General features: G+C 44.7%; 1 protein-coding gene across 6 annotated transcripts; it reads right to left on the reverse strand.

Moving 5' to 3' along the window:
* Positions 1-25,953: 25,953 nt before the first annotated feature.
* Positions 25,954-120,358, reverse strand: LOC128323826 (nardilysin-like). 6 transcript variants are annotated; one of them, XM_053247658.1, is made up of 31 exons: positions 120,181-120,358; positions 95,480-95,879; positions 91,414-91,495; positions 89,625-89,778; positions 87,553-87,626; positions 85,671-85,766; positions 83,271-83,393; positions 80,759-80,816; positions 79,009-79,082; positions 77,321-77,390; positions 72,325-72,402; positions 71,086-71,206; positions 68,365-68,423; positions 65,207-65,261; positions 64,892-64,996; positions 63,164-63,287; positions 62,453-62,539; positions 59,406-59,525; positions 56,220-56,271; positions 53,599-53,749; positions 47,169-47,296; positions 44,572-44,734; positions 44,346-44,377; positions 42,234-42,372; positions 40,858-40,905; positions 39,229-39,281; positions 37,353-37,436; positions 35,440-35,530; positions 32,751-32,867; positions 28,558-28,647; positions 25,954-26,171 (listed from the first exon to the last, which is right to left on the reverse strand). In XM_053247658.1, the coding sequence occupies exons 2-31, from the start codon at positions 95,855-95,857 to the stop codon at positions 25,977-25,979; spliced, it is 3,201 nt and encodes a 1,066-aa protein (XP_053103633.1). In that variant the 5' UTR covers positions 95,858-95,879; positions 120,181-120,358; the 3' UTR covers positions 25,954-25,976. The 6 variants fall into 6 exon arrangements, 3 of the variants coding, with proteins under 3 accessions (XP_053103633.1, XP_053103631.1, XP_053103630.1); XM_053247656.1 differs by lacking the exon at positions 120,181-120,358 and adding an exon at positions 100,944-101,237 and having other exon boundaries at positions 53,599-53,707; XM_053247655.1 differs by lacking the exon at positions 120,181-120,358 and adding an exon at positions 100,944-101,237.
* Between the last annotated feature and the right edge of the window lie 969 nt (positions 120,359-121,327).

A 121,327-nucleotide genomic window follows, 5' to 3' on the forward strand; every position in this document is an offset into this window, starting at 1 on the left:
TCTCAAACCTTTCTACACTTCCACCCAGCTTGCATTGTACCTGCCACAGAGGGAGGTCAGCCCAGCTTGGCCTTCTTCCCTCATCTGCACCCAAGGTTTCAATAAGCCCACGCTGCAGGTTAGGCACATACAAATTGCCTCCCTCTGTGGGCAAATTGGCTGTGGCTTGTTGAATCAAGGAGACCCCAGTTCGCTTACCTACATCATTCTCCCAGCTTCACATCACAGCCTCGGGAGGGACATTAACTACTAAATATTCCCATAACACTGGAAGCAACTGGCTCCACAGCATACCTCGTCAGCCTAACCAGCACATGCTGGCACACTTCCCCAAAACAAATTGGGTAGCCATTTGTGAGGTGCTGGCTCATTTGTAAGCCCAGAAAACAATGAAAGGGCCACAGATCAAAACATGCTGCTCTGCCAGCAGCTGCCAAAGGAACAGAAGGATTTAAACACCCGGCAACAGGCCAGGGAGTAACACATAAGCATTGGTCTGTCTATCTAACTCAGCATTGTCTACACAGACTGGCAGTGGCTTCTCCAAGGTTGCAGGCAGGAGTTTTTCTCAGCTTGGAGATGCCAGGGAGGAAACTTGGAACCTTCTGCATGCAAGCATGCAGATACTCTTCCCAGAGCAGCCCCATCCCTTAAGGGGAACATCTCACAGTGCTCACACATGTCTCACATTCAAATGCAAACCAGGGCAGACCCTACTTAGCAAAGGGGACAATTCATGCTTGCTACCACAAGACCGAGTCACTTTAAGTGGCGCAGTGGGGAAATGCTTAACTAACAAGCAGAAGGTTGCTGATTTGAATCCCCGCTGGTGTGTTTCCCAGAATATGGGAAACTCCTATATCAGGCAGCAGCAATACAGGAAAGTGCTGAAAGGCATCAAGGCGGGTCTTTTGCCGATACTGTGGGGAGAGCGGGCTAAGACGATCGCTGCAGGAGCCCTGGGCGGCCGTATCGGCCGCCCACATGATTGCCAGCTCCATGATGGAGCCGACAGGGGCTGGGGAGCTCGGGGGCTGCGTGGCCCCCGGAAGCCCCAGTATGCCCTGTGCGAGCGTGCAGGGCATACTGGGGAGACCCCCCAGAGCCAGGAGGCAGCTTTTTGCCTCCTCTCCGGGGGTCTACTCACGAGTAGCCATGGTGTGGAGCCTCACCATGGCTACTCATGATCAGATAGCTCCGCAAACCTGGGCTAAGGGGAGGGGTACTTGAGCGAGTTACCCGCTCTAGAACCACCTGGCTTGCAGCCGAGCCCGTTGGTTCTCACGATCAGCAAAAATCAGGCTAGCAGAGGCTAGCCCGGTTTTTGCTGATCGTGAGAATAGCCCTACTATCTCATACTGCATGGGAGGAGGCAATGGTAAACTCTTCCTGTATTCGACCAAAAAACCTCAGGGCTCTGTGCTTGTCAGGAGTTGAAATTGACTGGATGGCTACCTTTTGCTTTACTTTACCTTTGCTAGCCCTTTACCTTTACCTTACCACAAGACCAGCTCTCTTCCCTTGACTGTTGAGCTCTCGGAGCACTGTTAAATGTTGGGGGGATAACCCCCCCCCCCACATACACATACACTGTGCTCATGTGATTCTGATATTCACAGCAACCCACACAGGAGAGGAATTTGGATCTGTTCATAGGTTTTTAAAAGACTGATAAGAACCTCCCCCCTCCCCGCCCCTACAGAGTGCATAACAAAAAAAGAGATAGTCACCATTATGCAGCAGCCTGTCGAGCTTCTTTATCCCTTCTCCTTTTTTTTTCATGATAGTGTCTCATGAAGAGAGAAGTGCACTGTGTATGCTCAGAGGCTGGGCCCTCTCTTGATGGCTTTTAAAATTTATTGCTTTGTAGACAGCAGGGAAAGAAAGACACACACACAGGGGCGTAGCTATAATTGGGTGAACGGGTTCAAAGAACCTGAGCCGTGCCCAATCAGGAGCCGCCATTCGCGGCCCTGACACGCCCCCTGCATCTGACGTCAGACGTGGGGGCGGGAGTTTAGCTCCCGAGTGGGGGCTGCGCAGCCCCTTCGAGAGCTAAACGAAGGCTGGTGCTGCGTTCGCAGTGCCAGCCAGGAGCGGCTCTTCCCTGCAAAGGCAGGGAAGAGTCGCTCCTGGGCTGCGCTGCGAATGCAGCACCGGCCTTTGTTTAACTGCCGAAGGGGCCACATGGTCCCTTCAGCAGTTAAGCTGCTTCTCCCGAACGGAGCCTCAAGGCTCCGTTTGGGAGCCAGACCACGCCCCCCGTGTCTGATGTCTGACGTGGGGGCGTGGCTATCGGGGCGCTCGCCGCGGCCGCACACGGGCTGCCGGCGGGCTAGCTACACCCCTGGACACACACCAATCACTGAGATTTTAAAATACTGCAACTTTATTAACCCTCATCTGGATTTCGGGGTAGCTTTCCACCCCCATTTTTGTAAAGGTACAGAAACAAGAAAACCACTGTGCTCTAAGCTATGCTTTTGTTGTCCAGTTCTTACCTGTACTGTGGTACAAGATATATCCACAAGTGTGGCCTCTTGCCATTTATTATATTTACGTTATTAATAAAAATATCACACAGGATAGAAAACTAGCCCCAAATGAATCTATGATGGGGTGGTTTCTATTCCATGTCAATAGTGAGAAAAACCACCTGAGAAATGAACGGAATCTCTATGGTGGCGTAGTTTCTATCCCATTCCCTTTATAAGTCAATTGGGAGAAAAACCACCCCAGAAATGAATGGGCTTTCTTCTATGGTGGAGTGGTTTCTGCATCATACCCAGGTTAAGATAGCATCTGCTTGTAGACGAGCCATACATGTAGAGCATCTCAGACCCATGTTAAGATGAGTAGCCACTTGTAGCTGGGTGGCTGGATTGGCTGCCCATGTGATTGCTGGCTCCGTCACAGAACCGGCGGGGGCTGCAGGAATCAGGGGCCACGCAGCCCCTGGAAGTCCCAGGATGCCCCGTGCGAGCATGCAGTGCATCCTGGAGAGACCCCCAAGCCTGGGAGGCTGCTTGCAGCCACCCGGCTGAGGGTCTGTTCATGTGTCACCGAGTGCAGCGGCAACACACGAGCAATGGAATGAGGTTAATGGAGCACTCGCTCTGTTAACCTCATTTAATAGGAGGTTGTTTTAGGTGGGCTAGCCGCCTTGGGAGCACCGGACTTGTCCACAAGCCCGGTGATTCCCACACTCCACAGAAAGCAGGCTAAGCTCCCTTAGCCCGCCTTCCATTGATCATGATAATACCCTCCCTGTTTCTCTTTGGAAACTTCAGTTCTGTGATGGTGTCTCAAAACCAGGAATAAGTAAAACATTCAGACGCTTCTGTCCTTGCAGAAGCAAGGATTTTAGCAAACAAAACAAATCCAAAAGGATCATAACAGCTTGGCATCAGTGGACCAAACATCTGCAGGTGATCTCTGGTCATTTCCCATTTTTCCTACTGGGATACAGCACAGAAGGGTGTGTGTGTGTGTGTGTGTGTGTGTGTGTATGCGCGCACACATGCTCTGGCAACACATGCCAAGCAAGCCAAAGAAGTACTGTTTGCAAATATGAGGGTGCTGTGATGCAGAAACATCCTACCCACTGACAGAGAATGGGGCTATTCTGACGATCACAAAAATCGGGCTAGGAAAGCCTAGCCCGATTTTTACGGGTCGTCAGAACCACTGGGCTCGCAGCCAAGCCCGGTGGTTCTGGAGCGGCTAACCTGCTCCTGTAGCCCGCCCTTTAGCCTGGGTTTGTGGAGCGAGCGCTCCGCAAACCGGGGCTATATGCTCGTGAGTAGCCATGGCGCAGCACCGCGCTGTGACTACTCATGAGTAGACCCCCAGCCGGGAGGCTTAAAAGCAGCCTCCCGGCTCGGGGGTCTCCCCAGTATAAGGCATACTGGGGCTTCTGGGGGCCGCGCGGCCCCTTAGCTCCCCACCCCCACCAGCTCCATCTCAGAGCCGGCGATTGTGTGGGCAGCCAATTTGGCTGCCCAGGGCTCCCTCCCTGCTCATGAGTGGGGAGAGCGAGCTTAGCCTTCTCTTCCCGCTCACTTCTCCAAACTGGGTCTCACAGATTGTGAGACCCGGTCCAATGTTTATCTTGGGGAGAAGCTGGAGGACTACAAGAAAGACAAGTAGGCCTGCAAGTTGTGCAGCAATGCATACAGCCATGGAACAACACTTGGGGCTGCACTCCAAGACCCGGTTGAAGTGTGTGTAGAGGGATGGTTCAAATGAGCATCCCTCTTCTGAGATTAAAGGATGTGTCAAGAGTACATTGGTGCATCCGCCAGTGACATCAGGGCAGATTACATCTTGCCACATACCTGATGTTCTCGCATGTGCAGAGCAGTGTTCATCTGGACCTGCCCTCAGAGAATAGGGCATGGCAAGGGATAACTTTCCCCCTAGTGTATAGCTGGCAGAGACTCTCCTGAACAACGGACTGACCTGTGTAGGCACTCTGAACAAGCCAGACATACTCCCAGAGATGCAACCACATTCACAAAGGGAAGCACTGTCATCTGTATTTGGCTTGAATGGACAGAGAACATTGGTATTATGTGTACCCAGGAAGTTTGTGCCCAGGATAGCCGACAAGAAACCAAGCAAAAGATGTGATGATTGTCGGTGACTGGCCAGTCATAGTGTGTTCTTTCAGCTGAAATAGTTGTTGATGTATGGATCCTCATTAGTGTGTGGTTTGAAATGTTCATTTTTCTTTGCTAACAGCTCACATTCTCAGTGAATCATGCAAGGCACCATCTTTGGGATGTGGGCGTCACCACTGCACTCCTCTGGAGAGAAATGTTAAATTATTGTGGGTTCTGTGGCCTGACAAAGTGGGGGGGGGCATCCAATTTAACCAATGGAACTACGTGGGAGTAAGAAGTTCTATTAGTATGAAAAGAATCATAACTACAGATGAGGGTTAAAGCATCATAAGGTTTATCTTCTATTTCTATTTTAGATTGTGAGCCCTTTGGGGACAGAGAGCCCTTCTCTTTATTTATTCATATCTATGTAAACCACTTTGGGAACTTTTGTTGAAAAGTGGTCTATAAATATTCGTTGTATTTGTATTCATCCTCTATAATAAAGTGCTTGGCGTGCATCCGTGTCTCGCAGAGCGCATGCCCAGAACACGCCGAGGGAGACACGACAGCCAGCACCAGGCGGCCATGTTGGTGGCCGCAACAGGAACGGACAAGCTGGGAGGCGGCGGCGGGTCTGGCCCACCCGCCGAAAACGACAGAAGCGGCGGCAGGTCCGGCCCGGCCGCTAGGAGAGCAGAGGCGGCGCCAGGTCTGAACCGGCCACGGGGAGGGGAAACGCGGCAGCGGCGGCTGGCATTCTTGGCAGCGGCGGCAGACCTCTCCACCCGGCCAGAAGGCCAAATGTGACATCGGCAGGAGGCACTCTGGGCGGCGGAAAGGGGAGGCCGGTGGTGGGGCCCCAGCAAAGCGAGGAGGCGGGGAGAAGCCTGGCGAGTCAGCAGCAGAGGCGGAGAAGGCTACTAGCGCCCGTTATTTTAACGGGCTGAAAAATACTAGTAATAAATATAATTCCTTCTTCAGAGTTGCTAGTGCATGTTGGCATTGATAGCTATCTGAAATGCACTTGGTATTATTCCTCTTACCCTAGTCTTATACCTTTTGAATTGCTGATCTATTATTCCTTGTGGGGAGAGGAATTTATGAAGATTGTTTTCAGTATGAATGCAATAGAATCTGTGTTGATTCTTTTGTGAACAGCATTGTAGGGCTGTTATAAAAATTAATGTCCTAATGTGGATAGAGTGCTCTTGCCCCTCTCCCCACTGGGTCTTTTTTTAACTGTGCTGGGGAGAGATATGGCCAGGCGGAAATTCAACAGGTGTATCTTCTCTGAAGTGCACCTGACAAATGTTTGCCTGTTGCATGATTACATTATCCACAGTCTTTAGTGCTTACATGGCACAGAAATAACGTTGACCAACTTAACTTGAAAATTCCATGCTTTTCAGAGTGCAAGTGAAAATTCTAAGTAGTGTCAAACCAAAGGATTTTTAGGAAATATTCAAATTATATAGTAATTCCATTAATTCTCCCTCCCTCCCCATCAGCTCAGGACACCATGCATAATTCCCTCCCATTTTGTTGTCACAACAATCCTATGAGATAGATTTTGATATGAGAGCTGGCAACAGGACCAAGGTCTCAAAGTAAGTTTTGTGACTCCATGAGAATTTGAATCTAGGACTCGTGGTTGAAATCGGGCTCTGCCTTCACTACAGCCCATTAGGGTTCAAGGCTGCCATATTGTGAATGAGCTAAACTGCATTCTAGGATCTGCACTCAGAGTTCAAAAGGTAGGGGGGAAAGCCCTTCCCATGAACTCATTTAGCCAACTGATTTCATTATTATGCTTGGAATGAAGGGAAAAGGGGGAAAAAACTCTCAAAAAGAGTGTTTAACCAGCCTTGTACAAATGGCTCATCTGTTGGCACTTGCATGTGGAAGAGGTTTGAGGTTTAGATCCTGCTGGCTGTGTCATTGTATGCAGCCTTATGCAATGAGAAGAAATGTTGCTATTCTATCCAATCTGGTATCCCCCTCCCCCTGTTTTTTTCATATAGGCCTTTGGCTTAGAAACAGTAAACCTATCCTTGACAAGGAAATTCAAGCCTCCAGCTCTGATTCCTATCCTATACTTGCTCTCTCATGCCTAAAGCATCTCATTGTCAGTCGATTATTTGCCATTCCAAGACCCTTGAAATGACTAAGTGGAGTCATTTTGCAACAAAACCCCCCTCAGATCTCTCCATTATCTTGGTTTTGTCAGTTTAGGTTAGAGCGTTAGCATTATTTTAAAAGTGTGTGTGTGTGTGTGTGTGTGTGTATATGTGTGTGGTGTTGTGTGTGTGTGTGAATGTAATCGTTGTTCAGGGTATTTCTGTTTTATTTGTGTTGCCATGATTGATTTGCTTGCTTTATAATATGCTGGTTTTAAATTTCCTGGAATGTGGATCAAGTTTATAATCTAATTTGAAATTTATCCTCCATGCGTTCTGGTCCAAATCAGATAGCAGATAACATTTGATCTCGCATTTGTCATGATGATATGCAAGGCTTTTTTCATTTTGTGTGTGTGTGAAAACCACCTAGTTCTACTTTGCTAGTTTTATTAGACACTTTAAAGTGAATTTAATGGAACCCTTGGGGTTGCCAGTTCCATGTGAACCCCTGGATCAGACAACCAAGCTATCATGTTCTCCAAAAGTGACACATTTTGTATCTTCAGCCATATATTGCATTTGAACTTTTTAATTTTGACACACAAAAATCAAACACTTGGTTTCTCAGCATCATAAGCTTGGCATTTTGCAGTGAAACTAGAGTGCTTGATATCCCCCCACAGAGCAGGAGGAGGTTATGCATGCACCCGAAGAAGTGTGAATCTGAATATTTTGCCAATGCAACATCTAGGTTGCTGCACTGGTGCAATAATAAATAATATACATAGTAATAAACATTGTTTGTTAGCCGCCCCATAACAAATTGTTCTCTGGGTGGCTTACAACACAACATTAAAACATGGGATTAAAACACACAGGACATTAAATCATAACAGGGGGAAAACGGGGGGGGGGGGAATACAACACAAAACAATTGTGTATAACAATACAATACAAAAAAAATACAAGACCAAATAAGGGGGGAAATGCAAAATACAATACAAAACAATTTAAAAGCCATTTTTAAAAAATCAGTTAAAATCAGATCAAAATTTAAAAGGCCAGAGTGAACAAAAAGGTCCATACCTGGCATCTAAAAGAACAAAGTGATGAAGCTGGGCAAACTTCATTGGGGAGGCTATTCCATACATGGGGTGCAACCACCAAAAAGACCCTCTCTAGGGATGTGCATGAATCCAGCTGGCCCGTTTCAGTTCAAGTCCAAACTGGACTTGAAGCGGACCGGGCCAGGATAGTGTGCCCCCTGCCCCCACTTCCTGTTTTGGTAAAAATAATTATTTTTATTTTTTATTTTTGTACTTAAACACTCGGGGGGGGGGGGCTTCTCTAAGGCTGCATGGAGTGGTTCCTGCAGGTTTACCCTCCCCATATGGCTTAAATTGCCCTCCATATGGCTTAAATCACCCAGTTTGGGTGGTCTTCAGCCCTTTCCATACCATTCCCCCATCATGTTGGCCATTTTGGAAGTCACCACATGCGCGAAGGGCCCATGGGTGGCTGGGTCATGACCAATTTAAGCCATAATGGAAGCTGGCGGGGGAGGGGGAACCTCCAGGGCCCCCCCATGGCCTCAGAGAAGCCCCCCAGAAGGGGTAAGTTATATATATATATATTCACAACCCCCCCCCAAATGGCCTGGGGGGGTGTCAATCTGATGTTGAGCCAAATGGGGGGTGGGGTTTGGCTTGACATCAAACTGTCAAACCGAACCAGTTCAAAGTTGAACCGGTTTGGTTTTGAACCTGTTTGCACTTCCCTCACCCTCTCCCTGGTAGCCACCCACTTCACCTTGTTTGGCAGGTGCAAAAGCTGAAGACCCTGTAATTATACCAGCAGTGATGTCTAGCAAAGTTGGTTTGCTAGGAGGAATCACTTGCTGCTATAGTGGAACAATCAATAGGATAGAAGAATTGTGATTGTTGGACGTTCCCTGACCTACTCACTGATGACAGGGCAGGTCGAACCATGGAGCGTGGGACCAGGATTTGAGGGATGAGACTGGGAGAAAAAGAACTATAGCTGTTTGTGGCATGAGTCAGGTAGATGGCTTCACCAGGGCAACACTGCCAAGGAAGAAGTTGTACAAAACTTTAACCTGGAAGCAGATGGGGATTGAAGGCAGGCTTGTGAGGCTGGACTTAGGGCTGAAGAGGAGATTTGAGGAGGGCAGATGGCTGTGTCTGTCCTGTGAGGGAGAAGGCTAGAAGCTGGTCCCATTTAGCAAGCCTAAATTGTCCCCTTTGCTAAGCAGGGCCTGTCCTGGTTTGTATTTGAATGGGAGACATGTGTGAGCACTGGAAGATATTCCCTTCAGGGGATGGGGCCACTCTGGGAAAAGCACTTCCATGCTTACATGCAGAAAGTTCCAAGTTCCATCCCTGGCATCTCCAGATAGGGCTGAGAGAGACTCCTGTCTGCTTAAGTTCCCCCCATTGGAGAAGCCACTACCAGTCTGTGTAGACAATACTGAGCTAGAGGGACCACTGGTCTGACTCAGTGAGGCTCTCCACATGAGCAGTGTGGAGAGCCGGATGGGGTTAGGCGGGAAGAGCGGGCCAAGCCACCCGCGGAGCCCTAGGTGGCCAGATTGGCCACCCACACCATTACTGGTTCTGTCACAGAGCTGGTAGGGCTGGCGGGGATTGAGGCCGCCTGCCCCCACCCTCGTAAGTGAGGATGCCCTGTGTGAGTGTGCGGGGCATCCTAGGAAGGCCCCCGAGACCAGGAGGCTTGTTTTAGCCTCCAGGTGGGGGTCTCCTCGCGAGTCGCCGTGGCACAGAGCTGCCCTGTGGAGTTGCATAATTGCCAAAATGGGGTTAGCGGAGCACTCACTCCTCAAACCTCATTTAAAGGCGGGAACTTAAGCAGGTTAACCGCTGGGACCCATGCAGCTCCTGGTGGTTCCCACGACCACAAGAAAGTGGGCTGGGCTCCCTTAGCCTGCTTTCCCGTGGTCGTGAGAATAGCCTCAGTATATGGCAGCTCCCTATGTTCCTCAGCCATTTGAGAGAGGGAAGAGAAAGATTCAGGTGGTGGCGAAACCCCCCTCCCTTCTGCTCTCATAATCGGAGGCCAAAGTGTGGAGAGGCATGTGATGCCGATGGCTAGTTGTCCCCACACAGGAATGGGCTGACGGCATCCATGAAGGCAGCTATCCCGTCATCAATCACGTGCTTTCACAGTGCTGACAGAGCTGCCCCCTGTTCCTACCACTGTATTTTGTTGATTGCTGATACTCTTCTTGCTCACAGCTACCCTGAAGGAGTGGCTGGGGGTTCCCCCTCATGAACACTTCATCAGTAGTTATCTTAGAGAGCACCTTCTTCTACATGATCTGCACCACACGTTAAGGTCATCTGAGGAGGTCCGTCTTCAGTTGCCACCGGTTTGTCTGGTGGCAATGCAGAGGCGGGCCTGCTCTGTAGCTGCTCCTGGGCTGTGGAATGCACTTCTGGCAGAAATCTATAATTTGAGATCATTACTGTCCTTCAGGAGAGCCCTTAAGACCTATCTGTTTGGCCTGGCCTTCCAGGGTTTTTAAATGATTGACAAATTGTTTTAAATTGTTCTAAATTGCTGCCCTGGTTCTCCAGGGTTTTGTTTTGTTTTTTAGCTGTTCGAATTGTTTAATTGTTTTTTTATATATATAGTTTGATTTTAACTTGTTTTAATTGTTTTTACCTTGTAAACTGCCCTGAGCCATTTTGGAAGGGCGGTATATAAATCAGATAAACAAACAAACAAACAAACAAACAAAGTAGCCACCCAGTAGCGGAAAACACAGAAAGCACATCCTATCAGCAAGGATGTACCCTCTCATTTTAACTGTGTGGCAGTTGAGGAGGAAGTGGAGTTCCTGTCTTTCCCAGATGTGACCCTATCTGGCATTTGAGTTCCCTGCACAGCTATGAGACTCTTTGTGCAGGGGGTACATTAGTTGGACCTAGAGGGAAGGAGATATAACTAGAAACTGACCAATGAGTCACTCCTTGGCTCACTCCTTGGCTGGAGAACACAAAGGGCTTCTATTAACAGCCCCACAAAGAAGTTTGGAAATAAGAACATATTGGAATCACAAGTTTCAGAGATCTGCAGGCTGTGCCAGTTGTTTGTAGAATATATGAACATGAGAACCCACCTTATACTGCAACAGGATGGTGGAGCAATCTTTTTGTAAATTAAACAATATATATTCATCAAAATGTTATCATTATTAAATTTTATATATTGCTTTTCTATATAAATATTTCTACACCACTTTCCGAAAAAGCTAGTATGATGGGCTTAATGTCTTTGTGGCACTTTGCATGACATGATATTGGTTTGGTATCAAATGCAATTGAGGAAAAACACTGATATTTAACATTCTGTGGGAAGAATTGGATGGTTTAACTAATTCTTGGCAAATCCTTGGCAAATATGGCCATGACCACAAGAAGTATACAAGAACAAAAAAAACCCACAATCCCACTAGCACAATATCTTTGCTCTTTTGTGCTACTTTTATTATGTTCCCCTCCAAATGTACCATAATTTTAAAGAGGGAAAAATATGGAGAATTTTTTAAAAATCTAAGTACAAAAGAAAGGATCATTATTGAGATCTAGTGTGGTGTATTAGATACACCATTGGGTTCAAATTCTTATTCTGCCAGGAAGCAGATTTAATGACCTTGGAGCAACCTAACTCTGCCTAATTCAACTGCCAATGTTGTGGTGGGACTAAAAAGAGGAAAATCCTCACACATTATGGGACAAGGAGGGTTTAGATATGTTGCATAAATGGTGGATTAATTAAGCAAAATAGAAGCCACTATAAGAGATTGGCTGATCTGTGATTTTTCTATCGGAGAAACTTCCTTAATATGTCAACTCTGTAGACAGGATTCTGATATTTTAAAATAAACAGACTTTACGTAGAGACTTTGAATGTCTTGAGAGACCTCACACCTACTTGGATACAAAGTCATCCACCATTCCCACCACCTTCAATCCACCTAAATTTAAACCCACTTAGCCCTTTAATTTTAGAACATTTATCTTTCATTTGTTACCCATTGTGATCTGGTGAGTCTATGAGGCACTGCTGTATTAAAACATCTGGGTTTGATTGTACACATTCTTTTAACCGCAGTCACTTTGATCAATTCCAGATGTATGATAAGAAAAATCACTTTTCAATTGTTAATAGTTTTTGGCAAAGTTCTGGAAGGACTTTCGAAAAGGTATGGGTTGGGATCACTCTTTTCAAAGCAATCAACTTCAAGGTGAAATGATCTTCCCAAGTTACATCCATTTGTATCCGATAAGACTGTTTGGGCAACTAATAGGAAGCATTTCTTCATGCCACATTTAATATTTATGGAACTCATTTTCACAAGATGTGGTGATGGTTACTATAATAGGTGGTTTCAGAAATTAGGCAGGTTTGTGAAAGACTATGGGATAGCATCCAGGCCCTCCCTGGGAGGCATGGACAGGGGGCATACCAACTCAGTTACTTTTGATAAACCAAAATATATGACCATCTGCAGTGCCAGCTTCAAGTGCCCTCCATAACTCAAGCTGGGGAAACTGCTGGTTTTCTGCTATGCATGAACCCACACTATTAGTTATGAAGATAGCTAAAAATTTAGCCTCCATATTCGGAGCCAATTTATATCCAAGTACCATTTGCTTCAGGCAAATTGCATGGAAGATGGCTACCTCCTTCTTGGACTGCTTACCAGCTTTTCAGGGGCTACCAGTTTGAGGGAACTTAATTTGATGGACCTTTGGCTTGGTCCAGTAAGGTCCATTTCCCCCAGCTATTAGGAATTTTGAGTTCTGATGTGTTATTGCAAAGATTTATTGTCTCTCTCTTCCCCCCCCCCATTTTAGGGGTAATATATCAGAATGTAGATATTGAAGCAGGAGTACAACATTATTAGTACAACGTGCCCCAAATGATAAAGATAATGAAGATCTCTAATGTGAAAAGATGGTGTGTGTGTGTGTGTGTGTGTGTGTGTGTGTGTGTGTAGATAGATAGATAGATAGATAGATAGATAGATAGATAGATAGATAGTATGACATGGCTAAAAGTTCTGGAAGCTCTTCCTGAATTCATATCTCTTTTCTCCCTAAGATTTACATAATATAAGAAATTAGATGGGCACATCCATTCCTTCCCTTTTCCTCAGTGGTTGCCTCAAGATTTGCTTGACTTGAAGAAATTTTCAGAGCAAATTTGGAGATTCTCATCCAGGAGCATCATCCAAGGATTTTTGAAGAATGCAAATTAAAATGTAATAGGACTAGAGAAATTTCTCAGTGAGGTTCTGCACTTTGATATCAGTGAGCCAAACTGCATGCTGGTATCCGTGGGAGTTTCCGTCCCAAGGGAATTAGCAGATTTGGGGTGGTGGGACAGGTCTGGATTGGAACCATGGTGGAGATAATGGGTTAAAAACTCTCCCCCCGGCCAGAGACCCACTACTGTTTGACCCTTCCCCTCTCATGCAGTGTCTATTTACAAAACACCCACCCAAGCACACCAGGGCAGAATTGCATGCTTAATATCATTTAGTCCTCCAGTAAGAATCAATGGCAGAATGAAATCCACATCCAAGCTCATGTTTTCTCTATCCAACAATAATGTTAAAAGGATTGATCATACGTGTAGGAAGAAGACCAGTGTCTGAACCCCACCACTGCTGCTGTCATCACTTTTTAGACTTCCATAAAATGCAATTGCCCATCAATAGCCTAGCACTGCTCTCTGACACAGAAGTATTTCCTGCTACAAGGTAAATGAATCCTACATACACTGGGTTGTGAGTATGTCCCATGGAACTTAGTATGATTTATCCCTGAGTATATGAGCACAGAACTACATGCTCAGACACGAATGGGAATAACTTATGCATGATCTTCCAGCATTCATTACATCTTTGCTAGAAAGAGTTTATTTTGGAGATACCGACAAAGAATTTATTTTGAAAGAAAAGGGTTTATTTTGGAAATATGTTGTGGTAGAGGCAATTTAAGGAGCTATACAGTTTTATTATTATTATTAATTTATTTATTTTATTTAAAATATTTCTATACCACCCAAAACCTGCGTCTCTGGGCGGTTTACAATTAAAATAATTTAAAACATTAAATCAATTAACCATTAAAATAATTTAAAACATTAAATTAAAAAACCAATATTAAAACTATAAATCTAATTAAAAGCCTGTGAGATATGCCTCATTTTCAGGATATGCCTCAATTTTTACATTGCTTTCCCCATCTCTGCAGACATAGGTGCAATGCCTGACAATGCTCCCATGTCTAAAATGTTAGGCAGCAAGCAGGCTTAACTTTCAGGTTGTCTCTGGAGGAATCTCTCACTCTGGGCCAGTTCATAACATTTACCCAGTTTAAGGAGAATGGCCTACATGATCTGCAGCCTTCCAGTGATGGAGGAAGGGCTGCGGGTCCTCAAGAAGACTTTTAAAATAATTAAAACACCTTTTAAAAATAACAGTAAGTTGAATGGTGTGGCCACCTTATGAGGCCCAGCCAGGGGTATAGCTATAACTGAGTGAATGGGTTCAAAGAACCCAGCCCCCCAGCTCCTGAGGGCCCCACAGCTCCACTTCTCCCCATTTTCTTCAATATCTCCATCACTCTGAGGGGCCACAGGAAAGAGGGGTAAACATGGGCCCCGTCTCCTCTAGCTACGCCCGTGGGCTAGGCTAAAGCATCTGGGGCTCTTTACCTTGGAAAAGAGGTGAGTAAGGAGAGACAGGATCAAGGTGTATAAAATTATGCATGGGGTGGAGAGCATGGACAGAGAGAAATTTTCTTCCTCTCTCACAACACTAGAACCAGGGGTCCCCCCATGAAACTGAAGGTTGGGGAATTTAGCACTGACAAGAGGAAGTACTTTTTCACACAGCGCATAATTAATGTATGGAATTATTTGCCATGACATGTGGTGCTTAGACAAATTCATGGAGGACAGGTCTATCAATGGCTACTAGTCTGGGGGCCGGGGGCCACCTCCAGCCTCAAAGTCATGATGCCTCTCAATACCAGTTGCAGGGGACAAACAACAGGAGAGAGGGCATGATTCCACACAATCTTGCTTCCACACAATCCTTGCTTTCACACAATCACTTCTACCCAGGTTTTCCTTTTACCTTGCTTCTACACAACCGAGAATTGGGAGCACACACATCTCCCAAACCCGGGTAGAACATAGTTTTTGATTGTGTGAATGACCTCAGTCACAGTCAAGTTGGTTACTAACTTTGCAAGTAGGTTCCATGTTATGTGTGAACCCACCCTATGTCTGGGGATGAGAAAGAAGGGAATTCTTAACTGAAAAAAAGGAGGACTTGGTCATAACTGTGATATTTTATGCTGAAGTGTGCAAGAAAGATAAGAACAAAGCAACAAGCCAGCTTTTGCATGGAGATCAAGGCTAACAAGTGCTAAAGAAAACATGGGTTCAGCTTTTAATGGACGACTTAACACCGCTTTCAGAAAGCAGCAAAACCGCTAGCTGAAAGAGCCGGCGACTAATCAGATCAAACAAGTGCTAAGTCTGCAGTGGAATGCTTCACAAAACTGGAGGAATGTGGTGCTAATGTGACAGCTTGTGTTACAAGCAAAGCAACGGCTGCTCAGGCCATCAAGTGTGTTAGAGCCTAGTGCAAATAATTTCTTTGCCACAAAGATGGGAAGGATTTATTAGTGGGGTTACTTTAAAGAAATTGTACCCTTTTAGGGATTATTTCTTGTTGAGCTGAAGGGCTGGCTTTGTGTTAAACAAAATATTTGTTTTCTCTTTCTTTAACTCAGTTAACTTTGAAATTAAGGATTAGAAAAAATTGCAGGCAGATTTCTACCAACACATGAGCATGCACAAATATACACATACACTGGTCATGGTTCCAGCAGGGAATACAGTTTTTTTGTCTGCATTGCAGATTTGTCTCAGCATCAGGGCTTTGTTGTGCCATATCCTCCAGCTCTGCTGCTTAAATGTTGGTGGCAACTCATTGGGGTGGGTGGGCTGGAGCTGAGTAGAAAAGCACACGCTCTACATGCAGAAGGTCCCAAGTTCAGTACCTGCCATCTCCAGGAAGGGTGGGGAAAGTCCATTGATGGAAGATGCTGCACAAATTTGGACCAATCATCATGCCACAATGCGTAGGACCTCTCAGCACTATTAGACTGCAATTGTAGTCCTTCAGGGGGTGAAGGTTGAATACCTGTTAATTTCCCTTTCTGTAAAATTCTTTTTTTTTTAATGGGAGGAGAGCTGGTCTTGTGATAGCAAGCATGACCCGTCCCCTTTACTAAGCAGGCTTCACCTTGGTTTGAATGGGAGACCACATCTGAGTACTGTAAGATATTCCCCTTAGGCAAGAGCACCTGAATGCTTGCATGCAGAAAGTTACATGTTCCCTCCCTGGCATCTCCAGATAGGGCTGAAACAATGACCCACCTACTAACAGAACAACCCGAATCAGAAATTAGGGTTGTTCTCACGACCATTTTCAGTGGGTGGGGAGGGTGTGGAGAAAAGGCATGATTGAACTTACTTCCCACCCAGACAATCTTGATCCATGTGTCAGATGCATGGCTCACACGCCCTCATAATCTGTGTGGCTCTGGGCAGCATGGATGTAGCCCAGCCTCCAGATATATCTACATGTACCACATGAGTAGCGTGGCACATTGAGAGATCTTGCCTCAAGATGGGTGCTCTAGGTGCTCAACTCTGTGTCTGCTCAGGCTGCTTGATGCCTGAGCACACACACAACCCCGGACCTGGGTAAAAGGGAGCATTTGCATGCCTTTACCCAGGTAAAAGGCTGGGTAAAAATCCTGGGCTACCCGGGGAGGCAGTGCTGGGATCGGTCTCGATCCTGGTGCTTCACACAAGCAGCCCTACCAAGGTAGGGCTGCTCAAGTCTGGGCAGGGCTGCTTGTGTGAACAGCCTCATTATGTTGTACATGTGTACAGATGTCTGCACACATGTAAATATTCTTCTGTGAATGACTGTACATCCAGGTGTACTCCATTATCTGCAGGGGTTCTGTTCCCACTGATTTCTGCAGGTAATGAAACCACGGATAATGGAGCATTAGGACAATGAGAATCGGGGGTTTAGATTCTTGAGACAGCAAAAAATGGGTCAATATTGGCTAAAAACAACAGAATCATGGGTGAAATGCTGATCCCCCCCCCGCCAAATGCTGATTTTTGCCATTTTTTCTGTGAAAAATTAAACTCCTCATCTTTTTTATCACAAATAGCCACAAAATGGTTTTATCACAAATAGCCACAAAATGCCCATCATGGCTGATAAGAGATAGCTGAAGGGCTATAGCCAGGTGAGTCATGGGAGTGGCTAATGCCTCATTGTGGGAGGGGGTTGTTCCGCCGGCTCTTAAAGAGGTGGTGGTGCTGCCCCTCCTTAAGAGATCCTCCCTAGACCCAGAAGTATTGAGTAATTATTGCCCAGTTGCTAATATACCCTTCCTTGGCAAGGTACTGGAGAAGGTGGTGGCGACTCAGCTTCAGGCATGCTTGGAGGAAGCTGATTATTTGGATCCATTCCAGTCTGGCTTCAGGCCTGGTCACGACACCGAAAAGGCCTTGGTCGCCCTGGTTGGTGACCTTTACCAGGAGAGGGGTAGTGCTACCCTGATGGTTCTCCTCAATCTCTCAGCGGCTTTTGATACCATTGACCATGGTATCCTTTTGGAAAGACTTCTAGAGTTGGGGGTTAGAGGCACTACATTGCGGTGGTGTCGCTCCTATCTCCAGGATAGATATCAAAGAGTTGCCATGGGGGAATCTTGTTCAGCTCCCTGGGAGTTGACCTGTGGGGTTCCTCAGCAGTCGATCTTATCCCCTATGCTTTTTAACATCTATATGAAGCCACTGGGAGAGGAGGTTTGGAGTGAGGTGCCACCAGTATGCTGATGTTGCCCAGCTGTATCTCTCTATTCCATCTCAATCAGGACAGGTGGTTGAAGTGCTTGACCATTGCCTGGAGGCATTAATGAGCTGGATATGGACCAATAAATTGAAACTGAATCCAGATAAGTTGGAAGTGCTGTGTGTCAGGGGCTCTCGAGTCCATGAAGTGAGGAGATATCCTGTTCTTGAGAGGGTGGTAGTACCCCAGAACAGGTGCATAGCTTGGGAGTACTCCTGGATTTGTCGCTGTCACTGGAAGCCCAGGTGGCAGTGGTGGCCAGGAGTGCCTATTTCCAACTTAGGCTTGTCCGCCAGTTACGGCCCTTTCTGGACAGAAATAGCCTGGCCACAGTGATCCATACTCTTGTAACCTCCAGACTGGACTATTGTAATGTGCTTTATGTTGGGCTGCCCCTGAAGATGGTTCAGAGGCTGCAACTAGTGCAGAATGCAGGGGCAAGACTTCTGATGGGCACTTCCAGCTGGATGCACATTGCACACACTTGTTGCCAATTTGCCACCGAGCCCGATTCAAGGTTTTAACACTGACTTATAAAGCCCTGAACAACCTGGGGCCCTAATACCTGAAGGAATTCCTTCTCCTGCCCGTCAGTTAAGATCTGTAGGAGAGGTCCTCTTGGTAGTGCCACCATTGTCAGCAGTTAAAGGAGTAGGGGCATGTGAGGGGTTTTTCTCTGTGGTGGCCGCTAGGTTGTGGAATGCCCTCCCCTCGCAGGTGTGCCAAGCTCTAACACTGTGTACATTCAGGAGAATGGTGAAAATGCACCTCTTTATCCTGGCCTTCAGCTAGAGATGTCGTGGTTCTTTCCCTCTCAGGCACCGTATTTTTTTTAAACTGTATTTTTGGTTTTATAATGCTGAATTTTAATTATGTTTTATATTGGTTTTATTGTAACCTGCTCTGAGACCGTTGCCTCTTGGGTTCAGGGTACAGATAGGAAGTGTACTACTGTTTGTATGCACTGAACATAATGTGGAAATAACTGCTTGTGTGTATAGCTCTCTGTGCACTGTACAGGTTCTGTGTGTGTTGAAGATAATGGCTGACATACAGAGCAAGGATGCACTAGTGCAGGGAGAGAGCAGACTCATATAACATTCTAACTCAGGGATCCTCGACGTTGGCCCCCCAGATGTTATTGGACTTCAATTCCCATAATCCCCAACCAAAGGCCACTGGGGCTTGGGATTATGGGAGTTGAAGTCCACTAACATCTGGGGGCCCAACGTTGAGGATCCCTGTTCTAACTAGCTGCACAAGTGAAATGTGGAAGTGGCACTTTTGGACACCCTCCCCTTCCACTGGAAGCCCTCTGTGCCACATGAAAATATGTCCCTGTGGGTTGCTTCCTGCTGGAAGCCCTCTGTGCCACATGAAAATATGTCCCTGTGGGTTGCTTCATCCAGCCCATGTCTCATCCAGCTCCATCCCTCATCCTAACTTAGCCTTGGGTGAGTGAAAGGCTGCATTATACTGTCTTCCTCTTCTGGAGGACAGGAAATATATCTAGATTATTAAATATATACAGTTTATTTATAGTAAAATATTTATAGTTGATAGAGTATTATCAAAGCAACTTTAAATTAAAACAACAAATAAACACATCTATCAATCTAGGGGTGTGCATGGATTAAGATTTGAAACACATCCCGGGTACCTTTAAAATGGAGGAGAGCAGCTGCATACCTGCTACTCCTCCACTCACTGCTACTTTCTGAATTGGTGGCGCTCCTCCCAGCTATCCTCACACTCTGGTAGCCCTCTCCCCCAGCTGCCCCCGTGTGACTCCGGCATGCATATGGCCTCTGTGCATGCGCGGCGGTCATTTGTGTGGTCGGCAACCCATCTGATCTTAAATTCAATAAATGCTTACGGAGAGGAAGCACCTGCTTTTAACTGGCACCTAAAATGTGGCAAATTTCTTTCCATTTTATACAACAGTCTGCTTTCACAGCATTTGTTATGTATTTTTTTAAAATATAGGTTGGGGAGAATTCTATTCCCATTCCGCTATGCTAGAGGAACAATGGCTGGCATCCAAAAAATGGCACAACTAGTTTCATGATCCTATGCAGGGGTGGCTCTTTTATGAGGTAAGGTGAGGTGGTTGCTTCAGGTGGTGGGTTATTGGAGTGCCAGCAGGGTGGCAAGATGCTATGCCATCAGAGCAACTCTCCAGACCAATCTGACCATTGCTAGTTTCCTTGCAATACCTGCACAAGAGGGGGAGCTTCTGGCAACCATCCCTCTTCCCCACCCATGCCACTTTCAATGCTTGCAAGAGTAAATTTTTAGAAGGGGCTGGCCCTCACCAGGGGTTTGGAGCAAGGCAATCATTACCTTTGCACATAACACAGAACTGGGCGAGAGGTTTCCAAAATGTTACATCCAAATGTGTGCAACTCTGGTTCTGTGATGCGAGTGACCCAAAGTCTCATATCTGGAACTCCAATTTGAACCCCTAGGTGAAGTGATCTCACCTGAAATTCAACACAGCCTGCATTACATCCAAATTTGGAACCGCAGGCTGTATTCCCTTCAGCTAGAGTTGAGGGGAGAAGCTCCTCCCTCTCTCTGGTCATGATTGGCTGTGCAGGCTGTCCTTCTGTGCTGGCTGTACTACTTGTCCTGGCTATGCGGGCAAGAAAGAAGCCCACACAGCCTCCTCGTTGCAGTCATACTGACTGCAGGCTCCCTGCTCTCCATTTCATCTGATGTCAGACAGGAGAGCGGAGTGGGGAGGGGGGCCAGAACCATGGGTCCATTGCACCCATGGCTCTGTGTTACATGAGAATGTGGCCAGTATTTGCCACCTCACCTCTTGTGCCACAATACTTTGGGCCACCTTTGCACTTAATGGGTGTTGAATTTGCATTGGTAATTCCTTGCTTCTCTCCCTCTTCTGCATTTTACATAGCAAACCCTTATGAAATCGAGGCAGCTTCCAAAAGAAGTTTGTGATATGGCAGGAGAGTTTTGCTCTGCTGTTTAAAAAAGAAAAGAAAAAAAAGGCCAAATGTTCCCTCTGGGCATGCTTAATTGATGGGTGCACCTAAAGTAGCTTTTTCAGTGTTAGCCAATATGATTTACTTTCACCAAAGAAAGCTAAGTGACATCCTCATTATTATGCTGCGCAAGGAAGAACTGGGTTTAACTTGGAATGGAAACATCCAATATGCTTATCAGTCCTTTTAATAAAAGTACTTATTGTTACACTGGGGGAAAAGTGAACCAAAACTCTGAAAGAAATGTGTTTCATATTATAAACTTCTGTAGACCCATAGCACTGAGCACTTGGCACAAATATGGGTTTTCTTCTTCTGAAATACGGTTTATGGCAGAGGAACAAAAGTTGTGTACCCTAGTTTTTCATTTCTTCTCAGGTTTCTTCTGGATTATTAATTGCTGTATTTAAGACAACTGTGTGCTATATGTGGATGAGTTGAAAAAAATATGAAAAGTAAATCATTCTGTGGTTTAATCATAAACTGTTTCAGAACAGTTTGATCAAAGCAGCTGCAGGCCATAATTACCTCACTTTCCCACTGCTACAACCATCTGGGCAGGGAAAAAAAAAATAGAAACAAGAACACATAAAATAGTTCTCTGAAATCTTTCCTATTGAGGACTTGGGATGTGTGAGCCAGCTCGCTTCGAGTCGGGCTCGACATCGAGCCGGCCCGGTTTGAGCAGTCCAAGTTTGAACTGGATCGACCCCCACAAAGGAAGCCTGAACCATTTGTGACCAAGTTGAATGTAGCCCATCAGCTATGTATTGGGCCCGAAAGCCTCTTGATGACCCCACCCCCCTCCAATTTCTCAGTCAAGTTGAAAAAATTAAGATTTCGTTGCAGTGCTAATGCAGTTACTAGGGTGTCAGCCCTGCCCCATTGAACATAGTGGGGTTTCACAGGCAAAGGAAGACTCTTGGTGTAAGCCCACGATGGGCCAGCAGTGCCTAGAGAGATAGTAAGCTGCATCTGGATTTGAGGGCTGTAAGGTTCGGGAACAGCATAATTGCTATTTGCATTCTTTAGTTGTCCCCGCCCCCCCCTCCCGGCTTCAGACAGCTCCAGGTTCATTGTCTCTGCCCCTGCATATCTCACACAGTTGGAAATACCAAGCCACAGAAGGGCGTTCACCCTTGCTCAATGTCATGACCTTCCATCCGCTATTTTGGAGGGAAGATACAAGATTCCGTTTGCAGAAAGGATTTGCCCCTGTGCCTCTGGGGAGGTGGAAACCATTGAGCATGTACTTCTTGCAATTTCTATAAAGAATCGTTCATTCATTCATTCATTCAATGTTTATACCACCCTTCCAGAAAGGCTCAGGAAGTTAGTCAAGATAAACTCATACTCCCTCTACTACTCAGCTAAGTCTACACTAAGTTGCCCCAGCCAAGTCTACAATAAGATGCTGCTCTCTGGTGAAAAGCAGACTTTCACGTATAATGCTGCTAGACCTGTTGGACCCTGGACTAAACCGTCCAATTTTAGTTAGTCACTTCATTTCACTTTTTACTCTGTACTACATTTTATAGTCTCTCTCTCTCTCTCTCTCTCTTTAACATGGTAGATATCTTTTATTCATTGATATTTGTAGGTGTACTAGAGTTGTATTTTATAATTGATTAATTTTATGTAGCAGATTTTAAAATACTGACTATTATCCATTTTAGTTAGCTGCCTTACTATTTTAATTAGATGTTTGATGCTATGTTTTAGCTATATGTTGTATTTTAGCGACCTCGCTTGTACTCCATAGAATATTTTAAATATCTTGTATTTTTTAGACCCTCATTCCAATAGGCTTCCCACTAGAGCTGTAATACAAATCCCAATCTTATACATGTAACATTTATTTTCATAATAATCTGATTGCCTTATCTACTTTACTGTATTACTGTTTTATAACCTGTGCTGGTCTTTGACCATAATAAAGATGATTGATTTCAGTTACTTCCCTTTCTCTTATGACCTGTGAAGCTCTTGGGATATGGAGAAATCATGTGAGAAAATTCTCTAAAATTTCTGTTGGGAGAAACCCCTAAAATTAGGAGAGAATTTCAATTTGGCAGAACCCTGAAAAACCTGAAATTTGGAGAGACTTTCCACTTCGGAGAAATTTCTCCATATCCCAGAATTGTGGGATGGAATTACAGGGGAGAAGCACCCAGATGTAATGTCTATAAGCATGTTCCCATTTTCTAGGAATCCAGAGACTCAGAATAAGTTGAAAGGCAGAGGTGTATCACATCAAAAACAAATGTGTGCGTGCACACACACACAATGCCTCAAGGCACAACCATTCCACATTAACTGACAACTGATCAAGCCAAGCGATTCAGACAAGATTATGCTATAAGTTGAGCACAATATACCTGAAGACAAATTGATCTAGATGGGTCAGACAATTGAGCCAAGCCAAGCCAAGCTATACTGGAAAGCAAAAATCTCTAATTTTTACTCTAGATTTAGTGGCGTGCACCCATCTTTCTCTTGATCCTACCCAAAGGACATTTTTGCTCATGAGTGTTAAGCATGTTCGCATGGTTGTGGAATGGGCACTTGCCTGCCTCTCCACCAGTAATATTAGGTAACTAACTGGGCTGGGCGCAGAGCATCTGCGCATCTAGTTCTCCCCCCTCCTTCACCCCTCCCTCTCAGTTTTTCCTCTGTTCTCACCCCCCGCAGTCACCATTCCTCGCCTGCCACTGTTTTCTTTCCCCCCACCTGCCTGCTGCCGTTTTCTTTCTCTGCCAGCCCACCACCACAATTTTATCCCCCCACCTGCCACTGCCGCCACCATTTTCTCCCCCCCGCTGTTCCCCCCCCCGCCCTGATCACAAGCCTTTCCACCGCCACTTCTCTCTCCCCCTGCTGGCAGTTCGTTTATGAACTCTCTGAGCGCTGCCACACATGGAATTAGTGACAGGTATGCCTTAGAGAAATAAATAAATAAATAAATAAATAAATAAATAAATAAATAAATAAAGTGTGTGTGTAATAATGGGGCTTTGACTGAATAGTCTTGGGTGGTCATCTAGTTTCAGCCTAACCTACCAGGGCTGTTGTAAAGATGATAGTGCATGTGTGTGTTGTGGGGGAAAGCACGTGTACTGTCCTGAGCTCCTTGAAGGAAATGGAAATCTAATAACAATAGGAAAACCCCATATAAGTCAATCAATACATAAACTATATGGACATGAATGTAGGCCAAATTGACGAGTCTTCAGCCTCAAAGATGGAGGAGGGAGAGATAGAGTGTGCAAACCACACCTATGCCTGATGTATGTCTGTAGACAAGAATCACACATGCTGCAACTTATGTGCAATGTGGAGAAGCACACAGACCCGCTTCCCTCTGCACAAAGAAGATAAGTGCCTGAGTGCACCATTAGTCCTTTGTTGCTTGCACAATAATGCCTAGATCAGGATGGCGCTTCCATGAGGCAGGGTGGGGCCCCCCACCAAGTTTCTTATTTTAAAATTTTTAGGGGGGGCCCTCATGGCGGCGGTGGGGGGGGGCTCCATAGCCTTCAGGTCCAGGTGCCAAAATCACCTAGCTGCACCCCTTGGGAAGACACCTGAAAAGCCTTCCTAGTTCAGCTTACTTGGGGGTGGAGTGGGGCAGTGGCAGTAACCCAAAGCACTTTGTTGTACTTGTACTGGAGGGTGCCATCTTTCTTACCAATAATGCTATGCGCCTGTTGGGAAAATAATGTTTAAAAATGGTACCTGCTATCGCTGCTGCCACCGAGATATGCCCCAAATTCTTGTGGGACCATACTTGGGTAGTGGGGCAGTGACATGCACCTAGAGTGCTGTGTGGCAGCTGCTCCGGCAGGCAACATCTTTTCTTGAGCAATAATGCAATGTGCCCAATCCCAATGTGCCCCTTGTTGCACTTGCTTGGATTTTTAACGTATTGTTTTTGTTTTAGTGCTAAATGGTTGTGCTTTAAGCGTTCTTCTTAACTGCCACATTTTGTGGTGCCCATGCTCCACTCAGATGCCTGCCTGAGTCATCCTCTCAGCTGCACAGTGACTCTTGCCACCACCACTCTGCCCTAGGGATGCAGTGGGGAGAGGCAGCCTGGCCCATTTGCCAATGGAGCATTCAGCACCACCAACACACACGGCAAACAGGCCCACCAGCCACTGCGCCTGCCACCACCATGGGGGAGGTCTGGCCTGCTTGGCTCACCCACACCCCTGGGCCACGCACATGGTGGCTACAATGGCAAAGATTGGCGGGGCAGCGGCAGAGCGGGCACTGGGCAGTGGTGGGGCGGGCGTGCATGAGGTGGTGGCAGGAGGCCTCTCAGGACATTTGGAGCTCCCCCAGAGACACGAGGCCATGGGTCAGAATCCCAAGGTTCGGTGGTAAGAGCACTTCTGATCTTCCCCACCTGTGAATGGGCTCCTTTGAGAGACCCCCACTGCATAAGGCCTCTGAAACAAGCCCATTCACAGATTGGGAAGGCAACTGGGATGAGAAAACACACATACAGCCAGGAGAATTGCTTTCTCCATCCATGCGTGGGACCTTTCTTCAGAGGAATCTGCAACAGAGACTTATGGAGAAAGCTCCCATTTGCAAATGGGGAGGTGGGAGAGGGCAGCAATAGAATGGGATTGGGCACAATCATTCAGATCTGGGTTTAATGTGGGTTACCAATGTTAGCATGATTGTGTGAATCCATGCCAAGGTGGGAATCTAGATTCTTCTTGGGCCATAAACCACCTTGGTGTAGGTTCACACAATTATGCGAATGTTGGTCACCCACATTCATCATAGCTTCAAATTATTGTGTGAACCAGGGCAATTACTCTTTCAGGTGAGAGGATTGTGCTGCCACTGTGGGCACTGGGCAGGTGGGCCTCAGGACCTTTTGATATATGTGGGCTCCAGGGCAGTGCCCAATTTGGCTTGCTACGGATGCTGCCCTTGCCAGCTAAGTGCCCCTCAAAAGACTGGGGCCACCACTTCCAAAAGGATAATGTCTCAAGTTCCCACCCACCTTACCTCTCAAGCCAGTGGCTCATACAGGTGGCCTCTACAGGAAGGAAATGTGGAAATACTGTGATATTCCCTCAGTATGTCCCCCACACAAAATGTCCGCAAGGGACTGGGCTGTCACAGGTAGATGAGAAACAGAAGAAAAAGACACCAGGGATACAAGACCATGAGCACATGACATGTAAACAAGCTTGAGAGAAAAGCTGATGAAAGTTTATTTTTGTATCTTGTGGAAAGGTAGAATGTTAAGAGTTGAGGTGAAAGCTCGAATGTCCATAATAGAGGGGAAATTCGACACGGGAGATGAGGGTAAAAATGTTAGTTCAGGTGTTTTGCCGAATAAAGATTCCTGAATGGTGGAGGCAAGCATAACTTCCACATCCCCTTCCTGCTTACCATATCCAACCACCTGAAAATTCAAAGACCAAGCAGTTAACAAGAAATCAGCAAATGTTCAGATTCTAAAAATTTAAACAAAGCTTGATTTGCTGCCAACACAATCCCAACATTATTTTTAATTATGACTTTTCTGTCTAACATCTCATCAACAGATGATACCTGAGGAGAAAAGTTCAAGCACATGTTCACATATCAGAAACTGGCCCGAATTACTGTAAGCTGATTTCAGGATGTACAAAATCAATAAACATATTAAAAGTTTGCAGGTGGGATTCATTTTGCTTTGGATTTTGCACTGAAAAACTGCTTGCCATTTTCAGTGACATTTAACGCATTCAGTCACATCTAAACTGATCTCAGACATCCATGTTGTAGGTTTTTGATCCCAACTTTTTCAGTATAAAAAGGTTTTCTTCCACTTTCATGTTTTGACATTTATTTCTAATACACTGTAATATAAATAAATACATATGGATTCTAATATACTGCATTCTCTACTCAGCAAAATTTAAGATCACTTTTTTTTTTTTTTTGCTGATCTGGAATTAAGACAGTCAAATAAATTGAAGAGCTTATAACTGGGACATCTTGCTTAGAAGTTAAAGAGCATTTTCTACATGTCTTTACATGACAGGATTTTAAAGAAATTTATCAAAGGCCATGACAAGGGAAAATATCTTAAATATACATTTATTCATTAGCTTCACTCTTCAACCCATGGGCGGCATACAATAAAGTTGCAATTAAACAATACACATAGTGGTTCACATACTCCACAATGCTCTGTCAGCCTTGTAATAGAGTGTTTGCACAGTTGCATAAGAATGCTCTTGCACAAGACTGCAGAATTGTACGAATGCTATTGGGTGACAGAGGGGCATTGGAAATCATGGCCCTGTATGGCAAATTGTGTTTGCTCAATCCTGCAATCTTGTGTACAAGTACTTCTGCACAACTGCACAAATGCTCTATTACAAGGTTGACAGAGCATTGCGCTGTATGTGTCATAAAAAGCAATCAAAGAAATGGTCCATGTGGGAGGAAAGGACTCTTTATGTAGTCAGGTTCCAAGGCTTTTAGGAGAATGGATGAGAAAGAGCTTGGAAATTGACCAGGAGGCAATATGACTGTTTTAAAACTGGTGAAATGTGTACCTTATGCCTGATCCAATCAGCAGCTGAGCTGCTGTATTTTGAATCAATTCCAGTTTTTAACAATGGGGGAAAAATGCATGACTAACAAGCAGAAGGTTGCCGTTTCATATCCCTGCTGGTATGTTTCCCAGACTATGGGAAACACCTATATCGGGCATCAGCGTTATAGGAAGATGCTGAAAGGCATAATCTCATACCGTGCAGGAGGAGGCAATGGTAAACTCCTCCTGAATTCTACCAAAAAAACCCCACAGGGCTCTGTGGGCACCAGGAGTTGACACCAACTTGACAGCACACTTTACCTTTAACAGTCTTTAAAGGCAGCTCTACATATAGTGCATTGCAATAGTCGCATTAGGATGTTACCAGAGTGTAGATTGCTGTGGGCAGACTATTTTTGTGCCAGAGGAGCCAAAGTTGGAACACAAGCCTAGGGTTAGGGAATACTGTGGGAAAACCATCTGAGAAAATTCTTTGAAATGTGTCCTTGGGAAGAATTCTGAAATACTCTTTGATTTTCAAATTTCCACCTCTTTTCCCATATAGAAGATGCTACATACCATGGAGGCCACCAGAGCTTTCATGACTCCAATCTAACAGCACCCCGAAACTGTGAACCTGATCATTTAGAGGACATGCAATCCCATCCAGAACAGGATGCACACTATCTCCCAGGTCATAAAAACCACCCATCAGCTGTACTTGGCTGGACTGACGCCAACTTGTTACTAGAGCCTGGAGTTTTCCAGCAATCATCCATTCAAGCTTCTTGCCCAGGAAGGATATACTTGTGACCAGCCAACAGTTAGAATAGTCTTCAGGACCCAAGGAAGACTTGGTCATCTCTTTTTAAGAGACATGAATAATCAGATCCATCTTGTGCGGGTCTGAATCTGTTTGTCTAGATGTGCAGGTAATGTTTATTTATTTTGATCTGTGTGTGTGTGTGTGTATGTGTGTGTGAGAGAGAGAGAGAGAGAGAGAGAGAGAGAGAATGAATATTTGGGGGTGAGTTTTAGTGTCTGTATTTTTGTGGAATGAATTATATTCCCTGTTCTCTTTCATGTCTGAAGCAGAATGCAATCTTCACACAGTGATATATGTGCCCATTGCTATTCATGCAGGGGTAAGTTGCAAATATTATATTAGGGAGGGATGTGTAAATTGCTCCACGTAGGGTGTGTGTGTGTCTGTGTGTGTGTAGAGAGAGAGGAAACACACTGTAATCTCATATATACTTACATGAGTGCTCATCACTTTCTTGTCCTTGTGGCGGTGTGATAGAAACCAGTTAACCAAATCTGATTTTCTAAAGGTCTTCAGTGCTACAATCTATAAGACACATAGCAGCAGACTATTTTTTAGATTTCTCAAGTGTTAATATTTAAGCCTTAAGATTTTTCACCTGTATACCTTTGTGATCAGCTAACTCCATCAGAACAACAAAGCATCTCCTCCAATCTACAGCCAAGATTTTAAACCTTCAAACAAAATTGAGAATGAAAAAAACCATTCACTTTTCCTATGGGGAAAAAAGAATCCCATTAAGATCTGAGTTAGCACCACCCCCGTCAGCATGGGCGGTCACTGGAAAAGAACTATTCAGAGTCCACAACAAGTTCCAGGCCCAGTATTGGCAGCACATGCTGATGAGGTCATATGACTGCTGGCATCGCAAGAGGCCTGCAGAAAGCTAATCTGCACTGAGTTCAGCAAGCTGGCAGCCATCACAAGACCTCCTCAGCACAAATCACTGGTGCTGGAGCACAGCTCTGGTTGTGGGCTTTCTGGTGGTGATCTCTGTTGACAGGCAGAGGCACTCTTATCCCTGGATAAGGGATAAGAGGCCGAAGTCTAGGGCCTCCACAGCCCCTGGGCCCCCCGCCCCAAATCCTCCTTAGTCTGTCCTGGGTGGTGTGGTCACCCGGCTGAACATGATGATGCTTAATTTGCAGTGGTGGGCGGGGGGCTCCCCGGCTCCAGAGTTACCTAGGTGCACCTCTGCTGACAGGATTTGTGTGAACACGACCTGAGGCATAATTCACAGGAACATCAGATGACGTGGTCTTGGTTTCACCACTTCAGGCTAAAAAGCGTTGCCTGGTTCAATGCTTCTGCCTTTAGGAACATAAGAAGCTGCCTTCTACTGAGTCAGAGTATTGGTCCATCTATCTCAGTATTGTCTACACAGACTGGAGGTGACTTTTCCAAGGTTACAGCCAGGAGTCTCTCTCAGCCCTATGTGGAGATGCCAGGGAGATAACTTGGAGCCTTCTGCATGCAAGCATGCAGATGCTTTCCTGAGAGTGGCCACATCCCCTAAGGAGAATATCTTACAGTGCTCACACAAGTAGTCTCCCATTCAAATGCAAACCCAGAGGACTCTGCTTAGCAAAGGTGACAATTCATGCTTGCTACCACAAGACCAGCTCTCCTCCCCTAGACTAGCTCTCTCCCTTCTCTCTTTAGGAATTGGCGCCCTTTTTTCTTATTTTCTTATATTCTTGCTTGTTTTTTACTGCTGTTTTTAAAATTGACTTTGGTTGTTTTGGTTATTTAAATACTGATTTTATCATTTTTAAAGTTGTGTAATTGTACACCACTTTGGTAGCACAAAACAGAAAGTTACACACATTAAAATGTTAAATAGATCTATATGTATATAAAACATTTCTACACATAAAATGTTGCTGTAAGGGGGAAGAATATAACCAACTCTTTCTCCTGATATGCTAGCTTTTTGTGTGCAAGGAATTTTTTTCAGAGGGAACCATCCAGCCAGGCAACACCCCTCTCCCCTTCATCCAAGGTGGTAAAGTCCAAAAACAGTTTAACCATCACCTCTGCAGTTTGTGTGAATTAGACTTTAGTCTGGGTGATATCTGGAAATGCAGTACCACACTTTAGGTATGTTCTGTGTGCATGTCATTGGTGACAAAAAAAATTACAAGAAACAATTTGGTAGAGCTAAAAGGAAATGCGGGCCATTTTTCAGTAGCAGAATTCAATCGACGAATATTGTTATAGATAAGAACATAACAACAGCCCTGCTGGATCAGACCCAAAGCCCATTTAGTCCAGCATCCTGTTTCACACAGTGGTCCACCAGACGCTTCTGGGGAGCCCACAGGCAAGAGGTATGTGCATGCCCTCTCTCCTGCTGTTGCTCCCCTGCAACTGGTATTGAGAGGCATTGTGCCTCTGAGGCTGGAGGTGGTCAACAGCCACCAGACTAGTAGCCATTGATAGACCTGTCCTCCATGAAATTGCCTATGTCCCATTTAAAGCCATCCAAGCTGGTGGCCATCATAAGAACATAAGAAGATAATCTCACCTTTCCCACAGTATAATAAAATAGCATTTGAACCACTTTACCTATCATTCTGTATCTTAGATTACAGTCCTATGCACACTTACTTGGGGGTAACTTTCTCTAAAATTAGTAGGACTTACTTTCAAGTAAGTATGCATAGGACCAGGCTGTTCATCTGGTCTGGATGCTTTAATCATTTTCTAAAAATAGTGATAGGCTACACATCCATGTTCCTATTACAAGGATTTGGTTCTTGGCATCTACCCAGTTCCTATAGCTTTGTACACTTGCCATACTGTAGAATACCATTAAAAGACAAACCGATACAAACATACTCAGTTGTCTGACACACAGCTCTCACTGATGCACAGCTTTGACAAAAGAAAAAGGACAGAAAAGGAAGAGGTAACATGCTTGCCAGAACTGGCTTCCCAGTCTATGGCTGAAGGCAGACTAGATGCTTATTCCCATAAATCCCACGTAAGAGAATATCCAGCACTGATCACATTTATGAGAATTTTCTCCAGTGACCACATTTTCAGATCTTAAAGACCTCACTCACAGCTGCCTCACATATGACATTATTCCTATACTGAGATTATCTTTGTGTGGAAAACAAGCTGTTTACTCTCACTTGTGTTTCTTTCTCTTTTTGCCAGAAGCACTTCCCTCACCTTGGAAATGGGCCTCTACCTCAGCCCAGAAAACTGCTGCGTGAACCCAAGCTTGTACTTTGTGGGTCGGCCACCATTTTAGGCAAGTGAGATGGTCACGTAGGTAGGGGTTTTGTATTTTAAGCCTGGGAAAGACAAGTGTCCATCCCTCTTGCAGTCCTCTTGCACTTTTGATGAGGCTAAATTGCTAGTCCAACCAGAAAGGGGTACTGAGGCAATGGATACATTGCTTAATAGGATCAGGACATCTCTTAGTTACTGACTGAATTAGCATACCTAGATCCCTACCACCTTGAGCCTCTGCCAAATAGGGAAACTCATCCCTTCAGTTCCCCTGACCCTCAAATAACATTAGTACACTTGCTTTCTTGCCTTATGAACCTTCTAGAAGATTCCTCACTCAGGAAGTGAGGAACTTTGGACCAAAAGACATATAATTGACCTGTATACCTTGTCTACAACCTAGTGTTACTTTCAGATGGGGGATTGCTGATGGGCACTAACCACTACTGTCCTGCAAGTTCCCAGGAGAGACCTGCCTTTGTGTTCACCCCCTGTTCCTTGGACTTGGACTTGAACTTGACTTCTGGCACATGCTTTCAACAAGGCCAGAATGGAATCTGGTGCCAGTCCAGTACTTAGATGTTTTGAACCCCTTGGATCAAGGTGGCAACTCTGAAGCTTCCTTGCTCCTGCAATGAATGCCTTATGATGGAGCAGTTCCCTTGGTTTCTTGTGGGAGTTTCCCACAAGCGGCTCAACTGCATCGTCCCCTCTTTCTTGCAACAGCCTTCAGTCTGCAACCAATACTCATACCTGATATTATATTGTGCTCTTTCAGTAAATAGATATTTAATTACCTCTAAGTCTCTCTGCAATTCTGGGGTTACTTTAAGGTGACACTCCACTGTCCAGACCTTATCCAAAGTTATTTATGGGTTTAGTGCATCTGGACTTCTTCTATTGGATGGATAACTGCCTGCTCCCCTGCTAGTAGAGTTGGCTACAGAAGGAAAAGGATTCTCTTGCTCTAGCATCACCCCCTACCTCAAAGAAAAATAAGCCCCCTAGAAAAGTTGGGATGTGTGTATCATCCACAGATATGCAGGTAGGTGCACACACATTTAAGAGACATGAGTCTGAGCAAACATAGTAACATTCACCAAGAACTTAGGAAGTTTAGATTTCAGATTTCCATTCTGCTATGTTGTCATCATATAACCAACCACTTTCACTGGAATACTTAGATTTAAGTCAACTTGATATCATTGTATCATTGAGTCAATCGACCAAAATGACTTCTCATTTTTTCCATTTTCCAGTTGTGAACCAGACCCACGTTTACTTAATAATATAAGTCTAATAATCAAAATAATATATAGACATATTTGCTGTACAGGAGATGTAACAATTATTAAAAGAATACAATTGGGTTTTTAATGTACTACCTCTCGGGCAAGTCTGTCAAACATGTACTGCTGAGAAAGCACTTCATTCCAGTTCCTGTCCACCTCTTCAGCAAGCTGGGCATCATCTGTTTGCTTAAGCTTGATTAGAGCAGAGACCTGTGAAACATTCACGAAAGCCTGCTGAAACCAAAAAACCCTCACTGCTCACTGAAAAGGGAATAGCAGTGATAGTGCCAGGTAAACTTCCTTCGCAAGGGCATTCAAATACTGGGGATCAGAACAGAAAAGGCCCTGTCTTTTGGGTCAATTCCCCATAGTTCAAATGGCAGCAGCCTTGGAAACAAGTCCTCAGAAATGGAACTCAGTGGTTGGGCAGGTTTGTATGGGTCCAGTGTTCCCTGTAACTGGGATTCCCAGATGTAGTGGACTACAACTCCCATAATCCCCAGCCAAAGGCCACTGCAGCTGAGGATGCTGTGAACTGCAGTCAATCACATCTGAGAATCCCTGTTACAGCAGGGAACACAGTATGGGACTTTCTGGGGAGAGATGCAATACACCTTGATAACTGGTTGTAACAACAACACACTCATATGCTGTCATTTCATGATGGTTACTTTCAACTTACTTTTCTACTTCAGCACCTACTTTTCTAATTGCTGCTGAATCATAAGAAAATCTTACAGGTGGAGTGCTATGGTCCACCTGTGCCAAAAAGGCTGTATGTGATCTGCATTAGTCTTATTTTAATTTCTCATCCTGTTGTTTTGGTTCAGATTCCACCCCCCTTCATGCACTCTTCTTTTTCAGATTCTGCATTACCATGCACAGAAACAGTGGCTTACATAATGCACAGTCCACTGTCTCTGGAAGGAAGGTGGTGGGTCCACAAGAAACCTACAACATCCCTGTGCTGAAGGCTTCTTTCTGCAGTGGGTCCGGTGCAGAGTGGGGAGGGATTTTCATAGGAACATAGAGAGCTGCCTTATACCGAATCAGACCAGTCGCGGCTGGTGGGCATTGGAGCAGGGGAGGCACGGGAGAACCTGGTCACTGAGGCAGAAGCCTCCCCCACCACCCCTTTCCTCCATGCCAGCAGGCTTGGGTATTTACCCAAGCCTGTCAGCAATGAGGAAAACAGAAAGATCAGAAAAGCAGGGCAAAAGTAGAAAACAGAAAGGTTTTGTGGGTGGGGGAGAAGGCAGAAAGCAAGCAAGCAAACAAGCAAACAAAACAACAACAAAAAAAAAACAGGGCAAAAGGCAGGGAGAAAGGCAGAAAGCAGAAAGGGAGGACAAAAGTTAGAAAGAGGGACAGAAAGCAGGGATTGCATCCCCCTCCCAACAAACAAACAAGCCAGTAAATGATCAGACTGACCAGCAGTCTGGAATCCTCCAGAGCAGAGAGCTTCTTCCAGCCCCTCCACCCCTGTCTGAAACTTCCTCTTTTGGTCTTACTGGCTGGAACAGCTGCTACTCAAGCTGCTCCAGCCAGTCTGATTCGTAGGGGGCTCCTCCAGGCACTGTCCCCAGGAAGAAGGGGAAAATGTATTTAAAATATATTCCCTGAAGCAACCAGGAAGTGCATCTTAACCCATTATTTTAGTTCTTCCTGAGGACAGTGCCAGGAGCAGCCCCCTAGGAATCAGATTGGCTGAAGCAGCTTGAGTAGCAGCTCTTCCAGCCAGTAAAACCAAGACAAGAAGTTACAGGCAGGGGATGAGGGGCTGGAAGAAGCTCCCAGCTCTGAAGGTTTCCCTGGCTGCTGGTAAGTCTGAGTCTTTAGCTTGTTGGTTTTTGTTGGGGGGAGCACAGCCCCTCCAGCCCTTACTGACCAGCAACCTCTGAGTCAGACCATTGATCCATCTAGCTCAGTATTGCCTACACAGACTGGCAGCGGCTTCCCCAAGGTTGCAGTCAGGAATCTTTCTTAGCCCTATCTGGAGGTGCCAGGGAGGGAACTTGGACCCTTCTGCATGCAAGCATGCAAGTACTCTTTCCAGGGTGGCCCCAGCCCCTAAGGGGAAGATCTTACATTGCCCACATAAAGTCTCCCATTCAAATGAAAACTAGGGTGGACCTTGCTTAGCAAAGGGGACAAGTCATGCTTGCTACCACAAGACCAGTTCTCCTCCCCAGCTCCCCTTCATGTCTCCCCCTCCCTCCAAAAGCGCTTTCAACTTGCACAGGCCTCAGGAACAGATTTATACAAGTGGATAGGGCTTTCAGAGTGAGGTGAGAGGCGTGAAAATTTGCCCGGTTGGCTGTGCAAAGAAGCACAGAAACACTGAAGGTTTCTTGTGAACCTGCAGCCCTCCTTCTGGCAATGGAGGGCTGAGTGTCATGTCTCCCAGTTAGGTTTAAGACCTATGCTGTAAATGTGCAAGCGGTGATGACAACAATGCAAACCATGTCCAAAATAGTCATGTCTTATACACCTTGGTGCTAGGTGGGATGGGCAAAGATAGCAGGGGGCTTTGATTCCAGCAGAATTTCTGTCTAGCGGAATACTGAATTTCCTACTCACCGTCTCCATCTGCTCCCAGTGTTTTAGTAGGAACATTTACTTTCTTCAGAGTGGTGTCCTTGAGCCACGCAACACACCTTTAGCTGATACCCTGATGCCTAGATGTTCTCTTTGTACAGGCTGTAGGTCAACTGCTGTCTCAATAAGCTTCAGCTCAGCACCAACAGTTCAATGTGTGACGTAAACAAGTTCTGAGTCTTACCTGAGCACTGAATTCTTCATCAGTTAAATGCCGAAGCTTTTCCTCAAAGTATATCAAGAAATCTTCTATTTTTCTGTCAACCAATTCAGTGCTAAAAGAGTTAAAGGCATAATTTGTTGATAAATAATTAGTAACAATATGGATGCATTGATAAAATACTACACTAGCCTTCTTTTGGACAACGCCATTTACTTGTATGAGTGATATAAATGTTGTGGTTAGTCACAGCCATCTTTGAAGAATGGTTCCTATTGTTTCTATATTTTGGCTGGTATGGGGAGCTGCCTGTAATGTTAATGTAATATAATTAATGTAATGGGATTCTTAAAACTTGTTTTTTCTAGGGCTGAGCTGAAATGTCCCCCTAATTTCATTGCCCCATTCACTCTTCCATTTCAGCAATTTGGAGAAGCAAAATTATGGATTATGGAAGCATTACTAGTAGAGTGGGTGGCTGACATGATGATGCATGGCTTTTGTCAGTGCTGTGCACCACGTCAGGACTGCTGTGGACTCGTAAAGCAGTCCTGATGCTGCAAAGAGTGAGCGGTTGTGCAGTCAGTGCTGCTGCAGTTACTCTCATTGTTGCAAATGGGAGTAACTTCAATAGAGCTGACTGCACAACTGCTCATCCTCTGCAGCATCTGGACTGCCTTATGAATCAGCAGCTGCCGCAACAACAGTGCGCAGAGTCGACAATAAGCTGCACATCATGTCAGCCACTAACTTCAGTTGGTTAAGGACTGTGGATATGTTACTATTCAGCCCAGCATCTTGACCCTTCAGTGGCTGTTACTGGTATCTCTCTTGTGTTTCATAGGCTTGGGACGAAAATTGCTTCAAAGTGAAATTTGAAGAGATTTCAGATTTCCTCCTCCTCCGATCGCTGCCATTGCCGTAATTGCCGTAACAGATGCCTGCATGCCAATGGGGTGTTTCCCAGCTGCCTTTGTGCTACATAGGCATGCACATGACTTCCGTACATGTGCAGCTCTGTATGATCAGCAACTCTGCATGCAAGGAGGCCATGTGCATTCTGGCGTCACACAGGAGCAGTTGGGAGATGCCCCGCTGTCGTGTGGGCATCGCTGAGTGAAGTGCAAGGATTATGTTAATGGTGGCGATTGGTGGAGGAGCAGGTGTGGACCCGCTCTCCTCTGCTTTAAAGGGGCTATGTGAGCCCTCTTTTTAAAGGGATGTGCCCATGTTTTGGACACCAAATTGCATTTCGAGCAGATCCCTAGTGTATGGCTCTCCCCACCCAGGCCCCACTGGATGGCTTGTGTCCTCTGCACACAGTTGTCCAATTATACATCCAACCCTGACACAAGTGGTGCTCTTAACCCTGGACTTTGGGGTCGCAGTCCAGAACCTCCACACCCCCTGGGGGCACCAAATCCTCTTTAGACTGTCCCAGGTGGTGTGGTCACTGCTGGCCTGCACAGCGCCGGCCAGCTGAGTGTGATTATGACGTGCAATGCTTAACTTTTGAGCCATTTTTGGAAGGGCGGTATAGAAACCGAATAAATAACAATAACAACAACAACTTGTAGCGGGAGGGGGCCCTCCAAAGGCCTTTAGGTCCAAGCTCCAAAATTACCTAAGTGCACCTCTGCCTGACACACTTGTGTCTTGCAGGCCATGTAATTAATTTAGAAGGGATTATACAGGAAACATATCAGGCACATTAATCTCTACTTCTCAAGTGCTTTGAAAGAGAGCAGTAGAAGCATTTGGAATGGATAATTATGGGAAACCTGATGCTTCTTGGCTGCATTATAGTTTTATGCATATCATAGTTCTTCAAAAAACCTGCAGATCTTAGCTATGAAGTGTCTTAGGAGTCACTGAGCACCAGGGTGGAAACAATAACATTAAGTTTAATTGCTCTTAAAAAAAAAAAGTTGACTTACTTATATTTGGATGCCTGCGTTGTTACGGTAACAGAGAAACCCAGGATCCCAGATGTATTTCTTGTGGAAGGGTAGACATGGTAGCTTTAACCAAAGGAGAGGAATAATATTCCATAAACACAAATCATTTTATTTCGACCATTAAGAAGTACTAAGAAGCATGTTGGAGATATCCATCAAAATTTGTTCCCCTACATGCACCAAGGCTGACAGTAACATCATGGGTTACACTTATATAAAATTTATTGTAGTATGTTGGATTGCACCCTTAGAATTACTTCTTGAGCTAGTGGTTCCATTAGTGCCACATCACCTAGAGGCTGCCTGAAAGGGAGGGAGGGACAGCCAGACATAACCTGGCCGGGGGTGGGGATGTTTGGGGGGACCCCAAAACATAGGGGAGGTAGCTTATCTGACCCCCATCTGGCCCTTATCTGGCCCCCCTTTCTGGACCCCCTTAAGTGCAAGCAACAGTCAGTTATTTTTAAAATATGGGTTTGTTAAAAAATTAGAGGAGGCAGAGAAAAATTTAGGGGAGCGAACCCACCCTAGACCCCCGGCCTACTCCATCAACTTGGTCAGTACTGCCATATTTATCAGAAGATTACTCTCAATTTAAATTGAACCCTTTAAAGATATAGGTTAAGTACACATTATACCTATATTTACTCAAAAGGAAGAGTTCTTTGAATTTAAGATGACCCCCTGATTTCTAACGTCAAATAACTTGGAATAAACCTAGTCTTGGATTCAGGTAAATAGAATATCTGCCATTGGGCTCCTCCCACCCTCCCAAACAGACCTAATTCAGGGTCCTTCTTCCTGGACATTTCTAAAGTGATTTAACTTTACTTCTGAATCTGCCTGTTGAATTTGTTCTCTTGTCCACTGTTCTCTTGTCCACTGATGGATGATAGGGTGATAGGTAATGGAGTCCAGCCACAGCCAAGATCCACCCCAACTTGGAGCATGGCTGCCCGCCTGCTAGGGTTGGACTCTGACTCCCATCATGTCCTGTTGTGATTGACAATAGGGTGATAGACATTGGAGCAGGGCCACAGCTGGGGATCCATAGGGAAGCAAAAGAATTTTAGTGTCATAAGGTATCAGTCTCTTCGTATAAATCTAGCAGGGCCACACCATGGTCTTCAAAGCAGTGGGAAACAAACCCATGTCCAATTTCCTTCTCAATCACCAGGCGACCTTGTGCCAATCTCATGCTCAGATTAATCAAAAATCAAATTGATTAATTAAAGAAAATTCTTACTTCCATACCTTAAAACAAACTGCCTTTGCAGAGAAGGCATGATTCTACCTCCCCTGTTGAAAGACGCTAATTGATGGTGCTAAGCTGGTAATTGCTGATAATAATCAGCATCCATTCATATATAAAAGAAGGCAGATTTAACCTTTTAGAAAACCATCATTGTGCCCTGAAGCAATAGTGTTTTCTGAATTTGAATGTTGGCTGTCTTTGAGAACATCTGTGGCTGAGAATTTACTGATGCAGTTTTATTCTTTTAGCAGTTCTTTCCTCCTGTAGGTGCAGAACATTATGAAAAAAGTCAAATTGTAGAATATTCTTTTCCAGGTTTATTTCATACCACCTGAGTGCATTTGCTCCATACCTGCAAAGATCTTACTACTTGCTGATGCCAATTTTACTTCAGAGCCTAGCCAGCCACAAATTTTGGATTGTTCTGGTCCCCTAACTAGTGTCTGAAAATTTCAAAAAGGACATAAATTGGCCACCCTTCATTTAAAGTATTGTTCCACATTTGTACCCACTATTGGACCACAGGGCAAGCAATTACACTGGGTTTCTCATGTACGATAGGATGTTTACTGGAAGGTTTACTGCAAGTAACCAACTCACCCCAGGGTTTGCTTGGTTCGCAGGTAGTCAAAGCATGGCTCCTCCATCTGCATCTGAAATTCAGCATCATTTACGTCATTAATATTGAATCTGATTCACTGAGCTACAGCCTCACTCCCAAAGGTGACATACATGGTTCTCCCGTCCAGGCACTGACCATACAAAGACCTGCTTAACTTCAGCAAAGTGGCTATATTGGGTGCCATTAGACCATGCACTGGATAACATACAGTCAAAAGCCAATGGCTGACATACAAACTAAATTACTCAACAGTGCTACTCAGGAGTTACTCTAAGGAACTACTTAATTTCAACAGGACCACTCAGGAGTAATTTAGTCTGGATGTTTGTCCATAAATGACCTACTTAAAAAAATCACAGAATCAGCAAAGTACTGAAAACTATTAACCAATAGGAATATAGGAAGCTGCCATATACTGAGTCAGACCATAGGTCCATCTAGTTCAGTATTTTCTACACAGACTGGAAGCGGCTTCTCCAAGGTTGCAGGCAGGAGTCTCTCTCAGCCCTATCTTGGAGATGCCACAGAGGGAACCTGGAACCTTCTGGTCTTCCCAAAGCATCTCCATCCCCCTAGGGGAATATCGTACAGTGTTCACACATCAAGTTTCCCATTCATATTCAACTAGGGTGGGCCCTGTTTAGCTAAGGGGTCAAGTTATGCTTGCTACCACAAGACCAGCTGTCCTCTCTCAACACTTCAGTTATCAAACAGTTTTGTCTTAAATATATGATGCTACATGTTTATGGAAAGGAATCCAGAATCAAACAGTTTATTTGGTCTTCTTGGCATTCTATCCCATCAAGGAGAGAAAAGCTTGAAATTGCTACTGAGTGTATTCTAAAGAGGCTATGCCAGGGGTGTCACATTCAATTGGGGGGGCGCAGACCCAACTTCATTGTATGACTCCACCACACACAGCCCTGCCTGTCCTTCATTTGCCCCCAAACTGCCCTGCTTTCTTTCCCCCCTCTTCCTTCCTTCCCCTCATGGCTCTTTGGTGTGCAGGGCTGGTGGAGAGCATGAGGAAGTGGGGGAGGGCAGGGGAGGCAGGAGGCCCCCTCCCACCAAGTCTGTGTGTGGGGGAAAAGAAAAACAGTTGGGGGCATGTGGTGTCCGGGGCTCTGTGGGCTGGATGCTGCTCGTGGGCCGGCGGTTTGACACCCCTGGGCTATGCAGTCAATCATGGCTCTCTGAAAATTGTACATTTCTCATGATTCTCAGAATCTCTAGATACAAACTATGCATGGGTAACTGAATGTGCATTAAGTCTAGGGCTTAATGAGGAACCTATTGTGATGCCTCCCTCTCTGCTGTCTCATCCTGGAAAATAAGGAAAAGGAACTGCAGAAATGGCTTGCATTGGGGTCCTGGAATAGGGACCTATCCTCATTGGACCCAATATGAGGCCTTGATTACTTTGTCAAACCTCTGGAGGATATTCAGCTGAATAACCAGCTCTCCCACATTATTTCCTGGGTGGGCTGGGCAGGGTCTGCCCATCACTAATCTGTATGTTTGTACCAACATTCTTTGTATTCACACTGCATATTTTAGATGTACACTTAAAACTGAGGATGCACATTAGCAAAAGCATCAAAACTTACCACAAGAAGTTCCATGAGTGTATATTCTCTTAAATTCCTAGCACCACTCTTTAAAAAAGGCAACAGTTTAGTTATTATTTTATGAAACTGAAAGCTCCATCCAAGTTTCCTAATGACATGACAATGACTTAAAGGAGTTATGAAAGCATGACTCTTAGAGCAGTGTTGCTAATCTTTGTACCTCCAGGGATCTCTTTTCACATTGGTTTTCTGAGGAACTCCTGCGTCCTAGGTCACATATGCGCCAACTATCAAAATGGCTTTTGTCCCACATGAGTTAAGAAAGGCCTCTAAATTCATCTTTGGTTCCACATTGTAGGGAAAGCCCAGTAGACAAGCTATTTTTCATAGAAGCTAATCCGCCATTACTATTTTCATTGAGAGACCCCTGATAAGCATTTGAGGAGCCCTAAGGTTTCACGAAGCACAGTTTGAAAACTACTTCTTAAAAATATTCCCTATGAATTTTCTGTCGCATGGTAACTATGTATCAGGATACAATTTCCTGATCAGTTAATAAATCAATATAGATGTAAAAAGAATTTGGTTGAAATTAATTAAACTATTCCCCTTAGTTTTTCAGGCCCTTATGCTTGACCCTATCCCGCACTTCACCTGCAAGAAATGCTCATGGACCAGGGAAGAATGGATTAAATAACAACACTTAGGTGATCATATAACAGCAGGGTCAGAATGAAAAGCAGAATAGCCAGAAGGAAGAGGTGAGAACATAATTATGGTTATGCCTAGAATTTTCTCACACAGAATAGATATGATGAAGTTTGTTCATAGTGTTTCAGGATAATGCAGCTGGGTAAGGTACATTTTGGATTCTGTTGGGGTCTAGTGCCATGTTGTATGTAAAACAGCAAAGAGAAATAAATATTGCAACCTAGTTATACATGACACACCACTGGTTCAATGCAAATTTAGTCCAAGATTAAGATGCCTGAATCCACTTCCCACAATACCTGTCTGCCTACAGACCCACCTCTCCCATCCAGTTACATCCCGTCCAGTTAGATCATCTCAGAAGGCCCTTCTGTTGGTCCCTGATTTCCGAGATGTTCGGGGCTCTAGGACCCGTGAAAGGGCCTTTCCAGTTGCTGCCCTGCTCCTTTGGAACTCTCTCCCCCTACAGATCCAGCTAGCTCCATCCTTACCGATCTTCAAATCGCTATTGAAGACTTTTCTTTTTTGCCAGGCTTTTGCCCTGTAGTTTATTTTTCTGTTCTTTGGTAGTTACTTTAGTTTTTAATTTAGAATGTAGTTTTAATCTTGCCTGTTTGCATGTGGTTGTGCACCACCTGGAGACTTCGGAGTGGGCGGTATATTAAATGTCTCAAATAAATAAATAAATAAATAAATAAATAAACCTGGTAGTAGACTGTGACATTAGAGTTTGCATCGCCTTTGTGAAGGGATTTCACTTTACACAAGATGTGAGTATTTGGCAAGTCTGTCACCCGGAACTGAGTAGGACATGGATGAATAAGAGGACGGACCTTCAATTTTCTAAAGAGACAAAAAACAAAACAAAAAACCCAAAGATAAAACAAAACAAAAAACAAACAGATGCTATCTTTTTAAACTTAAAAAGAAAGTCATCTTCAAAGTTCAGATCTCTCAATATTTACACCTTTATTTCCTGAAGGATTTAGCTTTAGATGTATTTGGAAGCAGAGGTGCATCTAGGTAATTTTGGAGCCCGGACCTAAAGACCTTTGGAGCCCCCCACCCCCCAACAAGTTAAGCATCATCCCCCTGTGTGCGTGTGTGTGTGCACACACGCGCACGCGCGCACACACACACACACACACACACACAGAGTCACATGCAGTATTTTTAACATGTGCATTTCTAAATATGCATTATCAGAAATATTTCAACACTCAACTTAAGATGTCCTCATGCCACATATTTCTTTCCCCACTCCACCCTCTGTACCTGGCGCAGGTCACAATTGCACTCGGCCACCCAGCTCATTGCGGGCTAGTGGTGCACCGTAGCAACCTCACCACCCAGGACAGACTAAAGAGGATTTGGGGTTCCCAGGGGGTGTTGAGGCCCTGGACTTCGGCCCCGAAGTCCAGAGGTAAGAGCGCCTCTGCTTGAAAAGTCAGACCAGTCCTATGAGTAGGTCACTTATGTTAGGTGTTAAATATGCATTTTAGAGAAAATTTGTAGCAGATCAATTGCTGCTCATTCTCTTTGGCCATATGTTGTGAGATTACTTCGGCTGTTTTGAGGGGAGGGACCCAGCCTACTTCAGCAACAGGAATTTGGACTAAATGACCATGAAAGCTCTCCTCAATCAACAAGTAAGTAGTTATTTAGTTAGTACCCTCCCCTTTCCAGCAATGAAACTAAAACCACATGGAACACTCTCAAGTTGCCTGTGGGCACAATGCTCACACACAATGTAATGGTTTAGCCTGTGAAGGGAAGAAGTTCTGCTTGCATTGGGAGTGGGGGGCATGTTCTGCCAGCCTCCCGCTTCCCCTGGCTCAAGGACCCCACAAAAATCCGTTCCTGTCCTTCAGTCATAAGGAACATATTTTGAGAGGGGCACAGGTGGCTCAGAAGGAAGGGAAGATTGGTGAATATCAGCCTCTACTGCTTGCACAAGCAGAATTTCTTCCATCCAAAAAAACATGCTCAAAGCAGTGTACACAGCACAAGGGATGAGAGGACAGTTATCTGTTCCCAAAGATCTCACAATCTAAATAATTATTTTCAAAGAAACAAGGAAGATACCAAAAAGAGCCACTTGAAGGGATATAGTCCCGGGATAAAGAGGGGCAGCTGCCCTCTCCTTCTAAAGGTAAGAAAGCCACCAGGTTAAAAGCTCTGCTGGCAAGGATTAAATAAAGAATGTAAGTTAACACATTATTTAAGGTGTGAATGTGTGTGTAAAATGAATGTGTTTAATGTGTACCTTAGGGACCGCTTACTCCCAGCTGAATCTATCCACCTGACTAGATCAGGTGGGAGGGCTCTGCTCTGCGTGCCGACACCTACTGAGGCTCGTTTTTCTCAGAACAGGGCCTTCTCAGTGATTGCCCCTAGGCTGTGGAACTCACCTGCTGTTGAGATCCACATGGCTCCCTCTCTCCCAGCCTTTTGGAAGAATCTGAAGACTGCTATTTTTAAACAGTCTTTTGGCCAATGAGTGGCCCCCAGCTCTCACTAACATAGCTATGTTTTTGTTTTAGCAGTTTGTTTTTATCGAAGTTGTAATACTATTTTTATCTGGGGTGCCTTGGGGAGTTTGGACAAAGGGTGATATAAAATATAAATAAATAATAAATAAAATAATAGTTAGAAAGTAATGTGAACAAGAAAAGAATGTAGTTTTTATTTAATCATAAACATTCAACTAAGGGGCAGGATTTTTTTTAAAAAATCTCAACAAATGCACCCTGAATCTCCTCCCCCAGAATAGTGCGTGTTATCTAATAGTGAAAGAGTCAATCTAAGATACTCACTCAACAATATAATCCAGAAAGTCCTGTGATTCCTAGGAGATAAATGTTAAGGATCAGCATTTGTTTAGGTGAAAGGGATTACCTCCAAAGACAAAAACAGAACAACAGAAAGGGATCAGTATGGATCTTTGGGGGCTGTTGAAACTGTTGTCAGATATACAACAGCTAAGTGTTCGCTTTCAGGGAAGGCAAAATCCAGATTTCAGCACCTCGGCTTTGTACTTACTTTGATTGTGACATTTCCTTGGACAAGTCCTTCTATCCACAGGTTAGATTTGAATGCTGTGGCAAATGCCATCACAGATTCTATGGAAAGGCCACGAGTCAAAGTCTCATATTTTTCTATCAAAGACCACCTGCCATACTCCAATATTGAGAGTCGTATATCTCTGTAAATCGAGGGAGAAGGGGCATCAGTAAATAGATTTTAATTAAAAAGGTGTCATCCTTGTGTTGTCTGTTGAACTTTGATGAAGCATTTAGAGTCCATAAGTGTGTCCAGATAAGGGTAACTGCTTTATTAGACAAGGTTATATACGGCTCACCAGAAGGGCTCTAAACACAAACCTCCACCAGGGTTTCTCCTAATGCAAGGGAGGAAAATGGGGCAAACATGGATACTGGGCTGTATTTCCACTTAAGTGAGACAATGCACAGTGCACTGTGCCTAAGTATCACATAATCCTGAACTTTTAGTACCCTGAAAGATACAGTATATAGATTATTATTATGTAGTATGTCAAACTTCAAACAAAAAGTGTTCCAACCAGTTGACATAGCAAAAGGAATGAAAAGAGACCTCCCTGTATCGAGAGGACTCATGATCGAAACAGAAACACAAGGGAGACACCAGGACTAAGGTGGGGGGAGAGGATCCAGCACACACGTGGTGGGTCCATGAAAGTGTATCATATTTTGAGTAGAGGTGGAGGAGCTTACCCAAGTCAGTGGAGGAATCACGGCAACTCCACCTCTGTGGGCAGCAGCAGGCTGAGTGGTGTTCAAGTATCTCTTACCTCCCAATCAGTGCTATTTTACTTCCTGAAATCCCTGGGACATGATGTTGCATCATGACAGAGATGGCAGGCACTTCTTTAAGCATCGGAAACACACTACAGAACCAGGCACGGAGCAAGACTGGCAGAGGCCCATGTTCGGCTGTGGCCCCCTGGCCCCGCCCCCACGCCTGACATCATATACGGGGGCCCGCCCCCACATCTGATGTCAGACGCCCGGGGGTGTGGGCCACGAGTGGCTCTACCTGCTTTTGAAGGCAGGGAGAATTGCTCCAGCCTGCACTGCCAATGCAGCGCAGGCCGGTTTCATTTCCAAACGGGGCTGTGCAGCTCCCCCCCCCGGGTGTCTTGCCCCCGCATTCCAACTTCAAGAAAATGTTGTCGGTCCCTTCACAACATGTGAAGGGATAGTGAAAGGAAGTTTCTAGTGCCTACCAATCAACATCTAATGACTCGAACTCTGGTGAACTGTGGGAGGGTTGGGTGGTTGTTGTTTTTTGAAAAAATTGCCCGCATCCCTGTGTAAATATATTGGGCTCTATAAAAATTACAATGATGGAATAAGATACTAAATGGGCCAGTGTTCTTCATTATAAAGTCTGGGAAGCAGTGACTGTTCCAATTGATCCAAAGTGTGGCCCTCTGACAAATCGTTTATTAGGCCTGTACAGAGTTTCAGCCAAAGCCAAATACTCTGTACAGCTCCCTAACATCGTGCAGAGATGACTGTACCTACCACCATGCAATACTATGTTTCCCCCAATGCTGGTGGGCCTCCTTTAAGCTAAACAGAGCCGTCTGGAGCCCTAGCGCCATCTTGGAAGGTGTGCATAGAGCACTGGAAAGTGTAGAGCTGCCCAGCGCTTTCTCCGTTGGGCTCTATGAGGAAAGCGTTGAGAAAGACAATAAGTCTCTTCATGTGAGAAGCCTAACACAGGCTAAGGCAGCCCAGCCCGGGTTAGGCTGCTTGTGTGCAGTGCTGGGAACGAGCCTGATCCTGGCTCTGCCCTCCTACCCAACCCGACTTTTGACCCTGGTCTTTAACCGAGGCTAAGTGAACCTGAGGTTAGTTTAACCTCAGCAGGTGACTGTAAGAACGATCACCACTGGGTTAAAAGGCTTCCATCTGGCCCGCCACCATTTCCAGCAGCGGCCGCTCCTTCCTAGCATGAAGGAGAGGCTGTGCTGAGTGCAGTGGCCTCTTTAATGTGAGCAGCTGCTGCCCTCCTCCTGGTGAAGTGCACCCTGGGATGTGGAAGGGAGAAGTTCTCCTGCTCCTGGCTTCAGCCTTTGCTGCACCACCACTTGTGTGGGCATGCGGCACTGCGAAAGGCAATCGCAGCCACTGCTCATCTGCCAGGAAAGGCAGGTGAGTTCCTGCCTTCCCTGCAGCCCTCCTAGCAGCGGCCATGAGGTCATGTGCACAACCTCTCTATTTCCCAGCAGTCTGTGTGCACCTTCTAAGATGATGTTGGGGCTTGTCTCTGTTTCTGTAAAGTACAGCATTTGAGGAGGTCAGCACAGTGGGAAATGGCTCTCACACTGCATGTTATTCACCAAAGTGTTTTTTTCTTGAAAAACAAGGAAGATCGCTGAAATGGGCAGTCTAAGCAATCACTCCAGACTGAGCCAAGACCTGATTATCATTTTGATGTTTGCAAGCACTGATCAGCCTTGAAGCAGTCTCAGACTGAGCTGACCTGCAACTGATTTTTGACTGTGTGGAAGTTTCTTCAGTGAAGTGAATGTATACCACCTAACTCTAACATCATTGGGCTTCCCATGTGGTTTCCCTGAAGACACTCACTTTGCCAGCATATCTGGTTTGAGGAGGAAGTTAAAATATGTCTTTTTAAGGTGCTCAGTTATCATCTGAAATACTGATGGAGTGAAAGTGAAGTCAGACAACCGGTCAATGATTAGTTGAAAGAGCAACTAGGAAGAAAAGGAAATATCATTACTACAACAACGACTACTACTGCTGCTGCTGCCATTGCTACAAATATTTATCTACTGCTCTTCAACCAAAGTTCTCAGAGTGGTTTACATAGAAAAATAAATAATACATATATAAGATAACTGTTCTTGTGACTGTTGCTGGTGTCTATCTTATGTTTCTTTTAGATTGTGAGCCCTTTGGGGACAGGGATCCATCTTATCTATTTATTATTTCTCTGTGTAAACCACCTTGAGCCATTTTTGGAAAGGCGGTATAGAAATCGAATAATAATAATAATAATAATAATAATAATAATAATAATAATAAATTATTATTATTAAATAATATGGTCACCTGTCCCCAAAGGGCTCATAATCTCAAAAGAAACCTAAAGCATATGCCAGCAGCAGCTATTGGAGGGATTCTGTGCTAGGGTTGGAAAGGGTCATTAATAGATCACTATGACCAAACATAAGACTAGCATGCATCTCACCATTGTTCATCTCACAATTTGTGGACCAGTATATGGATAAATAGTAGCTCCTAAACTGTAGCCATGCCAAATTATGTATGTTATGTAGATGTATATATGTTATGTTGTGTATGTTATGTAGATGCAGGGCCAGCCTGTCCACTAGGTGGTCGCCTATGGCACCAGTTCTTGGTGGGGGTGGCGGCGCATAAGCAGTGCCAGAGTATAAAACTTCCAGTTATTCTTTTTCTCCATCTTGTATTGCATCCCTGAAGTACTGCACAGTGCTGTAAGAATCTGCACCCGGCTACCCAAAGGGCTTGTGCATTCTGCCCCCCAAAATAGACAGTCTTCTTTGTACACTGCATCTCAGCCCCTAGTAAACAGCTAGTTTTATAAGCCACACTCTAGGGATGTACATGGCTGGCCGGGTTTGGTTTGAATCCAGAAAGGCCCCAAATGCACTGCAGACTGGCCTGTGCCATCATTTGGGAGGCAGGCGGTGAGCTGGAAGGAGCTCTTGCGACACTCACTAGGGATATGCACGGAACCGGCTGGGCCAGTTTGGTTAGAGTCCTAACTGGACCCGGACCGAACTGGGCCAGTTTGGTTTGGCACCCCCTCAGTCGGGGGGGGGCGTGTTTCGTGATTAAAAAAAAAACTTAAAAGGTTTTTTTAAAAAACTTACACCTCCGGGGGAGTTGCTCGAGGTGGTGGTGGTGGGAGGCCACGCAGAGGCCAGTTGTGCAGGTGTGGCAGCCTCCAACGTGGCCACCGTGCCGGAGGGGGAAGGCCCAAATGGGCCAAAGAGCCGGCCGAATGGGCCAGTTTGGAGAGTAAGGGAGGCCGGTGGGGGAGGGCAAACCTCAAGCAACTCCCCCGGAGGAAGTAAGTTAATTTTCAAAATAATAATAATAATAATAATAATAATAATAATAATAATAATAAATAATATCACAACCCCCCCCGAACGGCTGGGGGGTTTGAATAGGTTCGATGTCGAACCTGTTTGTACATCCCTAACCCTCACCGCCCCCATCCTGCAACTGTTGCAGCCACCACCACTCCCATCCTGCTGCACAATGGCATGTTTTGGTCATTTGGAAGGTAAAAGGGGGAACTTTCCCCTCGCCTCCCAGTCCCCACCCTTCCCACAGCTGCTGTGGCTGCTGCTGCCCCCATCCCACCATGCAGTGGTGTTTTGTTTTTTAAAGGTTAAAGGGGGAACTTTCCTTTCCTCCCCACCACCACAACCCATTACTTGCAAAGGGGAATCCTCGCCGCCGGACCAAGCCTCCCCGCCCCACATTTGGCTCGAGGGCGAGCCTTGAGCCCAGCTGGCTCGAGGGCAAACCGGCTTGAGGGCGAGCCGGTTCACACACCCCTACTGCACCCCCTCTCTGGAATATGAATTGCCTGCCTCAGCATTCATTTCCAAAAACAAATGGTCTCCAACTGGATTTCCAGATTAACAGCAGCATGTTCTCATCTTTGAAGGGTTTGTTTTGCCCCCACGAGACTGGGAGCACTTTCCCACTGTATCCTCAAGCCAGTGCAGGCTAGTCATTCACACTGCTCAACCACACGGACTGGTCATTTGACTTGGCAAATGAGCAGCAACATGGCTCAAGTTAAAGCCAGGCCTCTGCACTTAGTTGTGGGAGTGGCGGTGGTGCCAAAGTCAAATGTCACCTAGGGTGCCAAAAGTCTAAGGGCTGGCCCTGTGCAGATGTCAGAAAAATTAATGAATGCTGACATTTATACTGATAATATTTTGCAATTTAGCTGACAGAGAGGAAATGGCAGAAAATTCTGACAGTAGCTGGCACATCTCAAGAACATTTGCCATCCTGCCTTCTATCAAAACAGGTGAGGGCAGTATCCCTAAGTGGAGATTTGGGCATCTATATATTTAATTCTCCTAGGTGTGCCTTCGAATGTGCGTCCCAGTGCCCAGCTGATTGGCTGAGATGCACCCAGGAGGACTGGTTGCCGCAGTGGCAGCAGGCCCGGCTGCGGAAGCCAGAGTTGGCGGGCCTGGCTGCGGAAGTAAGTGGTGGCGGCAAGGCCCAGGAAGGGGGGGAAGAAAGTGGGGGGCCCCCAGAAGTGGTGGTGGGGAGGAGAGGTGGCTGGGCCTGGCACGGGCCAGCTGTGGTCAGGAAGTAGAGACTTGGGCAGAATGTGGGGGTGGGAGAGGTAACTGCTGGCCCCAAAGAGCACACAGATGCTCTGTGCGGGTTTGGCTAGTTTTGTAGAATTTGTACAAAGCATTTGGTGGAATTTGGGTACCCTCAGTCCATGCTTACAGCATGATTTGATAGTGGTGGTGACATGGAGTCCAATGGCCAGGGATCTCCATAAATGATGTCACACCTTGCTGCATTTTCACCAGTACCCTATGCTGTCTTGGTCATAGCTTTGCTAAGTGTGACATAGTTTATGGATGGCCCCAAAAGGTAGGGGGCATAGTTCAGTAGCTGGGTACACACCAGGTCTTGTGGGAGGAAGCATTTATTATTGCATTCTAATGAAAGTGTCCTGTAACTCCTCATATTATTATTATTATTATTATTATTATTATTATTATATCCCGCTCTTCCTCCATGGAGCCCAGAGCGGTGTACTACATACTTAAGTTTCTCTTTCACAACAACCCTGTGAAGTAGGCTAGGCTGAGAGAGAAGTGACTGGCCCAGAGTCACCCAGCTAGTATCATGGCTGAATGGGGATTTGAACTCGGGTCTCCCTGGTCCTAGTCCAGCACTCTAACCACTACACCACGCTGGCTCTCATATGTGGTTAAGCTGGATCCATTTCAGTTTGTGACTGCTGATGATATGGATAAGCTGCTAGGAATGGTGTGGCCTACCGCCTGTTCTCTTGAACTTTGACCAACATGACTTATGCTATCAGGCAAGGGGATTGTTGTAGAAGGTCTGGATGATATTATAAATGCTTCTCTGAGGGAGAACAGGATGCCTTCCTGTCTTAAGGAGACAATCATTAGACCTTTTCTGAAGAAGCCTGCATTGTATCCCTCAGAGTTAAGCAACTATAGGACTGTCTCCAATGTTCTGTAGCTTGACAAGGTAACTGAGAGGGTGGTGGCCTCCCAACTCAAGACACTCTTGGAGGAAACTTTTTATCTAGACCCATTTCAGACTGGTTTTTGGGTGGGCTATGGGGTGGAAACTGCCTTGGTCGGTCTGATGGATGATCTCCATTAGGAATTGACAGAGGAACTGTGACTTTGTTGGTCCTTTTGGATATCTTGGTGGCTTTCAATAGGGGTGTGCACAAAACTGGTTTGCCCGATTCATTTTGAGTCCAGAATGAACTCAAATTGAAACGGGCATGTTTGGTTTTGTGCCCCCCCCCCCGAACATATCCCTGGCTTGGCTCAACGTCAAGCCAGTTTGGGGTTCTAAGTTAAAAAACAATAATTTTTTTAGTCTCACTGGTCCATTGGGCATGCACAGCAGCCTCCAAAATGACTGTCGCCATCACAGGTAGGGCCAGAACAGCCCGAAAATGGGCTGAACCAGACCTTATTAGAGTGGGAGAAGGCTGGTGGGGGAGGGGGAGATGGCAGAGAGCCACCTGCTGCCGACTCAGACCAGGCAGTGAGTCTAAACACACATACACACACAGGCTTGCTTGCTTGCTTGCTTGCTTGCTTGCTTACTTAGAACCTCTGAACCAACTCCAAGCTGGCAAAGGGGGTTTGGCTATAGCCCTTAAGCCAGCCCAAATTGATGGTGAACTGGCTTGGCCTCAAGCCAGTTTGCACATGCCTAGCTTTCAAAACTATTGACCCTAGTATCTTTCCAGAAGGGATTGGGAGTGGGAGGCACTGCTTTGGGCAGATTCCAGATGGTGTCACTTGGAGACTGTTGTTCTTCAAAATGTGAACTTTTATATGACATCTCCCAGGGCTCCCTATGCTTTTTAACATCGACACGAAACCATTGGGAGACATAATCAGGAGATTTGGTGTGGGGAATTATCAGTATGCTGATGACACTCAAATCTATTTCTTTACATCAGGAAAAGGCACGACCTCCCTAAATGCCTGCTTGGAGGCAGTGATGGGCTGGATGAGAGAGAACATATTGAGACTGAATCCAAATAAGACGGAGGTACTTATTGTGCCAGTTTGGAACACAGGAGACCATTTTGATCTATCTGTTCTGGATGGGGTCACACTTTCCCAGAAGGAAAAGGATCCATTTAAAAAGGGCCTATTTTGTACTTGGAGCAGAACAACAGTTTCAACTGAAACATTTCGAGCGCCTTTTTGGAGGCCTGTTTTTCCCTTGCTAATTGGTTTTCTGGCACTGGCTTACGATTGGATTGCAATCTCCTTGCTTCTTGGTTGGCATGTTATCATACAAATCAAGTGTTGTCATGGGCAACTGTGCCCCCATTTGCTGGGGAGAGGGAGGAGGGAGGGTGAACACAAAAGGAGGGAATTTCAAATTCAAAATGTATTCAAAGGGACTGGGAGGCAGACAGAGCCCTTATTCTGTGCCTGTCTTGAACAAGAGAATACATCAAGACAGGAGAGGAAGAAGAAAAGTTTGGTTTTATCTTTTTCTTTTTCCAGCACAGAGTATAATATGTGGTGCTATTGCTCCTATAACTATCTGGTTTTGCTGGATCTCAGATTGACAAAGGCAGAACATGGGTGCCTTCATTCTTTGAGTTACGGTTTGTTTTGTTTGTGAGATAGTGTTGTGGTGAGAAATGGATGTTTGCAGCTTTCTCTCTGCAATATTTCTTGGTGATTGCTGTGATGAGCTCCATGTATGGCCTTGAGACTTACTTGTGCTTCTTATACTGGTCTGCTCTGCTCTGCAATCTGCATTGCAAGGTGTACTCAGCCAAAAAAACCTGGCAGAAGTTGCTCTAGTTGAGTTTATAGCTATGCTTCCTGCTAAGGTGCTGCTGTGGCCGATGTTCCAATGCTAGGAACGTAAGGAGTCATAATTGTGTGTGAGAGAGCAATTTGTGCCAATGATGTTACTGCAGTGTAGGCACTGTGGCTGGCAGTGGATTCTGGGTCAGTGATTCTTTTTTAGCCATTTTTGGACTGTGTTTGAAATGTAGTTCTGTGTTGGGAGGGACAGATTCCCTTTTACTGTGTGCTTCTGCAGTGGTTTCCCCCCGCCTAAGGCACGGTTGCAAAGTGCACTGCAAATTGCTATACAAAACTTGTGTGCATGCACTGTGAGTGCAGCTTGTTCCAGCCATAGGGAACAATTGGGAAAATCCCATTGTTCCCCATGGGTAGCTCCTAGGGATACCAAAATGGGTTGTAGAGATACCAGAATGCAGGCATGATGAGTGCTACCTATCACCCAACCCACAAAAGAAATGGCCAAGTAGGTAATTTTAAACATTTTTTTAACCTTTCCCCCAAACCCCCATAGGATCTGTAGGTAGCACCCATCATTCCCTACTACCCAGCTCACTTTGGTATCCCTAGGAGCTACCCATGGCGTTTCAAGTTCGAAACAGAACACAAAATCCATTTTGTGCACATCCCTAATTTCCAGGCTGGCTTACAATGATAAAATTTACAGACAGCAATAAAAAGAATGAACAAAATAGCAGCATTTAAGACACTTTCCTTCACAGCTTTAAAACATGTCCATATGTCCATATATGATATCATTCACCTTTAGTAAGGACAATGGGAATGATGTAGAAGTCTTCCGTGCTTTATTTCTTCATACTAAACAAGCTGCTCCAACATAACTGGTCATATTAGTTTTGATGGGATGGAGATGGGTTAAATCATATTAAGACATGAAGGCTACTCACAGGTAGTTTATGGTTAAAGCCTCTCGCTCGAATGACCAGGCCATGCTCTCTGGCTATGACTTTGTATTCCAGCTGAGCCACATCGGCTTGATAGGCTGGCTCAGCAAGACTGTGAGTGAGGACACCAACAAAAATATCAAAAAGGACTACACTGCAAGGAGAAAAATATGACAAAATGTATCACATGGTCCTTGGTGGTGCCACAATTTGTTTGGGGGCCCTATAATATATATATATATATAAATACACCATATTTACCTGAATCTAAGATGACTCTGAATTTAAGGCCCTCCCTCAAAAAAGAAAATCTTATACTGGACACATTTTTTTAAAAAATTACATATAGTAACTGTAATCAACTGTTACTTGTAATATATACCATAAAGCCCCGTACATAAAGAAATGCCTCCTATGATTGATTGCAATTCTCATCCTGCATCTCACTGTTTTCCTGTGTGACCTGGCAGTGCATGTTGACTAATGCTGAGAAAGGGTCGCTTGTTGTTACTAGCAACTGAGGTTTACTTCCGAATAAACAACCGCAGGGCTTGGTGAAAGTCTGGGGCAGTATAAGAGCCCCAAATGGGGTATACTTTGGAGTAAGAACAAAGAGCTTGGTAAAAGTGGTTTTCTCTAAGCCCTGTAGCTGCTTACTCAGAAGTAATCATACTTGGAACTTCTTTCCAATGAATTGTGTCTGTGACTGTAACTTTAAAGGTACGTTTAACTTTTTCTCTGTGGAAATCAATGGACTGGATTTGATAACTTTTTAGTTTTGATCAGATCCTTCAAATCCAAGTCCCTCCTCACAGCAACCCAATCTCCTCTTTGTTTACACAGGAGTAAGTTCCACTGAGTGCAATACTTACTCCTAAGTAAGTGTGTGTAGGAGCCTCTCCTGATTACCACAGCACATCAAGGAGGCAGATTCCTTCTCCCTCTGAGGCAGCTAGCAGCACTTGAGAAGAATATGTGGCCAGGCAGGAGGAAGAGGCTTTCAAGCATGAGTGCACACTCTGGAGAACACAGGCGAGACGCTCCTGCACGCCTGCAGAGTGTGAATCTCAAGAGTCGCAAGCCCGTGATGTCATGGACCTGCAATGCTCAAGATTTGCACTGCACAGGCACTTGGGAGCACCTCGCCTGTGCTCAGTCAGGCCCGGACAGGCCCACCAGCTGCGGACGCCATGGGGGAGGCCCGCCTGGTAGGGATGTGCACGAACCAGTTCAGCGGTCCTTTTAGGGACCACAAAACTGATTTGCAGGGCCGGCAGTTCAAAAGGCTCTGCGGTGCAGGGGTTACCTTTAAGGATCGGGGAGAGTGCTCTTACCCCCTCCACATTTTTCCCGCCGGCGCTGTACTTAAAAACAGTCTCGCAGAACGGCAGTATATCTCCTTGCTGTCCTAGTGCGCATCGGACTCACGTTGCACACACACACACACAGACCAGGCACTTCTGGTCTGATGTGCATTGGGGCAGCAGCATCCCATTTTTAAGCACAGCACCAGTGGGGGAAACACATTGGAGACGGGGTAAGAGCACCCTCCCTGATCCTTAAAAGGTACCCCCCCCATGCCAAACCAGCCGTCTCCAGTTCCATGTACATCCCTACCACTTGACTCTCACCCCCGACCCCTGGCTGTGCACATGGTGGTGAAAATGGGAAAGATTGGTGCAGCGGTGAGGCAGGCATGAGGGTGGTGGTGGGCTTCTGGGGAGCCCCCCCCTGACATTTGGAGGCCCCCTCCTGGTGCTGAGAACTGGACTTCATCCCGGAAGTCCGATCCTAAGAGCACCACTGCTGAGAGCAACTCCTGCAGCGCTCCTATTCTCTTGATCACAGGTGGCCACCATGGCAGGGATTCCTGGTATGCACATTGAAGATGACAGCCTTCCCTTCTGAACTCAAAGAACTTGGGGGGAAAACTCAGATTAGATCCAGGTAAATATAGTGTCCGTTGGTAAAAACCGAATTAATTTATCCATGCCTCCAAAGTAACATAGATATTAAGGTCGTGCAAACAACCCTTGCATCCCAGCAGGGAGGGGGTGGCAGGGGCGGGGGGAGACAAGTCCGATCTTCCCTTCCCCTCAGATGATCCTGCTCTGAGTTGTGTCATGCACCTCATGTGCCCACATAATAATCTGTGCTGCTCCGAGCAGTGCGGATCTCTCGAGGCCAGGAAAATGAGTCCTGGCCTCCAGGAATCCCAAAATGCACTTCATGAGCAGTGCGGGGCATTGAGGGATTTCCCCCCTCAAGCCGAGCACTCTAGGCGCCTGGCTGTGTGACTGCTCGGGCCGTGTGCAGCCCGAGGATTCACACGGCCCCAGACCTTGGGTTGAGGATGCACTCACATCCTCTAACCCTGGTTAAGGTCTGGGGTAAAAAGGCAGGCCAGCCGGGGCTGAAGCGCTAGGATCAGGAGTGGGTTGGGTTGTTCGTGTGAATAGCCTCATTCCTTGCTGTTTATTCCTCTCCAATATCTACCAGGGAGTACTGATATGAAGTAACAAGAAACTAACATTTTTATGGTCCCAGTGATCATGTTTGGACACCCGCACACATTAACTTCCGTAGAAATGCTGAGTGATGAAAAACGTGGAAAGAACACTTACTTCATTGCAGACTGCTGTATCAGTGGAGACACCAGATGGAAACAGATAAAAGCTGATGAAAAAGAATTATTTTTTTCAGTGGAAGTAATCGAATCAAATCTGCATGACCTGTTTCCTCAGTGGGCCCAGTCTTGCTTGTCTGTCTCAGTGAAATCACCTCTGTATTGAAGTTCAGCTATGATAGCAAACTTCTATTTCCCCTTAAATTGTTCTGACCATTCTCTTGCTGGTTTATTCCAGGACTCCCTCCTATAGTGCTTATGTAGTGCCTCCTCTCAGTCCTCTCAGAACTCTGCACTTCTATGAAGCCTTTGGTTTAATTCCCTAATCATCATCCCAAACTAAAATGGAAACGAAATGTGTTTGCTTGCCTTCATCCCTTATTACCCTCTCTCTCCTCTCTCTTCCATCTTTTCTGTCTCTACTATCATGCATTAGATTGTAAGTTCCTTGGGGCTGTGACCTCCTTTTTCCTCCTTATGTTATTTTGTAAGCCACTAAGCACAGTTGCCAACATCCTGACTAACAAAACACTTGTATAATGGACAAAGTTGCAGTTGTGCAAGAAAATTGCATTGTTGTGCTAAAAAACTGGACTTTGAGGAATTGTGCTCTTGCCTATAATGCTCTTGTGCAGAAGTTCCCTTTAAAACAGATAAGGTGTTGCGAAGCAGTTTCACAAGCATGCTTGTGCTAGTGCAACACTAGTCTGGAATGCAAGTTCCAACCTTAGCAAACCTCTTCTCCACAATGTCCTTCCTAAAGGGCACCATCAGGACATTAACCAGTGATGGCACCTTTTCCTCCTCTTCCATCATCATTATCATCATCATCATCATCATCATCATCAAATCAGCCTTAAATGTCTCTCCATTCAGTATTCTTCAGATGTTTTGTGATATCAAAACAGCATGATAGAGTACAAAAATGGTACAGAGTACACCACACAACTTGTGTGGAGAGGAGACATAAATGGCCTCCACGCATGCAGAGCAGTAATGGAAATAGCCTCTGTGCCTGCACGGAGGCCAGAACTGGGCTGCCTGCTGGCCCGTGGTGTGCAGGGGGGAGCACCGGTGGGGCCAAGAGGGGCCGCTGCCATGGGGAGCTGCTGCCACCACAGCCAATAAAGTGCCCTCTCTCCTGCCCCCTCCAGACCCCTTTAATTTAGGGAATCCCCCCTTGCTTGTAAAGGGGAATCCTTACCGGAGTCCCCTTTACAAGCAAGGCAACTGAACCAGTCTTACCAGGCTGAACTGGTTCAGTCCAAACCGGGTCTGGTTCAGTTTAAACTTGGACCAGCCTCCTGTTTTTGAGGGCTGGTCTAGTTTGAGCTCGAACCAGTTGAACTGGGGTGGTTCAAATCTAACCAAGTTTCATTTGAACTGGTTCTGCACAGCCCTAACATAGGGATAACTTTAGGAGTAGTGGGAGCTAATCCAGGTTACATGTCTACTGGACCTCGATCAGGTAGGCTGTGTTCTCACAATCAGAACAATCACAGTTATCTCTTTCACTGTGATTAGCCAGCCCTGTATGCTCCCATGGATGTGTTGTGAGTACCTGGATTTTCCAGGCAATCCCAGTTAAACTGCTGCAGTTAACCTGAATTTAACCAGGACCATTAACCAAGATTGGATCCTGATTAATGATCCTGGTTAAATGCAGGTTAACTGCATCAATTTAACAGAATTGCCCAGAAATTCTGAGGTGGTTCCCACGATCAGTGGGAAAATGTGGTTTGTGGGGAGAGTGGGCTTAGCCTGGGCGAACTGGCTGCCCACACAACTGCTGGCTCTGTTACGGAGCTGGCAGGGGCTGGGGGGATCGGGGGAATGCTGGAGAGACCCCCCCAAGCTGGGAGACTGCTTTTTAGCCTCCTGGTCGAGGATCTACTCATGAGTTGCCACGGCGTGGAACCATGCCGCAGCAACACACGATCATAGAGCCTGGGTTAGCGGAGCACTCGCTCTGCTAACCTGGGCTTAGGGGAAGGTTATTTAAGCGGGTGACCCACTTGAGAGCAACCGGGCTCACCTGCGAGCCTGGTGGTTCTCATGGCCACCAGAAAGAGAGCTAGGCTCCCTTAGCCCACTTTTTGGCAATCGTGAGAATTGCCTCTCTGTGTTTTTATGACACACTCTTGCGGTAGCAAGCATGACTTGTCCCCATAGCTAAGCAGGTGCCCTGGTTGCATATGAATGGGAGACTTGATGTGTGAGCACTGCAAGATATTCCCCTCAGGAGATGAAGCCACTCTGGGAAGAGCAGAAGGTTTCAAGTTCCCTTCCTGGCTTCTCCAAGATAGGGCTGAAAGAGTTTCCTGCCTGCAACCTTGGAGAAGCCACTGCCAGTCTGTGAAGACAATACTGAGCTAGATAGACCAATGGTCTGATGCAGTATATGGCAGTTTCCTATGTTCCTATGAGTGCATGGGGCTGGCTAATCATGGTTAACTCTTTAACTGTGATTGTTCTGGCCATAAGAACACAGCCCTAGTAAAATATAACAGGGTGATTCACACAATTGCCCCGGGCAGGCAGGGAGGGTGCAGGAGGAAGGCTGTTTTCACCTTCCCTTCCCCCCAGATGACCAAGGAGGTCCTCTTCAACGCGGCTCCTGCACACCCAGATAGGCATCCCTGTTCCATGCAGCTCTGTGAAGCATGGAGCAGAGCGTACGGATCCGGAACTTGTTGTTCCAGACTCCGGGCATCCCTCAATACAATGTGCAGCCCACACACTGCATTGGGAATTCCCCCCTCAGTCAGGCACTCTACGTGCCCATCTCTGTGACTCCTTGGGCTGCATGTCTAACCTTGCCTGGGGCAACCCAGGCAGTGTGCTAATCACGGTGTGCTAATCTCAGCACCTCACCATAGGTGGTTAATATCACTTGTGCTGAATGGAAAAGGTTTAGTGTCTTGAAGGGATTAGATGCAATATGCCATTTGATGATCTTTCGGTAGCTTTTTGTTAAGCATTTCAGTCATTCTGATTTCCTTATTTGTCAGTTTCACCTTGGTATACATGGTTAAGACTTTTCTAACTGTAGAGCTCTCCAGAGTGCTGATTGCTTTTACAGTAATAATGAACCAAAGAACTTTGCAGCCTTCCAAAAGCTGATATTAACAAACTGCAACTGCTGTTTAATCAGCCCTCTACCACACAAGCAATTGAATTTTACCTTTGGGAACACCAAATTTGTTGTCCTTCTTGTACCACAGACAGCCTTGCTGTGTACTCAGTATTTTTTCTGGATATTCATGGTCCTTGCCATCTGATTCCTTTATAGAAAAATCTGTGGCTAGTATAGGGGATAAAATACATGGGTTACTACTAGATTTGAAGTGCATATTCATTCTAGGGATGAGCACGGAACCGGGTGGCCCAGTTCAGTTCGACTTGGGACCAGACTCGAACCTGACCATTTCGGTCCGGCAATCCCTTGAACCCCACCGCCCCAGTCCGGTCGGTCCAGTTTTTTAAAAAATATTATTATTATTTTTAACTTTCCCCCCTTTGGGTAAGGTCCTCGAGGTGGGGGGGCGTATGCAGAGGTCCCCCCTCCCTGCTGCTGGCCTCCATTGTTACCTCCTCTGGCCAGTTCAGCAAGTTCTTTGGCCCGTTCGGGCCTCCATAGTTCGGCGTGGTGGCCATTTTGGATGCTGCCACGCATGCACATATGGCCTCTGCAAGGCCCTAGGTCATGCCAGGCCTCGCGGAGGCTATTTGCGCATGCACAGTGGTGTCCAAAATGGCCACTGCGCCAAACTACGGAGGTCTGAATGGGTTGAAGAACCAACTGAACAGGCCAGAGGGGTGACAATGGCGGCAGCGGGAGAAGGGGAAGCCTCCACGGACCACCCTGCCACCTCAAGGACCTTCCCCAATAGGGATAAGGTAAAAAAAAGTTTTTATTTTTTTAAAAAAGTTTGCGAACCCCCCTGAACAGTTGGGGTGGGGGTTGGCCTGGAGCCAGACTGAACAGGGGGTGGTTGGGTCCAACCCTGAGCCATCAAACCAAACCGGTTCAACGTTGAACCTGTTCAACGTTGAGCCAGTTTGCACATTCCTAATTCATGCATGCATTTGGATATAAGGATACTTGCTTATGCTAGTGTATAAAAGGCATGTGATGGCTTCTTATTTTTTGTGGGGGGAGACATGCAGAGTTGCACACCAGATCTGTAAAATATGCTTCTGAGTCCTGTATACAAAAGTTATTTTTACAAGGCTGCTTGTTAGAATATGGGCTAAAATGGAGATAGTTAAGCTATACTAGAAGTAAGTGTGTGTGTGTGTGTGTGTGTGTGTGTGTGTGTGTGTGTGTGTGTGTGTGTTGGAAGCAATATTAACTAGTGTAGTGCTAGAGTTACTGATTTGGACCATGCCACCCACACCATTATCTGCAAAGCTATTCAGACGAGCAGAAAATAGGGTTACCCCCTGAAAGGAGATAGAACCCTATTTTTACCCCATAGCAAACAGACGGGCACATGCTGCAGACCCAGCACGGAGTGTGAGCGACACACGGTTAACGTTTTGAGGTTCCCTCCAGCCCCAGGTAGCATTGTTGGTCCTCCAGCCACGCCCATGACGAGCAGTTCCCTGAGTGGACGGGGCAAGCACGTGACCCAAGGAGACCACTCAGAGGGCTCCAAGCTGCAGTCCCGCTCTGCTGCTCCCTGGTTGGTAGCCTCAGCTAACCCTTTCCTGGCAACTGCAGCACTGTCAAAGGCATTGAACTCTGTCCCCATGCCCAAAACACCCTGCTCACAACAAGGCAGGAGAGAGAAGAGAGCCGCTGCCGCAGCCAACAGAACAAAAGCCAACCTAAACACACACAAACCCCAGCACACACCCCAGATCCAGAAGGGACACAGCAGATGCCCCCTGGAGCAGTTGCCAGATGCCGGTGAGAGCAGCTGCCAGATGCCCCACAACTAGCCCAGGCACTAAGCTGGTGGCAAGGGCGATGAGATGTGTCTCCTACCACCCCTGTCCAGTTGCCCCCCTGATCACAGTGGATGGGCAGACAAGCAGGGTTCTGAGTGTAGATTCTTTGGTAGCAAATGAGCCTTTCAATGACAAACCATGACTCCACTCTCATATGCTACCAGAGAGTCTACACTCAAAACATCTCAGAAACAACAGAACCAAGTAACTCATGGGTTAGCTACCCATGCGGGTGGTTGGCACCCTATGTGCTCTATACCACCACTCGCTCTGGGCCACTCCAGTTTCCCCTAAGTACAGTTATGGGGCTGCTGAAACCTCCATTATCTCCTATGGGGAAAAATCTTAAAGACACATAAACTTCAACAAATGCTGAAACCTCCATCAATCCTTATGGGGAAGAACCTTAAAGATGCGTAAACTCCATTAAATCTTTAAAAATCAGCCCTATGCCCAATTCCTTTGAAATAATTCTGGCAGCTTCCTTGCCCCCACTGGGCACTACCACCCACCCTACTCTGCTCTGGGGCACCCCTCCCCCCCAATGTGAAGCTATACTTTTGCTGAAACCTCCATTATTCCCTATGGGAAAAATCTTAAACTTCAAAAATTCACCAAACATCAGCCCTTTGCCCAATTCCTCTGAAATTTGGGTGGTAGCTTCCATTCATTGAGCACTACCACCCACACCCACTAGTTTTGCCCTGGGGCTGTTTTTAAAAATCCAAAACGTTTCAGATTCTGCAATTTCGAACAAAGAAAAAAATTGGGGTGTTTCTGATTGGATGGTTTTGAACAAGGAACAAAATGGGGATGTTTCGGATTCAGGCCAAAAACAAAACAGAAAAAAAACCCCAAATGCACAACCCTAGTTCAGATGAGGTATAAACTAGTTCTGTGATGCAGGGAGGGGAGTGGCAGCTTCCTGCTGGGGCAATGCTTGTCCCAAGTACCCCTATGCAGCACCAGTATGCACATGGTGCCATCTGCACATGTGTGGGTGCCATTTGTGTAGTCAGAAACACCCTGGTCAGCAACACTTAGTCCGAACCAGTGCTTGAACTGTGGTCCATGCACACCCCTACTCTGTACTCGGAGTACTCTGTACAAGGAACAAATGATCTAGCTGCTCTGGAGGCTTGTGTCACAGGGCAGCATATGGGGAGTGGGGTTCGGACATGATTTTCGCTTCTCTCCCCTCCCTGCAAAAGCCCTGTTCACTTGTAGGAATATGTCCCTGAGGGCTGTACAGGATCCTCTTGTTATAGCACTGACCTATATATTTGTTTTCTTCAGGCAGGTGTAAATCTGGATGTAAAATGAAGTCGCCATTCCACAAGTTGCTCCAGTATTCATCAATATCTGTGGATATAATAGGCCCCAGAATTATTCTGCTAGAGTTACTGATTTGAACAATGCCACCCACACCACTTGCTGTTTGGTTGCATGGATAGCCATTGATATGGGAATTGGCACTGTCTCTTTGTCATTTGTAGGTGAACATGACACTTGAGTGGTTCAGCATAGCCTCTATGCTCTGTTTAGCAAAGGCTTACCCATTTCAAGCATTAACCTGGGCCAACAGCCACAACCTTGTATGGAATGAAACTTAGGCTGAAATTCAGAATAGATCTAATGCATGGCTCTGCTTTCCATTTTCATCCCAGTCACCCTGATACACAAGAAACCCCTCCAGCTGGAGAATTGACACATTTAATATCACATGGAGAGCAATAGGAATTATTCAGTTCTTTAAGTAATGCATATGAAGTCAGAAGCACAGTTTACACCTAACCTTGTGGTCAAACTACATGTTATGTTAAATGCTTCATTTGGTCCTTGTATGCTTATTTTTTGTAACAAAATAGTAGCCATGGGGCCTCCATTCTGGATCATAATCATGGCATGTGGGAGGAGGAATTTAAATTTTTCTCACTAGTGTAGATTTAAAATCCCACCTGTGAAGATTTTAAGTCATTCTCTTACCTGACACACTGTATTTTGTCCCAAACCATTTTTCCTTCAAAGGACATTTTCCTTCATGGACAGGAGATAAGAGAAAAAGGTTTGCTGTTTGAGGGATGAGATAGCTAAGGGCATCAGCGATGATCTGCAGGTATAAAAGAACATAAGGGCTACAGAATTCACAGAGACCCCAAGTTTCTATTTCAGAGCTAGAAGGTCCCTTCCTGGTTTGGAATTCTATGGTTCTACAAAGCCACTTTAAAAACCCAGTTTCATTATTCAGATATAATCAGATCGCATGTCTCTGTTTGTTATTTTGGGGACAGATGTGCACAAATCATTTTAGTGGAGCAGGAAGTAGTGGTGTGCACGGAACTGGTCTGGGGCCATAGAAAAGGCCTCCTGACTGGCCCGGAATTCCGGCAGTCCGGCGGTTCGGCAGGGAGGGGGAGTGTGTCTTGGGGGGGCGGTAGTACTTACCCCCCCTCTTCCCCCTCTGGCGCTGGTGTTTCTAAAAACATTTTTGGGGTGGCAGAGTTCCTCTCTGCCGCCCCTGCCCCCATCATTGTCTGAAAAGTGTAAAACTAGAAAGAGCTGGCAGCGCGCATGCACCCTTCGCGGCGCGTGCATTCGTCTCCGCCGCTGGCGTGCGCGTGCCACATGACGTATCTTTCTAGTTTTACGCTTTTCAGACAACGACGGGGGCAGGGGCGGCACGGAGGAACTCTGCCGCCCCAAGAACGTTTTTAGAAACACCAGCGCCGGAGGGGGAAGAGTTGCTGGGGGGGGGGAAGTACTACCGCCCCCCCTTAAAGACACACTCCCCCCAGTGCCGGACCACGCTTCTGTGGTTCCGTGCACATCCCTAGCAGGAAGCGGTGCCTTTAAGCATGAGTAAAGCCAGTCTTTACCTGGTCCTCTGCTGCCCCACCACATTTCCTGGTGTGGCATGGCACCACTCAGAAGTCTGTGTGTGGCTGCATCTATGTGTATCCCACTGTGCGCAGGCTGTTGGGTGCAGTGCTGCAGCTCTGCACAGACTTCTGAGTGGTAAACTCAGTGGTACACCTGAGCCTTTTGGAAGGGCGGTATAAAAGTTCTAATAAATAAATAAATAAATACAGTGCCACACCAAGAAATGCGGTGGGATGGCAGAGGATCAGGTAAGGACTGGCTTTACTTGTGCTGAGAAGTACTGCTTCCTGCCACATTGAAGCAACTGGGCGTATCCCTACTGCGGTCTTCCTCACATGCCAGTTGTGTACAGCAATATCTTCCCTATGTACAAGTACATGGAATCATGCTGTGAAAGCATCATGCAGTCCACACAGTAGAAGGAGAGACTGGGCATGCAAATGTCCACTATATCCTGAAGCTCTTTTTATAGATCCCACTGATTCCCGCATTTCCCATTGTCACTTAATTTCCATTGTCACTTTAATTTCCAATAAGTCACTTAACCGAGAGCATTAGAAGGCATTTTGTGAGCATTCCCTCAAAGTGCAAGAGGTAGATATTTGCAAAAAGCATTTCTGGATCTGAAAAAAGATTTGGAAGCAATTCTAGTTAACCAAGAATACCTTTTCTACTGTATGCCATTTTTGTTGATGTTGTGAGCCTCCCTGAGCAGTAGTGCAATGGAGGGGTGGTGTATAAATATTTTAAATAAATAAATAAACATACCAGAGTTTCTAGGGTAGCTTCTATATACGTTTGCCCTCCGAAAAATCACAAGCAGGGTCTACTTACAGCAGGGTTATATTCAATCAATAGCTGGTCTCCTATTAAAAAATCCTCCTTCTTAAAGATGTGCATATTTTCACAGATATTTTCTACAAATTCGATTGGATCAGTCTGTGGATGAGCAAAATATTGTTTGGATGTCACCAGAAAGGATGTCATTTGTTCCTGAGTAGATTATGAGGCTGCATGACACATTTGGTGAGTATGGACTTTTGGGTTAGGGTTCGGAAAATGTGGATGCTAGTGTCAAAAGCAAGTCACATGTGAAGGTTTCCATAATAGTATAGACATGAGAAAGTATTACAAAATTAAACACAATACCTGTTCCTGAAAGCAAAATTCATTGGCTTCAATCTTCTCAATTTCTCCCCAGACTCTAGGAAGAAGAAGAAAATAGTGTATGTATTTATCAGCCTTGTTTCCCTCCAAAAATAACCAAAATGAATTTCTAGGCAAGGTATGATTGACCTTTTGTTTTGTATGAACTGATACTGACGAATAATGCTGACTAGAATTATTCTCTCTGTAAGCATGCACTGGAACAGTAGGAAAAGTTTACCCCCCACTCTAAGCTCTCAAAAAATTGCATAATGCTTAGCTTTAGCAGGCTGATCTCTAAAAGTTATGACCTTAATAGTATGGAAAATGAAACCCATGGTATTACTCATGAATATATGAATACCAGTTGCAGGGGAGAAATGGCAGGAGAGAGGGCACGCCCTCAACTCCTGCTTGTGGCTTCCAGCAGCATCTGGTGGGCCACTGTGAGAAACAGGATGCTGGACTAGATGGGCCTTGGGCCTGATCCAGCAGGGCTGTTCTTATGTTCTTATCAGTGCTTAGGATTCAGCCTAAATTAGTCAGGACTAAGCCTGTTTGAAATTAATGGGAATTAAGTCAGTCACAGCCAACTTATTTATTTATTTGTTTGTTCATTTATTGTTAGATTTTTATACTGTCTTTCATTAAAACAAGCTCAAGGTGGTTTATTTATTTATTATTTATTTGTTTGTCACATTTCTATACTGCCTGATATAATTTATTTCAGTTAAAAGCCTGAGAAAACAGGTGGTTCTTGAAGGTCTTCCTAAAAACAAACAGAGAAGGAAAGGTTCTTATTTGTGAGAATAATAAAAAATATAGGTAGCATATTCCAAAGCTCCGGGGCACCCACAGAGAAGGCCCGGTCCTGAGTTGCCACCAAATTATTATTATTATTATTATTTCTTGTTTACACAGTCAGACAGGTGTTATTGACTGGTTTGTTTTATCCAGACATCGAGTCCTTCCCAAGGACCTGGGATGCCAAAATTTTATTGTCAATGGTTATAGATATTGTCGCAGAATATAGGCTGTTTATTATTATTATTATTATTATTATTATTTTACATTTCTATCCCGCTCTTCCTCCAAGGAGCCCAGAGCGGTGTACTACATACTTAAGTTTCTCTTTCACAACAACCCTGTGAAGTAGGTTAGACTGAGAGAGAAGTGACTGGCCCAGAGTCACCCAGCTAGTATCATGGCTGAATGGGGATTTGAACTCAGGTCTCCCCGGTCCTAGTCCAGCACACTAGCCACTACACCACGCTGGCGGCAGCAGTAACCGGACCTCTCCGGATTATCTTAATAAGCAACAGGGTTCATGACAAAGAAGTTGTTCTCTTAAATACCCTGGACCCAAGCCATTGAGGGCTTTATAGGTAATAACCAGCACTTTGTATTTCACTCAGAAACATATCGGCAGCCAGTGCAGTTCTTTCAAAATCGGTGTTATATGGACCCTTCAGGTAAACCCAGAGACCAATCTGGCGGCCGCATTCTGTACCAATTTTCATTTCCAGACTAAGTACAAAGGCAGCCCCACATAGAGTGCATTACAATAGTCAAGCATAGAGGTTACCAGCATATGCACCACTGTTTTAAGGCAATTAACCTCCAGAAATGGACATAGCTGACATATCAACCAAAACTGGTAAAAAACACTCCTGGCCACAGCCTCAACCTGAGAAACTAGAGAGAGTTTTGGATCCAAGCTATGTACCTGATCTTTCAGGGGAAGTGTAACCCCATCCAGAACTGGTAGATCTAAACCATTAGATCTTGAGGCGAGTCTCACGATTAGTGAGACTCACCGGGAAGGGGTTTGCAGGGAGAGCAGGCATAGCCTGCTCTCCCCACAGATGAGCAGGGAAGCAGCCCTGGGCGGCAGGATCAGCCAACCACATGACTGCCAGCTCTGTCACGGAGACGGCGGGGGCTGCGGGGATTGGGGGCTGCGTGACCCCGAGAAGTTCCAGGATGCCCCGCGTGAGCACATGGGGCATCCTGGAGAAACCCCCAGGGCAGGGAGGCTTGTTTCAGCCTCCTGGTGGGGGTCTCTTCATGTGTTGCCACGCCACAGAGCTGCACCGCAGCAACACACAATGAAATAGACAGGGTTAGCGGAGCGCTTGCTCCACTAACCTCGTCTAAGGGGAGGGGACTCCTTTAGCCCACTTTGGGTGGATCGTGAGAATCTCCTCTATGTCTCATTTATTTCTTGGTTTACTTGTCCCTATTTCAATGGTGCTTAGTCATGACTAACTTAGGCTGAATCCTGCCCATTGAGAGCTGCTTCTTGATGTTATATGTAAACAGGCTTGGATCTTGACTTGCATTAGCAGAAGGAAGTTTGCACAATTACTTTGTCCATTTTCCCCACTGCACCCCCCTGTGACCCCTGAAAAGCCACTTGTGAGAATCGGGGATCCTATGGAACAGCATAGGATGGGGGTATGGAGTGCTACAGGAGAAGGGGGAGTTGGATATAATTGTATGAACTAACTTCTGCTTGTACAAGGGGCCTCTGCTTAATTTTGGCTGATTCACCCTCCCCCAGATGGATTGTCTGCTAGATCTGGAGAATTATAATGGTTTTAGAAGTAATAAAATTGAATGCATGGAAATAAACACATGCTTGTATATCACCTGATTGCTGTTCACAGGATTGTTCAACACTTAACAATTTCCAGCTGATTATGTGAGCTCATTCTGTTGAAAAGTATTGTCTCCATAGATATGGAAATTCTATCTATAGCATTTGACCTGTGATGGCTCATTCACACTTGGAAGTCATCACTTGATTCTGCCATCATCAAGTGATACACTTGCATGTGTAAACCATATGTATAAACCAGCCACAGAGCACCACAGTGAACAACTGTGGTTACAATCCTTTATCTGAAAACAAACCCTACTGAACATAATGAGACTTCCTTCCTAGTAAACATGCATAGGACTCAACCAACTGAAAATGCGATCATCCCCACATTTTTTTCAACTGCATTATCTGTTTTCACTAGCCTGTTTTTTCCATTTCTTTTAGATATCTTATATCCTACCTCTCACTTACAACCTCATTTCCAATCCATTAATGATTTTTTTAAAACCAGAAAAGGGAAAGACTAGTGAAACTTTATCACATTTTTTTAAAGTACCGTTGTATGGGACCTTGCTTTTGTAACATCTTCAAATACTGGAAGATAAGATGAGTAACCTGAAAACAGAAAACATGAATTCATTCATTCATTCCTGGTGATGTTTAACCACAAGCAGGGGTGGATTAAGCTTTTTGCCAACCATAGACAAAAAGGCTTTTGCTGCTCTTTTACTGTAAACAAAAAAAGGTTTGCCTTTTTTCATATAAGATAAAAGGGAGGACTTTCTCCTCGCCCACTCCACCCTTGCTCCAGCCTCTGCTGCCCACAGAGAGGGGGTGGAAAAATTTGAGGGGCAAAATTTGCTGCTCCTCAAATTTTGTCGCCGTAGGCAAATGCCTACTCTGCCTCTCCATTAATCCACCACTGACCACAAGATAGTTCAACCTGTGATTGAATTTACCTATTTATGAAGAGTTTACTTGTTGAATATGTTTTCAATATGTTGAAGAGCAATGTTATAAAATTTCTAATCAGTAAAATGAAAGCGGACAAGCAGTCCTCTAAACCATGGTTACCCTATTAACCATAGTGTGGAATCTTAGCTATGATTAGCATAAATTATATTTTGAAATGATGTCTGTATTGAGAAACTTAAACAAGTCCATCTAAAATGAAATGGCTAATAAAAGCATTTAAACAAATACAACTTTATTTTAATAAATAACTTTGAATTAAACTTTATTTCAAAGCTTCTCTTAGGACCTTGTCAATAAGAGAACTTTGAGAGCTAATAGTGCCTGCAATATATATTAATATGAATATGACAAATATTTACATGCCATTTTTCAAAAAAAGTTCCCAAAGTGGCTTACATAGATATACATAAACAAAGAAATAAATAATGACATTCCATTACAGAATTATTCTGAAGTATGGATTTGATCAAATAGAATTATTCTGTAGTATGGATTTGATCAAATAGTGTTGTTACCAGCTGATCCTATTCTGCCCACTCCCAGAAGCCTCCCTGGTTGCAACTGCATCTCCAGGCTTGGAGATTATACTTTTCTTATGCTCAGGAGCTAGACCGCAATGTGCACTCCCAGTCTATGTTATACATGGGGACAAGTCGTTTAGTTGGCAGTGGACTGGTCACCCCTAGATTTGGCTGCAAGCCCCACAAATTAGAAAGGGGATTAACTTCACACTTTCTATGAGGGGTGCCCAGCTAAGCAGACTCCCAGGACTAGCTACTGCAAGTGTCTGGCATCTAAGATCATATCAGCTTTGGAATGAAATCTAAACTTCGCTCCTCCTCTTGCAAAGAGAGACAATACCTGGCCATCAGGCTAGGGAGAAAAGACAGATAAGACAAGTTTCTTATCTGCAGCCTCGATTACAATAGGGATTAGTAAGTGATGTAACTTTGAAAGTGTGCCTAATGATATTGTTGATAAAATTATTGGGAGAGTCAGTCCAAGCACAGGATATTCTTTAAACACACCTGCACAGTCCAGTTGTCCTCACAGTCACCCTTGAATGCCATAAGTGATTCACACACATTCCTACCAGGAAGGACTTAAGACACCAGGAGGCGCTTCACATGACTGGTGCGAAGCGCCTGATGGGGTTCTGCGGGGAGAGTGAGCTTAGCCCACTCTCCCCACAGATGAGCAACCGCTCGTAGCTAGGAGGCCGGATTGGCTGCCCACACGGCTGCCAGCTCCATCATGGAGCTGGCGGGGGCTGTGGGGATCGGGGGCCGCGCAGCCCCTGGAAGTTCTAGGATGCCTCACACGAGCACGCCAGGCATCCTGGAGAGACCCCCAAGCCTGGGAGGCTGCTTGCAGCCTCCCGGTCAGGGGTCTACTCATTTGTTGCTGTGCGCCGTGGTGACACACGAGCATGAAAACAAGGTTAACAGAGCGACTGCTCCGTTAACCTCATTAAGGGGAGGGGGATTTATGGTGGCTAGCTGCTGGGAGCCAAACAGCTCCCGTTGCAGCACACGATCACCCCAAAGCAGACTGGGCTTTTTTGGCACTCCCAAAAAAGGTCATCTGGATTCCCTATTCAGCAGAGCAGGACAAAAGACAAGTGCCTTCAAGGCATGTTTTGGGATATAAGTATCCCTAACTCCATGACCCAGTGTGCTTCCTCATGTATATTACACCTGGGACTCCCACTGCGAACGATCTCAGTGCCTCTCACTCTGGACCCCATCAGACTGCAACAAGAGACTCCAGAAGACCACCTTGGTGTTCAGGACAGGTGATATAGCCTCTTGCCCGGCTCCTTCCGGGCTGAATCTATCCCTTTCTCTTATTTCTGAAATCTTGTCCCTCTATCTTAAAGTACCTCTCTAGCCCACCTGGGAATTTACACATAATTTGGAACTTTAAGCTAAAAGTGCCTTACAATAGTATGTTTCTTAGCATATTTGTAGTGCCTTTAAACTAGGGCCACATAGTAATTTAGTGTGATCTTATTTTTAATAAACTCCTTTTTTATTTAATTAAAGCCGATTTTCTTGAGTTCATATGCTTGCACAAATTAAGGCTGATTGGAGCTGTCTCCCCTTTTCAGCTAAATTTCCCACATTCGCCCAAACTAGGGGGTGCAGGCCAATCACCCTCGAGGCAGTTTCATTAACTGTGTGCAATGCTTGTTAGAAAGCTGTCCATCATAGAAGTTTGTATGGTAATATGAAAAAAGGTGTTTTTGTTTTGCATTTCAATGTGGGAACATACTTTGGAAATAATAAATAGAAAAATTGACCTCATAAAAATGTGCAAGACCTTCATTTGTCAAAGTCACAGAAATGCTGAAGATGGAATAGGTGGAGTTGTGTTCAAATCCTGTCTCACTATTTCCTCCATATAATGCAAGAGCCCAAAACCTATGGTAAAATCAAAGCCATGGATAAGAAAAAAACAAAACAAAACATTTGCCAAAAACTGAAGACAAGAGTTTTATTATTATGTCACACCACCCCACTAGCATGTGTTACATAAGAGTGAGTGAAAAAACATTAAAGATGTCTTTTCTACTTAAAATGAGTGGTTGCCCTTTAAAAATTAAGTGGTTTTCATGATATAAGGAAGGAATAAACATGTAATGAATTAAAGAAAAATTCAGGGTGGCATACATGGTTCTCCCTCCCATTTTATCTTCACAATAACCCTGTGGTATAGGTTACACTATTCACATGCGCCTCACCAGGGCAGGGAGTGTGGTGGCGGGGGAAGCAGGGTTTCACCTACCTTCCCTTTCCATCCCCAGACAATCTTCTGCTGAATCTTTGGCATGCCGCCACACACCGAGACAATCTGTGCTGTTCTGTGCAGTGTGGATCATTGGAGGCTGGGACTCATTCTACCAGCCTACATATATCCCCCAAGGCACCATGTGGTGCATCAAGGGATACCCCTGTGCAACGGAAGCTCTTGGCTCTCCTCTCTGTGTGTGCTTGGGCTGCAAGCAGCCCAAGCATATACATGATCCTCGGGTAAAGGCCAGGGTAAAAAGCTGAGTCAGGTGGGCAGGCAGCGCCGAGATCTGCACAGATCCTAGGGCTTCACATGGGCTTCCCTAGGCTGGGTTAGGCTGCGTGTGTGAATACCCTTTGTATATGTTCCTTTGTTTCATTTGTAAGTACACAGCCATCTAAGCAAGATGAATCTATGGTAAGTATTCATATATCTGATGATAAAACAAATAAACAAACAAGCTGTAAGCATTTGCAGAATCAGGAAATCAATGCAAGGCAGTGATATGCCTAATGTCACCAAGAACTTGGGATCATTTTGTGATATCCTGATTTATCCCTGAAGTATCCCTCATCTATTAGTCATATTATTTCCTTTCAGGCTTTAAAAGCCTGAAAATTTGAATATTTTTCAAATTTTTCAAAATCTTGAATATTTTTCACCAGTTTAATCATGGCATATCAGATCTCCCAATAACCTCTCCTGCCCACCATACACTATGCACAAGAAGCTAAAGTTTTGGACATACTGTTTCCTAAGAAGAGAAAGCACACTGCCTCTGCCCTCATGTCCTATCAGCCAGGAGATGTATTGAAGAGGTTTCACTCTATCAAAAAGAGAAGGAGGAAATGTTAACTAACAAATGAAAGAATTTTAAAAAGAACTACCTGGGCCGGGCGCAGAGCATCTGCACCTCTAACCACCCCCACCCCCCCGCTGCCTGCCGTCCCTTCCCCCCTGACCACCGCTTCTCTGCCCACACACTGTTGTTTTCTCTCCCCCCACTCCAGACCGCCCGCCGCCCACTGTCATTTTCTCCCTCTCCCACCCACCCGCCGACTTCTTCTCCACCTGCCCACCCGTCACTGTTGTTACCGCCGTGTTGCCCACACATCCCGCTGCCGTTATGCCCTCCCACCCGCCCCGCCAGCGGCCGGCCATTGCAGTTTTCTTTGCCCACAGAACTATAGATAAAGATTATGTAAGCAAAGAACTAACATGCTGAAGACACAGAATCTGTTTTGAACCCCAAGATGCACTGCCAAAATTGTGCCCTATTATTTACATACATGAGCCCTGCCAACAATTTGTGTACATGCATGGATGGATGGTACACATTTAGTTATTCACATATTATGTTTGGTGCACATAAACTATACTCTTCCTAGGTAAGTACCCTTACTGGGTTAGTTCTCGTTTGAGGATGTCAGCCAGTGTCCTTTCAAATACACCACTGGAGTTTACAGAAAATCTGTTGTAAAGAAACCTGCTCTCTTAGTTTGTGTCCAAAGTATAAAGTGAGATTGTATTGCACACTTCCTCCGCACCCCCACAAAAATCTTCCCAAGGTAAAAATTCTATCCCATTTCCCCCCTTTGAGGATATAATTCAATCCCCATTTTTGTATAAAAATCCTATTGGAATACAAATTTACCCTAAAGTATGAACAGTATCTTTTAAATTATAACACAACTGGAGGGAATATAAAAGCTATTTCTACTAAACCAGCATCTATGCCAGTGCAAGCTATGGAGTATTTCACTGGCCACATTTGCTCGTAATGTAAAACCAGAGGTTGCAAAACCCGCAGTTAATTTTTCTAACTGAATCATATTGCAGACATTCTTCCAACCACAGCCTAGCAATCTCAATTTTCAGGGCAGCGGAGCCCCTCCCTCTTCCTGGCCTACCAAATCCACATCCCAGGAAGCTTGGTAGCACTCACATCCAGAGGCGTATCTAGGGAAAATAGCGCCTAGGGCAAGCACTGAAATTGCGCCCCCTGTCCAAACACATGACACCCATCTTTCAGATAACTTTACCATAATATCAGCTCAAAAATACAAGTCAAGCTCGTTAATTTTTTTCATATTTCAAGAACTATTTAGCAGTGGACGTAACCAGACCAAAAAATGCTGGAAAACTACAAATTTCAGGATGCTGGAGCTCATGAAATACCCAAATACTATACTTCAAGTGGCGCCCAGGGCACGTGCCCTGCCTGCCCCACGCTAGATACACCCCTGCTCACATCACCAGACTGTGGGCAAGGTGTCAGAACATCTGCAGGGTAGCAGCCATTGGCCATTATCTTCAAGGGGATGTGCCAAGCTTAATAATGTCTTTTCAGAATGGACCACCTGCCCTCAGCAGGGAAAGGGCATTTAAATCCCTTTAAATGCCATGCAAGCCCTTCATCTGACAGTGATATTGCTGCCACCCTTGTAGGAGCCCCACAACAAAACTGTCTCACACAAGCACAATTTCTGGCAGTGGTGTTGGGGTGCTGAGGGGCACTATTTTTCTGTTACTCAGGAAAGGGAAGGGAACATGATGAAACTCTCCCTGGTTTCTTAGGTTAAGGTTGAGGCTGTGGCCAGGAGTGCTTTTTATCAGCTCTGGCTGATCCATCCATTCTGGGAGACTAGTGACCTTAAAATGATGGTACATATGTGGGTAATCTCTAGGCTTGACTACTGTAATGCATTCTACGTGGGGCTGCCTTTGTACGTAGTTCGGAAACTACAATTAGTACAGAATATGTCAGCCAGACTAGTCTCTGGGTTTACCCGAAGAGACCATATAACACTCTAAATTCTAAAAGAACTGCACGGGCTGCCAATAGGTTTCCAAACAAAATACAAAGTGCTAGTTCTTACCTATAAGGCCCTTAATGGCTTAGCACCTTCTCTGTCGTGAACCCTGTCACCAATTAAGATCATATGGAGAGGCCCGACTACGGGTGCTGCAAATCAGTTTGGTGGCAACTCGGGACCGGGCCCTTTCTGTGGCTCCCTGCTGAAATAAGAGCATCTCCTTCTCTGTTTGATTTAGGAGGACCCTGAAAACATACCTGTTTTCCCAGGCCTTCAACTGAGATTTGGTTTTTAAATTTTAATGTGTTTTAAACAAGTTTTTATCTATAAGTTTTATCTTTTTATGAATTTAAATGTGTTGTATTGTATGTTTTAATTCTGTACACCGCCTAGAGATTTTTTTATACTAGGTGGTATATAAATAAAATAAATAAATAAATAAATAAATAAATAAATAAATAAATTTCTCAGAGGTGACATATATATGAAGGAGGGCAAAGGATTGTGGGGTCTGAGGTGCTGTGACCAAGTATGCTCTTCTGATTGCTCACCCCAGCAAAGCAGTCAATGGAGACCAAACCATCCTCCTGCCCCCATGTCGTCTTGCTGCCCAGGGATTAGCGCTCTCATGAGAGGGCCAGTCCACTAGAGAGGACCTTAGGCTCGACAGCCATTGGTCTTCCATTGGACTGCACACTCTTGAGTAGAGCCATCCAAATAAAAGGGGCCCCCTGATTGTGTAGGCCCCCCATTCTCTCTGGTTAATGATAAGACTTTTGCACAGTGACCCCCTCCTCTCCAGGGAAGCCTTTCATGCATCCATGTGTCCAGGCATTGCTGGGTGGGCAGAGTGGGGAAACCCCAGGACAGAGAACAGATCTTTACTGTCATTCAAATTTCCTGGGTTCGGACTGGCGTGGTGTATGCAGATCTGCCGCCACGGGGAATTGCAGGACAGGGGAGCCCCTGTTGTTTGCAACCCCAGGAGAATGGGGTAGCCATTCTGGGCAAAAATAAGGAGATGCTCAAAAAAGTGGATGAGCTGGCAGAGGGCCCACTTTGACTACTTCTTGTGGCAGTTGCCAAGACAGTGAGAGGTTTGGGAGGGGTACCCATCCCCGCAGCTTGGTTGTGTGGAGTAACCAGGCTGGGAGGCATCTGCCATCTGGCCCACATGCATGTCTCCATGGCCTAAGACTCTCATGAGAAAGTAGTGCATGGGAGAAGGGCATTCATCACACATTATTCATTATTCTGCCCAATCCCCCTGTTCCCCTGGGCAGTTCGTCTCATGAGTTGTGAAAGGGTATCCCCATGGCCTTCCTCTCTCATGAGAGAGTGGTGCTCAGGAGCAGCATCCATATCATCATCACACATGTAGAATTGCTCTTTCAGTGGACGCAATGCTGATCCTGCTGCCTGGGCTTCTCATGAGTAAACCTAGGGACCACACACATTAACCCAAGGGGAAGGGGCTGGACTCCCCTTCCTCAACATCATTGTACAAAAAAATAGACCTGAGCCATTCAATAATTCCTGGGTGGGGCAGCCTTTTAAACCTAACCCCAGGTATCACCACCCTGCCATAGGTTACCATCCCAGAGATCTAATGGGCTTGTACCATTTATGTTGCCACCGTGACTGCATGTGTTTGTGAACATAAATCTTTATCACTTCATTTTCAGAAATTAAAGCACATAATTCCCATCATTCCATCCTGTCCCCTTTCTCTTTTGATTTCCAGGAGAGGGGAACAAGGGACAGAGTGAGAAGAGGGCATACCTGCATGTGACTTTCCCATTTGGCAGGCTTAAAAGCTTGGGATGGGATGGGTGGTGTCCCTGTTACTGGGCAACTCCTTTTATTAGATCAGAGACAAGGGGGCAGGGCAAGTGCTCAGAGAGGCAGCCAGAAAGAAGCACTGCAGGCATGGAGTGAGTGCCATTTTGGGCAGGTCGGCCACCCTCTCTAGGATCATGGCTCCAGAAACAGCACGAAACTGTGGTGATGGTGGCTTCTGCGTTTGGACATAACACTACTGCCGCAAAACCTCAGGTTGGGGTTGCAAAACTCACTACAAACCAAAGGTTCAAATTGGAGTTTGGTGATGGAAACTTCAGGTCACTTTTTCCCATGAAAACTGCAGATGCATGCCATCAGACATACACAAATTCCAACCTCTTCCCCATTTAAACGCAGGTTCACATTACGTGTGAACGCCCCCATTCTTAAACAACTTGGATGGTTTCTCTGGACAATCCCACTGTCTCTATAACCGCTATGAAACTAGCTGGGTGACTCTGGGCCTGTCACTTCTCTCTCAGCCTAACCTACTTCACAGGGTTGTTGTGAAAGAGAAACTTAAGTATGTAGGACACCGCTCTGGGCTCCTTGGAGGAAGAGTGGGATATAAATGTAAATAAAAATAAATAAATAAATTATGTAGGATGGGGCCACAGCTTCTCTTGTCCTATTCTGTCCTCCCACACACCCTCATTCTAACAATGAAGCAAAGTGAGTGTCCTGCTTACTCTCATAGAGGGGAGTATTAACATGCGCAGTGTTTCCCTAAGAGATACTATATCAATTGTGAGTTGCTATAATCTGATTCATGCAAGGCTTTGCATAATACAGCACTACATAATACAGCATAATACAGCTATAGCAGACTTATACACTTGAACCTGCCATTAAAGTGATCAATCAATTAATCAATTCAGCTTCAATAAACTCAAAATGTACTCTGTGTTGTGCCTTCTGGTGCAACACCACACTCAAGATACGGTCTTTGATCCTATGCATTTTCTGCCCACACAACAGGCTATGAAACTAGAATAACCAAAGTTTTAAAAAAGACAATGGTTTTGCCTGTATGATGGATTTTGATATTTCCTTCCTATAGCATTGTGTAAACAGAAACATCCTTACCTGTAATGATTGTCTTGTGGGGGAAGAGCCCAAGAGATGCTCAAAGAATGGATTTCTTTGACTGGAATAACTGTACCAGGAGAAATAGATCAATTTCAAGCATTCAGATATTCACAAGTACAGGTATTTTTGTGACTGACAATGAGAAAGTGGAAAAGAAGGAAAAGAGGCTGTGTGGTGGAGGGATAAATATACATACAGTGGTCCCTCTACTTACGAAATTAATCCGTTCCGAATGCACATTTGTAAGTCGAAAAGTTCGTAAGTCGAAAAGCGGTTTCCCATAGGAATGCATTGGGAACGGATTAATGCGTTCCGGAGCCTAGAAAAAAGACCCAGACCCCCAGTAAGGCTTGCAAACTGCACAGGAACATTTCTTTTCAAGAATAAACAGGCAGTAAACAGGCAGGCAAGTCAAGGAAACCGCATGTAAAATTCGTAAGTCGAGGAAACCCCATCTAAAAATTTGTAAGTCGAAAAAACCGCATCTAAAACCGGATCTAAAACTGCCATTTGTAACTCGAAAAATACTTATGTCGAGTAGTTCGTAAGTCAAGGGACCACTGTACATTAATTCAAAATGTCATAAGGCAAATGTTGTAATGCTGCACATAAAGCAGCTATGCCAGCAATGCTGCATAGATTATTTTTATTTAAAAAATAACAATACTTAGAAACCACTTCAATTCTTACAAAATCCCTGTAAAGTGGGACAATATTATTATCTCCATACTGTAGATGGAATCCTAGCTTGAAAGATAGGGATGTGCACAAAACTGGCTTTCGTGGTTTGGTTCGAATCTGAACCAGATTTGAACCGGACCAGGCCAGCTTGGTTTTGGCACCTTTGAGCTGCCTCTTGGTTTGGTTTGAGCTCAAGCCAGTTTGGAACTGGCTTGAAGCCCTACTGAATCCGGCAATGATTCCGCTTTATCAGTAAAGAGGCGGGGGTCAATGTGAAAGGTCTGCATTTGTGTGGGGACACAAATGTCCCAAGCACATGCATGGAGGTAACATAAATGGCCTCCGTACCAGTGCCCAACCTGGACACAAATTGGGGGAGGCCGGTGCGGGTTGGAAGAGCTGCTGCCACCCCCCCCCCCCACACACACCCACATGGTTGCCACAGCTGGTGCCATTGGAGCAACTTGTAAATACTCCATTTCTGCTTTCCTTTACGGTTAGAGAAGCCCCCCCCCCACCACCTCTTTATTGGTAAAGGGCCTCAAACCAGCACATAACCAGACAGTGTGGTTCGGTCTGAGCTCAAATTACACCAAGTCAGGTTTGGCTAGGCCTTTGAGCCGAGCCAGTTTGAAGTCAAGCTGGCCCACACGCCACCCTATGAGACAGTAGGTTTGTCCAAGGCTGCATTGTGAGGTAAAATTTGCAACAGAACTTCTGGCTTACAGCTCCCTCTCATTAACAGTATAGAACATGAACACTATCAAACAGGGCTGCTCAGCTTTGGCCCTCATTGGCCTACAACTCCTACCATCTCTGACATTTGGCCACTGTGGCTGGGGATGCAGGGAGCTGTAGTCCAAAAACATCTGGAGGGTCGAAGTTGAGCAGCCCTGCTATAGAACAACACCAAAACACTAGTATAAGAATTACGAATAGAGTTTGGTATGCAGTATCTGTTCAGACTCTCCAACAATACAAAAACTGGGATCAAGTTAACTTACCTTTGTAAAGCCTGTGAAATTCGGGTGTGTCAAATGGCATCATAAAGTTTTCAAAGGTTGGCCGGGGTAAACCACTTTAAAACAAATGGTAAATATTGTGGTGTCCATTGTGGGCAGTTTAAAATCACAAATAGCAAAGCAAACTGATTCCTTTTCCCCAATTCTGTTGCATATATTTATCCTTGTATGGAAACCATAATGGGCCAGTTCAACAATACTTTCCTCCTGAATTTGCCAATGCCATAAAGAATGGGGATGTGCTGAGAATGTGCCCATCCTGACATTTTCCCAGATTTCCTGACGTCCTCCCAGCATGTTCCTTTAATGTTGGTGGTGAGGAGTGTTTTCTTGTCTGAAGTGCCACTCTACATGTGGTCCATATGGAGTTTAACTAGATTCCCTTCCCAGGCTCTGCAGAAATTGTTGTCCTGGTCTTGTGATAGGGCCCCTTTTTGTGGCTGGTGTCATCTGGACAGGGGTGAGAGATAATGAGCACAACTGCTCCCTCCCATTGGCTGGTTCATTCTAGCTAGCCAACCAATGGGGAAAAAGAGCCTGGGAATGGATCAGAGGGTGAAATTGGCTCCTCTGGTCTGCTCCAGGCCTTTGCATTCTGGGCCTACTCAGACACTGGCCAGTTTATGCTGTGACCAATAAAGTTGGAGCTTGTTCAACTCCAGTTAAGTGCAAAATGTGATTTTTCTCCTCTGCTTGCTTCACTCCCTGCTGCGGGTAGAACAGAACAGGGATGGCCTGTGGTAAGTGGATATGTGCCCCTGCTAACTAAGCAAAGAGGTACCTTTAAAAAGTGGTAATTCTCATTATTTATCAGGGAAGATCAACTGACCCTATCCATCCGCAACACAGCATCCCCCCAGTTTCTGATTATCTTGTTGGTGGGGAGGATTGTTGGATTCTCTGAAGTGTTGTGAGCCCTTTGGGGACAGGGAGCCATTTCTTTTTTAGATTGTGAGGCTCTTCTCACGATTGGTGAGAAGAGCCTCTAAGGGGTTAAGTTAAGGAGCCTCTAGGGGGCTAAGTCCGCTCTCCTCGCAGACGAGCAGACAGTCTGCTCTGGGCGGCCACAGTCGCCGCCCACACAACTGCCGGCTCCGTGATGGAGCCGGCAGGGCTGGGAGTATCGGGGGCCATGCAGCCCCTGGAAGCTCCAGAATGCCCTGTGCGAGTGCGCAGGGCATACTGGAGAGACCCCCGAGCCGGGAGGCTGCTTTTAAGCCTCCTGGCTGGGTGTCTACTCATGAGTAGCCACACTGCGGATACTCACAATTTTAAAAACCGGGTTTAATGGGAGGGGTAGTTAGGCAGGTTAACCGCCTGGAAGCCACCTAGCCCGATTTCGCCTGATCGTCAGAATAGCCTCTGTTCCTTTTCTAATTTGTAAGCCCTTTGGGGACGAAGAGCCATCCTATCTATCTATCTATCTATCTATCTATCTATCTATCTATCTATCTATCTATCTATCTATCTATGTAAACCATTTTGGGTTAGTTGAAAAGCAGTATATAAATATTCATTGCATTTGTCATATAACATTAGTTAAAAGCCAAATCCACACAAATAACTATATCTTTTGGAATACTATTTGAAAGCCTTACCCCTGTTCATATTTCTAATGGAAGATAGAGCTTATGTGTGCAGATCTTGCAAGCCAAATCATAGCTTTGCATCTCCTCAGGAAAACAGAACAGGGATTCCTGGGGCGGGGGGGGGGGGGGCGGAATCATCTTACTTATTTGGGATCTCCGAGAAGATTTCATTCACCCACTTCTCCAAAGTATCCAGGGTTTCTAAGAAGAAAAGGGTTAAAAAGAAGAAGAAAAGAAATCTATTAAAAGGTTTAGACCACGTTAAGGCAGCAGTAAATAAGCAGCACTCCAAGTCATTTGGAGACACTATGGCTTGTATCCTAAGGAAAGTCATGCAAAACAATATCTTCAGATATATCTCAATGAAATTGTTTACTTTTGATTGAAGATATAAGTTTGATATCAAAATCTATCATTTAATTGATACCCAATATCCAATCCAAGATGCACAACACTTAATTTTTTAAAAAACCTGATCATTATTTTAATACTTTTAAATGTTCTATTGACTGTTGGTTGCAAATGCCAATAGTCCACTACTATATGGTTTTAATACACTCTTGTTAACTTTTTATAACATTAAACTGAATGTTGAACTATTACTTGGATTTTTGTGTGTGCATGTGTCTGTTCCTCATATCCCAACCTGGTCAGTTATTATCCTATGATTTGCCATTTGGGCTCACTTGAACTTCTCAGTTATGACTGGGATAGTGTATATAAGCTTATTTGATTACCCTAAGGGCTGCTTCTTGCATTCCAATGTAGTACATGAACATGCAGATGTATGAGAAGCTATGCACAGAATTTTTCATAGTACAAGAATGGCGTGCTGATACCTTTTCTGTTCAAAACACAAATCTTAGAACAGGCTGTGAGATGTATATAGCTAAAGGTAAGGTAAAGTATGCCGTCAAGTCGATTTTGACTCTTGGCGCCCACAGAGCCCTGTGGTTTTCTTTGGTAGAATACAGGAGGGGTTTACCATTGCCTCCTCCCATGCAGTATGAGATGATGCCTTTCAGCATCTTCCTATGCTGTCCGATATAGGTGTTTCCCATAGTCTGGGAAACATACCAGCAGGGATTTGAACTGGCAACCTTCTGCTTGTTAGTCAAGCATTTCCCTGCTGCGCCACTTAAGGTGGGATGAGATGTGTGTAGCCATCTGCTCAATCTGTTAAAAAGACTCTTGCATGGCCATTCTCAGTTCCACACATGCACGCTCCATACTCAGTGTCAGCAACAGTTCAAGATCAAGCAATAACTTGCTTGAATGAAATTGCCCTGTGGAGGTTCTACTGTGGTTCTCACACTTTATCATAGGCAATGAAGCCAAATGTCTTATTCTTGAATGGCTCGTTTGGGATGCCTTCCATCCTCTGGCCTGAAACAGGCACAACCAACTCCTGCCTAGGTCTTGGAGGCACAGTTTTTAGCCGCTATGGTGCTATGTGGGGAGCAGAGACATTTCTGAATACTTCCCCCCATTTCCCCTATAGGGTCAGCACTAGCCTTCTGTTAGCTCTCCAGCCCACACCTCCCCAGTTGCCCTACATCATCCCAATCCACCCCTTCATTGACCTCTTCCTTGCAAAATAAGACCCAGCTACCCATGCAGTCTTCTTGAGAAGAGAAACTCTCATCTCACTTGCGTTCCTCCTCTCACAAAGTCCCTTGCCCCAGGAAGGCCCCACAAGAGGGGCCCCCTTGCCTTGGTGTGGAGATGCTGGCAGACCTGCTTCTCATGGGGTGTCTTCCTGGTGGTTTAGCTGCAACATGCCCACTTGCTACTGCAGAACATATTGCATCTAACAATGCCAGTGGATTCAGCGACAGTAACATTGCCCCATACTATCACCTGGACCAGTTGCAAGGTGCAACTTAGGTGCACCTTATCTTGGGTTCTGCTTTTACAGCAGAGAAGCTTAAGGCACTGAGCTAATTTCTCCTCACCCCTACAACGGGATTAATAATCTGGAGACAATAATAGAATTTCCTCAAATGTACCATTCTATAATACATATTGAGGTCATTCATACAATCAGAAACTGTGTTCTACCCGGGTTTGGGAGCTGGTTGTGCTCCTAGTTTTTGGTTGTGTGGAAGGTTTTGGTGGGAGGATTTTTGGTTGCATGGAAGGTTTTGGTGGGAGGAAAACCTGGGTAGAAGTGATTGTCTGGAAGCAAGATGCTTCCACACCATCACTTCTACCCAGGTTTCTCCCTTACCTTGCTTCCACTCAATCAGACCTGCTCAACTTTGGCCTCCCAGCTGTTCTTGGACTAAACTCCCAGAATCCCCAGCCACAGTGGCCAATAGCCAGGGATTATGGGAGTTGTAGACCAACATCTGCAGGAGGGCCAAAGTTGAGCAACCCTGTGACACAACCAAAATTTGGGAGCACACAGCTCCTAAAACCTAGGTAGAACAGAGTTTTTGATTGTGTGAATGACTCTATTTTCTTTGGTGGGGTTTCTTCAGTAGGTTATCGTAGAGCCTGTAACCATCTGTCCCTATTATTCAATCCCTATCTTGCCCCATGTTTACTGAATTCACACATTACGACTTCAAGACAGGGAGTAATCATGATTGCATGTACTTTTGTCCCCCAGAGCATCGTAACTCATATGATATATAAAAGGAAATTTTATACCTCTAGACTGGATCACTAGATTCATGTAGTGGGCTGAGTAGTAACGTTGCCTGAAAGCCCTCAGTCTTGCATAGGTGTCAATCTTATTCTTTGCAGGCAGATGTTTAAGAGTCTCTGCATTACCTGGAAAGTAAGGGGTTTATTTCACCACATAGCCTGATCCTAGAAGACTTCTCCTTCTCCTTCTTGAACTGATGCTAAGAGACTGAGCTGCAAATCCAGTCTTCTCTGGTGAGAATTTTGTTTTCACTAGTAACATGATGGCCTTAGGTAAACCACTCCCCAACTGCAATGTGGGAATAATATAAACTTACAAGGTTGTTGTAAGAATTACAGCAAGATACTACATCTGAAGTGCTTTGTACATGCCAGAAGACCTACAGTAATACAAAGCATGATTATGATTGTTATTATCATTTAAGACTGATATTTTGTTTGGTATTTTAAAGCAAAAATCAGTAGGGCTGTGTGAAGCTTTGGGAGCCTATTTGGGGTTGTCCCACACTGACCCATTTCAATGACCTTTGGCCCAAAACAAAGCGCTGTTTGTGGGGACTGAAGTGGGGTTGAAGCAAAGCAAGCTGGGCTGAACCCTTCAGTCCACTGGAACTTCATTTCAGCACCCTTATCCTTACCCCTAAAACTTTTTTTGGGACCAACAGAAAACAATCTCTACTTTAGCTTTTTGGTTCCCACCTTGAGGGATCAATCAACCACATTTGGATGTTGACTTTTTAAAGGACAGGTTTCTCTCTCTCATGCAATCTATGGAATGGTGAGGGTGCTCCTCTTGGGATTTGTACTCCTTTCTGAGGCTGTGACAATTGCTGCAGCTTCAGGAAATACTACAAATCCCAAGAACATCTGTGTAATTCCGGGGCTCCATGGGAAAAGGGTAAAAAAAACCCTTATCATTTCAAAAGTCAAGCTTTGGAAGGTGGCTGCTTGCTCTATCAGGAAGTGAAAAGGTGGGAAAGAGGCTTATCTCCTGTTCCTAGTTTTAAGGGTGCGGTGGGCCAAAGAGTTTGACCTAAAGCAACGGGGTGGGGCCTTGAAGAGGGGTCAAAGGACATGGAGTCTAATGTGGTCCTTCAGAAGCACCAAAGTGGTCTCTGAAGAGAAGCAGGGGTGCTTCACTTAGGGCTACAAATTGGTCCTATAATAAATATCAACAAAATATCAGAATCAGAAAAAGTCCCGTAACGGGGTTCACACACAACCAACCAATTTACAACAGAACCCAAGGAAATAAAATTTCAAATTATATTGTCAAAATAAAATGATCCTAATAAAATATGAACAGTCCAACAAAATGGATTGGTTAACAATCATAAAAACAATATATCTACAAAGTACAAAATTTAAAAACTAATCCATATCAAAGACACAGTTAAAATGTGCCAATGCCTATCCAGCCCGAATCCATATTGAATACACAAGTCCATGGATGATCCAGAGATGTAGTCCGATTTTATAGGCAAATATCCAGTTAGATGCTGTGTTCATAAATTGCCAATTGCTTCCCTTAGGGCGACAAATCAGTCCTATCATGGATATCAACAAAATATCAACATGGAACAAAGTTTATATTCCATTCTTTTATATTGCATTCAAAGGGAACTTCTGGATTGGCCAATCGTAACAGGATACACCCAGATATAATGCCATAATGTGAACAAGGTTTAACTGAGTAACAGGCAGATGGGAAGTTTGCTCCACGTGTTTTTGTTTTTAGGGGAACTTTTTAAAATACTGTAACCATTTGTCCCCACTCTTCAATCACTGCCTTGTCCTGATGTTTATTGTGTGCACACATTATTATGAACTCCACACTGAGAGCAATCATGGCTACATGCACTTATGTCCCACAAAACTTGATTGGATAGACAGGCTTACTTTGTATAATTTGCAAGTGGTAAAATGATTCCTGGACTGTACCATTTCATACTGTAGGCAAGGTGTTGCATGTTCAAATACTGCATTAAACCTCTCAGCACATGGGATATTTATGTCAGGAAGAAGATGTGTAGCCCAGACATCTCCCATATTTTAAAGTATTAAATGTGTGTTTTTCCCCCTTTCATGAGGAAGAATTCAGCCATGTTTCATCCCTTACATGTAGGGGATGAACATGTAGAGTTATACATAACTCTTGAAATAATTTTAATAACTCATTCACTATTTTTGTGAGCCGGCCCTTGAAGGGCCATTTGGAACCAATCTAGGACCAGACAAATGAAACTTTTTGAAAGACAAAAAATACATTTTGAAAGAATTCAAAATTTCAAAATGAAAACCTTTTGGAGATTTCAACATTTTCAAATATTTGGTGCAATGCACCCAACAAGCTCCAAACTCTTCTAAACCTGTATTCATTAACTCTCAGAATATTATACTCACCCCAAAAGAACTTTCGCATAGGATGCCCTGCTTTTGCAAGGCTTCCAAGCAGCAATTCCCTTCTGTTAGCATCTGAGGGCCTTGCTATCTGATACTCTGTTTTAAAGAACACATTAAGTAGTAGAGCTTATGAGGATCATTTCTGCAAGAGGATTGAGTACAAAAGGAAAGAGCATCATACATATACATATAGGAAGCAACAGTGAACTAAATGCCTTGCCTCATTTGACACACCTCAGGAAGAATGAGAATGAGAATGAGAGAGAGAGAGAGAGAAATCAGTTTGCTGTATAAATCTGATGGGATGGATCAGGGAAGTCAGGGGAAGAAGACACCCCTATCAACTTAGTCTCTTCGTCAACAGGGATAGAGGCAGTATCAGAACAGATGTGACCTGTGGAATTTGAAAGAATTTTCTTCTCCTCCCTCCAAGTCCATCAGCATAGTCAAGGCATGATGAAGTGGGTTGAGAAGAGGCCCTTGCTCTCTTGGATAATGTATATCTTTTAAAGCAGGATTCCCAACCTGTTTAAAGAAGTGTACCCCATCTGTTGCAAACAGCTCAGGTACCCCGTAGAGATCTCCCCCCCTCTCCCTCTCACTTTCAATGCTTGCAAAGGTAGATTTTTAAAGGCGGCTGTGCCTCACCAGAGCATGGGGCAAGGCATTTGACACCTCACATAATCCTTGAATGGTCTGTATGTCTTCTGGTCCATTTGGGTCCCACAGGCATTTGTTTTGAGATGACTTAGAAATTGTACCAAATGGGCCAGGTTCAGTTCAGTTTCCTATTCATCACAAAAATAATGCACACCCCTAGTCAATAACATGAGCACATGTTTGCTAATGGAAACTATTTGCTTATGGAAGAAAAAGTAAAGGGATGTAATCAGGACCAAAGGTGTGGACGTTCTGTGATTGGAACTCCTGATGTCTTTTTTTCTTTTTCTTTTTTTTAAAGTAACTTAACAGCTTGATTTGTATCAAGGCCATGGCAAGCAAACTGCTGTAGCCGGGGGGTGGGGATTAATCCTTTGCTCTTGCACTGATTTGCCAACAGATAGACTGGAAATATCTTGGATCCATGGGTTCTTTTTGCTTTAGATGTATGAAGCTAGAAATCTAAAATTTGTTTTGGGTTTTTTGGAGGGTTCAAATCTAAAAATATGATATTAGCTCCCAGGAATGTGGAGTATTGTTCCAGACCAGCATCAGATTACCTTGGCTACAACAGGGGTTCTTGACCTTGGGTCCCCAGATGTTGTTGGACTACAAATCCCATCTTTCCCAAACACAATGGCCAAAGGGCATAACAAAGAAAAAATTGGTCACAGTAACCATAACAGATCGTACTTATCCTCAAAGATAAGAGACTGGTCCTAGATAAAGGAATTATTTCTTTGTGCTTGTCACTCATGCCATTGTCCCAATTAATACACAGAATTCATATCAGAGTGTGAATGTAACTTTACCTCTTATAATGACTTATAGCTGGATCCTTCACACATTTATTCAACATAAAGTCCCACTGGGTTCTGTGGAACGCATGTCCTGCAGATATGATTAGAACTGCAGTCTTTCAGTTGTTTACCTAGTTTGGTGTGTTCCGGGAATAGTTAAAATTATTACACTCCCAAATTTATTGTCTACAATCCAACCTAAAGTTAAACACATTTAAAGCCATTGATTTCAAGGGGCTTAAGTATGCTTAAATCTAGTTGGATTGTGGCCATTGTGTCTAAATATTACTTTTATGAAGTTATATAACAGGCAGGTCATCCAAATTTCACAGCACTACTATGAAACCTTGATAAGATTGTGTCCCTCAAGAACGTCAAGAAAACCATTAATTAAAAAGCAAGATTAAGCTCATTTGTTTTACCACTATCCACAGCTTCAACTTCCCGGTTAATTGCATCCTTAATCATCAGTGGGTGAATGAAGAATTGTGCCCATCTACAAAAGATAAGAAAACAACAGGAAAGCAGGTGGTTGCTATTCTGTTGAATAGGCAAAATAGAAACGTTTTCTTTTGAAAAATATGGACACTTACTGTTTTAATTAAAAAGATCAGCATACCTGAGGAGCAATGGTCCCTGCTAGACTTGATATGAACTTTTTAAAAAGAAATTTGTGCTCAATATTATAGTTTCAGATAGGGCTGTGGGTAGGGGTGTCCACAAAACTGGTTTTGCTGGTTCGGTTTGAATCTGAACCAGATTCGAACTGATCCAGCCCAGTTCTGGTTTGGTTCTGGTCAAACCAGATCTGGTCTGGTTTGAGCTCTGGACTGGTTTGAACTGGTTTGTGGACCCATTCAGGGTATACTGGTAAAAGGAATCCGGTAAGGATTCCCCTTTACTAGTAAAGGGGCAGGGGGGCTTCCCTAAACCTAGAGGACAGGAGAGGAATCTGTAGTACTGACAAATAGCAGCCGCAGCCATGGGGTGGCAGCAGCTCAGCCCCCAACCCAGCTGCCCCCCCCCCCGAGTAGCCAGGGCCAGCAGAGTCCTGGTTTAGGTATTAACTGGCCTGGTTCTGGCCTCCGCACATGTGTGGAGGCCAGAACCAGGCCGTAGGCAATCCAAACTGGGCCCCTGCTGGCCCTGGATACTCTGGCGGAAGCAAGCGGAGGCCCCGCTGCCCCCCCTCCATGGCTCCCAGTGCCACCAGTATTTATAAGTACTAAAGACTGCCCTCCCACCTAATCTAGGCTTAGGAAGCCCCTACCCCATCCCTTTAGTGATAAAAAGGAATCCTAACCAGATTCCTCTTCACCAGTACGCCCCCGAACAGGTAGGAACCGGGGCCAGTCCAGTCCAAACCCGGACCAACTCCCCACTTTGAGGGGCTAGGCTGGTTCAAACTCCCTGTGCCTTCTACTACCTGCAGAGGCATCAAAGACTACTTTAATAAAGAGAAATATACCACTATGGCCCCTTTGCTGACTGTGGTAAGACCCCTTACTCCCTCTCAAAGTTCACACACTTTTGGGGATTCCTTGCACCCTCGACTAAAGTGTCAAATTTCCTCTCTCATTTTGGCCGCCATGAAACACCTGAGTGAAAATGGAGGAGGGTATTAATTTCCATCATGACTAGATCATCCTTTCTATTGTATTTACCTGAATCCAAAACTAGTTCTTGGATCCTTTTCCCAAGTTCTTTGATGCTGGCGGAGGGGTGGGGTTCATCCGAAATTTGGGGTCTTCTTCCTTTTGGGTAAGTTGTATAACCTATATTTAACTCATATTTTTAAAGGGGGTCATCTTAAATTCAGGGTCGTCTTCTATTCAGGTAAATGCGGGCTTCTCAGAATAATCCCGATGGCCATTTATTTATATATCTGTTTATTTTTCAAATGTGTAGACCACCTCAAACATCCCTCTTGGGGCGGCTGACACATCCACCATATTTCCAATGAATCCCTTTACTGCTTGTGTGTAGATGTAATGGCAAGCCTGAATCTTATATCAGAGAGCATAATAAACTGTTTTATATCGAATCAGACTCTTGGTCCATCTAGATCAGTGTTTTCTACACTGACTGGCAGAAGCTCTACAGTGTTTCGGACAGGGTTCTTTCTCTTCGGTAATGATGCCAAAGACTGAATCTGGTATTTTCTCTCCTGCTACAGCACCTTTCCAACATGCAGATTTGACCTGGGTTCTCCCCAGACCTAATGCAGCACTCTAATCACTACGCCACATTGGCTCTCCTAATCTTCACTACTGCCTCCTCCACTTCCTTCTATCAGAGCATGTAAGCCAATGACAGCCAGAGGGCTTCTATGTTTCTAAAGCTCATATCAACCATAGGAAGAGAATAGTCATAGTCAGCGATTTGCAAAGGTATGGGAAAGGTCTGGCAGCATTCAAAGCTGATTGTGCTGATGGATCTCCTACTAGTTATTTAGTAAATGAACCCAATATTTTGTGTTGTGCTTCTCATCCACCTGTCAAGAGCTTCTTTAAAATATTTCTTCTGGATATCAAACTGGAAAATCGTTTTTTCTGTGTCTGTCGAAGCATTGTCTGCGCCTCCATGCTTCTTTAAGAATGTATCAAACCCGTTCTCGTCTGGGTATTTCTGACTACCCATGAATACCACTGAAATGAAAGAATTGGACTTGGTCAGCTAAAAGTTATGCACTGCAATCCACAGATAGCGGTATGCTTAGAAAACACATGCAATGGCTGTAAAGCTGGTGAATTAATTTCAATAAACCCATTTCACACACGTGTCCCTTGAAGTGAGATGTAAGGCTCCTACAGCAGGAGAAGCCTCTGCTCTCACTGAAAAGCCTGTGCCTTTGAGCCAAAACAAAAAATAAACAAAATAGGGGTGGGTGAGTGGGCGGGCTGCAATGCCTTATAAGTTCTTCAGTGCAGCCCCCAATTGGGAGTGGGTTCTGCAATATTGGGGCCACTACAGAGAAGTCTCTGCTTTACATCCTGCTTGATTTCTCAGAACATATAGATGCTCTGAGTCCTATGGGAAGAGATTTTTCTAAAGTATATGGAAGCAGGCCATTGACTGTTTATTAATCAGTTTGTTTATTTTTATTTCTTAAATTTTTATACTGCCCAATCTAAATTAATAGTGCTAGACAGTTCTTTTGGCCCTCAGATGATTCTTTTAAAACAAGAATGCATAAGTGAAAAGAAAAATAAATTTGATATTTAGAAAACCAAAATATTAAAAGAGAAAGGGGCTGTAGTGACCAGTCTCTCCCCCTCCCCAAACACTAAAAAGTTAACTGGAAGTGAACCCTGTCTTGACTGATAGGCTGGTGAACTCCAGGGCTCAGCCAATCAGCACACCAGGTAGGTGGGACTTAGAGAGCAGTTGCCAGGAAGAAGAGAGTTTTTTGTGAGAGAAGAAGCTAGGCTGGAGGTGCACAGGAAGATATGTGGCAATGGCTGCAGGAGGACAACTGTAAAGCCTGAGAAGACAGGATTAGAGGAAGCTTGAAGTCTCATTAGGAGTTGGTGAGTTCAAGGAAAAGGGAAGTTTAGTCTACGGGGAAGTTTGTTTAGTCAGACATTGTGTTAGGGATGTTATATTTCTTTGGTGTGTGTGCTCTGCATATTCTAGATACGATTCTATTGTAGTTTACCTGCAATGTAATTGAAATAAGAAACACTAGCCTATGTTCAATACACCTAGGGCATTGCAAAAGCCTCTTTAAACATTTAAGCATGCATTAAGACAACCTGTTTTTGTAATCCTACTAAGTATTCTTAAGTATCTAAAAGCTGAGAAAGCCTCAGATGGAAGCAGCCTGTAGTAATTGAATCAAACTGGTTTTTTTTAAAGTTCTTTTCTTTTGACAAGCCTCTCCGAGTTGGTTTTTAACTCAGGAAAAGAAGGGGCAAGGGGGAATTTCGCTGGTGCAAACACATCCTCCAATGTTCAGCAGCTATCAGTTTTCTCACCATGTGTAGGCTTGCATGTGGAAGATTTTTGTACTTGTCCAGAAGCCAAATTAAGAGAGTTTTTTTCTGGGTTATCCCACCCCAAGCCCAGAGAGTGTCTGTAGACAAAAGGGGAGGTAGTGGCAGCATTTTGAACCTACCAATAATACAAACTAGTTTTAGGAGAAGCCTAGCCAGGCAGCTCAGCAGGGATAATTCAGCATTTCTTTCCCTCACGCAAGCTTGCTCTGAGACAAAGGCTTTAATTCGCTACAGGGGCATATAGCATTTTTATTATAGAAGTATGTTTTTGAGGCAGCTACATACTGTGTTCCAAAAAATGGGCTAATCCAGGTAAATCATCAGGGTCAGAGAAACTACCAACGCAAACCGCAAGGGCAGCTGCAGACTGCAATAAAAATAGAGAGAGTTGGCATTACTTCACAAAGCAAAATGATATACTTTTGATCCAGTAGAAAAGAATTCCATATCTGTCACAATGCTACCCTATTTCCCCTAAGCAGAAATAAAAAAAACGCAGCTCAAGACTATACTACATTTTTCTATAATTCTGGTTTCAGGAGAAGTCAGGCAGAGTGAGAAGTCATAGAGAGGGTGGGAAGCACTATCCTCCCTCTTATTGGCTCCAGACAGATTATGGAATGATGTGGTAGAATCCTGAGGTGCTACCACTTCAGACTGGAATTGGAACCTGGCATTTTCTTATCCCGTGTATAAAGCACCGAACGTCCTGCAATGCAAAAAGTCAGAATACTATAGAAAAAGGTTATAGCCCAGCTTGCTCCTTTCTATGCTAAGTTTCTATTTCAAGGGATTTTTTTTTAAATGTAGAGAAGCATTTTAAAATATAACGCTTGATCGATCTCAAGTCTTGACATGGTATAACCCATTTGATATCTTTAGTAGAGATGCACACAAATTTTTTTTGGCAATTCAATTCAACATTGAATCAAATTGCAAAAACTCAAATCGATTCATTCAAACAGGTTGCCATTGCTGATTGGTTCGATGAATCAAATTGGAAATGGGGGGGGGGATTGTGATTCACCCATAGGTAACAATGGGTAACTTAAATCGCCACATTGTTCCCCATGGATAGGACTTAAGGACACCAAAGTGGGTTGGGTGGTAGGGCATGATGGGTGATACGTACTACCCAACCCGGAAAAGAAATGGGCAAACAGGCAATTTTTAATTTTAAAAAAATCTTTCCCCCCAAAAGGCCATAGGATCCTATGGGGGTTTAGGTTAAAAAAAATTTAATCGCCTGCTGGTCTGTTTCTTTTGTGGGTTGGATGTTAGGTAGCACCTGTCATGCTGTACCACCCAACCCAGGTTGGTGTCCTAGGACCTTCCCATGGGGAACAATGGGGTGATTCGAGTTACCCATAGTTCCCTATGGGTGAAACAAGCAGAATGCACACATTTTAAGTTCCTGCCTTGAAAAACAACACTGCAGAACAGAAGTATACACAGTCTCTCCCAACACAGAACACACATTTCAAAGACAACGCAAAGTGGCCAAAAAAGGATCACTGACCCAGAATCTACTGCCAGCCACGGTGCCTGCTTGCACTGCAATAACATCATTGGTACAAGTTGCTCTCTCTCACACAATTATGACTCCTTATGTTCCTAGCATTGCAAAAGCTACCACAGAAGCATCTTAGCAGCAAGCATAGTCATACACTCAAAGGGAGCAATTTCAGCCACATTTTTGACTCAGTACACCTTGCAACAAATGCAGATTGCAGAGCAGACCAGAGCAGTGAGTGAAGCTCAAGTTAGTCTCAACGTTAGACATGGAGCTCATCACTGCGATCGCCAAGAAATATTACACAGAGGGCTGCCACTCTCCATTGCTCTCCACAACAGCATCACACAAACAGACCAAACTACAACTCTAGGAAGGAAGGAAGGCACCCAAGTTCTGCCTTTGTCAATCTGAGATCCAGCAAAACCAGATAGTTAACAGCAAGCAACAGCACACTAAGCATAGCAAGCACATTATTCTTAGTTACTCAGTGCTGAGAAAAACCCCAAATCAAATCTTCCTTCCTTCCACCCTACCTGCCACAGAATGACAGGAGGACAGAGCAGTCGTGCCCTGATGGACTAATGGTCCGACAAGAAAAAAAGCCCCTAGAAGTCTTATTTCTCCTCTTCCTCTCGCGTAAGTGTACATCCCTGCCTGCCTCCCTGTGTCTGGATAACATCATGGCCTCAGATTGGTGCTGGGCCCCAGCTGACAGCCTGACACACGGGTCAGGGCACCACTCCATCATCTCATAATCGGTCATGGCAGTGGCATGCATGCGTGTCTGTGAGTGTCAGCAGCACATATGTGTAGACTGTGACACATCTGGATTTGGGGTTGGCCAGGGCGGGCGAGCTGCCTATGGTGTTGGAGTGGGTAGGGGTGACCATGAGTCACTCACCCTCCATGGCCAGCTCAGGATAGCCCAGCAATGGGAGGCTGGCCTTCAGGAAGACCGGCCACTCCACCATTTCAGCACCCAAGCATGATTTATGGGGTGTTACCATGCCCCCAGCCATGGAGAACTCTCTCGCTCTGTATGCTGCTTGGTGGGCATGAGAGGAACCATCCAGCAACTGTTGCCTAGTCCGGCCAGACTTGGCAACGTTTTGCCCCAAACCTGATCGGCTCCATCTCCTGGCCTGCCACTAGCTCCTGCAGCTACTGCAGCACACAATGCTCATCACAGCTTCTGGGTTCAGTGGGCTCCTCCTGTCCCCTGGCTAGGTGCCAAGGAACCCCTCTGTGAACCACAGGGTGGAACACAGAGGCATACAGAACTGCTGGCTCACTTGGCCCTGCCAGGGACACCACACTGCTGGAATGGGAAGCGGTGATGATACTGCTGCTAGGGGTGGACTGCACACAAGCACTAGGTGCTCCAGTTGCTGCCTCCTAGTGTGCCCCAGCCTCCTATACTCAGCTTGCCTGACCTTGCAACCAGGAGGTCCCTCCACCTGGGCAGCTGGTCAGGGGTGACCACGTTGCCCTTCATCCTTGGGTCACATAGGCAGGATAACACATGCTCTGCTTTTTTATCCGTGGGTGTCTTTAGCTGATCCACCACTCTAGTCCTCAGCCGACTTGTCAAGGCGATTGCTTCCTAAGTGGTCAGTGTGGTCTGGAGCTCACCCATTGTCTTCTCGAGGAAAAGAGCAGTGGGCAAAGCCTGGCTCAGTGTTGCTGCCTTGGCACACAAGCCACTGGCTGTCTAAGAATAAGAAAATAAAATTGCGAGTAGCATCTAGTTAAAGCCACTGGTGCTGCTGGTACAATTAAAAAATAATAATAGAAAAAGAAAATAATTAAGCAGTTGGTACTGCAAATCAAAAGGTGTTGGTTTCCCTCCGAAATTGAGAGACAGATAAGCCCAGTAGGCACTCTCTCTCTCTCTCTCTGCTCATTGGGGGCCGGGTGGGCAAGCAGGCCCAGACCACCACCACCACTCTGCTCTCAGTGCTGCTAAAGTATCTCTCTGATCCCTTTCTCCTTAGGCGCAAAAGCAATGACTCTCTCTGCCTCATAGCAGACCCTTATATACATTTTGAAAATCCCTCCTTTGGCCTCCTCTCTCCCTGCTTCCTCTGTCCAGCCAATGGGGGCACAGTTGTCCATGCCAACACTTGATTTGAATGACAACAAGCCAACCAAGGAAATCTCAAACCAATTGGAAGCCAGTGCCAGAAAGCCAACCAGCAAGGGGAAAACACGGAGACAAAATCTTACCCTTGATATGAATCACTCAAATTAATTCACATCGAAGCGGGGCTGATTCAATTCTATCTCAAATCAGCCCTTCTATTTTAGGGGTGATTTGATTTGAGTCAAATTTGCTAATCGCCCCTGATTCAGTGCAAATTGATTCATGCACAAATGGAATTGCACATCTCTATTCTTTAGGACATGGACACGTAATTTGCAGACCATTCTATTGCATATTGCAGACCAGGCCACCAGCTCAGTAAGCATTGCCTTTATGCTGCTTGGTTTCAGGATGACACTATATGATGCAGCAGTTTCATGAAACCAGCAGGAATTGGTGCAATCCTTCCTGCCCTCACTCTGCCCCCTTCTTTGCCTGTCTGCTGGGGGGAAATGGCTGTCACTCCCCACTGAGACATCAGGAAGTACCACTGTAATTTCACCCCCTTTTGCTTCTTCCTGAAAATTACCAAAATGATCCCCAAATTTGCTACCTACATTTGGTCATGAAATGTGTGTGTGTGTGTGTGCGCGCGCGGGTGCGGGGGGGGGGTACATTTGCTCAGCCCTACATGTTTGGATAAAGACAAAGCTTCTCTGTCGGACATACAGTTGTGTTGCTTTATAATATACCTGCTTTTCAGTACTGCCCATTTTTCTGGCATCTTCTTTTTTCACTAGTTTTTCCAATAGTTCAGGCTTAGTGACATGTGTTCCTCCGGGCTCTACAGCATCGTCTTCAACAATGCCATCACTACCAAGATCTTTTTCTAAATCTTCAATAGTCCCATCACTTCCAATTTCTCCACCATAATCCACAACATCTTCAACATTCCCAGAGTCTCCAAATCCTTCTCCATCCCCATCTTTTTCATCTTCCTCCTCATTGCTGCTTTCCTTTTTTCTAGGCAGATTTTCTTCTTCATCTTCCTCAGAAGACATGTCATCTTCGGACTCATCAGAAGAACCAGAATCATCCATGGCCAAATCAGAAATCAACAGCACATTCATCTCATTTTTTAACTGAATATACCTGCAAAAATAATTAAATGAATATTTTGATACCTCTGTTGTGCCCTATCTGCACTACAAACATAAACAATGTTTTGCACTTTGGATGCCATGGCTTCTCCCACAGGACGCTGAGAATTTCAGTTTGGTGAGGTGGTGACAATTCTCTGCCCTACTTCTGTCCCTCCATAGAACTATTAGTCCCCAGGTACTTGAGGAGAGAGAAACAGTTTTAAGTATGTAGCATACACATTTCTTTTGACTACTGAATAAGGCAATAGAAATCTTGTGGAACTGGGTTGTGGAAAGTTTCCTGTAAGCACCAGGATGATTCCCTGTAATTGAGAATTGGAACTTGTTTTTTTTGTTAAACCAGATTAACCAGATCAAGTGCTTTTTGTTAAATTAAGTTTGCATTGTGAACATGTCCTTTAGAGTTTTTATATTTCTGATTTTATTGATGTTAAGGTGAATACAAAGCTCGGCCTTGGTGAGACATTTCATCATAAAAATGTCATCATGCTTTGTCTGCCTTTGCTATTTGAAACGTTTCTTTCTACTCTCAAAGTGATTTTTCCAACATTATAATAAATCATGGCTGACATCCAAACTGTGCATATGCAGCTTTAAAAAGGCATGTGAGCAGTGCTAGGATCTGAAGTATCAGTACTTCTGAAGTATCAGTACTCCTGTGTGGGGGGGGGGGATTTTCAATGAATCCCCTACCCCAGAAGCACTCTGTTTGACCTGGTACTGGGTTTCTGAGGGCTGAGTTTTCCATATCCACGTTGCATGGTATACTTCTGGGTGCAGAGAGATCAGCAAGTACTACTATGCAGTATTAGCCACACTTCAGAAGCAGAAGTGCTAGAGCTGTGAAGATACCTTTTCTAGCTGCAAGCGCACAGCATTAGTTAAGATGTCAGCCGTTAACAACAGTAGGATGGAATCCTAAGCAGATGGAGGTTCAGATAGCAGATTCTTGGCTCCTTGTCCCAATCCTGCAATTGGAATTTGATTCATATAGCTTCAGAGTCTGGTTCTAATTCTAACTGGACACACTTTGCCTTCCCGCACGGCAGCTCTAGATCCCAATTATCAGTGCTGTCTTCTTTTTCTCTCACTGAATGGAATGAGTGGTGTTGGGTGAGAGGGATTGTATCAGCTGCTGTAGAAGAGCCTTCCATAAAATAAATGTGTGCTGTGTGAAGAAGTACATTGGAACATAGGAAGCTGCCATATACTGAGTCAGACCATTGGTCTATCTAGCTCAGTATTGTCTACACTCTACACAGACTGGCAGTGGCTTCTCCAAGGTTGCGGGCAGGAATCTCTCAGCCCTATCTTGAAGAAGCCAGAGATGGAACTTGGAACCTTCTGCTCTTCCCAGAGCAGCTCCACCCCGAGGGGAATATCTTCCAGTGCTCACACTTCTAGTCTCCCGTTCATATGCAACCAGGGCAGACCCTGCTTAGCTAAGGGGTCAAGTTATGCTTGCTACCATGAGATCAGCTCTCCAGTACTTTCTATCAGCCTCATCCAGACATTGTAAAATCACCCCACTGTAGCTGCATACAGTGGGGCCAAGGGAGAGGAAGTCCCACCCCGGCACATCAACCAGCAGCGTGCCCTGCCACTCATGCTTACAGTACAGCTTATCTGAAGGTGGAAAAGCCCAATACATGATGGCAGTGATTGCGAGAGTGGTGGGATGCAGGGTTGAGTGATGCAGTGGAGGGCAGGACTTCCTCCCCCTTCACCCCACTGTACATGGCTACAGTGAGGCAATTTTATCACATCTGAAGGCAGTAGTGGCCAGTGCAGGCACCGTGGGGGGTGGGGTGGGGAAGGTGAGAGGCACCTTTACGCATAAATTAGAAGGTGCTTATCTCTGCTGCGGCAGCACTTGCAAACTGCTCCGAGCAGCAGCTCACCATCCAGCACTGCCTGTGGCGGGGGATTGGCTCTGCCACTCAACTGGCCATTGGCAGGAGATCAGCTCTGTGGAAGCCAGGTGAGCTGCAGAGCCGATTCCCCAGCGCAGGGAGTGCTGGGCCGTGCGCTGCAGTTCAGAGCAGCTTGTAGGGGCTGCCAGAGTGGAGGTAACAGGTAAACCCCTTCTAATTTATCTTTATCTAATCTATCTATCTATCTGTCTATCCATCTATCTATCTATTATATATTTTTATACCACCTGATATGTATATCTCTAGGCAGTGTACAAAATTTAAAATATTTAAAAGTCACACATTAAAATACATGACAATAAAAACCATCGAATAAAAATTATTAAAACCAGTTTTTTTTAAAAGTATTAAAATTATTAAAATTAATTCAAATTAAAAGCCTGAGAGAACAGGAGGGGCACCTTTAATTTATGCTTAAAGGTGCCTCTCGCTCCTCCCCGCCCCCGCCCCCCCACCGTGGTGCCCACACTGGCCACTGTCATGGGCATGCTGGAAGACTCCGAGGACGAGCTGGAGATAGAGACAGAGCTGACAGCAGAGGAGGGTGGGCAAGGACCAGAGGTGGCAAAGGAGAGTGGGTCTGAAGCACAGGGAGTCGAAGATGAGTTACAGCTGGGTGAGGCAGATCTTGTGGAGGAGGTGTGAGCTAAGAAGACTCATGCGTATAACAACAGGCAAAGCTGCTGACTCAGCAACTCTTAATTAACAGGACCAGGGGGCTCAGCCTATTTAAGACGCCTGTGACATGCATTCCCTGCTGATAGCAACAACAGTTTCTTGCGTGCTAATTGGCTGTGTTCCTGTATTGCCTTGACTGTGTTTGGACCTTGGACTGTGTTGACCTTGCCTGTGGATTTCACTTTGGACTCTGCTGGACTTTGGACTGACTCGGACTGGACCTGGTTTGGAGAATTTATTCCTGTTGAATTTTGCTGTGCTGCTTCTGTCCGCGTTGCACTTCGTCTGGCTAGCCTGACAGATTTACAACAGCCACGACTGTCTGAATGAGGCTCTTGTTTGTCTTGAAACTGCTGCCAGTCAGTGTCACTGGGGGACTCTTGGCTCTAGTACCATGGCAGTGGAATAAACATCGTTCTCTATCCGCTGTCTCCACGCCATGCATCATTTTTGAAAATTCCCCCCAATTCATCTTTTTCCTAAATCCAAAGGCTTCAAGCATTTTAGCCTTTCTGTTGAGTGAAGCTGATCCAGCACCTTTGCTGGCTTCTCCTTTCCGCACCTTTCCCAGCTCTATGACATGGCAGCCCATTTTGTCTATCAGCAGATGGCCAGAACTATGCACACTGCAAACATGGACGCACCAGTCCTTTATGGCGTTCCCAAATTCTGATTAAGAAACCCTAATTATCTGTTGGTTAGCTGAAGCTGCAATTCAGAGAATTTGTGCCTAACTAATTGACATGACGTGCAGCAGTATGGAGCTGTTGTGCCCCTCATCAGAACTGCTGTGGATGAGCCCTGAAGCTGTAGAAAATGGGCAGTTGCATATGCATTGCAGTAGCAAGTAGTGCTACTGCTGTATCTACCATTGTTGCTAAATGGCAGCAGCACTGCTTGCACAACAGCCATTCTCTACAGTGTCAGGCCTGCCTTATGAGTCTGCAGCAGTCCCAGGGTGCAGGAGCTCCATACCATTGAAAGTCATGTCAGCCATTGATAATACAGAAGTAGGGATAGCCAAGGTTTCTCTTAGCCCTTTTATCCATGGATCATTTTTTCTTGTCCTGCCAAATTATCCAGACTGGTGAAAATCCAAACAGATTGTGAAATCTGCTGATTTCACAGTACAGATGAACCCCATTATCTGCAGGGGTTCTGTTCCTGCAGATTTCCATGGGTAATGAAACTGCAGATAACTAAGCATTGGGGCAATGGGAATTGGGGGGTTAGGTTCCTGTAGGGGGGGGGGAGATGGGAAAATGGCAAAAAATGGCAAAACCCAGCAAAAATAATTGAAATAACATGCTGTACCATGCTCCAGGGGGTCTTCATCTGTCTAATAATGTCCCCCCCCAACTGCCAACTTGGTCAATTTTTCATGAAAAATCATTGAGGAAAATCCCATGTTTTAAAAAAAAGAAAGAGCCACAAAATGGATCCTTTAAACAAAACGGTGGCTGGAAATTACCTTTGAAGTTATTTCTGGACACTTAGGAACCACAAACACAGGTATTAACCCTCTCTGTACTCATGTATGCCGAGGTTGGGTGCCTATTTTCGACCCGCGGATACATGGAACCGTGAATAGCAGTATCGCATACAGCACGGCCCACCTGTATGATGTAGTGATATACAGTATAGAGGGTGCTCACACAACTAAAAACTGGGTAGGACAAGTGTCCTATTCAGGTGTGGGAGCTGTGTGTGCTCCCAATTTTAAGTTGTGGGAGCAAGCAACTAGGTAAGATGAGGGAGAAGTGATTGTGTAGGAGGCAGGAGCTGGGTAGGGCAGTGCTGTCCTACTCAACTTTCATACTTGGCATTTGACCAAGATAGGAGGAAAAGCTTCTGTCTCCCACACAATAACCTCTCCCTCCTCTAAAGTGGCGCAGTGGGGAAATGCTTGACTAACAATCAGGTTGCCAGTTCGAATCCCCGCTAGTACTATATTGGGCAGCAGTGTTATAGGAAGATGCTGAAAGGCATCATCTCATACTGCACGGGAGGAGGCAATGGTAAACCCCTTCTGTATTGGGATTGTGCACATCTCCCAAATCTGGGTAGGAAACATGTCTTACCCAGTTTTCTGTTGTATGAACAGCCTCATAAGATGGCTTTTGAGCACATTGAGGTGTGTGTGTGTGTGTGTGTGTGTGTGTGTATATATATGAGAGAGAGAGAGAGAGAGATGCACCATCCCTTTACCACTGATTAACCTCAGCCAACCAGACCATACATATTAATTTAAGGGAGGAAACTATTGATTCCAGCATTTTCTTTTTCAGAAAATAAACAATGAGAGGACAATAGGAAAAAGTGCCCTGGTTTTACATTTTACTATGGCAGAGACTTGCATTCCTGAAGAGGCTTGCATGGCAGGGGGCTTACTATGGCATCTTAAGTGCTATTGTTCTTCCCCTCCCAAACCCCACATTCACCTGTACTCTTTGTGGTCACTAGGAGACTTAATAATCTCTGGATCTCCCACATTCCTCTTGTTCCGGCTAAAATCATGCAATGACTTGTGGCTGCGGGCTTGCTCTTGACTTCGCTGCCATAACTGTATAAGAGGGCATCTCATATCATTTGTGGACCTGGCGTTCTCAGACATTACAGTGACTCCAAAGGACTAGCCACCTGCTCCTCTCTAGATCTTCCTGCCCAGCCACTTGCTGTATAGTAATTGGCACCGTTTCATACCCAAACCAGCCTTCTCTCGACTGCACAATCCATCACTGTGGCCATTGGCTGCATAGATTAGTCTGAGAGAACATATGTTTATGATGTAGATAAAGGATCGAACCATCATTCCAGGAGGGGGATGAGGAAAGGAAAACATGACACATAAACTACAGGGGGGAAAATAAAGTTTTTAAAAAATGTGTTGCATTGTATTTAGGGGTTGGTTTGTGTGTGTGTGTGTGTGTGTGTGTGTGTGTGTGTCGTGATTTGTTTGCTGTGTTTTATGTGTTTTTATTGGATGTTTTTTAATGTTGTGTTGTGAGCTGCCCAGAGAACAATTTGTTATGGGGCAGCTAACAAATAAAGTTTGTTGTTAAAAGTAAGTCCTTCGTTCTTCTCGGGTCCTGCTCCTGGCCCTGTCACTGACATAAATTTGGTTGGTGGAGGATGAGGACGGGGCTTTTTCAGTATTGGCCCCTCTATCTCTGGAATGCTCTCTCAGAGGAACTCTGTCAATCTCTCTCCCTCATGAGTTTTAAAAAGTGCTTCCAAGAGTAGTTTTAATTCTGGTTTTACAGTTTTAGCCTCAATGTTAAAGAGGCTGTTTCTTTGCTGTTTGTTTGCTATGTTGGTTCATGCTCAGTATTACAGAGATATAATGCTGTTCTGTAGCCTGCTGTGGACTTGAAAAGCAGCATCAGCATAGTTCAGAATGGGCAGTTGCACAAGCAGCATTTCAGCAGGTTTCCACAATCAGGACAATGTGGAAACTTGAGGAAATGCTGCTTGAACAGCTGTCTCTTCTAAGCAGCCCCAGAGCTGGCTTTCCAGTCTGCAGCAGCCCCACAAGGCAGCATTACGCCTCCGTGGCACTGCACATCTTTTGGGCTATGGTTTTAGTTGTTCCTGTATTTTATGGTTGTTTTTATTGGGAGCTGCCTTCTTGAGCAGCCGTGTGTTGGAGGAGCAGGGCAGACATGTTTAAAATCAATATGAATACAGCCCTCCCTTGCCAACCGTGAGGGTTCCATTCTGGCAAAACCCCAAATTTGCAGTTGGCGAGGCACTGAAATGAATGGAAAATGGGGGTTAGGGGAACCACAATCACGAGAACACCTAAAAATAAAGGAAAATGCTTTTGAAATCGGCAAAAACCCCATAATATCGCCAAGAGGAATGAGCAGGTTGAAGCTCTGGAAATTTTGAACCTCCAAAAATCATTCAAATGCACTTTAAATCAGCAAGGGTCACCAAGAGGAATGAGCAGATTGAACCCGCACAAATCACTAAAAATCCCCCAAAACACTAAAATGAGGAATGAGCAGATTGAACCCCCCCCAAATTACTATCCCCCAAACACTAAACACTAACATTATATACCGCTTTTCAACAAATGTTCCCAAAGCAGTTTACATTTTAAAAATGAATGAATGACTAACTAACTAACTAACTAACTAATAATAAAAATAGCTCCCTGTCCCCAAAGGACTCACAATCTAAAAAAGAAACATAAGATAGACACCAGCAACAGTCACTGCAGGGATGCTCTGCTGGGGATTGTTGATGGAACTGCCTTGGGGATGATTGGTCATCAGCACCCTCAGTTTTGGCAAATGTGGGGAATTTAGCTCAAAAGGGGAGACAGGTCAAATCAGCCTTAATTTGTACAAGTACATGAACTCAAGAAAATCGGCTTGAGACAGAGGTTTTAATTAACAAAAAGGAGTTTACTGGAAGTCAAATAACAAGAGCAATAGACTACATTACTAGGCGGTCCTAAGGTAAAAGAAATACAAATATGTTTACAAATAGACTATTGTAGGGCACATCTAGCTTAAAGTTCCAAATTATGTGTATAATTTAAGCATAAGAACATAAGAACAGCCCTGCTGGATCAGGCCCAAGGCCCATCTAGTCCAGCATCCTGTTTCACACAGTGGCCCACCAGATGCTGCTGGAAGCCACAGACAGGAGTTGAGGGCGTGCCCTCTCACCTGCCATTACTCCCCTGCAACTGGTACTCAGAGGCATCCTGCCTTTGAGGCTAGAGGTGGCCCAAAGCCCTCCGACTAGTAGCCATTGATAGACCTCTCCTCCATGAAGTCATCCAAACCCCTCTTAAAGCCATCCAGGTTGTTGGCTGTCACCACATCTTGTGGCAGAGAGTTCCACAAGTGGATCACACATTGTGTGAAAAAGTACTTCGGTTTGTTGGTCCTAGACCTCCTGGCAATCAATTTCATGGAGTGACCCCTGGTTCTAGTGTTGTGTGAGAGGGAAAAGAATTTCTCTCTCTCCACTTTCTCCACACCATGCAGGCTACAGGGAGGTACTTTAAGAGAGAAGGGCAAGATTCCAGAAATAAGAGAAAGGGATAGATTCAGCCCTGAAGGAGCCGGGCACGAGGCTATATCACCTGTCCTCATGAAGATCTGACTCGGGCAGCTCGAGACTAGAGTCCTTCCGGGGAGGTGAAGTGGAAAGCAGGAGAGTTGAAGGAGTTAGTGGGGTTGCTCACAAGGAAAGTTCCAGTGTGAGGTCAGCTGGATAGATCGACAGGCAGACCAATCTAAACCAGGCACAATAAGCTGAGCTTCAGTGTGAGGGCAACAAATTGGCCAGGAAGATAGGGATTTCAGCTCAGGTGGCCCCAATGGAGAGGGGAACACCAAGGTGGTCTGCTGGAGTTATTGTTGCAATGGAGTCCGCAGCATAAAGCTCAAGGGGAGCATGAAGATGGTCTTGCTGAAGTCCTTGTTGCAGTCTGATGGAGTCCCAAGCGTAGAGCACAAGGGAGCACTTGTAGCAGTGGAGTCCCAAGTGTATAATACACAAGGAAGCACACTGAGTCATGGGGTTAGGGATACTTATATCCCAAAATGTACCTTGGGGGCACTTTGCTGCTATCATGCTCTGGGGAAAAGGGGAGTCCAGACAGGCTTTTTCGACATGCATTGTGTCTGATCGTCCTTCCTGAGTTGGAAGGTGTGTGTGAATCACCTATTATATGCAGGCCTGATTGTAATGAAAACTAGGGTATGCAGATGCGTCGAAAGAGTATCCTGTGCTGGGACTGACTCTCCCAATAATTCTATCAAAAGTTTCGATGTGCACTTTTTCAAAGTTAAGTCACTGACTCATCCCTATTGTGAGGGAGGCTGCTGCTGCACTTGTCTTTAGCTGCTTCCCCTTCCTGTCCTAATTGCTTCGTTAGCATCTGATGTTATCTCTCTTGCGAGAGGATGAGGAGAGTTTAGATTTCATTCCAAGGCCAAAATGACCTCAAATGCCAGACACTCGCAGTGTGTGGTAAAATTGCCCTTACCACTTGACAGGATTGTCCAAAGAGTCAAGCTACCTGGGGTGGGATAGTTCACCCTGGTATAGTCTGGCCATCTGTGTTGGCTCACTGACAGTCAGCAAATATGGAGTGGGAGAGGATTGGGACATAGACCATGATTGGAGGTCATTCTGAGAGAAGCCAGGTGAAGGCACCATCCATAAAGGTACAGGGGACACTGAGGCTATTCACATGCATGTGTAAAAACAGGCTAAGGGAGCCCAGTCGAGTTTGCATGCTCATATGAACTGCTAGGATCGGCCCGATACTAGACTCCCTTCAATGTCTGGCCCTTTAATGCTGTATTTTAAACACTCAGTGATGCATTCCTATTACTGACACTCTGTGCATGCGTATGAAGATAATGTATCTTGATTTTATAATGTATAGAATGCTGAAGCTCTGAAATAACTCTGCCTAAACTGTATAGGAGGTATCTGTGGGGATTCTGTACTCCTCTACAACCACGGATAACGGAACCATGGATACCAAGTCACTGAGTCAATGGGTTAAGGGGTTAGGTTCCTGGAGGCTCTGAAAAAGGCAAAAAAGAAAAAAGAAAAGAAAAAAAGAAAAAAGGGCCCCCAAAACCCTGCAAAAAAGCACCCTACCATGCCCCATAGGTGTCCAGCTCTCCACCAACCACACACACACAAAATTCCCAAATCCTGTGTTTTTTCATGAAAAATCAGAGTTTTTAAAATAAAAAACAAAACACAAAACGAATCACAAAGAATTAACCCTTTGTGAACCTCCCTGCCACCCCCTGCACATATGCTGAGTTTGAATTACCCAGCCACGGATACACTAAACCACAGATGTTGGATCCACAAATAGCGAGGTTTGCCTGTACACAGAAAACTGATAGATTAGATCAGATAGTTTATTGATAATCCTCTAAGTCTTTTACTACATATTTCTGTTAATGGTACAAATGAGGCACTCTGGTTTGTAAGAACCAAGAAATGGATGGCGAGGTCACATTACATTCAAAATACAAACAGACAGAAGTGAGTGTTCTCTGTGGATGTGCACTCAAAGAGAGTCTCCTTTTTTCTTTTCTTTTCTTTTATTTGCATTTGGCAAAGTTGTAAGGAAAGAGATGGAGTTTCTTCTCTTATCGCTGCTGGAAGTTTACTGTAAATCTTTGGTATTCCAATATGTGAATAAGTGGAGAAAATGTATTATTTGCCCCACAAATGCATTAAAACATAAAACCTGTTGTGCAAATAGAAAAAAGAATATTACAGCCGCATAATGACTAACAACAGCTTCTCTGCTATCAGCTGGAGAAGAGAAGGCAAACAAGAATGAGGAACACAGGTCAGTAAGAAGCACTGGCAAAGATTCAATGTAGGTTTATAGTACCATTATCACCTCTATTTATGACAAGGAATAAGTAGTGCTGTGGAAGAGCCAACTCAAAAAGCAGGAATGATGGAACTGAGATTTACAGTGTAATTTATATTACTAATGCATCTTCCCATAGAAAAGATAATCCAATTTAAAACCTGATTTATCTATTATGGATCACATTATATTTTGCTTATGTTCTGAAAGTTTAGCATAAGAGCCTGGATTATATAGTCCTCTGAGCCAAAGTTCATTTTAATGCAGACCAAATAAAATAAAATAAACTTTCATAGTATGTTTGGCTGAGTACCCGGCTTGTGTTCATTTATTTTTAGATCCAGTAAAATGGGCATGGAAGCAAGGCCATGATGGTCAATAGCACTTAAGAGCCATTGAAAATTAGTATGAAGCCATCAGACAAAAAGACAGGCAGGAAGGCTCCAAGAGGCACAACAATTTATTCAACTCTCTCAGCACCAGGTTTTTCATCATGTCCTGAGTTCTAGCCTTTGAGGACACAGTTCTTTTTCACATGATATTCCTCAAAATAGGTACCATTTGCAGTCATACTTCTAGAGCATCTGCCATTTTGGATGTTCAGTGGAAAAGCACATATTTTGCATACAGAAAGAGCAAAATATGTGCTCTTCAGTGGAGGTTCACTCGCAAACTGGACCACCGTGAACCCATCTGAGCAGTTTGATCATGAACTGCTTTGAACCAGTTCAAGCTGGTTTGTTGAACTGAGGAGCCCAGCTGATCCGTTCGATTGAACCAGTTTGCTTTGGCGTGCTTCAGTCTGAATTCGAACCAAATTCAGACCAAAACCACACCAAATGGTCCGTGTTCACCCCACTCCAGATAGGACTGAGAAGGATCCCTGTTTAAAATCCTCACGTGTCTATCTCAGACTGTGGTGGGGTAGTGATGTGCATGCTCATAGCATGCACAGGACTAACCTCAGAGTGGCTCTTGGGATGACACAAGAAACATGACATTTCATCTGGCAGAAGGACTGTGCCGATTGATAGCTGATTCCAGGAGAATACTGTGTGCCATTACCATGCATACAGCTATTACACAAAGCCAGCAATCTATTTTGGCCAGATATGGGCAGGTGTCACATGGAAGTGGCCTCTAACTTGTCAGGCTACAACTGGAATTTCTCCAAAGTGAAATCTGAAAGAGAATGTCAGTCTTCCAAGCAGAAACTGAAATTCAAATAGGAATTTCAGACAGTTTCTCCACATTCTAATCTGACCTTGAGAAAGGCAAAACTACATTTTCCTTTTCCTGTTTTATGTTGTATTGGTTTGCCCGAGTCCCACCAAAACAACTTCAATTGTGGAGGGTGAGCATCTGGAACAACCTGGGACTTGTCACTATGGCCTCATTCCGATTACATGACAACCCTCAGCCACAATTACCTGAGGTTGGCATTTCTCATCGTCCAAATGCATCCATCCCCAGCACAGCATCCCTCTAGTGGCTGTTGCTGGACAGGATGCCATTTATTTGTTTGTTTGTTTATTTCTATGTAAAACGCTTTGGGAACTTTTGTTGAAAAGCGGGATATAAAATATATATGTCATATTCATATTTATAATCCTGCAACCACCATTCTGCTGCTGCCTCCAAACCACAAACTGAACCCTTGGTTTGAAGTTCAGCAGGTTGCTGGAACCAGAGCTCTGCTAACCCCAACATGCCGTCTGAATGTGGCAACCTGGGGTTTGCACTGAAGCTTCATGAGCACGCACCCCTCCCCCATTTCACAACCAGTGGTTCCTGGGTGAGTGATGCGCTCAGCGGAAGAGGGAGGGGGATTGCAGGTGGAGACAACAAAACCACACCTTCTGGCTTGTCTGCAGCATGATTCTTGCCTTCTGAGCTTAATCTCCGATAATCCTACCTGCTGTTTTGCTGGTCGTCCGAACTGGGCCTATTTCTCAGCCTGACCTATCTCATATGGTTCCTATGAGGTTAAACTGAGAAAGTTCAGTCTATACTATCCTTAGCTTTTTTGGAAGAAGTTCAGGATAGGTTATGTGTAACTCCAACTCCAATTTTTATTCACATGGACAGTCAAGCACAAGAACCATTTGGCTCTGATGAAGCAGTGATCACATTGTAGTAATCAATGGTGGAAGGAATAGGAGCACTGAGGTAATCAAATAATAGACTGTTTCTTCTAATGTCTACTAGATAGTGACTCTATAGCTGAACATACTTTTGAACATTTTGTAAATGGCAGCCTTTCATTTCTCATTGGATGACTTTCAACCTTCTCCATTAACTTCTGCATTATTAATTAAATCTACTGGATGTCAAGGGCAGTTATTGAATTAAATTCTTGGCTAGTCTGTAAGAGCCAGCACTGTTGGCATCCTGTCAACACCAGCCCTCAGAATGAATCCTTTGACGGCTTTGCCCCTTAGATCTGGTATTCTCCCATGTGGAGGATGGTCATTTTTTCCCCTTCAGTGCCTGTGTTTGAAAGCATGTGTTTGTTTTAATTGTTTTTCTAATTGCTTCCACTCACTGAGTTACTGCCTTTTCTTTCTTGTTTCTTTTTGCAAAGCATATGGGGTGGTGGTATGTGAAAAATAGCTAGAAAGAACAAGAGCAAGGAACATCCATATCAAAGATAAGTGCAATTTTAAAAACAATCAGTACTTTCAAACTACAACTCCACATGATAGTCCTGGGCTGCAATCCATAAAGCAGTTAACTCTCAGTGTTTGGATTTAAGCCAATTGTCCTGTGATCTTCAATAAGAACGTATGCTGAATCCAACTACTCCTTCAAAAGCTTTACTCCTGTACTTTATGATCATTCTTATGATTTTAAAATTTTAAAATTTTGCCTTGGAAATTTTCATTGGAAAGTTTATTGATGGTTAATATCATCATTATTTTCATCGTCATCATCCAATTTCAATTATTTGAGGATAAAGTTACAGGAAATTTAGCCAAACAGGTAAACACACCTAGTAGATAAAGATGTACTCTCATCAGACTTCCAATGATGGTTGCAAATGTACTTTGAAAGTACCAGTCTTTGTGCGCAATTAACACCTTGTGCATTTTCCAGCAAAGTTGTGCCATGCACAATTGTGAACAATACAATGAGCACTTATCAAGTGTAGTGAGAAGTATCCTAAAATTCTATTTATTCATTCATTTAATTATCTGAAAGATTTCTAAGCTGCATTTCAACAAAATCTTCCAGCACTAGCATTCTGAATTATGCCCAGAAATGGATGATCAACCAATATAGCTCTCTCAGATCTGGTAAGATAGTTCAGTATGATGTCACATCATGTAGTTCATGTCTCTATCAGCAGTCTTGTCATTGGGTTCTTTACTAACTGAAGTTAGTTTCCAAGAAGTGTTAAAGGCAACCCTTAGAAGGCCACATTGCAGTAGTCACAATCACAATCACAATTAAAACAATAATATATAATACAAACAACAACAGGAGAAAAATGGGAGCGGTGCATAGATCTGTTAATATTTAAACCAGCCTAGCTTACATGAAGAAATGTCTGGGCAAATAAAAATGTGTTTGCCCAGTATCCAAAAGACAAAATGGTTGGCACCAAACATCCTCAAAAAGAACATTCAAAGGTCAAAGTGAAAAGGTTATTTCCTCAGTCACTAGCCCCTTTCCATAGATGGTAGTGGTGAACTTGGAGGACCTCTGAAGAGGTTGAGCAGAGTGTTCAGACAGGTTTATACGGTAGAAGGTAGTCCTTCAAATACTGGGTCTCTGGGCATCTACAGTAGGTACAAGTAAGCACTAGCATTCTGAATTATGCCCAGAAATGGAGGATCAACCAATATAGCTCTCTCAGATCTGGTAAGATAGTTCAGTATTTTTATTTATTTATTTGATTGATTGATTGATTTGTATACTGCCCTTCCAAAATGGCTCAGGACAGTATCATGTCACATCATGTAGTTCATGTCTCCATCAGCAGCCTTGTCATTGTGTTCTTTACTAACTGAAGTTAGTTTCCAAGAAGTGTTAAAGGCAACCCTAAGAAGACCACATTGCAGTAGTCTAATCTTGAGGTTTAATAGTGCATGGATAATAGTGGCCAGGATATCTCAGGATATGTCCAGGAGGTGACATAGAATAACAACTAGAACTGGTAGAAGTCACTATGTGCAAAATGGGAATGCTTGCTCCAATACTGTCTCCAGGCTACAGACTTGATCCTTCAGGAGAGTCTGAACTCATCCAGAATTGGATAACACCACTTCCTTGGTCAGATGAGACATCTAACAACAAAGATCCCACTGTATCTGGACTGAGCTTCAGTTTAGGCTATTACTGGTTCCAGGCACTGGTTAAGTACTTCCACTGCTTCATGATTCAGAGGAAAAGGAGCTTTCACATTAACTTCAGTGATGCTTCAAGTAGAGAATCAGATTGAGAGCAGTGTCAAAAATCCCTAGCAGGCACGTTAAAATTAGTTTTAGCCCTTTTAGGTTCAAGCTCCACTCAACTACTAATGCCTAATACCAGTTGGTAAAGGTGTTCCTCATGAAGTGTAAGTAGGGAAACTTGCATGGAAACAAAACTAAAAGCACTGGTTTATATACCTACTAGGAAGGAGCTTGACAAATTATTATTTATTACACGTCCTTCCAAAGAGCTCAGAACAGCTTACATGTGATTCCTAGAAGGTCTCCTATCTAGAAAGCTTACAGGACCAGAGCTGTTGAGCTTCAACTGCCGAACTGTCTCATATGCCTTTAGCCGATTGCTCCATCTGAGATCCATCTCCATGGGGCAAGCCAGCATCTTACCTCATGGTTTAAGCTATTTTCATGACACATAATCAACCTTCCTCTTTGGACATTTGGGCTGGTATTGTGCAAAGAACCCAGTTTGGATGAAAGTAGCTGCACATAATCAGCTCTCCACAAAAAGGCAGTCACTATCTTTAGATAGCCTCCATATGAACCAATTTTTAATGTAGCTTCCATCTAGTGGCCTTATCAAGAAACACTGGCCCTAAATGTCTGTCCACTATTGACCCCACGGACTAAGTATTTTGTTACAGCAAAAGTCTGTTTCTCACAAGCTAAGTTAGGAATTAAAAGAAATACCTAAGCATTGGTCTCATGCACCAGAAAACTAATATAAAATATAATCTAATCATTTTTCTGACCTTCTTAGTACTGCGGTTGGGACAAGAACTTAACGTTTCTCAGCTATTTCATAGAATTTCAATGTAATTCTGTCATTTTCTGTATTAAGGATGGGCAACCTGCCGGCTTGGATAAGCATAACTGACCCATACATTTGTGCAGCACTCAAACTAAACTGAACCTGTGCCATTTCTCAAGAGATGGGAACTTGGGGTTTGAACTATTTTTGTAACATTAATTTAAAAAATTTCTTTTGGGTGTCTCTATTTTTGCTGATTCCAGCTGGGATCTGTTATAGCTTTCACAGGATTAGCCTTGTAGCAGTTCCAAGCTAGCTGAAATATTGAATTATTAGCTTTATTATTTGTAGTTTTATATAGAGTGTGTAATGTGCTTTACAATTCTTATGTCATTCATCCATGCAAATTTTGTTTTTAAAAAACCGGTGATTAATATCCCCACTTTTTCAGATCATGAACTAAAAATGAGGAGCATTGCAAAACCAAAGGTCAGTCAATGAGTTCAGAGATAAGATTTAAGTCCTGATCAGCCAAATACTCTCCATGCCTATCCAACAGAAAGTATCTGTTACAGCAGCCTATCATGATAAATTCCCCTACTTCACACAGCCCCTGCGCATAGCTAAGGTGCTAACTGGAGACTCCTTTCTCCTCTCAGTGCCATCTTAGTCCACCAAGTCCACTTAAGGGTGCACTGCATTTTTGTACTCCTTTGTTTGGTTTTTTTTTGGGGGGGGTCATGTTTTTTGTGTTTTTATTGGATTTTTTTAAATGTTGTGTTGTGAGCCGTGGCAGCTAACAAATAAAGTTGTTTGCTATTATTATTATTGTTGTTGTTGTTGTTGTTGTTATATTACCCCTTCTAAATGAGCAAAGCAGTACCTTTTAAAAGTGGTGATTATCTTTATTTAGCAGGGTGAGACCAACTGGCCCTATGCATCCACAGCACAACATCCTACCAGTGGATGTGGCTGGTGTCTATCTTATGTTTCTCTTTTACATTGTGAGCCTTTTGAGGACAGGGAGCATAGATAGATAGATAGATAGATAGATGATGGACACACATACATATATTGGTAAATAAATATTCATCTTCGTATTATTGTGTTGTTGCGATGTTGATGATGATGATGATGATGATGCCTAGGGCTGCCTGAACCTTGCAGGTGGGCGATGTAAGTGGCAGCAGACAGAGCAAAGAAGTGCTGTCTCCACAGTTTCTATGCCCTCATCCTTTATATATCAATACCACACTTTCTGAGGTCTTAGGTAAAGTAGATCTTGAGTCCAAACTACTGAGATCTTTCTATCCCAAAACTGGAAATGCTCTCCACTTAGCTTTTGAAAGCAAACTCCCTGGAACTTTTGTAGATATGGAACTGCTTGGAACTACTGTGCTTCAGTTAGAGATGCAAGAAACTTGGCTCACTTATATATTTATGAATTAGTACCAGATAGACAGGACGGCATCAATTATCTGTTCAACTGCTTCTGGCTAATGTAACCAATGAACACTCATTAGGGTATTATTTGGGTGTTTTAAATCTGGTTTTTAAAATATACTATCTGTTTAATGCTTCCTGATCTTCTTTTTTATTCCTATGAGCCTAGGAAATTTTAAGACTCTTCCATTAATTTATCAGTGCAGCATGACATGGTCATATTTTTGTGGTCTTAATATTGCCTCAGTGTGAAAAAGGCAGCTTTTTCTATCTGTTTAGTGTCTAATTTAAGATACCAGTCGCCCTTTTCCTCTCCATGTCCCAGGAACACGTAATTCTGAAATTTCTGACTAGACACCATAAAGCCTGCTTTCAGGGATTTTCATCCTCAAAGCCTGTCATGACTCAGATGGTGAGTAGCCCCATCTACAGATATTTGTGGCTTTATGAGCTGGAAGATAACTTGGAACAGGAGAGACATTTGATCCTAGACAACTATAGCAGCCAAGACGTTCTTGAGGTGAGAGGTGAAGATGAGATCAAGGATAACCTGAGGTCAGCAGTCATGGAATTACATGGGATGATTGCTGGTCGTGTGGTAGCTAGCATGAGCTGTCCCCTTTGCTAAGCAGGGTCAACATTGGTTTGCATTTGGATGGTGCCTACATGTGAGCACTGTAAGAGTCCCCTTATGTGATGCAGCCATAGGTTAGTGGTAGAGGTCCCATGTTCACTCCCTGGAAGAGCCACTGCTAGTCAGTGTAGACAATACTGAGCTAGATGGACCAGTGGTCTAAGTCTGCATACGATGGCTTCCTATGTTCCCAATCCCAGTCAATTCAAGCTATAGAAATAGGAGCCTAGGAAGGGTGAAGCCAAGATCTGTGGCTGAATTCTCAGCGCAGAGGTAGGAAAGAATCTGAGGAGCAGGATGAGAGCACAGATGAGGTGTTTGGTGGAACACCTAGCTCATGCCATCACCTCTTACTCATTTTGGTCCACCCTTCTCCCGTGAGAGTGCACCACACGAACCTGAACTATAAAAGGGATTCCTTTTCCATTAATACAGCCAGCTCTCCGTCTGTGTTGATCATGCTTTTTCAACAAGTGAGCATTTTTGGCTTTGGCAGAGGTTAGCAGCTCGAGTGTTCATAAAATACTGGGCCCTTATAGGCAACTTAGCTCCCTTTGGAGCCCAGTATGCAGTGATCAAAATGCACCAACTGATAGGTAAGATGGTTATTTAAATTCTCTCTAACAACTTAGGTCAGGAAGTGCCCCCCCCCATCTCAGTCATGGAGGAAGTCCAATCACAGAGCCATATACTTACACTTCATAAAAGATGGTAGCTCTTATCACACTTGGTTGTAATAATAACTCGGGGATGTTTTCAGTGTCACAATACAGGGTGACATTAGACTTATGAACTGTGATGTTTGGCATGACCAGTGATGATGCTTTGATGGTTGGGGAGTGGGGGCAATCCAGCTAGTGATGCTATATTTGCAAGGGGGGGGGAGGAGTCTGGAAATCCCTGTTGTGGGGAACACTGAACCTGCCTATAGGCACAAAATAGTATAGGAACATAGGAAGCTGTCATATACTGAATCAGACCATTGGTCCATCTAGCTCACTATTGTCTACACAGACTGGTAGCGGCTTCTCCAAGGCTGCAGGCCAAAGTTATCTCAGCCCTATCTTGGAGATGCTGCCAGGGAGGGAACTTGGGACCTTCTGTATGCAAGGGCTCTGCCCAGAATGGCCCCACCCCCTATGGAGAATATCTTACAGTGCTCACTCATGTAGTCTCCCATTCAAATGCATACCAGGGCGGACTCTGCTTAGCAAATGGGACAATTCATGTTTGCTACCACAAGACCAGCTCTCTCCTCCCTGTGTGTAAGCACTACCAAAAAATGCTGTTCTAATGCTTCAGAACTGTTTAATTTAAATTTTACCAAAAGATCTGAAATCTTATCCCTCAAATTCTACTCATACGGATATATACTTCTGAATTTTGTGTGTGTGTGTGTGTGTGTGTGTGTGTGTGTGTGTGTGTGTGTGAAGGTGAGACAAAAGTCTCTGGGATTGCTTTAACGTGATTGAAGTTGGGTCACCTGGAGAAAAAGATAGGGCGGTTTCACACCTCATGCCAAGCCTGAATCTCAGAGGAGCAACTGGAGCCCTGGGAATGTATGTGCTCCCTACTTCTGGTGCTGGGAATTACATGCCAGGATTGGGCATGTCGTATAAGCCTGTCAGTCTCAGCATATTCTATCCTACGTGTGATATGGAACCCATCCTGTAGCTAAGATCTGAGGTGAAAATCAGATGTCGGGTCCCGTACAGTGTTCCCTCTAACAGGGATTCCCAGATGGTGCTGACTACAACTCCCAGAATCCCCAGCTACAATTTCTTTTGCTTGAGGATTATGGGAGTTGTAGTCAACAACATCTGGGACTCTTTGTTGCAGGGAACTGTATCATAAGGCATCCATATCACCTGAATTTCTGTGGAGCGGCCAAAGCCCCAGGAATGCATGCACAACTTACTTCTAGTTTGGGGAAGGACATGGCAAGATTTGGTGTGTTGAACAAACCCACCAGTCTCAGCAAAATGTTTGTGGAGAATAACCATATTAATGCTTCAGAAATTGGGAGCATGGAGCAGATCTTTGAGTGAGTTCACATGTATATAAAAAATACTCAATGGCTGCAACATCACATAATGCCTTGAATGTTAAGAACATAAGAAAAGCCCCGCAGGTTCAGGCCCAAGGCCAATCTAATCCAGCATCCTGTTTCACTCTGGAAAGCCAACAAGCAGGAGATGAAGGCATGCCCTCTCTCCTGCGGTTGCTCCTCTGCAACTGATATTCAGAGGAATCCTGTCTCTGGAGTTAGCCATCAAGACTAGTAGCCACTGGTGGACCTGTCCTCTATTAATTTGTCTAAGCCCCTATTAAAGCCATCCAAGCTAGTGGCCTGCACCACATCCCATGGCAGAGAATTCCATAGATTAATTATGCCTTTTGTGGAAAAGATGTGTTGTTAAAAACTGACAGTACAGATCAAATGCGGCGTTCCATGAGTGGCCAAACTGAAGCTCTCCAGGAGTTGTTGGACTATAACGCCCATCCTTCCCAGCTGCAATAATCTGCAGATGTGAATTATGGGAGTTATAGTGCAACAACATCTGGAGAACCTCAGCTTGGCCACCCTTGCCATATACAGAGCATCTGCCATCATTTCAATGCAGTGGCTGACATCCTGACTAATGTGTGCAAAGTTCCAACAACAGCACACATGCAGCGCTAGCCCCTACATTTCTGAAGCATGGGCACTCTTGCGCACAAGTGCAATTCCTCCGGAGCTCTCCTGGCACTCCAGAAGCACTCTTATTAGTCCTGACTTCCAGGGACTTGTTTCTGGTCTAAGACAGAGCTTCTGGAGTGCTGATTGAGTTCCGAAGCAATTGCACTCTTGTGCTAGAGCACAAGACCACCAGAAAAATGGGGTCTAGTGGGCTGTGTGTACAGTTGTTTGAAGCAAGCTGCATAAGTCAGGACGCCAGCCAGAACCTTTACAAATGGATGCTGTTCACATGCTCAGCTGCAGATCACTGGGTGTTAACTCATCGAGTGATGTATTACCTACAACCCTTAGAAAGCTAAGAAGTATAAACAAGAGTAGCCATTTTATCAGATGGGCATATAGTCATCCCCTGAAGCCTTTATTGTCCATTGCAGAATCAAAGGGAAAGCAAAGCTAAGTCAATAAACGTCTATAAACTGTTTCCAGAGGTGAAATATGGCTCATCTTTGTTGTAAATCTGGTGGAAGTGCACTGAACTCTGTAGTTTTATCACCAATGACAGTTTGTAAATTGAAGGCCATTATTATAATAGGCCAGTATATTGCACCTTACAGTTCAAAGCCTAAAAGCTACTTCGTCCTTTCTTTTCTTTGATGATTATGTCTGTTTCTGTTACAAGTGATTCAAAGGGGATTTATTTTGTGCATTTATTGGACAGATGTAAAAAAAAAAAAAAGTGAGAGAATAGTTTGTCCCATGGTGATTCTGCTATGCAGCTTTTTATAGGAGAATACACTGCAGAGGAGAGAAGTATAAACATGTGTTATCGTTAACTGATTTGGAGCCTTTGATGTTTGAACGAAAATTAACTTTTTCGTAAAATTTGTATGATTGAAACTGTGGAGCACTGAAAGAAGTGTCCGTCTGCAGCAACCTGGGTTCAAGTCCTCAATAAAGCTCACAGGCTGATCTTGGCTCAGGACAAACTGCATGCCATGTTAAATGCACCATTAGCTTGGACGTGCTTCAGTTCTCTTTGGTAAACAGCAGCCGGAGCTAATAAAAAGAACCGAATCAGGCCCCTGTGGATCGGGACTGCAGGGGAACCCTGTCTCCCACCTTAGTCCTGAGACAGATCACGCCCTCCCTTGGCTGCAGTCTACATGTGCATAAAGTTGCCACTGGCTCTGACACAGTGGGTTGCAGCTCAGAGGAAGAACATCTCCCTTGATTGCAGAAGGTCCCAGGTTCAATCCCTGGCATCTCCAGGTAAGGCTGGAAAAAGACTGCTGCCTGAAACCCAGCAGAAGCTGCTGCCAGTCAGCACAGACAATACTGAGCCAGATGGACCAATGGTCTGACTCAGTATAAGGCCGCTTCCTGTATGCCTATGCTCCACTTCAGTTGTCTTTGGAACTGGATCAGTACCTCCATAGCAAGGCATAGTGGGTCTCTGACTTGCCTCCCACCACGATCCCAATCTGGACTGAGCCTCCATCAAGACTGCTGTTTGCCAAGAAAAACTGGCAGCTTTCATTGCTATGAGCCCCCACCCGCACGCCCGGCAAATAGCAGCCTTGATGGAGCCCGTTCCAGATGGAGAGCATGGCAGGGAGCAAATTAAGGACCTGTGATTCCCACTATGGTCCTGATCTGTAGAGGCCCTGCTCCCAGAGGTGCACTTAGGTAATTTTGGTGCCTAAAGGCCTTTGGAGGCCCCCCTCCTGCTGCACGTTAAAGATCATCCCCCTACACACACACACACACACACACAATTTTTAACACTTGGGATATATTTATGCAAATATGCCCTAGCAGAAACATTTCAGTACACAACTTAACATATTCCAATCCTACATTTTTCTCCCCCCCCCCATTGCTAAAGCACCCGGCACAGGTCATAATCACACTTGGCCACCTGGTGCAGTGCGGGCCAGCAGTGACCACACCACCTGGGACGGTCTAAAGAGGATTTGGGCACCCCCAGGGGTTTGGAGACCCTGGACTTCGGCCCCGAAGTCCAGGGGTAAGAGCACCACTGCCTGCTCCCTAACCTGTGCAAGTCTGGATATGTGGTCCTGATGCAGTTGCTATTTGCTAAAGATCTCAAAGCAAGTGGTGCACTGAAAGTTACATGCAGTTTCAGGACTGTGGTGGTGGGTAGAGTCCTCTGGAGCCTGTGTTCCTGACTCAGGAACACAGAACACTTCCTTTACCAAAGAAGCATATCAGGGCCAGTGATGCATTTAATGCCATGTGCAGTTTGGCCCAAACTACCCTGAAGGATTGTTGTGAAGATAACATGGAATAATCCTCATGTAAGTTGTCTGGAGCTCCTAGCATGACAGGCAGCTTAAAAACGATAAAGAATACAGCTGCAGCAGCTTAACTTTCTGATCCTAGCCACAATTGCTTGAGTTCAACAGAATTTATTTCCAAGTGAAGTGCTTATGAACTCTGCAGAAGCCTATAAAGTTATGATCATATTCCCTTTGTTCTGTTAGCTTCACAATGATATTTTATACTGAAATTCAAATAGTGCAGAATTATTTCCACTTCATAGGCAGCTTTCTGTAATTTGTAGCCATGTATTCTGGGCGTGGGCTTGTGGGTTTACTAGATTTCAAAGTTTTAGGACACAAATTTCCCAAAGTTAGGTTATTAAAGAGCTCAGAGCAGCTTCCACATGGTTCCCAGACAGTCACCCATAAAGCAACTTCCAGCACCAGACCTGCTTAGCTTCAACAGAACCCCATCAGTTGCCTTCAGACCAGTCTCTGGGCCTCTAAATATATGATAGTAAATAACAGATGACAGTAGCTTGAGCTCTTTATCTCTGCCACAGTTAGAGATACCAGCTCCAATCCTCTGCACAGTTAAGTTAATTAAATCCCATTGAAGGCCATGGGATGTCAGTGGCCTAACTGGGTGTAGGATGGAAGTCATTGTTTTCTTTTCTGATTCCCAGGGATGCAGCCTGCCAATCATCTGTGACTCCTTTCCCAGCCTTTGTTTCTGTCATTTCTTTCCCCCTTTCCTGCTCTTCTGGTTCTGCATAGGATCTGCTATTTTTTTTTAAAAAAAAAAAAACACCAACAAACTCACAGCTCTAAAACAAATCTATCTTCTGTAAACACAAGCTTGTCTTTGTGAGAATCTGGGGGGCCAACTCTGGGATATTCTCTGAAACTAGTAGGCACCCATACTGGTCAGTGTTAAAGTAAAGTGAAGGAGAACTTGCATAATTTTGTCTCTTCTTACAAGTTCGTTTGACTGACACTGGGTATGAATGCGGGGCGACCTCTTGCCCTCTCCCGCCGGAGGGTGCTCTGTTCACTAGCTCAGAGCTTGCTTTTTCTTCCTCGCAAGTGAGGGAGAAGAAGGCATCTCCTACCTGGTGAAGAAAGCACTTTGCCGGATGGAGAGGGCGAGGGGACACCGTGTGTGTGTGTGTACCCAGTGCCAACCACACCCCTTCCCCTTGTATTGGTGTGCTGATGCAAGCGGAAGGGGCGTGGCCAGGACTGGGTACAAAGACAAGTGGTCCCTCATCCTCTCCAGCTTCTGAAGTGCTTTCTTTGCTGGTTAGGAGCTTCCTTTTTACTCATGATGGAGGAAAAGGGAGCTCCTAGCTGGTATGCTCACCACACCATTCATCCTACCACACATTCATACCCAGCATGGCAGGGAACGATATTGGGGGGGTGGCAAGGGGTGCCTATCGGGGGACACCTTGCCAGCCCCCTGGACCTCCCCATAGCCAAGGGACATTCCTACCACCACTCCATTAACTCTATGCCTACCTAGGCCTACCCTGACTTTAACTACTCTTGGCAATGCATACAGTACCTTAATACTTTACATTTACCATTAAATAACGGCTCAAAGGTACAACTGCACCCTTTACCCCTGTGTAACCCCACGTCTTACTCAAGAAATGGGGGTAGGTGGGTGAAGTTCAAGTCTGTATATGTTCTGAGACAGTGTATTTCTACCAGTGATTGTAAGAAATAACAATTCTAATGTCAAACTCAAACTCTAATGTCAAAATTCTAATGTCAAACTCAAGGGATTTATAAGCATCTAAAGTGTCTTTGTGTACACACACACACACACACACACACAGTTGCATATGTCAGTTCATGAATTTGTTAAGCACACGTAAAGATAAATTTCAAATTCCTGTTTACAAAAGGGTACAAATCATAAAACATACATACAAGGCTATCATAAGGCTATTTTATGATAGCTTCTCTTTCACAAAGTAGCATGTGGTTTGATAAAGAAAACCAAAACAAACACAAACTCCCAATCTCCTTTTAAGAAAAAAATGTCCCCAAAGCACTTTTGCACAGTTCATACCACTCCTGCGAGAGGCTTCATGGGTGTGCAGCTGAAACGAAGGGAACAGACGTGCCATGAATTGATTGGGCTTGTCCAGGTCTCAGACTGGTGCACAACGTGTTTGAAGAGGAACTGCAATAAAGAAGCAAGTTCATCCATCGCAGGGTTTCCAAATCTCCTTCTCGGTCCAGGAGCACTCTGCTTCTTGCTGGACTGGTGGAACCTCCAGAAGATTCTGAGGACCTTCTGAGCATGCTCCACTAACCCTTAAGAAAGGGGAGGGGAGATCACTACACCCTCTAGTAGCCAAATTCAGGGAGCCTCTATTGTTAATCCACACCATAAGCTGACAATAATACTGGTAGCAATGGTGAGGGTTACACCTGCACTGTGCCCTGGAAATAGATGTTTTTAAAGTGGGACTAAACTGAATGGTTGGGCTGGCAGTTGAACATCTGAACTTCTTGTACCTCATTGTGTAATTCTAATAATAATCACATTATCAAAGGCTAGGCCTAGCCAATGATTTATTTATTTATTTATTTATTTATTTATTTATTTAACATATTTCTATACCACCCAAAACTTGTGTCTCTGGGCAGTTAAACAATTAAAATCATTACAATATTAAAATCATTTAAAACCCAACATTAAAAATATTAAAAATATAGATCTAATTGATTAATTAATTAGTTAATTATGCTACACAATGATGTTTATTATGAACATGAAAATCCATCAGTTCATGCCTACAAAGCATGTGCGGGTGCAAGAGTGTTTAATATGCATTTAGTATAACATATACAAACTTATTTAAACAAGTAAAGGAAATAATTAGTTATAAAACAAATGCCATGGTAGACTGCTAGCAGAACCCGATACTAAAACTTACTTTGCCCATCAAAACATAGGAACCAGTAAAGCATTGGAAGTATGATGGATTCTATTTTATTTTGTTTTTTAAAATCGATCAATTGGGAATCTACTTTTCAGCCTCCAGTGAAAAAAAGTATCTTACTCTTAATTCAGTATGTGTAGCTGCTTGAAACATTCACTGTAAAAGGACAAATCTTGAGCTGGGATTTTGGTCTTCTCATGCGTATCAGAACGAAACGAAGCTAATGTGTACCGTACCTTACCACCTTTCTCAGAGGGTACATCAGTA

This window comes from Hemicordylus capensis, chromosome 4, assembly GCF_027244095.1.
Source record: "Hemicordylus capensis ecotype Gifberg chromosome 4, rHemCap1.1.pri, whole genome shotgun sequence".
Taxonomy (NCBI): Eukaryota; Metazoa; Chordata; class Lepidosauria; order Squamata; family Cordylidae; genus Hemicordylus; species Hemicordylus capensis.

Bases quoted from the DNA above. Each gene is read 5' to 3' on its own strand.
- LOC128323826 (XM_053247655.1), bottom strand. From the start codon at position 101,116: ATGTCTGAGAACGCCAGGTCCACAAATGATATGAGATGCCCTCTTATA. The intron at 85,767-87,552 runs GTAAAACAAATG...TCTTTAAAACAG, and splicing joins AGTTGAAGCTGTGGATAGTG to AGTATCAGATAGCAAGGCCC. The intron at 71,207-72,324 runs GTATGTCCAAAA...ATTTTACCATAG, and splicing joins CTTTCTCTTCTTAGGAAACA to GTTTTGGGCTCTTGCATTAT.